This window comes from Myotis daubentonii, chromosome 9 (genome assembly GCF_963259705.1).
Source record: "Myotis daubentonii chromosome 9, mMyoDau2.1, whole genome shotgun sequence".
NCBI lineage: Eukaryota > Metazoa > Chordata > Mammalia > Chiroptera > Vespertilionidae > Myotis > Myotis daubentonii.
This window is the reverse complement of record NC_081848.1, coordinates 61,498,598-61,642,776: the sequence shown is the minus strand read 5'-3', so window position 1 is coordinate 61,642,776 and position 144,179 is coordinate 61,498,598. Positions and strand designations below refer to the sequence as shown.

Genomic DNA, 144,179 nt, shown 5'->3' with positions numbered 1-144,179 from the left:
TCTCATATTCCCAGTATAATCTCTACTTGACCATAGTGTATAATTGTTTTTACATATTAAAAGATTCAACTCAATATTTTATTGAGTATTATTGAATTTATGGTCATGAAACATATTTGGCTATCATGTTTTTTGTTTGTTTTGTTTTCTTTTCTAGTGTTTTTGTCTAGGTTTGGTATCTTGGTAATGCTGGCCTCACAAATTAAGTTTAGAGTGTTCTTTGCTCTTCTAATTTCTGGAAGAGATTGTGTAGAGTTGGTGTTTATTCTTCTTTAAATATTTGGCAGAATTTGCCAGTGCTTTTTTGAAATTTTCAACTGCAAATTCAATTTCTTTAGTTTTTATAGAATTTTTTTAGTTATCTATTACATCTTGAGTGAGTTTTGATACTGTGTTGTTTTCAAGGAATTGTTCTATTTCATCTAAGTTTTAAAACTTAGGTTAATAGAGTTGTTCTTAGTATTCCCTTAATATCATTTTAAAGTATCTGGGATCTGTAGTGATATCCGCTCCTTCATTTCTGGTATTGATAATTTATTATTTATTTCTTTCTTTTTTTGTCCATCTTGCTAAAGGCTGATCAATTTTATTAATCTCAAAGAATCACATTTTGTTTTTATTTATTTTCTCTATTGTTTTCTGTTTTCAATTTCTATGATCTTTGCTCTTACCTACATTATTGCCTTTTTTATGCTTGCTTTGGGTTTATTTTACTCTTACTTGTATAATAGTTGTGTGTTGTTTTTTTTAATGGAAACTTATGTTATTGACTTGAGACTTTTCTTAGACAAGCATTTAATGTGATTGATTTTTTAAATTTTTGCAAAAAAATTCTGTGTGGCAGAACAATATCCAGAACTGGAGTTAGGGCGCATCGGATTTCATTTGAATGCAAGACAAGATATATTTGAATTAATGAACCCATCACATCATTTGAGAGAGGGGAACAAAGTGATTCCAAATGTGAAAGCTTTAGATGGTGCAACACAAAATTAATCACAGAGTTATAACAGGCAAGAGTTGTCAGGGAGCAAAGAACAAAGCATTCTCTGCAGCAGGGTGGGAGGCTCTTCTGCAAGGGTCTTTCCTACTAAAAGGCACTCGGGTAGCCCCGTGTGTTATCTTCAGTCACATATGCTCCTCCTTTATGTCTCTTCTTCTAGGAAGTACCAATACTGTGGGAGGGTACATGGTATGTTGTTTATAATATACTCAATTGCACCCTATGGGATTCATTCAATAAATATTAATAAATATTTCCAGTGTGTTTAAGACTACAAAGAATTATTTTGTGCCCCATATTTTAATGAATTCACAGTTCCTTTACAGGAAACACCATACACACAAATGAGACCAATATCAATGAGTAATAGTGATCGTTTATTTAAAACATACTATTTGCCAGACAGTGTATGTGCTGATACTTTACATACATTTAATCTTTATCACCAACCAGGAAGCTACAGAGAATAGGGAGGATAGTTTCATAGAAAGAATATAGGTTTGGGAGTGAGACTCCAAGTTTGAATATCTGCTCTGTCATTTAAGATGACTTAAGCCAGTCATTTAAACACTCAGAACTTGAGGGGTTTTTTTAAAAATTGAAAAATTGGGTAAAGTTGTTGTGAGGGTTAAAAGTGATTAATATATTAAAAGAGCCTAATTGTAGGGAAAAGTAGGGGGTTCAAAGTCTAAAATACTTCACTTCAAACTCAAAGCCACCACTTATAGCTATAAACCTTTAACAAGTTATTTAGTCTGAGTTTTGATATTACGTATATTAAATAGGGGCAGATAAATAGATAGGTGGGCAGATAGATGATAGATAGATAGATAGATGAGACAGAGGCAGACATATAGACAGATCACCTCCTCCTTCATCACAAAACTTCTCTTTTAGGTGTTTCCTTCTCAATTACTGGCAACTCCATCCATCCTCTTAGTTGTTCAGATCAAACAACTTGACTCTCCCCATAAGTCACAATCTCTGAGAGCAAATCTCATTAGTTCTACCTTCAAAGTCTATTCAGACTTTTTTCACCCTTCCTATCTCCTCCTCCATCATCATGATCTGAGCCATCTGTCCTATTAACTTCCTAACTGGTTTTCTCACTTCTACCCTTACCCTCCCACCCACTGATCTCATTGTGGCAGGCAGAATGAGCCCTTTAAACATCAGTCAGATCAAATTCTCCAATGGCTTCACAATTCAGTCAGAGTAAAAGTCCGTCTTTACAATGGCTTACAAGTTGCCTCCCAAGTCGGCCCTCCCCAACCACTAACTCAGGTGCCCCTGTGATCTCTCCGGTGCTTTCACCAACACCAGCTCCACTCCAGGCTTCCATGCCGTTCTGGGAACATTCCTCATTCTTTCCCTCCTCAGGGAACTTACACATACTATTTCTTCCACCTGGAATGTTCTTCTTCCAAATAGCCTCAATTTAAAATTCCAACAACCTTAAAATAAATAAATAAATAAATAAATAAATAAATAAATAAATAAATAAATTCCAATAACCTACTCTCCTCCCAGTATTCTCTATTCCCTTACCCTACCTATTTTTCTATAACATTTTTCACCATCTAACAGCATTATATTGTACTATTTACCTTTTTGTTACTGTTGCCTGGTCCCCCAACACACACACACACACACACACACACACACACACACAAATGCGAACTCTACAAGAGCTGAGATTATTGGTTGTTTTGTTCATTGCTGTATCGCCAAACATAGAACATTATCTAGCACATATTATCACCCTCTCTCTTGATTGCCCCTTTCCCTCCCTCTTTTCTCTCTCCCTCTCTCTGAAATATATATGTATATGTATCATAGCAACTTTTCTGTGTTCATGGAATCCTAGAAAAAGCAGTATACAGAGTAAATCTTGGTTTTCTCTTCATTGGGAAAAGATGTAGAATTAATCATATATTTAACATGTGTATGCTAGTACCTACTATGTGTCAGGTACTATTTTATTTACAGTAAATAGGAAATTATCTGTGTCCTGAACTCACTGTCTAGTTTGAGAAAGAAATGATTAACTATATAAGAAATAAGAGAAAGGTACTCACACAAAAAATGTTTTACTTAGTGAAGAGGGAGTTGTGAGAGGTTTAAAAATAGATCTGATGTGGTCAGGACCAAGCTGGCAATAACAATCAATTAGAGAGACGACTGATGGCACAGTGTGAGTTTGGTGCAGAAGTTTCCCCATTTGGTCAACCCCGGGGGCTGATGAAGATGATTCAAGTGTTCCTTTGACAGTGAGTCATCCATAATTTCATGATTGCTTTTGCTTGTGTTTGCAGTAATAAACTGATCCTCACGCTATAATTCCTAATACTAGAAGATTCCATTCTAACCAGTACAAATTGTTAGGCCAGGAAGTGGGTGTTTATAATATGGGTTTTCTGGTTCTCCAGTGGGCCTGGGTTACAGTGAACTCAGCATTTACTGAATAAGAAACACATCCTAGAACCTTTCCTAATTTGCTGTATGGGGCTAAACAAGAGGTGCTTGGGGGCACATTCAGGAGAACTCAAAGCACTAGATGGAGAAGTGGGGAAGGTGAACAGTAATAGCTAAAGTGTTCCTGTATTACAAGAATGAAATTGCCCTTCTGAGTAAACATTTAGCAAACTGGCAGATTCATAACTCCAGAGTGCAAAGGACTGAATATGCCAATAGCAACAGCAAAAAGAAGCTTTGAGGACATACCTCAAATTTCCAAACCTTATTTCATTAGTGGAAACTTTTGGAGTGCTGCTTCAGACCCTAGAATTTTAACTCTATATAAGATGGAGTGTGGAAACTATGGACACAGGAGAAACATCTAGAGGAGAGAAAAATGCACCTTCTTATAAGGGAGCTCTTTGGGAAATGGTAGAAATAACAGCTCCTTAGGAACTTGCTGATAACTGTATGGTCCTTGGTGATTTCACATACATTGTCTCATCTGATCCTCACAGTATTCCCTGAGGGGTAAGTACTATTATTTTCCTCATTTAATAAAATAGAAAACAGACACTCAATGAAGTGACTTTTCTAAGAGACATAAATAAGATCGAATTCTGGTCTTAACACCCCCAATCCTACACCTGTCTTTCCCTACTGGCTATGATGAAACTCAGGTGGATAAAGAGTTTGAAAAATCCTGGTCTAGAGTAATCTTTTCTGGCCTTGATGGCACATGGAAATCACCTGGAGGTATTTACAAACACTAATGTGTTGATGCCAACACTAGAGATTTTGATGCAATTGCTCTGGATTACAATCTGGACTGGAAGATGTTTTAAGCCCCCCCCCCAAGTGATAATAATCAGAATTGAAAATAACTATTGGAAAATAATTTTAAATTACAGTTTCCCTGAATTCCAATGTAGGCCTATTGAGTTAAAGCCCCACAGGTGAGTTGGAGTAATTGTGATATTTTATAATCTTCCCAGGCTGTTCTAGTAAGTACCCAGATCTGGGGACCACTGGTCTACCATGTGACCTTTAGAGCTGCTCAAGGTGAGTAATACCTTGAATACCCAGGCACTAGTCCCACCTCTGTCCTTGCCTGCATTTTCATAGGGAACTGACTTATCTTTACAGCATCTATGTTTCTTGTTCTAAAGGAGCCTATTGATATTTGTTCCATCAATCTCTTTGGAATGTTCAAAAGAAAGTGATGAATACCAAGTGTTTTAAAAGTTATAATTCATTCTACACTTGTAAGGTATTATCATTATTGCACCCCACTGGCGTTCCTGGTTTTTATCTCTAAAATTGACTGCCTTCTGAACAGGCCACCTCTATAAGAGAATCCTACCCTTTTTCCCAGCTCTTCATAATTCACAAGGAGACAGCCTATGGCTCAGAAGAAGGGTTACTGAAGATTCTCTTTCCCATTAGAGGAAATAATACATAGAGGAAGCTTGCTCCAGTGAGGGGAAATGGAACGAGATGAGAATTGTATAGCCCCAATCACAGGCATTTGTTGGCAAATATACAACTTCAACCAAAGGACTGAAACATTAGACAATATGCTTTCCCAGCACTCAAATTCAATTCAGAAATAAGACTGCCCATTACCAATAACATCCCATTCCATTGGGAGCATGCAGCTTCTTCATCCCAGCTATGTCAGGGCTTTCTGTGTCTAACTCTGTAATGGGAATGTTAGGCGTGACATGGGGGTTAAGAAGAGATACATAAAGTAACAGAACACATTATACAGATTCTTACTTAGTTCAGATCCAACTCCTAGCTTCCAAGAGGTCACCACTCTTCAGATTTTCAGGGGAATGGCATAGGGGATTAACAGCATTGTGAGAGGTTTTGACCCTTTCAACCCTAGGGAAGACTTTGTGAATCACTAATGACTGGAGTCCCCTCCCAGAGATTCTGACTTGTTTTCAGATGGCATCATGCAGTTTTAAAGCCTCCGGGGAGATTGCAATGTGTAGTCAGTGCTCAGCTTCTGAGAGGGTTGACAGAATAAGAGGGGCCAAGTCTGTATCCCCAGTCCTTTACTTTCCCCTGGGGGCTCTTCTGTGGTCTTACTGCCAACCCCACTGTCATTCCAACCTCAAGGAAGTGTCCATTCTCACTTAATACTTTGGGCGGTGTGTCTCAAAGGATGGGAGTAATTCAGTCATGACTTTTAAAAAAGCTTGACTAAATTTTGAGGGAGAACCAAAGTAAAGTGACAAAGAAGTCAATAGGGTTATAACTACAAATTTTTTACTATAGTCCCAATCACCTGTAGCACTTGCCAGCAGCCTATCCCACCAAAAATCCTGATGGCAACTGCTGCCCACTAGTCTACTGTTGCCAAAAGAGTGTTTTCAAGATCATAAATTGGTATTTCCGCATGCACATGGATAGACAAATATATGTGTGAGTCAATCATTTTCCAAGTTACTCCTTAGAAAATAAAGAATTGTTGTATATTCCAGCTCTCACATAGTCTTTCATATTACTCGACTCTTTTGTAATGGTTTTATTTTAAACAGCACCATACTATTTAGGATAGAGACATTAACTGAAACAATGCCAGTTGGAGTGTCTAATTTGTAGAGGTTACCTGACAAAAATCATTGAAGTCATAGAAGGCAAGGAAATTGAAGAGAAATTAGTAGTTATTCCTGGAATTACAACCTCTTGATTTTAATTGTCTTAAGAAAACATCTGTTAGAGATAATTTAATATAGTATAACAATCACAAATATATACCTGCAGTTATACCTTATGTTATACAAATGGATACTTGAAACTGGGGATAAAAATCACTGCGGTAGATCATGCACATTCAAAAAGCTCTGTGCCTCGCAAAAGTGAGAAGATAACTGCTCTAGAGAACTGAGAACTGTCAGATGGCTCAAAAGGCCATCTTCATACTGAGAAAAGTGTGAGTGAGGGGAACAACTTGTGAAATTGGAGCTGATTTCTAAATACATAGTTTCTATGCCATTATGAATACCTATGTTCGTCTAAATTCATAAATTGAATATTAAAAGTAGACATGTTACTATTCACTCATCTCCAACGTTTACTTACATATACTCCCCAAAATCTTCTTTATTGAGTTTTCATGGGGAAATGAGGGGATCACTTAGGATCTAGCATACATAGAAGGGTTGATTCTCTCAGCATTTTTCAAAGCCTTAAAGGTACTCATAGACATTGTTACGCCCTATAGTGGGAAAAGAATATAACGTGGCATATTTCCTATGCTTTTTTTATTCAATTTATTGGGGTGACTTTGGTTAATAAAATCATGTATGTTCCAAGTGTACAGTTCTATCCCCATTCTTATTTGACCATAGAAAGTTAATCCACAGGAAACAAGAATCCCAGAGAACGCATGTTGAAAAACACTGCTGTTGCCCCAGAAAACCCAGACAACCTCAGAAACACCTCGAGCAGCTTCCTTTCCTTTGACCTCCATTCAGAATGACCCCACATTTGGGTGCTATCTTACCACCTATCACATTGAAGCTATCTCCTGGTGAGCTAGGACATCTCACTCAAGAGAAATTTTGTTTTTCTCTGGATCTTGCCACGTACTGGGGTTGTAGCCTTATTGAGTAATAATTGACATAACAAATGTGCTCACTGTTAAGGTGTGATCCTAATCTCTAAAACAGAGAATGCTCTGGTCATTTTCAAGCTCAGCAGAAGGATTCTAGTCTTCACGTCCTACTCTCTCTTTTTCGCCTCTTCATAACAGTATAATAATCCCTTAACTATACAACATCCAGACCATCCACCCCCAAATCATACACTGAGTCATGGGGAGTCAAGTAGCATTTTCTATATGCATGATGATGTGTGACTATACTGAGATGGGTAATAATATGAATTGCAACTACAATGAGTTGAGCATCATTGGGCTGTGATACTGATGATAAAATTAATAATAATAACTACCAGGGATATTAATAACCACATATGGAATATATGCTATGTGGTGGACTCTGAACTAAGCTCTTAGCATAATCCTCACTGCAATGATCCCAGAAGATTGGTGCTACTATCTCTAGTCCCCAAGAATCACAGAGCTAGAAAGTGGCCAAGTCCAATTGCTTAGCTCTCTATGACACTGCATTTCTCAATCTTTAAGTCTCCAGAGTTTATCCCAAGCTGTTTGAGGACTAAGGCAGTCTAGCTTTATATTCCAGAATTACACCTTGAACTAAGTGACTGGCTTTTATACAGTAGCTCCAGCTTGTGGCCGAGAGAAGGAAATAAAATAAATTAGTAAAAGGCCAATCTGATATTAATCGAGAACATCAAAAAATCCAATAATTGACTAGAAATGTTTTTGTGAACAATTTTAATTTTCATATTATTTTTAAAGGTATTTATTCCATGGTTTTCAATAACTTTTTTATAAAGAAGGTCCTAGGAATTGTTCCCCCAAGGAGCCACTATTAATATAGTGGGGAAAACTGCCTGACCTGGGCTTGGATCTGGGCCTCCACATGACTTTGGGAATGAAATATCATTTGCAAAGCCAGGCACATAATATCTGTCCAGCAAATGGCAATTCCCCAATCCACCATGAAAAACAATTAAAAAAGAGCCCTTCTGCCCAGCTGCTTTGTTGATGTTGATATCATTTGCAAGTTTCCACTGGGGGTGATCACTCTGTGCTCAAAGTCGTGTTTTATTTTCAAGTGGCTCAGACTTGGCAGAAAAAAGATAACACTAGCTGTAAGAAGGCTGTAAATTCTGGCTGGAGCTTACCTTGGGCAAAGGTGTTACATTTCTTACCTGTGAAGAGATTCATATGTCACAGAACTAGTAAGTGTGCATGCTGTGTGCACATATGTCAGTGTGCATGCTGGTGGTTCCCCTGCCACCAGGAAATCTTTGTCCACTCAGAATCCTTTTCAAAGAACACTGTTGGTACTATTTGTATACATACTCCATTAAAACCATATAATACCATGGGAGGTATTTGATGTAGGACATAATTAAAACTCAAATCTTCCTAAAATTATGAATGCAGGCATACTAAAGATGTTATTTTATCTTTATATTTGATTTAAAGTATTAATAAATTATTATTTGTTTATTAGAATTTTTGCAGATTTATATTTATCATTTAAATTATAGCTAAATCTTACCATGGCTAGTGTGGTTCAGTTGCTTGGGCATCGTCCCATGCACCAAAAGTTTGCTTGTTCAATTCCTGGTCAGGGCACATGCCTGGGTTGCAGGCTCAATCCCCTGTAAGGGGTGTGCAGGAGGCAGCTGATCAATGTGTCACTCTCATATCAATGTTTCTCTCTCTCTCTTCCTCTCCCTTCCTCTCTCTCTAAAAATCAAATATATATATATATATAATGTTGCCTGTTATTTCACAGCACTGGCAGACAAACTCAATTTATAACCCAAGGAAAAGAATATAAAGAAGATACATAATCACTGAATGAACTATCAATAAGATTTTTCTTGCATGGATTCATTGCCAGTCATTATCTTGATTTTTTTGAAATGGTCCTCAACTTACCAGGACCAACAAGACTCCCGCATCTGAAACACAAGGTAGCTAGACCAGGTAGCTAGCTAACGAAAACAGTAGCAAGCAAATGATGATAGTAACCTCTATTTGTAGAAATAAATCCCTTTCTAGCTGCCACTATCTCCTCTTATTAACTCTGTGGCCTGTGACAAGGCGGGTATGTCTTATGATCCCCATTTCACTTGTGAGGAAACTGGGGCTCAGCAAGATAATACAGCAGCTTGTAAGACCAGAAAGTGTGCATGGTGTGGGGTGGGAGAAGGGAAACGTTGACTTCCCTCTCAAAAGGGGAGAGATGATGGGCAAAAATGATATTAGAATGGCATCAGTTCTCTATGGGGATGGGCAGTAGGTAGGAATACAAGTTTTTAGTAGAATAGGGACTTACTAATATATGGCGGCAGTGCTGCTGCCTGTGTAATTTCTTCCAGGGGTTCCTGGGATGTTTTGCAGTTACTTAAAAGAATGCAAGTGCCTGGACGGTGTGGCTTAGTGGTTGAGCATCAACCTATGAACCAGGAGGTCACGGTTTGATTCCTGGTCAGGGCACATGCCTGGGTTGTGGGCTAGATCCCCAGTGGGGGGTGTGCAGGAGGCAGCTGATCAATGATTCTCTTTTACCATTGATGTTTCTATCTTTCTATCTCCCTTCCTCTCCAAAATCAATAAAAATATTTTTTTAAACATGTAAGCAATGTGATTCATTCGGGCAACATATAATTTTTTTTTCTTTTTAATTAAATTTATTGGGAGTGACATTGGTTAATAAAATTATATAGGTTTCAAATATACAAGTCTATGATACCTCATCTGTATATTGCATTGTATGCCCACCATCCAAAGTCAACTCATCTTTGGTCACCATATATTTGAACCTCTTAACCTTTTGCTACCCCTCTACCCCCTTCCCTCTAGTAACCACAATACTGTTGTCTATGTCTATGAGTTTGTGTATCTTGTTTGTTCATTTGTTGCTTTCAGTTTTATATCCCACATATGAATGAAATCATATGGTTCTTGACTTTTTCTGTTTGCTCTGTTTCTGTAGTGTAGTGGTTATCTCGTTCACCTCATACTATATAAATTTTAAGTTCATCTGGGTCATAAAGACAAAGGAGAATATGCCATCCACCTGGCTTATTTGGGTGAATATAAAGACAGATTACCCAAAGCTTAAGAAAAAATAAACTTAAATGGGCTCTTTCTTACCTCACCTTTAACAATTGTTGGCTAGAAGGACTTACCAATTGTGTCAGGTAACAGGAGAGAAGGGATAAAAAAAAAAACTAAAAAAAAAAAAAACAGAGCTAGACCACCAACTTACACCATACACAAAAATAAACTCAAAATGGATAAAGGACTTAAATATAAGATGGGAAACCATAAAAATACTAGAGGAATCCAAAGGCAACAAAATCTCAGATATATGCCAAAGCAATTTCTTCACTGATACAGCTCCTAGGGCATTGGAAACTAAAGAGAAAAAAACAAATGGGACTACATCAAAATAAAAAGCTTTTGTACAGCAAAGGAAACCATCAACAAAACAACAAGAAAACCCACTGCATGGGAGAACATATTTGCCAATGTTATCACCGATAAGGGTTTAATCTCCAACATTTACAGGGAACTCATACAACTTAACAAAAGTAAGATAAACAATCCAATAAAAAAATGGGCAAAGAACCTAAATAGACACTTTTCAAGAGGACATTCAGAAAGCCACGAGACCTATGAAAACATGCTCAAAGTCACTAATCATCTCTAAGAGATGCAAATCAAAACAACACTGAGGTACCATCTAACACCTGTCAGAATAGCTATCATCAACAAACGACAAGTGCTGAATAGGATGCAGAGAAAAAGGAACCCTCGTGCCCTGTTGTTGGGAATGCAGACTGGGTTGTGGGCTAGATCCCAGCCACTATGGAAGACAGTATGGAGTTTCCTCAAAAAGTTAAAAATGGAACTCCTATTTGACCCAGTGATCCCACTTCTAGGAATATATCCCAAGAAAACAGAAACACCAATCAGAAAGGATATATGCACCCCTATGTTCATAGCAGCACAATTTACCATAGCTAAGATGTGGAAACAGCCTAAGCACCCATCAACAGATGAATGGATTAGAAAACTGTGGTACATCTACACAATGGAATACTATGCTGCTGTAAAAAGAAAGGAATTCTTACCATTTGCAGCAGCATGGATGGAACTGGAGAGCATTATGCTAAGTGAAAATTAAAGAAAAAGACCACATGATCTCACTCATTTATGGATAATTAAGACCATTATAAACTGATGAACAAAAATAGATACAGAGACAGAGCAACATGGAACAAACTGTCAAACTACAGTGGGAAGGCCGGGGAGTGTTGAGGGGCGGGATAAGAGATCAACCAAAGGACTTGTATGCATGCATATAAGCATAACCAATGGACACAAGACACTGAGGGGTAGGGGAGGCCAGGGGAAGGTCAAGGGGAGAAAAAAAAAGCAGATATATGTAATACTCTTTGTAATACTTTAAGCAATAAAACAAAATTTAAAAAAAAAACACAGAGCTAAGGCAACCCAAAGTCAAAATCAACTCCCTTGTGAATCTGAGCCATAGACTCTTTGCCTAAAGGGGATGAGGAACCAAGTTTCCACCCCCTTATGCAGAAATAAAAGAAATTGTTGATAGAAAAAGGAAAATATTGTCCTCTTCTCCCGTCCCCAGAAAAAGCATGATTAAATAACAATGGTGCCACTCCAAACTCCCATATCCTAATTAGAAAGCAAAAATGACATGCTTATAAAAATGTATATGCATTTCATTCCAAAACAGCAACAAAGAAGGGTGTCTCCAACCTTGGGTCTAATGTGATTACACATGGCAATTAACAACAACTTTGTACCCAGCCCTGTTGGCGCTGGTTAGATGCCAAGGATGGGAGTTCAATGGATCATCAGTGATGGGTGTAGATCCCTAATCTAAAGGCACTGAAACTTCTGGGCAATGAATGATGGATTTCACATGGTTGCAGAGACTTGAAGTAAAAAAAAAACACCAAGGTTTTTGACACTGATTTTAGCCAGACACATAGGTTGCTTTCTTGGTGTCAAATGTCATCTCTTTGGTCCCCAGACCTCTTTAGGACAGGATCAAACTCAAGCCCAGCATGTGCAGCAAAGCACAGACCCAGCCTAGCACTCAGCACTCTGCTAATCTGACATGAGGCCTAAGGACATTTGTCCCCGCCAGAAAAGGAGGAGTGCCAGAAAGCTTGAATGCAGGCTGCCATCCTGCGTTTGCTGGGACTTGCAACATCAGAATCAGCAGAGAGAATGTTGATGCTGGATGGCAAATTCCTGTAGGCTTGGCTTTGTACAAGGCCCAAGAGAAAGACCTCCTTAATGAAGGATTTGGATGATGGATTATGGTCCCGTGGTGATCAAACCATTTCAGTCATTCCCACACAGAGGGATCACCTCACCATCAATAGAAACAGGCCAGCCCCAGGCTAAATTAAAAAGTAGGCCAAATCTGTCCTTGGCATGCACAAAGCTGGGTGTCTCTCTACCCGCCTCCCCTCTTTCAACATGATCCACCTTCCCTGCCTTCACCTTACTTTCCACCCAGCAAGGCTCAAAGCCTCCTGGCTGCCCCTGGCTATCCCAGATGCTCTCAGTAAACCGGTTATCATTACTGAGGCCTTGCCCTGCCCCAACAAACACTTACTGAGCCTTAATTATGGGACAGACAAAATGTCACATGGGAGAAAGACAAATATAGGAAAAACGTGCTTCTGAACCTTGATGAGAAGATCCTGATAATTCACTCAACAACATGTCCTGCATCTTCTACTGTGGGCAAGACAGAGAGCTGGGCACCTGGAGGAGATAAATATTAGGAATATGTATCTTCTACCTCCAGAAACCCCTTGAAATTAAGAAGAGATTTAAGAGGTAAGAGAGTTAGAGTTTTGTAATATAAAAGCTTCAAACTGCACTCTCTGCTTCTGCTTCTGTCACCTGTAATAGTTATTATTATTATTGATATGATATATGATATATAGTGTGATGTGATGTGATGTGATGATATGATATAATTCCATTCACCACTCAGAAGCCAGAGTTTTCTTTGTAGAACACACATCAGATCATGCCACTTCTAGCTTAAAACCTCCGTAAGGCTTCCCATTGCACATAAAGTAGAAGCCAAAGGTTTTTGCCAAGACTGACAAGACACTATGATACGGCTTCCCCCTGCCTATCTTTCCATCTTACTTCAGACATGTTGGCTGTTTTTCTCTTCTTCAGATATGCTTGCCTCAGAGCTTTTATCTTTATAGTACCCTCTCACTGAAATGCTTTTCTTCCAGATTTCTGCCTGGCTGGCCTCATCTCATCCTTCAGGACTCAGTTCAAATGTCCCCTCTGAGATACTTTCACTGTCAAGCTTATTTAAGGAGTGCCTCCCCGGTCATTTCATAGCGATTTTCTTTCCTTTGTAACACACATCATTATCTGAAATGATCTTCATTTTTCTCGTTTGTCTAATAGAAGACTCACCCTTAATGAATCCAAAATTGAGATACTGATCTGCCTTCCCCAAACCCACTTCATCATCGTTTTCCCCATCCACTTAAAGACAGCTCCATTCTCCCATTTCTTCCAGTGGCTCAGATTGAAGACCCTGGAGTCATCCTGGATGCGTTTCTGTCTGTACATCCTATTGGACATCTGGACATCCTATTCATTCTCCCTTGAAAATATAAGCACTTATTGTATTTCTGATAATAAAACGCCCCCACTATCTGCCTATTTTCACCCGCATTAGCCTTCTACCGGGTCTCTCTGCTAACTCCTTGCTTCCACGTCATCTATTTTCAACACAGCAGCCATATGACCTTTTAAAAGAAAGTTATTTCCTTCCCTCAAACTTTCCAGTGATTCCTCATCTCACTCAGTAAAAGCCAATGTCTAGAACTGTCTTGTCCAATATGATAGCCGCTAACCACACATGGCTACTGAGCACTTACAATGTGGCCAGTCCAGATTGAGATGTGCTCTAAGTGTAAAGTGCACACTGGATTTCAAAGAGTTTTGCCAAAGAAGGACAAGAAGTGAAAGAGATCCCAGGGAGTTAAGGATGTGTGAAGTGGGTGATTATTAGGATAGACTATACAACCTAAGATAGATAAGGAGGTAAGTAAAGACCTGTGGGGTATGAGGGATGGTGAAAAGATGGTAGGACAAATGCATTGTCAAGCCAAAGAACTTTTAAGTCAGAGTGCTAGGGACAGTGAAGTGGAAAGATGAGGTGATGGTCCCATAGTGGAATGCTTAAGATTCAGATTATGGGGGGTGGGATTAGCATTTACTAATAAGGACCAGGTTTAAGGTAGGGAATCAGTGGCCCATTCTGTGGGGATGAGTTGCTGAGGAAAAGAGGTCTAGGGAGTCAGAAGCCAGAGTATTGAAATAATCACCTACATGATAATTAAAATCCTAAAATTTGGAACAGGCACATTGTTGGAATGAGTGAGGATGAACAGGGAGCTTAAATCTTCAAGAAATGTGGGGAAGTGACCCAAAGTCAGCAGGTAACTACAATAATGAGGGGTAGCTGGTAATGATGTCATAAACTTCACACCAAAGTTCTTTAAGGGAGAGGAGAACTTGGTCTGTTAAGAGCAATGAAAACCAAAGAGACATAATCCCTTCACCTCTAGGTCTAGAATTTTATTCCAAATTCACATGCCAAATATAAGTTACTGATCGCACAAGAGTCATACTCTATCCCCCCAAAAAAGCTAGAATGACTATAGGCTTCCACACCCAAAGGAGCATGGTACAGAAAACAAGCACCACATCACCAGGCTATAAAAAAGCAGGACTTCAGGAGGTCCGGTTAGAATAATAATGTGTAAAAGGACCACTCCAAGCAGACATTGAGGGCACAAGGGCTTTTTCTGATGATGTATCACAGAGCACAGAAGAGGGGGGAAAGTGGGAAATGGGGAATGGGGTCAGTATAGGGAACGTACAGATAGGATGTAGGTCAAGATTATCAGGAATGACCTGGTAGTTTGGAATAAGGGAGATGGTGGGATGATTCTTGATGGTCTCATAAGTAGATTGTAAGTGTTGAGGGAAGAGGGAAGGTGAGGATCATGCCAGAATCCTACCAGGGCTCTGGGGCTCCTTTGAAACTTTGGTGCCATTGCCACTATTTCCTAAGATCTAAGACGGGTGCGCCCCCGACCCCCACCCCATTAAATCTCGCTCCAGCAGAATTGAAAACCCCTTAACTACACCAGTTTGGACCTTCATAAAAAGGTTTACTAAATCCTACAGGAGAATGTACGATAAAGTAACAAACAGAAAGGACAAAATATCCATTTTTCAAATATAAGCTTTTGATGCCAAAAGAGTCCTACCCTACCCCAAAATAAACTAGTATGACTAGAGACTTCATGCTTTAACTCAAAGAAAACACTTATTAATTGCTGAAACGAGAGGCATTGCATGCAGTCAGGGTGGGAAATATGTTTTTTTGGAAGGGTATTTAAACCATGCCTGGACATTGTCCCATGTGTGCAGCTGTTATTATTATACTAGAGGCCCAATGCGTTTGTGCAAGAATAGGCCTTCGCAGCCTGAGCCGCCCTCGCAGCCCCTGCTCCATCCAGAAGGTCGTCCGGAAGGTCATTCCTCTGTTCGGCTGTTTGGTCAATTTGCATATTATGCTTTTATTTTTATAGATAGCCCTCTCTTCACATCATCATTAACAACTATAAAAACACAAAAACATCAGCCCAAAATAAAGATTTGTGAATAATTAGACATACAAAATTTTACCTGATACTCTGAATGAGGGATTTTCAGGTCAAGCTAATTGAGCAAGATGAGTCAGTGGCTAAGATCTGTAGAAATGCTCTTAGTGATTTTTACAATAGTTTCCTTAATAATGGAATCTTAACAAGCAGGTCGATGTTAAATTGATAACATGGAAGCATTTTAAAAAGCGTACTGAAACATGATTTTAGCCCATTCACTCAAGGCTTAAAGCCATACTCCAGTTTTTTTTCTTCCTGATAAAATTTCATCTAGTGTAAGGAAATATTCAAGGGAGGAGATGAAGTCTAAAACATAAAATTAATAAGAAGGAAAATTCTAACAATAGCCATGTCTTGGCTATGCAGACACAGAACTCACACTCTCTCTATGCAAAGAATCGTCACTGAGTATAGGAAATATGTCAGGTACTTTGCTGCCTACTGGAGAGTCAGAGAAGAATAAAATGCCATCATGGCCCCCAGAATGAACCTTTATCACTATCTGACTGGAGAAAAGAAACACTTTAGTAAACACAACACAAAATTCTAATTTGTTAAAGCAGAGCACAGAGAATGGACATTTGAAGCGGGCTTAAAGGGTGAATCTCAAGCACTCCACTATTTGACCACCACCTCATCTTTCCACTTCACTGTCCCAAGCACTCTGACTTAAAAGTTATTTTGCCTGACAATGCATTTGCCCTACTGTCTTTTCACCATCCCTTATACCCCACATGTCTTTACTTACCCCCTTATCTATCTTAGATTGTATAGTCTTATCCTAATAATCACCCACTTCACATATCCTTAACTCCCTGGGACCTCTCTCATTTCTTGTCCTTTTTTGGCAAAACTCTTTGAAATCCAGTGTGCACTTTACACTTAGAGCACATCTCAACCTGGACTAGCCACATTTTTCCTGATCAGTCTAGCTAAAGGTTTGTCAGTTTTGCTGATCTTTTCAAGGAACCACATTTTGGTTTCATTGATTTTTCTCACTTGATATTTATATGATATATTTTTCTATTATATATTTAGTCTCTGTAATATTTTTATTCTATTTCTGCTCTAGTTTCCCCCCTTCCTTCTACTTACTTTAAGTTTAGTTTGTTCTGTTTTTAGTGTCTTCAGATAAAAGGTTATTGTTTTTCAGGTCTTTCTTCTTTTTTAATATAGGCATTTATAGCTATGAGTTTCCCCCTAAGCACTGTTTTAACTGCATTATGCATGTACTTTTAAAGTGTATGCATGAGAATTCTGATGAGCACACTTGGTGAAAACATGCTGTACTTCTTTGCTATTGTAAGATTTTTGTTGTGTTTTTCCCATTTCCCAAGATGGGTGCTGGCCTTTTGAGTAGACAAAGCTTTTCTTATAAAGCAAAATGCCTTGGTTTGGGTTTGGTTGGGTTTGCAGAAAGACTTGTTTGCAACATATATATATATATATATATATATATATATATATATATATATATGTATATATATATATATATATATATATATAATTAGAGGCCTGTTCCACAAAGAGATTTGTGCAATAGGCCTTCCTTCCCCTGGCTGCCTGCACCAGTTTTCCTCCGGCACCCGAGACCCAGGCCTTCGCTCCGGCTGCAGTGGAGAAGCCAAGCCTCTTCAGTCTTTAGTCGCCTTCAGTCGTCTTCAGTCTTTGCTCCACGCCTGCATATGCAAATTAACCGCCATCTTTGTTGGGTTAATTTGCATAGTCATCCTGATTGGCTGGTGGGCATAGCGGAGTGACACCAATTTGCATATTTCTTTTTTGTTAGTATACACACACACACACACACACACACACATATATATATATATATATATATATATATATATATATATTTTTTTTTTTTTTTTTTTTTTTTTTACACAGCCTAATCTAAAAAGCATGGACACATTTGTTTTACTTGGTACTCTCTGTGAAGTGAAGATTCCAAGGTTACATGGCCCTTCCTAAAGGGCCCTCTCAGTTAGAAGTTTCCTTTTCTATATTTCTAGTAAGCATATTTTTGGCTGCCCTGACACAATGTTTATGTCCTTTAAGAAGAGGTCAGCTAACAATGAAATCTTTCTGTGCTATCATAAGCCCTTTCCATTGGTTTGTGTACTTTGTTATTTGCCTTGCTTTGTCCATGATTTTGCAGCATTACCACCCACTCCACGTGATAAGTGACATCATCGCTATAATGAGAATTCCAAGCAGAACCACTGGATCAAAGCCCATCTGTGTGCCTGCTCCCACACTTGACAAAACAAATTCCAAATTCATTCAGCATGCCGGTGCCATTTAGTCACTGTGACATATTCCAAATTTTGGACTCTGCGCAAAAACCAATCTGTGCCCACAAAATTAATCATGGAACACATTTTATGACGTTTGACAACAACTTAAAAGGTTCTCATCTCTGGCAGGTGGCTCTGCCAATCTGCAAGTATATGCATGACAAATTCTGAACAATATATTGTGTGGCTGAAAAATGTATGGTGTAGAATGCATACCCTGGAGAAAACCAGAGTGAGTCCAAACAATTCTCAAGTCTGTCTCAGGGACACAGAAGCCAGAATGCTCCCTTGTGAAGAAAGGATGATGGCCCCAGGTACACATAGGAAGCCAAAGAAAAGGCAACAGCTCGTGTGCCAGTAGATGCTGAGAACATTGGCACAGTTGCCTGTGTTGGCAGGACCAAGAGTTTGAGATGGCTAATTTAAGCGACAAGATCCTGGCAAACAGATTTATTTAGGGCAAGGGTGCGTCAGGGAGATGCCAGAAAAATACATCAATCTGTGCCTTTACATGTACTCAGAATGATGATGAAACAACTGACATTAAGAAAGTAAACCTTACACTTTAATAGAATCTGCAACTTATCCTAACCCAAAGTAAGGGGGCAGGGTTACTTTAGATATCTGCTACTCGGAGATGGGACTTGTGTTCTGCTCTGAGATCTGTGATTAAAAAAACCTCCCAACAAAAGATGTTTTTGAAGAGATTTTCCCCGTATTGTTGTGTTTAATTGATTAGACCAAGTGTTTTTATATATGTTTAGTTTATTTTTAAATCAGGCTAACTCACATTTGACAATATCATTTATGGCAAATAAAGGAAGCCATTCATCTAAAGTTTTACTTTCCTGAGAAGTAGCTTATAGATAGAAACTCTGTTGGGGGGAAAAAAGAAGCCTGCGACTTTAATTATACTGATAGAAGCCTGAATATATCCCTTTGTTAAGAGTAATTTTTTACTCTGCAAAAAGACATAACTGTTTTAAATGTCAATTCTATATTGTAGTGCATATTTGTGTATGGTTTGACAGGCAGAAAAATAGTAAAACATTTCACTGGGAGTGTCTTGCTTCCTCGTATTATTTTCCATTTCCCTAGCTTCTCTAGAGAGCCTCTTACCCCCAATTTACCACACACACTTTCTTTTACTCTTAATTGGTGCCTCACTCCATTGTCCTTGCAATGGATTAAGAACACTTGCATACTTAGCCTACTGAGGAATTTAATATTTTTATTTTTTCCTGTATTGGTTTTTAGAGAGAGAGAAAGGGAGAAGATTAGAGAAATAGAAACATTGATAAGAGAGGAACATCATTGATCAGCTACCTCCTGTAAACCCACTACTGGGGATCGAGCCCGAAACCCAGGCATGTGCCCTGACTGGGAATCCAACTGGTGAACTTTTGGTTCTAGGTCTGCACTCAACCAATGAACAACACTGGCCGGGCTTTGATTTTTTTATACAAAGACTAAACTTGCATAACTTAGCATCACTGGGGTTTGTCAAGACTCAGTCTTCCTATTCTAATTTGATTGTTTCTCTTCTTCTCTGAAACAGGAAGTAATATAAGGAAGCAACAAGTGAAGAGGAGTTCTTCCACAGGAAGAACAATTCTTGATTAGAAAGCCTGGTGATCCAATAACCTGACAGGCATAAAAGCTAAAGCAGCTCTGCCTCATTTATACTCACAATGCCCTCTTTTGAGAAATGAGCCAGCAATCAGTCTTTTCTATAAAGTGAAGGAATTGCACTCTCTAGTTCTCTCCAACACTAATGCTTGAGCACTTGTGAATTAGGGAGGGACATTTATTTTTTTTAAATATGTTTTTATTGATTTTTAGATAGAGAGGAAGGGAGAGGAATAGATAGAAACATCCATGAGAGAGGAATTGATTGGCTGCCTCCTGCACGCCCCCTATTGGGAATAGAAAACACAACCTGGGATGTGCCCTGATCAGGAATCCAACCAGTGACCTCTTGGTTCCTAGGTCGATGCTCAACCACTGAGCCACACCATCCAGGCTAGGGAGGGACATTTTAGGGGATCTCTCCTTACACAATAGTTGGTTCTTTCATTTGTTTTTTGCATGAAACATAAATGGGATGTTAGTTAATTGAATCATATTTTTATCAAAAACTCCTAAAACAGTTTTTCTTCCTTACCAATGCTACAAATAAGCAATGATACATAGCTGTTATGATTCCCAGTCCTTGGAATGTGGCTTTTTTTTTTATTATCTCCGAAAACTTTTAGGACCTTTTATTTATCCTCGGAATTCTGAAATTTCATCATGAGTATGTATGTTAAGAAAATTTCAAGGACACAGAAAGAATCATTTAAAAGGACAAAGTAAATAATCCAAAACCCCAGTTCATGAGAATAGTGCCTGTTTTTGACAGGAAGAGAAGAGCCACATAACTCAGGGGGCCCTGGGTTGTGGGACACAATTAGCCTTACACAAAATGCTGAACTGGCTCCACCTTCCAAAGCTTATAATCAAGCCTCAAAAGCACAAAACTGTTTTCCTATCTGCATTTCAAAACAAATCTCAGAAATACTTATAGGACTACAAAAATATGCAGCACCCCCCAAAAAAGTAATTTCACAAGGTCTGGCCATATATACACCAGTCATGCAAGAAGGAGGAAATTATGAGCCATAATGAAGAGAAAAATCAATCAACATATTTGATTTAGCACTGTTGTGCCCAAAATAGCACAGATGGTAGAATTAGTAGACAAGAACATTAAATGTGTCATTATAATTGTATTCTATATGTTCAAGAAGCTGCAGGAAAGATAGAGCATGTTAAGTAAGGATATAAAAATGTGGAATCACACACACCCTTAAAATTACTAGAGATAAAAAAAACACAACATCTGAGATAAAATATGAACTAAATGGGTTTAAGAGAATATTGTATATGAAAATAGGAAATAGAGAAAAGCTTGAAAAATCAAAGTGAACAGAACAGAGCATCAGTGAACTGTAAGACAATGTCAGGCAGAGGATTATGCATGTAAGTGGAGTCATCACAAGAGTGGAGGTGCAGGATGGGGAAGAGCATTTATTTGAAGAAATAAGGGGAGACCAGCCAGCATGGCTCAGTGGTTGAGTGTTGACCTATGTACCAAGAGTGCATGGTTCGATTCCCAGTCAGGGGACATGCCCAGGTTGTGGGCTTGATCCCCAGTGGCAGTGTGCAGGAGGCAGCCAATCAATGTTTCTCTCTCATTATTGATGTTTCTATCTCTCTCTCTCTCCCTCTCCTTTCCTCTCTAAAATAAATTTTAAAATATATTTTTTTAAAAAAAAGAAATAAAGGCACTGTCTGCATTTGTCTATCTAGCTCTACATGCTCTACATAGTATTCTCGGTGCCTAGCAAGGCACCTGGTAGACATCAGGCATTTGATAAACATTTCTTGAATACACTTGTGGCAGAACAATGAATAAGAGGAAAGCACATGAGTGCAGGGTATACAGAAGGGAAACAGTGTGGAGAAAAGGAAGCTTAATAGAAGTGTTATGTCTTCAGTAGGGACCTGAAGGATGAACTCAGTTTGAAGATGTGTACAGTGTAGAGATTTGGAGGAGATGAAGAAGGGCATTCCACATAAGAACAATATAAATGAAGACTTGAAAGCAACAATAAATATGGTTTTTGAATAATAGTCTCCTTTTATCCATGAGGGAAACATTCCAAGACTCCGAGTGGGTGCCTGAGACTCCATATAGTACCGAGCTTTAAATATACTATATTTTTTTCATTACATACATACCTATGATGAAGTATAATTTTAACTTAGGCATAGTGAGAAATTAATTACTAATAATAAAATAGAACAGTTATAATACACTGTAATACAACTTATGTGAAAGTGGCTTCTGCCTCTCTCTCTCTCTCTCAAAATCTTATTTTACTGTACTCACCCTTTTCTTCTCATGATGATATGAGATGATAAAATGTCAAACCTATTTCTGAATCCATGGAACCATTCCTTACCTGCTGTAAATGGCTTGGTGTCACTCATTTCAGGAGATCCCTTGCTGAAATCTTCATATAGGCTCAAAGTTTCTAGTACAACATGCTGCTGTCAATCAGACAAGTATTTTGTTTATGTCTTCTACCTAGGAACATATCAGCTCTCTGGCCATAACTTTTCCAGGCTGAAGTGTGACAGCAAAACCAGCACACATTCCTTTTTCCTTCTGCACAATTTTACAAATAGAAGATTTTTTCTTAGCAACCTCAGAATACGATTTTCTTTCCATAGCAAATCAAGAACTTTCACCATTTCACTTACAGAAAGCACTTTATGGCTTTCTTTGGCATATCCGAATTACTAGCATCCTTATTCTTGTGCTTTGGGCTATTATTAAGTAAACCAAGGGTGCTTTGAACACAAACACTGTAACACCGGACAATGGATCTGATAACAAAGAAGGCTACAACGTGACTAAGGGGCGGGAGCACATACAGCATGGATATGCTGGACAAATGGATGATTCACTGCCCGAGTGGGATGGAGCAGGACGACTTGAAATTTCATGATGCTCCTCAGAATAGCACACAATTTAAAACTTATGAATTATTTATTTCTGGAATTTTCCATTTAATATTTTTGGGCTGCGGTTGAATGCAAATAACTGAACCCATGGAAAGTGAGACTGCAGATAAGGCAGGACTCTTGTACCGCCTCCACTGGAGTGGCGTAGCACTTGGGGGATACTAGAAATGAGTGTAGATGGATGTGTTAGGGTCAGACTATGAAGTCTTTAGAAATAGAAAATGTAGAAACCCATCGAAAGTTCCTGAACAGAAATCTTTGATGATGAAATCAGAATCCAAGGAGGGGACAGGAGTATAATGGTGACAGTCATGGTGGATTGGGAGAGAATACCACCACTGAATGGAACCAGTAGGCCAGGAGTTTGTTAAAAAATAATCCACAAACTTGTATGTGAGGGCACCTAACATATCAGCACAGACTAGGGCTTAATAAATGTTCGTGGCATTTAAATACTGGGCAAATTAATATTTCATTTAAATTCAGGACCAAACATTTTCTTGGTTCATGACATTTTCAAAAGTGGCCCTAAAAATCTGTACTGCATTAAAAATAATATTTACTTCACAGCATTTCATTTACATAAGATTCTAGATCAACTTTTTAAAAAGCATTCTTATTGACTTTTAGAGACAGAGAGAGGAAAGGAAGAGAGAGAAATGGGTGTGAGAGCGAAACATCGGATACCTCCTGCACACGCCCTGCTGGGGATCAGGCGTGTGCCCTGACCCTGGATCCAACCGCAACCTTTCGATCAGGATGACGACCAACCAACAGCCACACCAGCCAGGGCTAGACCAACTATTTAGAATTCCTTGGTGGTGTCCCCACGGGTCTTCTTCTCTTCGTCATCAGGTGTGTTTCATGGTTTTTGTCCTCTTCATCCCTACTCTCAAATAGATTCATAGTGAAGATTCCAGCCTTGGATTTTTTAAAAAATGTATTTTTATTGATTTCAGAGAGGGAGAGAGAGAAACATCAATGACGAGAATCATTGATCGGCTGCCTCCTGCATGCCCCCTACTGGGGATCGAGCGCTGCAACCCAGGGACGTGCCCTGGACCTGAATGGAACCCGGGACCCTGCAGTCCCACGCTCTATCCACTGAGCAAACCGGCCAGGGCTCGAGCCTTGGATTTTTAAAATTAAAGCAGTGCTTAACGTATCCTATTTACACCTCAGTGTCACGGTATCGCAGAGTCCCGTCAGGGACAGGACTTTGGGGACAGGGGTCTGTCGCACAGAGGGGGACCCTGGGGCTGGACGTGGACACGGACAGGCGGGAACAAGGCTTGCATCGGAGGCGGGAGCACGAGCCTGGAAAAGGGCTCTTTTCCACCTGACGAGGCTGGAACTCGGGAACCTTTGAACCGCTCAAGGTGCGGCAGGAGACCGACCTCCAGCACCCGCGCTCAGGTGCCTCCACCCAGGGGCCCCGCCTCTCGCGATACTGGCCGGCCTTCGCCCTCCCGGCTCCGCTAGGCCCCGCCCCTCCCGCAGCCCCTGTGTCGTCATTTCCGGTGGGTCTGCGGGCAGAGGGAGAAGATGGCGGCGCTGGGGGAGCCTGTACGGCTGGAAAGGGGTGAGTGCGGCGGCGGCCCGGCCCCGGGCGGGCGGAGGGGGTGGAGGACTGCCGTGTCACCACAGGGGAGGAGGAGAGGCCCCGGCTCCAGCCCCGGAGCCGGCTGCCCCTCCCGCCGGCGCCCGGCCCCAGGGCAGGCGCCCGCGGTCTCCTGACTGGTACCCAGACCCTCGTCGGTCCACATAGACTGCACAGTTGGGCACCACCTGTCCGCCTCGCAGACACACGCTGCTCTCGCGCTCCCCGGCTGGGCCCAGCGGGCACCGCGTTCAGAGACGTGTTCGCCCGAGAACCGTCCGCCGCCCGGTGGGGACGGGCTGCACTCACAGCCCCAGTGATGGGTGCCCACGCCCGGGGTGCCCGCCTCAGCCCCGGGTCGCAGCCCTCCCCGCGCGCGGGACCCTCCTCCTCCTCCGGTTCGCGCGCAAGAACCCCATCATGACTTTGACCGCAGCTCCACTTGCATTTGTTCAGTATCGGAGTCTTTCCTGGCTTCGGTGCCCCACCCAGGCACAGAGAAGGTGCTTTAAAAACAATGCTGCTGGTTTACTTGGTCTCGGGAAGGTCACGGAACTAGGAGGAGGAGTGGCAGATTGTAAAAATATGAACTAGGAGGAATAGTGGCAGATTGTAAAATGAAAGTTCAATCTTATTCCTTCTATACAAATTCTACAAATGCAACTTGTGGCTGGTTCCTTGCTGTTTAGAGAAGACTGAGGAGTTAGAGCCCAAATGCCAGTGAGAATACAGGATTCTGTCCCTCTCGGGGCCCTGTTAACAGATTTTCAACATCCCACTCGGTCCTCCCCAAATCCTCTATTTCAGTCCATTTCAAGCATGCTTTTGGCAGACCCGTAGTGGAAGTCATTGGTTACGAGTCAAGACGTACAAACGAAACCGTTTGAATACTAGTAAGTAGTAAAGAGAGTTTAGGAAGAAGATGAAGCATATCTTGCAGATATTAGCATTTGCAGTGACAGCCTGAATATTGAGTACCTTCTGCTCTAAGAAAGGAATAGGTTTTGTGGAATTACTGTACTTAGAGAAACCTCTTCCCCGGTGTATTCACACCAACGGATGTGCACTTAGCATTGTGTACTCCTCATGGTGTTCACGTTTGTAAGCCTCTCTGTAAATGACATCGTTCCCCTCAGCCCACCAGGCGGTTAATGAATGCATCATTTGTGAGGGAGTGGCCGCTCTGGGGAGACGGACTGGGTTAGGCCTGAGACTGTGACATCTTCCTCCAGCACAGTGGCTCTGTGCTCTGTACTGGGAACAAGTCTGTTTGGTGTTACCAGAAGTAGGTGTTTCTCTTTGAAAGCCAGTTGGTTGTAGGCTGCTAACATGTTGGAAGTCTTTTCCCCCTTCCCCTCCAATATATTTGTATTGATTTCAGAGAGGAGGGGAGAGAAAAACATCAGTGATGAGAGAGAATCATTGATCGGCTGCCTCCTGTACAACTCCCACCGGGGATCCAGCCCCCAGCCCAGGCATGTGCCCTTGACCGGAATCCAACCCGGGACCCTTCAGTCCGCAGGCTGACGCTCTATCCACGCAGCCAAACCAGCCAGGGCTCTTTTGCATTTTTATGCAGCACAAAATGTGAAACTTAACCTCTGGCATTCCCTTTTGATAGTCATGGCTTTGTGTTTTGCTCTTTCAGAGTTCTTTTCAGTTCCACGGTAGAATGCTCAGCACCTTAGTTGGATGAGTTGCTCATGGTTGCCATTTAGCCAGATAAGAAAGTCAGTACTGCATCACCTCTGATTCTTACTTAGAATTCTGTTTAACAGACTATTATAAACATTCCATACAGTCCTACAGTATAAAATCGGTACATATCATCAGGATCCCTGGATGTCTTCTAAATCATCAAAACATGAGTCAGTAGAACAGATTTAAACATATGTTAGGTACAGAGTAAGTTCAGGAAAGAGTATTTTACTTTTTCAAATTTTTAATTGCATATTGTAACTGTAAATTAAAATAATTGATACACTAACAGTCCCCATTCACCAACTGTTCAAGTAATGGGATATCAGAATGAGGAAAATCTATTTCCATTGGATTTGATCAACATTAGTTTAAGCTGAAATTGGAAAATTTACTTTTTTCTCCATTACATTCATTCCCATTTTTCCAGTTGCAAACACAAAGAAGGCCATAGTAATTCTACAAAGAAAAAGTTCTAGTCCGTCCACTTAAAAGGGAGCAAGGAATAGTAGAATAATAGGTACTCTAGCCCCGTGGGGTTACAAAAACAGTTAAGAGGAAGAAAATCAAAGATAATCATTAACAGTGTTGTAAACATAACTCTGAATTTCATAAAATTTCTTAATTCATAGAACACTTATCCTCACACTTCCCACTGAGAACTAACATGCTTAATATATTTGTATAAAGGTGTACCATCCCTTAATATTTCTTATGATTAATTGGTGCCAAACGTAGCATGATATTTCTGCTTGCTATATGCCAGACCCTTTTTTTTTATGAATTTCTTGCTTTATTTATCAAGAAACTTTTATAAGGAAGGTACTCTTGTTTCTGTTTTTCAGTAGGAAAATGAGACACAGGGAAGTTACGTAACTTGCCCAAGATCACCCAGCTAGTATTGAAACCAGATTGACAGAACTAATTGTTTTTATTTTGCTATTTTGTAAACATATATTTGATTATCTTAATTAAAACACTGTTTTGATTCTAAGTTGAAAACAGGCCATTTGTACCATTGTTATACATATCTCTGCCACTAACTGCATCTGTAATGGAATAGTCCATAACTACATATATATTGTGTTTTCCTTAGGGAAATTAACAGTGATTTTACTGGCACAAAAGTGTGTTGTTCTGTTCAGTGCTTTGATTATTAATACTAATGATAAGTAAATTTTTATTGACTATATAGCTACTGATTTACTGTTAGCTTTTCTGAATCATAGACAGTGTTTGTCTATCATGTTTTTTAGTCTCAGTTCTTTCTTGTGACATCTAGTATTTTACATTCAGTCTTTCTGTCACTCAAAAATGCTTTTTCCCAGATTTTGTACATGTGCAACAGTAGTATTTCTTCCTAATATACTGTAATATTCAGCATTATTCTCAGATTTTACATTCCTATCCTCAGGTATACTAGTATACATATCCGCCCAACCCCCCTCCCCCCCCCCCCTCACACACACAAGTTCACCCTCTTCACACTTTTTTAAAATGTTTTTCCTATTCTTGTTCGTCCTTGAGGAATGAATCCTAACTGCTACTCAGTTACATAGGTATTTAGAGAATCTTCAGAGAAAACTATGAGTGTGCATTTGTTTAACTCCAGATATCTGTAGAGCAATTGAATTGTTGGAAAAACTACAAAGGAGTGGGGAGGTACCACCACAGAAACTTCAGGCTTTACAAAGAGTCCTGCAAAGTGAATTCTGCAATGCTGTAAGAGAGGTGAGTACATGGGATTAAAATTTACTAAAAACTTAAGTTACTTAGATAGGATAATACTCTGAAATTTTAGTTCAGAATTTCTTAAGAAAACAAACTTTAGAAAAACATTAGAACCTGTTTCTCATTTTAGCAATTTTTATTAGACAAACATTTCACAAAGATGCATAATTTTGCCTAAAATTTTAACACATTCATTAACTTCGTAGAACTCAAGCATGGTGTTTTCTGAGATTTAAAATCACGAACTTTGGGTTTTATAGGTATATGAACATGTCTATGAGACTGTGGACATCAGCAGCAGTCCTGAAGTGAGAGCTAATGCTACTGCAAAGGTAAAGTTTTTCATTTGCCAAAAGTGAGAGAATTCTTTTAAAATTCGAGGTTTTAATATGCAATTGTTAGATTCATAATAGGTTGAAATTTTGAAAACTGTCTTTCAATCTATACTGAACCATCTCAAATACTAAGAAATAGGATCTTTTTTTATTGTCTTTACAAAAGATAATCTATCATGCAGATTAGATAATACATTTAAAATGCAGTTGCACACAAATAATAATACACATCCTATATAATAAAAGCCTAGGTGGCGTCACTTGCAATGTCATCACAAGATGGCCACCACAAGATGGCTGGCAGGGGAGGGCAGTTGGGTAAGACCAGGCCGGCAGGGGAGGGTAGTTGGGGGCAAGATCAGGCTGGCAGGGGAGGGCAGTTGGGGGCGATCAGGCCGGCAGGGGAGCAGTTAGGGGGCGATCAGGCTGGCAGGCAGGCAGGCAGGCAGGCGAGCGGTTAGGAGCCAGCAGTCCTGGATTGTGAGAGGAATGGCCGACTGCCGGTTTAGGCCTGATCCCACAGGCAGTCGGACATCCCCCGGGGGTCCCAGATTGGAGAGGGTGCAGGCCGGCCTGAGGGACAACTCCCCCTCTTCCTGCCCCCCCCCCACGAATTTTATGCATCAGGCCTCTAGTATCATATAATACATAATAATATACAGTATACATATTTAATTGCATCGATTGTGTATATTTTCATCAAAGGTCTGATGTATGAATTATCCTCATTTTATTGGTGAGGAATCATCAGATTGTTACCTGCCTCAGAACACACAAATAGTAAATGGTAGAATTGGGTGGGGTGCTCCCCAGGTTTCTCTTTGCTTTCTTTACCTTAACTCTGCAAAGATGTGGTAATGTCAGTAGTAAGTACTCTCTTCAGAGCTCAGGTGCCAGGCTTCCTGTGCTTTCTCTGTGGGGCTTTCCTCAGTAATTCCCACATGATCTCAATATCCATGTGTAGTTAGAATAAGTTAATGTCAGCAGAAAGTGATTTATATTCGAATTAGTTATTAGCAGGTAATTTTTCATTGATAGTTACTGGTTCACAAAAGGAAATACTGGATTCTCTGTTGAATACAAACACTTAAACATGTGGGTGTAGTTTGACAGAGTAGAGAAAAACATAGAAACTTGGCTTTTATTCCTGAGTTATGTGACTTTCATAACTTACTGAATATCTGAGCTTTAAATCTAGTAGTAACTGTAGATAGTTAACTAAAGCAACAAGAAAGTTCATGTTTATATGTACTTTTTCTCGATATTGAGTTATTTCTTGATGAGTTAGTTAGTGTAAAGAACAAATGGTACAGCAGCCAGGTGACTGCATGTAGGAACACCCACCCACTTCCTTACAGGTTATGTAGATGTGTTGCGTCCTGTACAAAGGCCTTTGAAGGAGCTGAGCTCTCCAGCCCCAAAGCTAAGCCTGCTGGGACCTGGGGGAGAGGCTCTCCTCTTTAGTGGCAGCATTCATTTGCTGAGCAAGCCTGCCTGCCAAGTGCTGCACAGCAGTTCTGGGAACTGGATGGCCTGACCTGAACACTCCTACATAGTCCCAGAGTATGCTTTCCAGCCGCCTCCTCTAGAACACCATTCTCCTAGCTCACCTGCTCAGAACTGCCAATGCATTTTGTGGGTATTCAAACATCAAATGTATGCACCTCAGAAATAGGTAAAAGGAGATGATTGAGCTGAAGCAAACAAAGGTGATACATTTAAACATGTAAAATTTTCTTTCAGGCTACTGTTGCTGCATTTGCTGCCAGCGAAGGACATTCTCATCCTCGAGTTGTTGAGCTTCCAAAAACAGAAGAGGGCCTTGGGTTCAATATCATGGGAGGCAAAGAACAGAACTCTCCAATCTATATATCTCGAATAATTCCAGGAGGAATTGCTGATAGACATGGGGGCCTCAAGCGAGGAGATCAACTTCTCTCTGTTAATGGAGTGGTAAGGATGTTTTATTTCTATTTGTAGTTATGTGTTGTGACCACTTGGGGGAGTATATGAGTTATAGAAACAGAAGCTATAGGGGGGCAAAGCTTTGTAGTTTAAAAATCCTTAGAGCCATGGTCAGCAAACCTCTGCTCTCAAGCCACATGCGGCTCTGTGGCCCCTTGAGTGTGGCTCTTCCACAAAATACCGACTTCTGCGCATGGGCCACGAAGTTTCATTCGCACTGTACGTGCGCACCCGCACGTGGTATTTTGGGGAAGAACCACACTCAAGGGGCCAAAGAGCCGCATCTGGCTCTCGAGCCGCGGTTTGCCAAGCCACAGTTTGCCAACCACTGCCTTAGAGGAATCCAAGGCAGTACTATTTAGTACAGTGATACAGTTTAAAGCACTTTCTGTGTGTTTAGCTTTTTCCAATGAAAACTAGCAAAACTTAGTGTGATTTTTATGAAGTGATTAAGCTGTTTAGTAGTTAAGGCAGTACGTTAAATTAGAAGTCTACCCCTCATTTTAGTCATATAGAATGGTGGAATAATAGGGCATGTAGACTGATGTGCTAATTATTTGGATCTTTGAAACCAGTTCTTGGACTACAAACAGTATTATTCAGCCGAGGATTTCACACTGATTAACATGGTAAAGCTAGGTTATTTCATAAGTTTGTAGTGTTGAAATGATAAAACATTAAAACTTTTTTACTTACATGTATTTTTAAGCATTTTTGCCTTTTGAATGAATTGCAAAACCTATATATTAATTGTGTGTGTGTGTGTGTGTGTTTTTTTCTAGAGTGTGGAAGGAGAACATCATGAAAAAGCCGTAGAACTGCTAAAAGCAGCTCAAGGAAAGGTTAAATTAGTAGTGCGATATACACCTAAGGTCTTAGAAGAAATGGAGTCACGTTTTGAAAAAATGAGATCAGCCAAACGCAGGCAGCAGACCTAATGCAGTTCAGAACTTTATATTCCATTTTGCTTTTAGCTAGAGAAGTTTTACTGGTGACCTACTGATGGCCGCAATGCCAACAATTATAAGGAAAAACAAACTTCCCGTGAAATGCTCCTTGCCATTTTATAAAATGCCTATTTTAAAATCATGTGTGGTTCCAGAGATGCATACACTTTTTTCTGACAAGAAAAAGTAAAAGGTGATGAGGGCAATTTTGTCCTGCTCTTTTTACAGGCCTTTTTCAAATGAAGATTTTGTCATAAAGTTGTTATAGATTTTTAATAATGCTTTTTAAATATTAAGATGTACTTTTACATTCTTAAATCTTTTTTTAGGAAAAAAATGTTCTTCGTTTGATGCTTATTTAAAAATAATAGTTCTCAAATTCTTTATTTGCTTTTTTTTAACCTGTAAAATTTCTTTATAGTTTTCCAAAAAAAATTAAACATGACAGTTTCAGCTACAGCAGTTCATTACATTGTCAGTGTTAACATCATTGCTGCATTTTTGTACTTTGAACACACATAATATATATAATCATAGGTAAGTCATAACTCAGCACAGTGGAAGTTTTTTACTTTTATTTAAACATAATGTATAGTGAATACTCATTTGTACTGATTTATAAAAGTAAGTTTTTAAACACTGAAACAATCATTGGTAAATATGTATTCTTTCATAGTGTTTGAGCAGCAAAGCAAGAGGATGTAATTTGTGTGTTAGCATTACTGATTAGATCTATTTATATTCAACAGTATGTCAAATTACAAATGCTAAAACAGGTTCAGGTTTCATCTTTCGCAATTTTTTTTTAATGCTATTCATTTCTATTTAAATATATTTTTTATATTTTAGTCCTTCCATTCCTAGAGATGAGCCATTTCGTTTGTGGTGGGAAATAGCAGAAGCAAAGAAGAAAAAGTAATACTTTAACCTCATTAGTCTCACACTTTTACCAGCTCAGTTTAAAGCATTGATTTTAAATAGGTTGATTATAGGAGGATATATGTAATAAGATGTATAGAAATTATGAGGTAATGTGTTCATAAGAATCTGCAGACTGTCGAGATGAGTACAAACTTAATCATATTAAAATGGTTTGATTTAGAGATGGGATCTTTGTTTATGATTCAATATGATGGGAATTGTGAGAGATACTTTCAGTTGTCCACTGGATGTCACTGTTTTACTGAAAGGCAGCTATTTGTGAAGGACTGTGACTGAACTCTTTAAAGGCTGGAATTAAAGAATTGAGGGTCATTTTCAGTCAATAACTTAGGAACATTTTTAAGTGAGAGATGCTAAAAGGAAGGTAGTGGTTTGAAATATATAAGGAACTTAGACCCTGTATAAGAAGTGGGCATTTTAAAACATTCCTTCAAGAAGACTATAGATGTATACTTTTTCCTGCATGTTTGTGAGCATTGTGAGTCTTAAAAGATTATTCCAGTTTTCAGTGTTTTTTTCAGAATAAAAGTCAGTTGGCATTGTTATTTATCATTTAGGTATTGAACACTGGATTGCATGGTTGGATGTGTCTTTAGTCCACTACAAAATGTGCTTGTTATTAATAGGAATGTTGTTAAATTGTATATTTTCAAAATTAATAATGTTTTTAAAATGTTGAGACCAAAGTAGTGTAGAAGAATTATGGACTTAATTTAATTGTAAAATTATTAGAGGTATTTGTTGTAGAGCTTTATATATTAAAGAGAGATATTGGTGCATATAAAACAGTAATGTTGTTATGCTCGTATTCTTGCATTACAAAGTAAACCCTAAAGAAACCTTATTTTAGTATAGCTACAGCTGCAGTAGCTTTTAAGGGCGTGTCAACATTTCATTATAAATTATAGCTTCCTGGTTCAGTATCTCAGCTGTTTCAGAACTTGCAGCCAAGTTAAATCTTTTTTGGTGTTGAAACTTAATAAGTTAAGTAAGCTATTTTTTTTTCTTCTACAGTAATCCACAATCTGTTCTTTGTGTGGGTTGGCACTTATTTATAATTCTTAAAATAAAGATAGCTTAAAAGAGCCAAATACAGTAGTTTTGCTTGCTACTGTTGAGCATGAATAGCAGTAGTTTGTTTTTGTTAAAAGTTTTCATAGTGTATCCCAGAATTTTAAATTCTGACCATAGAAAAATTCAATTATTCAGTGGCAAAGATGTACAGTAAATAGTAGTTTGCTATCGTGAGGAAATGAAGGAATTTTTCATTTTATAAATAAATGTATGATTCATGAACATAACCAAGCACGTAGTAAGTATATAATAGGTGTTTGATTTGTAAAATATAATTATCCCCTCCCCAGTTTCCTTTTTTTTTTTTTTTTTTTTTTGTATTTCAAAATGGGTTGATTCTGAACCTTAGCCCCATATTAGAACATCCTGCAGACCTTTAAAAAAGATTCATACCTGAGTCCCATCCCACACCAACTAAATCAGAATTTCTGGGGCTGGGGCCAGATTCTTGGTTTTTTAAAGCTTTTCCTGTGGTTCTGAGTGACACATACGGTTGAGAATCATTAATTTCCCCTTTATAAAATGCTCTAAATACACTGGACTGTGTTTGGAAGTACCAGAATAGAACAATTTACAGCTACTATTAAGTAGCAAATATAATGATTGGTTATATTTCTTTAGGAATAAAAGGTACTTGGCATTCTTTATTTGGGAAATAATTATAGCCTTTTTTAAAAAATAGTAATAAAATCTGAAAATAATTTAAACATAAACTTTTAACGTCTGCCATCTTTTTGCTCTCTTTGCCTTTTTAAAATTTACAATGATAAATGTTTATCATTTTGGAAAGCATGTTTAAAAATTGCAGATGAGAAATAAAGTCATTGATAATTATGTGTTGTCTTAACATGGACACTTTATCTGTTAGCAATATACTAGATTATAGTGGCCTAGTTCTTTGGGGTTTGATAATTCAAATGTGTGTTTTTTTAAATTGTCTTCTAAATTTTTGGAAATTATTTTGTTAAGTACTTAACGTAGTTTGGCTCAAGTACTTTGTTTACAATTTAAATGGATATTATAGCATTTAATGGAAGAAATGGTTATGGTTTATTTGAGAAGAATGTCAGCATGACTTGGTGTAGACTTAAAAGAATACATGTGAATATTTTATAATGTGGAATGGTCATTGAAATATCAAGGACTTGAGTAATTGTATTTCCTGAATAAATGTATGTTTATGAATTTTCTAACTTATATTTTGTTGTCTCCTCTGGTAACAACATTTCCAAACTTTCACTAATAGTGTTTTTTCAAAGGTCATTGTATTTCTGTGATAGTTAAATAGAGAAAAACACAAAACAAATGCTTGCTCATTAATTTTCAAGAACTTCCAAAATGATTTGTATCTGGACATAGTTTTAAAAATACTAGCAAGCAGCCTAGTGGGCAGGGCTCAGCACTTGAACTTCAAGCCAGGAACCAAAAGGTCACCGGTTCGATTCCAGGTCAGGGCACATGCCCAGGTTGTGGGCTCAGTCCCCAAAAGGGGACGTGCAGGAGGCAGCCGATCTATAATATTCCCCTCTCATTGATGTCTCTATCCCTTTCCCTTCCTCTCTCTTTAAAATCCATAAAAACATACTAAAAAATATTAGCAAGCAGTATTCTTTGACTTTATAGTTTGAGGTAAATAGAATATTCAAAATGGATTTAAGACTTTCAATACATGACTTCATTTACCAATTCTGATTCTAAGGCTTATTTAAAATTTGTATTATGTTCTTTGAATTAAAAAAATTGATATAACTGTACAGTAGATATGTTTCTGAAAGCTATGTATAAAATAAATGAGGTAAAAGTAAAATCTAGGTGGGTTACTGGAATGAAACTTCAAATTCTTATATTTTCCTTGGTCTTTCATAAAACATTAACTACAGAAAAGTTACCTTGTGTTAAGAGAGGCGGAATGGCAGGTGACTGAGAACACAGAATCTGGAACCTGACTGCCCTGGTTTAAATCCCAGGTTCACTGTTACTGTTACTGCACAAGTTACTTAACTTCGGAGCCTTAGTTCCCTCGCTGTCCTGTAATAAAAATGCCTGTAAGTGTCATTACCTGTAAAGCTCTTAAAAAGGTGCCTGGCATAGGATATATTTGTGTTTGCTATTATTTTCATGTAAAGTAGCATCAGGATCTTAACTAAAGGAAGACATTGTGGCCAGTAATTAAAATTAGCAAGTTGTTATTTTTGATGCCAAGAAAAAGAAAAAAAAGATACCCTTAAAAACTTTAAAAGGAGAAAGATTCATAAGGAATTTTAAGATTATTGTCCACTCTGAACAAACTCCTAGAATTCTAAAATTATTGAGGTTCCGGGGTGGGTGGGGGGAGTTGAAATCATATGTAGAATGAAAAATAAGAATGTCTCATTAAGGAACCTGAATCAGAAAAGCAATTGGTAGGGGGGCTGTGACCCAGTTCTAGAGACAATGGGTTGTTGGAATGGTTGTTGGAATCACAATACAAGGTGTGATTCACCATCATGAATTTTTAAAAGGCATGAAATGTACCAAGCAAGGAGGGGTACAACAAAAAGCATTTATTAGCCCCCAGTTTCTTCAAAATTTCGGTAAACCAGAATACCTGTTCTCTATCTTCCAGTTCTGGTTTTGTTGTATTCACTATCAGTGATTATTCTGGTTTTAATATAGTGAAGTGACCAACGTTTTTGTACATTTATTTCTGTGGTGGCAGAAAATCTCCGCCTGATGAAATCTTTAAGACTATATAAACCACAAAAGGGAATTCATACAGAGGCTGTTTTTCATTTTTATTTCTTTGATTTTAAACTTTTAAGAAAAGAACCAGTGCATCATGGCAAGTGTGTAAGAGCTCTTTCTCTCATTCTCATCACCTACGGAAGTATCTTTTGGACACAGTGATGACTTGGTCCTTTTTATAAAGTTTTCTGTAGCAGAGGGAGTGTGGGAGATTCTAATGTGTTACAATCTCCAGAATTGTTTTGATGGGGTGAAAAGAAAATGTCGCCATTGGCTGCAGGTAAGTTCCCTTTAAATGGCAGTATTATTAAAAGTAATTCATCCGCTAGTAACAAAAACCAAACCTTTAAGTCTGTCCTTGTTTTTATTTGGGAAGGAAATATAATCTGAAAGCATGAAATAGCCAAGGAAAATTTTTATGTCTGGTACCTAATATACTTTGAACCCATAGTTTAAATACTAATTTTTTGACTTTTGTGTTTTAAGCTCTTATGGGTTGAATTGAGTCCATCGGTCCCTCCCCACTCCAAAAAAGAAAAGAAAAAAAGGTATTTTGGAGTCCTAACCCCTCAGAATGCCTTCACAGAGATAAACATTAGGGTGGGCTAATGGTATCCTTATTAAAAGAAATTCAGACACAGACACACCCAAGGAGAAGACTATGGGAAGATGCAGGCAGAGATTAGGGTGATGCTTCTACAAGGAAGAAATGCCAAAGATGGCTAGCATACTACCAAGTATGGAGAGGCATGAACAGATTTTCCCTCAGTCCTCAAAAGGAACCAACCCTCCAAACACCTTGATCTTGAACCTACAGCCTCTAGAACTGAAATTTCTCATTATTTCAGCCACCGAGATTGTGGTACTTTGTTATGGCAGGCCTAGAAAACTAGTTCATAGGAAATTCTATGGTTTGATAAATGGCATTAGCAAAAATGATATGGCCTCTCCCTTGTGCACATATTCCAGTAGAGGTGGTTTGGGTTAAGAAAGGATGGAGATTCCTGCCTTGGGATAAAGGAATGCTGGGTTCTTTGTTTCCTGTGGTTGAACTGCCTCTTTGGACACCTGTACAACCCTGTGATTGAGCTCCTGCCTCCACGTGGCCACCTTGGCTCAATAGCCCCTAAGAACTGAATGTCCTCGTGTTAGGCTGCCAGTTAAAAATACAAATAATTTTGTGAGCAGAATGTCTAACAAAATCAAAATAAATTTTTAAACGACCATTTAAACCATTTTTTTAAATTTGCAAATATTGCCCTGGCTGAGTAGCTCAGTTACAGCATCTGATACACCAAGGTTTATCCCTTGTCAGGGCACATACAAGAATCAACCAATGAATGTATAAGTAAAACAAATCTCTCTCTCTCAAAAAAAATCTGCAAATGTTGGCAGAATTGAATTAAAAAACAGTTGGTTTATACTACGAATATTTTTGCTTTAAAGCTGATTGAGGAGTTCTGTAAATAAATAGAACCTTACAAATTCAGTACATCCTGTATAATTACCTTTTTATATTTTACCACAAGGTGGCACTAAAGTGCTATTGTTTCTGTTTTAGAATGTTCCAGCAGTTTCTGCCAATTAAAAACCAGGCTTACCCTTTAAAAAGTACCCATCTTTTCTTTTAAACTCAAAAGAAATAGAGAGAGATATACTGGAAATTATTTTTGGCTTTACATCTCTTAGATACCTTCATCCATGCTCAAATAGGTGTTTGATCAAGAAAAAAGTCATTTAAGAGGAGATAAGGCCAATTCCTTTAACTAAACCAAAGACAATCTGAGGTATTGCAATTAACTTGTTTTGTCTGACACTAACATTGTGAGTTTTTATCTTTTCCATAACAATTAAAGATACAAATTAAACCAAGTATAGAACAGAAAGAGCAATTGGCCTAGATTCAGTGCTTCTCAACCTTCCTAATGTCGCGACCCTTTAATACAGTTCCTCATGTTGTGGTGACCCCCAACCATAAAATTATTTTCGTTGCTACTTCATAACTAATTTTGCTACTGTTATGAATCGTAATGTAAATATCTGATATGCAGGATGTATTTTCATTGTTTGCGACCCACAGGTTGAGAACCGCTGGCATAGATATGAGCTCCAGTTCTGCCAATAACTAGGTGTATTGCCTTGGGTTATTTAGTTATCCTCTTCGGGTCTGGTTTCTCACTAGTAAATGAGATTTAACACATGATATCCAAAATTCCTCCTATTTCTGAGGATTTAAAAACTATTGTAGAGAAAGAGTTTGGCACAACGTAAGGCAGAATTTTCTTTCAGCCAGAGCTGCCCCTAGAATAGATGGACTCTGCTACCCGTGGCCCTGTGAGTACAGTCACCCTGAATGGATCTGAGAGCAACAGGGATACTGTTGAGCATTCTTAAGTCCTAGGTAGATGATGGAACTAGTCTTAAGGTCCTTTCTCACCCTGTTTCTAAATTCCATCAGTTTAATTGAACTGTGAGCTGCTTGAAGGGAGGGACTCTGTATCATACCATATATCCTGAGGTGCCATGAATAGTGCCTCTCAAATTTCTGAATGTAGGGAGACTAATTGATTAACAGTCCTGCTGGAAAGTTCTTCACCACATGTCATGTCTCAGGCTGAGCACAATAGAGGAACTAAGGCAGGCCTGCCCAGGGACCCAGGGGACTCCTCTCCTGGCCGACTTCATCTCACCGAACTCTGACAGAATTGCTCTGCAGTCTACACTCACCCAATCTTTTTTCTTCTCTCCTTGACGTGGAGTCAAAACTGCATCTTGGTCTCATGGCTCTAGAAGTCTCCCTCGCTCTCTCTCCGTTTTTCCTTACAAACATTTCCCCTAAGAAATCTCTTGCATGAGCAATCCCATATTGGTGTCTGCTTCTTGAAGGACCCAAATTTGCACCATCTTCTAGCAGGGTTGCTATATCAGAATGAGGATATTTAGAATGCAGGGCCTCATCCAAAATCTAATTCAGAATCAATGGAAATAAGATGTCTGTTTTTAAAATCTTCCCCAGGGGATTTACGTGTAGACTGGCCTGAATTACTCTACTCTTCAGTCGCTAGTAAGAGTAGGTTCTGAGTGAATACTTTGACAAATTCTCAGCATGACTAGGTGGCCATCTTCCCAGTTTTCTATGGTGATTTTTCCACCTTCACTTTCCTATGAACAACTCAAGTCGTTGTTCCCTTGAGTCTCATTCTCCTCTTGGGTTAGATTTGAAAGGGCAAGATCAGGAAAAGAAAATCAGATTTAGAAAGAATTGGGCACCCATAGGAGCGTATTTCTGATATTTATCCTAATGTCTTAAAATTTTAAGTCAATATGGGCCTTTAGAAGTAATGAAAAGGGTATCACGGCAGGTCAGGAGACTAAGAAACTTTTCGGTGGTGCTGTTTTAAAAAGGTCCATCTTCAAGAATGGCCTTTTGCCAGTCACATTGGAAGCCTCACTGCCAGTCCTCGTATCCCAGAGATCCATCTGTTCTGCACAGGTGGCATTTTCAGCAGCCAACCATCCTCATCCCATGCCCAAGTGCCAGGCGGAGTGGAGCAGAGAGGACCCAGCAGCTCAAATTCAGCCACTGGTTTGGCTTCAAAGAATGTTTTTGTTATATATATATAGCTTCAAAATGATCATTGCTATTTTTAATTATCCTTGAAAAAAAAAAAAAGGTGTTCTTACCTGTGCACAATAGGACCACTAGGGACATTGAGACTCAGAAGAAAAATACAAGTGAGGACTAGCACCTATGTAAGACTGCAAGCCTCTGTGGCCAAATGTGAAAGCTCCCAAAGCCCCAAATGCAAATGTGGAGACACCAGAGCATAGAAATGATAGCATTTCTCTTGAGGGCTCAATTGTTACAGTACATGCATATGAGATGTCTGATTAGACCTGATATTCTTTATTTCCTAAATCTACATTTTTTAAATGTTTACATATGTGTATGTGCATGTAGATACCCATATGTGTGTGTGTGTGTGTGTGTGTGTGTGTGTGCTTACATATATTTAATATGCATATTCAGCTTCTAACTTCAGGCGGTAGGTTTGGCAACTATGCTTTTGTAAAGGGAATAGCCGTTTTTCACAGGTCATGTGATTGCATCAGGTCAAATATTTGGAGTGCCTTTTGGATGAAATGATAAACCCTAAGTGACCAGGACAATTTCTGGGCCATTGGGCATTTTAAAGCTTGTAATAAGCTCTTTTGGGCCCATTCTGCAATATAATTTTCAGCATGAGCTCACCATGGAGACCAGAAGTTTGAAAGACTACACAATCTCAGCTTACAGAAAAAGGAGGTCACCTTTGAGGTACATTCCTCTGATTTTACATAATCCTGAAGATGGTTTTAAAAACAATCAGATTTCAATAAAGGATCAGCACCTACACAACACGGTTGGGAAACTATGGTCCACAGGCCAGAACTAGTGCAACATTCATTTTCCTCAATAAAGTTTTATTGGAACATAGCCACATCTATTTGTGTTGTTTTTTTTATCCTTTATTTCTCAATAGGAAATAAATAGGCAATGCAAAACAGAGTACACCGAATATCCAATAAATACATGAGAAGATGCAGTTGTAATCAGGAAAATTAAAATTTATACTGATTTCATTTCGTATGTATCAGATTTGCAAATATTTAAGTCTTACAGTATTGTGTTGGTAGGATGTAGAGCAGCGGTTTTCAAGTTGTGGGTCGCGACCCCTTTGGGGGTCAAACGACCCTTTCATGGGGGTTGCTTAAGACCATCAGAAAACATATATATAATTACATATTGTTTTTGTGATTAATCACTATGCTTTAATTATGTTCAATTTGTAACAATGAAATTGGGCGTCACCACAACATGAGGAACTGTATTAAAGAGTCGTGCATTAGGAAGGTTGAGAACCACTGATGTAGAGTAATGGGTAATGGGGTTTCTTATTCTCTGCTGAAGGAAGCACAAATAAGTACCATCACTTTTGAGAGCAATTGGACAATAACCCATAATGGTGAATGCACATAATTTATGACCCAACAATTCAACTCTTACACACACACACACACACACACACACACACGGGGTTGGGGGAGAAAGAGAATACATTTTACAGAAATTCTTGAATGAATGAGGAAAGTTGTACAAGAATATTCATGGTAGCATTGTTACGAAAAAATAATATTTTAATGAGAAATGGATAAATAAATACTGGGTATATTTTTTAAATGGAATACAATATGATAATGAAAATGAATTAACAGGAGCCACATATTTCATGAACATGAATAAGGCTCACAGGTTGAGTGAAAAAAGCAATTTGCAGAAGAGTACGGGATGATATTCTCTATATGCGAAACAATACTATGCATTGTTTAGGGATACACACATATGAAAAGCATAAACATATGGATAGGAATTAATCATCAAGTGTAGGAAAAGGCTTACTTCCCCAGGAGAGGAAGAAGAAAAGGAATATGATTGGGGAGGGGTCCAAAGGGAGCTTCAATTACATTTGTAACATTTTGTTTCTTAAGCTGGTTGCTGTAAACTCAGACTTTTGTACTTTTTGTAAATTAGAAATATTTCATAAAAAGTAAAATTCTGTATATTTGAAGACTTTTAATCCTGTCGTTCATTATCGCACTGCCAGAGAGCCCCTCACGCACCCCCTTACCCCTAATCTCCCAAGTTTTTGTTTCCTTAATGAAGCACCTTGGGCCCATTCACCCAGCAGGTAGGGCCTCTGCATAAGGTACGCTTATGCAGGCCCTATATTTACAAGAGTGCTTGGGTGAGGTGGTGAGTGGGACCAAAGTCCAGCTTGTCCTCTAGACAACAGCCTTGTGCCCTTTGCACAAAAGCCCCAAGGTAAGCATCATTCGAAGTGGGTACCTTCTTTGTTGCCCCAAAGCAGCCTGCGGTATATGCAAAAACACAGCAGCCAGGCTCCACCTCCTGTGTTCTAGCAAGTGGATGCTACAGGTTTACTCATCCAGAGTCATGAAAAACTAGAAAGAGGAACCAGGCTGGAGGCAGAGTCTCTATTAAGTTTATTTTTTACTTGCTATCAGATGTTGGTTCATCCTGATATCTTTCTAGGTTCTTATGGTTTATGTAAGAGCGATTTTTTTTCTAGTTATTTGGGAGTATATCTTAAAAATTACCTTCTTTTGCTCTCTTAGGACATCTTACCTAAAAGGTGAAGACGAATTTCCAATTTATCTTTAATGCAAAGCATGTGCAATGTATCAACTATAAGAAATACTAACACTCTGACAGAAATTATCTCTTTTCTAAGTCCTTTGTTCCTACTATCTTGTCTCGCCAAGTTGCAAATTTGAATCCTCCTTTCTTACCTGCACCTGATGGACTATAGCAATTTATTCTTCAATACAATCTACATGTCTCCTTTCTCCAAGATCTAATGCTCTCCTTTTACCTAAGTTGCCAGCCCTAAGATTTTATTCCATGGAAGCAAAGAATAAAGTTCCCAAGTGTGGTTCATGAACCATCTGAATCACTTTCACATGATGTGCATCAAAATGCTGATGCTATGCCCCAGCCCTATTAAATCACCTTGCATTTCTCATCCAGCTTTGTAGGCGATTCTTATGCTTACTAAAGTTTGAAAACCATACTTTAAAAGAAAGGAAATGAGTTAATTAGCAAAATAAAATCAAGTGGTTTAGTCTAAAATTGTTATTTAAAAACAATAGAAAAAAGTGATGTCTTGACAAGAGAAATGCTGTCATCTTTCAATGTTGTTGTAAAGGAGAGGTCTGAATGGAATAATTAAGGAACCTTGATTTACAATTTTTCCTCAATTCACCTGCTTATGAGAGTTGCTAGAAAATAATGAAAATGATTTAGACAATGGAAGCCAGAAGCCTGGGAGTTTTCCTGTGATGATCTCTGGCTGAGCACAATATCTGAGAGCTTCAGATTTATTATCTGTAAAACCAGATGGTTGTCCTTCTATCTTTAAGTTCTCTTTCACACCTACAATTATAGGAAATGTGTAATCCCTAAAACCTAAAGTCAGAGCATAGCGTTATATATTGATTCTCTAGCATATAAATAAATGTATTGTATGTTAGCCATATGCCCAACCAGGCATTATTTTTAAAGATAAACACCTGAATGCAAAGATGAAAATGTTTCAGTTTAGGTCTGCGTTGAGTTGTTTTTATTTTCTTTACTTACGTGCCATGAATAGTCAACTTTATGACAGTGACATTTTTTAACCTTATCTGCCTTAAAGTATTCATGAGAAATGTCTCTAATATAGAGTAAAACAACCCAAAGGCATAGTAAAAAGCAAGAAAAGAGGTGCCCATAAGTAGTATTTGGTACAAATAATGATTCCATGGGGGTCTATTAAGCCACAAAAGTCCAGAAGGGGAAGGAATGCTGATAATTACCTAACATCAAAGTTGCTGCTGGCTTCTCAATGGTAGTCACTTAGCACTCAACCTTTTTGTGGTCTGGAGAAATTGTCCAGTATTCAGAAACAACACTTCCTTTGACCCTTACAAAATACTCGTGTTTTAGGATTTTAAAGTATGTGAGAAAGCAGTCTAAATTTGGGTCACCAAAATTCTGTATCGTCCATGGCTAATTGCTAAGATTTAGCTACCAAGTACATATCAAGATAGGTATATAAAGATCTCAGTGAAAGGAGAGGTTTGTGGGATATACTGTTTTAATTTGGTATATAGCTAAAACCCAAATATTTTTGTCGGATTAAGGGAGACTTTTTCTCTCCTCTTCAAAATCTTTTTTCCATTTGCATAGCTCCCAAAGTCCGCTCCCGTTGAACAGTGGAGAGTCATTTGAAACTTAACTGAAGGTTGCAGGCAAGTTCTATTTTTTTAGGTCATCCAGTTTAGGGGATCCAATTTCTGCAGGAGGAAAAAGATGGGTGGGGGAGGGAAAAACCCGACTCGACGTCTTTATATTCTTCTACCTTCAATCCACAACCTGCCACACAAATAGAGCCAAGTCAGGGATTTCGCCTTGAACCACCACCACCGCAACCTTGTCACTCACGCCCGATACACACGCCCCTCTGGCCCCGCTCTTGACCAATGGCGGCTACCCTTCTTGCATAGTAATGAGCCCGAGACCTCCCCGGGCCAATGGCGCTCCGGGAGAAGGGTTAGTTTTGCATGTACCTAAGTGATTTGCATAACCCGGCGGCTGGGGGCTTGGGAACCCGAGCGTGCAACCCTAGAAGGGAAAAGGACGGGAGGCGATCGAGCCGCGGCGAAGGGAGAGCGAGCAAGCGCCCGGGTGTTGGTGCGAGAGCCGGGCGGGGGCTGGGGCGAGGGGCCGGCATGGCTGGAGGCTGCGCTCCGCAACCTTGAAGAGCGGTGGCCGCGGGAGGCCGGGGACGCGAGGCGGGTGCGATGGCAGAGCGCGGTCTCCGCGGCGGCGCCCGGCCGGGCCGGCTGGCCTGAGCCGCCGCGGGAGCAGGGCTGCCTCTGCGCTTCCATGGAGCAGCGGGAAGGGCGAAACTCCGGAGCGCCGCGTCCCTGCGCTGCTGCCCCGGACTGTTGAAGGCGCCGAGCCCGCGCCACCGCTGAGACCGGAGAGCCGCGGCTCCCACCCGCAGGCCGGCCGCCCGGGGGCGGCGGGGGCGTCGGAGGGCAGCGGAGGCGCGCCGAGCGAGGGCGCCGCGGGAGAGGCCGGCGCGGAGGCGATCGCAGCAATGCCAGGCCCGCTCGGGCTGCTGTGCTTCCTCGCCCTGGGGCTGCGCGGCTCCACCGAGCCCAGCGGCGCGGCGCCGTCCCTGTGCGCGGCGCCCTGCAGCTGCGACGGCGACCGTCGGGTGGACTGCTCCGGGAAGGGGCTGACGGCCGTCCCCGAGGGGCTCAGTGCCTTCACCCTAGCGCTGTGAGTGCGGGGAAAGGGGATGGGGGGGGGGGTGGTGGTGGTGGGAGGCGGGGCGAGTGGTCAACCCCAGCCCACCCCCAGGTCCGAGGAGGGGGGCGCCAGTCACCTGTGTGTGGGGGTGCTTGGCACCCACTCCGGCGCCGCGGGCTTTCCAAACTTGGCCAGCCTGTGTGCGAGCCGTGAGTAGCTCATTTTCTAGACTCTTCGGGACACAATCACCCCTCCCCCCAATTCCCAAGTGCATCTGGGTGGGGATCTGGGGCCAAGGAGGAGGGAGGAATCTGGAAACACTTGCCCCTGGCAGCCTTTTCAATTGACCTTCCCTTTTCACACCGTCCCCCTCCATCTCTCTCCCCCCCCCCCCCCCCCCGCCCCAGCTCAGCAGGCTAGAGGTTTGCAGTCGGCGGGGGTGAGGGCGCCTAGAACTCTAGAACTTGGCCGGAGTCTGCAGACCCAGGCACGTTTCTTGGGGAAGCACCTGGAGCCTCCTGGTTCCAGCATGTGGGAAGAAGAAACACCTGCACCGCAGGGCGAGCCTCCTCCCCATGTGGCCCTCTCCGGGGAGAGCGACCTGGCACCTCCGGCCAGTTCCACTCCCGCCTCCCCAGCAGACGCCAGGGACCTGGAGCAGGCAGGCGAGCGAGGCCAAAACAAGGGAGGAGGAGGGGGAAATTGCAGGTTTCTCTTGGTGAAAATACTCTTCTTACCCAACAAGGCCTTTTAAAGAAGGAATTGTAACCTGAAGGACAGGATTTTGGAAGAAAAAGTTCCCGAACATATGCTCTGCCCCATTGGAAAGGTCGGCAGGCAGCAGTTTTCTGCTATCTTGTAAGCAGCAGTTTTCCTTTCCAGCTGCCAGCGGTTGGGAAAACACTCAAATGGTTCCGACTTAAAAATCTCCCTCCTCAAACAGGGACCAGAGAGCTTTAGACATGCCCTTCAGCAAGGAAGAGGTATCTGAAATCTGCCTTGGGGGTGGCATTGGGAAATGCCACCAGGAGAGGCAGAATAAGGTAACTGAGTGCAGGGCTAGGTGTATGCTCTCGCTCCTGGGCTGCGGGGCCAGTGGGGTGATTAAATCTAGGGCTGTAAAAACTGCTGGAGAGAGAAAGGGACGGAGAGGCTCTTGGGTGAAGGGAATTTCCTTTTACCTTATGGCTCCTGCAAGGGACCTCTTAGAAATAGACAGTTTTAAAGGAATGACAGGCCCGGTGAAGAAATCCTTTCTCTGCCAGCCAAAGGCATTGCTGTGTTTCCAGGGTGTGTGTGTGTGTGTGTATGTGTGTGTGTGTGTGTGTCTGTGTCTGCTTGCCCTCTGGAAATGGGGTTGTCTTGATAGGCTTGCTGCCTTGGAAGCTGGCTCATTCAGGGACACCCCCCCCCCCTTCTTTCTCAGTTCTTCCCCAGTCTCAGGTGTTGGTTACATCTTTGAAACTATTTTCCTTCAGGATGGTGAAGTTCAACTTTTCAATGCAAAAAGTTAACTTGGCAATGAAGTCTAGTTTGCCCACAAGGGTACATTAAGTGGGAAAGTGGGAGTGAAGAGAAATAAGGGCAAGACCTGGGTAGAGAGGATGGGGCTGTTTTTCTCCCAGGTCGTCTTGAAACTTTCAGGTACCTCACCACGGGAGAGCTGTCTTTACCCGAAACCTCTGCCAAGCCTCTCTATAGCAGAAAAGCATAATTTTACTGTTTTGACCATTGTAAAGACCTTATTTAGCAGATTCCTCGAGTTTTAATGAGTAGGCTTGCCCTATAAGGAAAAGGGCTGTTTTACATTAGTACCTAAAACCACAAAGAAATAGCACATTTTTATGAGAGCACACTCCTCTCTGTGGAGCACCAGGCGTCTTCCTTTAGAGCTGCGTGAAATGCTATCTTCTCAACCTTGAGCGTTACAAAATATATTGCTCATGGCTTGGGAAAGAAGAATAATTGGCACCAGTCCAGATTAGATTGTCTGAACTAGCATCAGCATAGCCCTTTCTGAGCTGCAGTGGTGAGCAAGTGTGTTTGATTTTCTTCTTCCTTCTGAACCTATGGAGTGATCGTATACCCTGATCACTCCTTATGTCACCGTAATGCTCTTCATTTCACTCTCAAAAGTATGTAGTATATGCACACCCCATCGAAAGGGCAGTCAGTGTGTTTGCATTTGGGGGAAACCAGATGATTCTCAAAAGTCACGTTGAGCTCTAGCCGGTTTGGCTCCGTGGATAGAGCGTCGGCCTGTGGACTGAAGGGTCCCAGGTTCGATTCCGGTCAAGGGCATGTACCTTGGTTGTGGGCACATCCCTAGTAGGAGGTGTGCAGGAGGCAGCTAATTGATGTTTCTAACTTTCTATCCCTCTTTCTTCCTCTCTGTAAAAAAATAAATAAAATATATATTTAAAAAAAAAAAAAGCCACGTTGAGAAGGGGCAGGTGCTGTGGTTCTGCACACTGCAGTGGATCTTTTTTTTTTTTTTTTTTTAAGTAAGTTTTTACTGATTTCAGAGAACAAGGGACAGGGAAATAGAAACACCAGTGATGAGAGAGAATCATTGATCAGCTGTGTCTGGCATGCCACCTACAGGGGATTGAGCTGGCAACCCAGGCATGTGCCCTGACTGGGAATCGAACCCTGACCTCCTGGTTCATAGATCCATGCTCAACCACTGACCCACACCGGCCCTGCTTCCAGGACGCCTTGGATTCATTTGAGGTCTCTTTCCAAATCTGCTCTCCCATCACCGCCTAAGTGGGCTGCAGTTACACACCAAGGGACCAGATCCGTGGTTCCCAACGTTTAGTTCACAGCTTCCGAATTTCTGGAGCATGTTCATCAAGGCCAATTTCATTTACACATGAAATTACAAACGCAAAAATGGAAGTTCAAAAGATGAGACTGGTGATTATTCATCAAAGTTCTTTTACTTTCTCCTCATTCCTCAATGGTGGTGTACTTTCACCTCCCCCAGGGGTGTGTGATCCCACACTGGAGGCCCCAGGACTGACTGAGAGCAGGGGTCCAATCCCCCCACCTCCCTTGGTATCCACAGAGCCTGGTACACGGTAGGCACTTAGAAAGGTTGCAGTGGGTCAATAAAGACTCAAGGCCACACCGAGGGGCAGAATTGGGAAATGCAGCTCAGATGCCATCCCACATGCGATTGCCCAAGTCAGCATTCTCACCATGGAGTCCTCTGTCCAGATCTGAGAAGGCCCCGGAGAGAGGATACCTGCTGCTTCTCCTTTAGGCCCGTTGGGACTTGTTCAGTCTAACAGTGTCTGTTTCCTGCTGAAAGCTACCTTATCTGAGGCTGGGGGCAGAGTCTGTGGTAATCCTCAGTATTGTTGGTGGGATTCCCGTGTTCCCATCACTTGCCGCACCTGCAGTGATTATTTATATTTTGCAACAGCAGTTCTCAGCCCTGTGTCACAATGCACTGGCTTGTCACACTTGACCCTAAGGTGTTTTAAAGGAAGTACTCTGACTAGCATTAACATTTCAAAGTTTATTGGATCAGAAGGATTGACAGTTATTCCTGTATTATGGCAATAAAGTCACTCTTAATCACCTACCTGCCAAGATCCTTGATCCGGGGAGAAAGAGATGAAGTCACGAGGGCGGTAGGGAGGGGATTGCGCACGATTTTCCTCTGGTATGTGTGTGATTGCCACAAACCTGAAGAAATGTAGACCCGGAGCACAGATTTCCACATCCTAGATTATGTCTGGCGCACAGTCTTAAGATTACAAAGGTTGTTTCTCTGGCTTCATGGAGACAGTGGTAGGTCTGAGCCCTTGATCGTTGTCTGGACCAAGCCACCGAGTGATTGTCTGGCCTTTGGGCAAGTCCTTCTACTTTTTCGGCTGATGACAATTTCCTCATCTGAAAAACGAAGTAATTGGATTTACTAGATTCTGTCTAAGGCTGCTTGTAGCTTCCAGAAGTTCTACGATTTTACAATTCTTACACAAGTTTAGGGTGGCAAGGTGAGGATAATGGTCTGATCCTCTCATGAAAAGATCCCAGGAGTAGCAGAATATCGTTGTAGGTGAAGTTGCACAAGCCCATTTATTAGCGCTTACTTGGAGGAGGAGTTCTTTGTGTTTAGAAGTGTGTGTTAGGAAGTTTGCCATGGAGACTTGTTGCAGAATGCATGCCTAGCTAAGGCGCTTTAATAGGGTAGAATAGCCCTGCTTGTTTCCTGTGGGTATGGCTTAACACTTGGAAAATAAAATCACCCAGTTTCAGTAATTTGGGTACTGTACAAAAAGTTACTCAATGTCCTCACTTCCATATAATTAGTCATAATCTCTTTAATCATCACAGTGTGCGTATCCTCTGCATAGGCAGGTTATTGAGCTTTCTGTGTAAAATTAATGTGACTTTGAAACATTTTTAAAAATAATCTCTTGCTTTTTCTTCTCCTTTTGCAAGCATCGTCTCAGACTCTTCTCTGGGGTGTATTTTCACTACTCCAAACCACCTCTCTTCTTTTCATGGTATCATTTCAAGTCTTTTCTTATGTTTCCTCCAATGTCTGCTGTATTCCTGGCAGGTCAATAATTAGTGACAAAATGTTTATACCTTTTTTGATGGTAGAGTTTTGATATTTCTTGAGTTCTGAATTCCCACCTGTGAAGTCAGTGTTAACTTAGTTTGTGTGGTGTGTCTTTCCAGAGATGTATTTAGTATTATATACAAGTGAATTTGGTTCTGAACAAGGTCAGTATATGAAGGTCTTGTAGATCCTTTATTTTACAAACGGGGACCTGGTTCTTTTTAACTACAAGAGGGGGAAACAGCATCCTGCTGGGAATATGGAGAGCTAGTTTCCAGGTCTCTCAATAAATCACACGCGTGACCGGGAGAGTGCCATATACCCAACCCTTCAGGATCTTGGTTTCTTCACTTTAAAACAAGAAGTTAACAGCTGTTATTGCCAAGAGTTTTATTTCTATTTAATTTGATTTTTGTTTATTTTTTATACATTTCTAGGGTCCTCTCTGTTGTGTCAGTGAAGTCTAGGTGCCTAAATCTTGGACTCTCACCCACCAAGGAAACCTCCAATTGGTCAGTTCTACTGGAGGGATATTTCCACTGAATGGGGAACTCACTTCCTCACAAGGCAGCAATGTACTGGGTGTGGTCTGAGCAATTCCTAGGATTTGAACCAGTAATTCCCTCATTCTGTGTTCCGTAAGGCTTGTGGTAACCACTAATATTTCATGATTTCCAGTTGAACTAAATGCTCATGGCAGTCATGGTATCACAAGCACTTATTGCCCAGGCAGTTGGCTCTTCGCATTAGAGTTGTAAGGTAACATTGACAACTTAATCTCTTAGGGGAGATCAAAGTTCTGTACCGGTAGGTGGATCCAGGCAAGTTTAGGCATTTTCTTGGCCTCTGTCAGCCTATCTCTCAAATTCTTATTTTAATCATCTTTATAATAGTGGGATGTTCTGACAGCCTACAAGTTTGGATTTTGGTTTCTGGTCTCCTTGGTGGTGCCTATCCTTACATTTTCATTATCTTATCAATAAAAAATGGATATTGGAATAGATGATGGCTAATGTCTACCACTGCTTTTGAATTTCTCTGAATCTTGTGTAGAATATTAAGCAAAGTAAAGTTTTAAGAACCCTTTGTTATTGAAATTCTCACTTTTCCTGTATAAAAATACATAAATTTACATAAAGCACAATGTTTGTTGGAATACCTCAATTAAAAGTTAAGCCCTGTCAAGTGTGCCCTTCACTCTGAAAAATAACTAATATAACTTAGTGTGTTCTTGGTAAGACAGCTTAGCTGTTTTAATATTTTAAGCTAGATCTCAAGGTTTTGGCTCTAGAAATACGTTCTACAGCTCGCTCTTTAACTTCCTCCCTCAGCCTTCATGTTTTTGGCAATTTTAAAAGCTTGTTTTCCTATGTGTACAAGAACATGGATAACTTTTTTTCTTTTTCCCCCAACTGTTTAGTGAATTGCAGTTTTTTTTTAAGCTTCATTGAGGATAATAAAATGCTCTATTTTTAAATTCTGCCAATGAAGAAGAAAAATCTAGGGCATTTAGCAAATCAGTACTCTTACACAATGGATAATTTGTCTGCCTTTCTTTGCTTTTTTTGTGTCTATGTTTTTAAGTGCTTGGTGTTCAGACTGTAGGCGAGGTATCAGCTCTATTGTCTGAAATTGGGTGGGTTCAAAATCGAGTTTAGAAACCAGTCTTAGCAGGAGACAGATCATGATTTTATAGCTCCTAGTACTCAGATACCCCCTTTAAATGGCAAGATGGAATTATGGAAGTATATATCCTCATTCACCACCCTTAGACAAATATTTATTATTCAACTATGTATATGGCTGGAACTATTTTTAGCAAGATTCATAAAGCATTCTGAAGTATTCTGTGTCGTGTGCCAGCAATTAGAACGATGTTTGGGATGGTTGTTTTTAGTCTCTAAAGCATGTTTTGATGCCACTACATATTTTAATTGCAAAAAAAGCACATAGCAAAATTTGGCATTATGCATTTCTTATTTTAGATGCAAGTGATTGAAGTTCAGAAATGCCCTTCTAATAGTCCAGGAAATGAACATTTAAAAATTACATATATTTTTGTAGTTCTAGCTTTTCTGTGCTAAAAGGTCTTAAGGGGAAAGCATTGGACACCCCTCCACCCCCAATTGGCAACATGTTGGTCCATTGGAATATGAGACTATCCTTGTAAGGAAATGTAAACCATAGATATTTTGGGAGGCAGCTGGGCCAAGAATGGGTATATGTTTCGATCCCAGGCTGGTCTGTTGTCTGTGCTAGAGACATGTGTGGAGGAAGCAAATCTAATATATTACAATATATTTACTGACCCTTTATTCTTCATATTTAATTTCTACTTAAGTATTCTGAGTCAGTATAAGTAAAAGTTATATAATCCCCTTTAGCCAGTATTTTTCCCCTTTATTTTTTACACTAGAAGGATGTAACTTTTTTTTTTAAACGGAGTTTTAAATATAAAGGTGACCATTGAAAGAATGAAATCTCAATGCACTCTGACAACAAAATATATTTAAAAAAAAACATTTTTATTGATTTCAAAGAGGGAGAGGAAGAGAGAGATAGAAACATCAATGATGAGAGAGAATCATCAGCTGCCTCCTGCATGCCCCCCACTGGGGGGTCGAGCCCGCAACCCCTGCAACCCAGGCATGTGCCCTGGTTCCTGGGTCGGTGCTCAACCGCTGAGCCACACCCAGCTGGGCACAACAAAATATTTTTGATATTCAAATCAGATTTTAGAACCCACTATCCAGAAAAATCCTGTTAGATTCTCCCCATTCCAGTATATTTAAAAAGTTTTATTTGGGAACATGTTTCCTCCTAAGAAGAGTGACATGCATTTGGCAGGGAGACGGCGCCTTTACCTGGGAGCTGTGCTGGGCATGGCTGAGGGACTGCCTGGAATTGCTTCCATTGCCCTCAGGCTGTGAGGTCCTCATTGTAGCTCTCAGGGTGGACCACAGAGTATCATAGTACAAGTGGTGACATCAGAACTCCCTGAAGTGCTTGATTAGAGCTGTTGTCCTAGGATGATAGATGGATGTTATTGAATTCTCACTCTCTTCACATTTCTTGTTTTGAAGGTGCAGGACAGGTGGTGTGCTTCCAAGTCAGCAGACTTTTCTCAAACTCACTGGGCTGGGATGTTGATTAACTTCCTGGTTTTTCCCATTTTCCTAAGGGGTAAGAAGGTTCATGCTTAGAGACCCTCGGAAAACTTCTATGAATAATGTGTGAAGGGCTTGGTGGGCTAGATTTCCCCAGCAGAGGAAGACCCGTGGTTGCTGTTCTGTGGTAGACTGTCACCCTTCCCGTGTGAGCATCTCAGAGGCCTTCTTTCTTGGAAAAGAATTCTCCAGAGAAGGGAGCACACTGTTTTGACTTACACCTTAGGAACCCAGTATTCTAAAGTCCATCAACTCTTTTCTGTAGTGGTGGGAGAAGAAACAAAGAGTGTGGACTCACCTTTACGGCTCTTAGTGTTTTTGGAGACTCTTCACGCGCACTTCTGTTTTAGGCACTAAATGAATCTGGTCTTTGCATTTCTGAATGTGATAATTGCCTGTTGGGTCCTCTTCAAGCTCTCCATATCTCACATCAATTGAAGCATATACAGAATTCTCATAAATTTGATCAGAGTTAGGAAGGGAATATTACCCCCAGCTGGTTTGGCTCAGTGGATAGAGCGTTGGCCTGTGGACTGGAGAGTCATGGGTTCGATTCCAGTCAAGGGCACGTACCTTGGTTGCAGGCTCAATCCTCGGCCTTGGTCAGGGCACGTGTGGGAGGCAACCAATCAATAATGTTTCTCTCACGTGGATGTCTCTCCCTTTCTCTCCCCCTCCCTTCCACTCTCTCTCTAAAGAAGAAAAAGGGGGGATATTAAATACATTTATACATCTTAAATATTTCAGTATCCTGTTTTAAAGAGTATACCTGATGGGTTTACTAACTGATATTTGGTAATTTTTCTTACTTACTACCAGTTTTCATCCTTGCTGAGCTTCTTCTACTAGTTCTTCTCATTTGATTAGGTTTTTAGAAAATAATCTTAATATTTTCCTGTCTTTGTAATGAAGAATAATTTTCTTGTTGGCCTTCTGTTCTCTCCAAGGTCATTTTGAGTCCATGGTCATGTAATCCAGCTATTTATGTCATTGCCTACTGTCCAGGCTTCTTTTTATAGGCATATTTTTATGGTTAGGCCTTCAAACATGGTTTTGTTTTTGGAAGTGTGACAGAGTCAAGACCCCTGAATTCCTAAATGTGTGAGCTTGGACATTTTACTTAACCACTTAGGACAGTGGCTTTCCCATCTGCAAAAAAGATAGCTTGCTTTATCTTCAAGGGTCATATGTAGGAACCTTTAAAGCAAGATCTCTTTGAGTGATGGTGAGCACCCATGTTTTTTGTCATTTCCTTTGGGAGTGACCAGGAAGTTGTATACTGGTATATGTGTTATCATCTTGTGATTTAAAATCCTAAACCCCCATTTCTCTGTTTTGTTTGTGTGTGTGTGTGTGTGTGTGTGTGTGTGTGTGTTTTAATGTATATCAGGTTTAAATCCTGTTGTAAACAGCACAGGTGAGCCACTGTGTTCATGAAAAAGAGGCTACTCATCCAGCAGAATTTTTTAAAAAATATATTCTTATTGATTTCAGAGAGGAAGGCAAAGGGAGAGATAGAAATGTCACTGATGAGAGAGAATCATTGATCGGCTGCCTCCTGCACACCCCACTCTGGGATCGAACCTGCAACATGGGCATGTGCTCTGACTGGGAGTCAAACCCTGACCTTTTGATTCATAGTTTGATGCTCAACCACTGAGCAACACCGGCTGGGCTCTGTCAGATTTTTTTATTTAGAAAACCATAAAGATCCTGGGGCAGAAAGAGTAGGGTATATGTTTTTGTCAAGATACTTTCTTATAGGTGGTGTGATTCCCATAACAAGAAAGCCTGATGGTGGGGAGGTAAGGGTCTCTGGAGAAACCATAAGAGCTGAAGGGAACTCATTTTCTCGCCTGGGTCTCTCTGACTTGGCACTGCTTTTCTGAGATGGCTGGTCGGGTAGCAAGGTGCTGTCCTAACGGAAGCAGTACTTCTTCTCACATCAAAGGGTCAAAGGACCTGAGACTGTGTTGGTGTGGTCTTTAGAGACTCCTTTCCTGCTTCCAGACTTAGGAACACTGAGGATTGTCCTCGTGCCCAGGAGAGCTCCCTGTGGGTCCTCGGGCCACTTCCCATGTTGGGGATGCCTAAGATCTACTCAGGACCCACAGTCTAGCTGTGTTCTTGTTTCTTCCCATCGCTTGTTTCTAGGAATATATAGCTTAGAGAGACCTTTTCTTCTAAGTACTTTGAAAATGATATTTTATTGGATGCCTGTGTATTCTTTTTTTATATATTTGAAACTAACGCTTGTGCTTTGTGGATAAAGAAGAAAAGCTTATTATTGTAAAAGTAATTTTAGAATGAAAATGTTTTCCTTAAAATCTTTCATATTGTGAAAAAGTTATATGGCATTTATGTTAAGCGCAGTTAAAACTTTCTTGGAAACTGGGAAAATCCTTCCGGGTTTTGATTCGGATCTGCTTGGAAAATGAATTTAAATTCGGAGCAGCAGCTAATGTATGGAGCAGTGCTCACAACCTGTTTAGATTGGCCAAGTGTTTGGAATACAGTTGTGCATTTTTTGACCCTGGCTCCCTTTCTTTAAAAAAAAAAATTTGAATGTTTTTCCCATTACCATCTTGACATCTGCCTGGTTACACATGAATAGCTTGACCCAGTCCCTCAGCAGGGAGACTACCATGGCCTTGCTTTCAATAGCCATGTCACCGACAAAGAAAACATATGGACTATTTCATTCCTGGCTTTTGCAAACAGTCTGAGGCTGGGAGGGCAGGGAGCAGGAGGCTTCCTACTTTACGGTAGGTTGGCAAGTTTGTGCGCTAACCACAGGCCCTGCTGTTAGCAATCAGACTGTGTTTTCCACAGCCCCGTTATGTTCTGTGGAGAGGGCGTCTCGTGTTCTGGATAAATACGTTTCTAATACCAGATTGAATTAAGTTTGTGCGACCCGCTTCTATGGTGGTGTTTACTATTTAATTATATATTTCACCAAAGGGAGTGTGGGTGTGCGTGTGCATGAGTGTGTGTGTGTGTGTGTGTGTGTGACATTTGGATACTATTCTCCCAGGTTGGATATGTGGTGTGTGTTTGGTGGATCCACAAGTTGGGAATGAAGAACATAGAACCTTCCTTGAGGACTATTTGCCTTTATGTGTATTCTTGTCAGTTACAGAGAGAGAGAGCAATTGATCCCTCCCATGCTAGCTGGGCACTACTGCACTGACCTGCCAAGGTTTTTGCTGCCTGGAACCAGCTTTCCACTTGGGGCTTGGGGACTTGATTTCAGTTCAGCGAGCATTAATGCTCACTTGGCTTTGTGGCATCGGTGTCCCCAGTGTGGAGGCTTGTGAGCAGGTGTGCCCGAGAGAGGACTAAGAATGTGGAAGAGAGGGGTCCATCAATTGCTGTCATTTTCAGGTCTTCTTCTGGGTGAAAAGAATTTGCCCCTGGCACTGCCCTGGCTGAGGTGGTGTTTCAGAAGGAGAAGAAAACTAAACAAAACTCTATGACATCCATCCAAAGCTGAGAAGATTCATGACTTCGGCAGAAGAGGGAATGACATACATGTCAGCAGGGTCCTTTCCAACCTTCCAGTTACCCCAGCCTGAATTTCAAGTTTCATTGTCTCTTTGTCATGCTGGCTGGCCTGACAGGTGTTAATGATTTATCTAGAAGGAAGTCAACTCCTGTTTTATACCAGATATAGCCAGCTATTTAAATGTATAGATGCATCTCATCGAGAAAGTATTTTTGATGGTTCTTGGTATTGATACTGCACATTAGCTGTATACCAATGTGCCAAAAATTCCTGCCTTTCACATTTTCTCATAAGAGTAATTCCTTTTGCAGTTCTTGATTATAATAGATTTCCTTCAAATGTGTTGGCTCTTGGAGGATTACATTTTTAAAAGTTTAGGTTTTATAGTTCTTCCCAAAGGAGTCTATTTGAGGTTCTCCCCTTTCTTTTTGTGCTCTCCTACTTTTATTCTAAATTAACTAGTTTAATCTTAGATGTTCCATCTTTTTTTTTAAATGTGTTTTATTGATTTTTTACAGAGAGGAAGGGAGAGGGATAGAGAGCTAGAAACATTGATGAGAGAGAAACATTGATCAGCTGCCTCCTGCACACTCCCCACTGGGCATGTGCCCACAACCAAGGCACATGCCCTTGACCGGAATCGAACCTGGGACCCTTGAGTCCTCAGGCCAACGCTCTATCCACTGAGCTAAACCGGTTAGGGCCCATCTTAGTTTTTTTAACTGACTACTTAACTGACCTTCATAACTATGTCTGTCTGTACTTTTAAAAGAGTAGAATTCTTAGCCCCCTTTTTGCTACCTGACAGTTACTCTTTGATCCCAATGTGTGGAGCGTTTTGCTTGCAATGAAAAAAATTTGAGTTATTAGTGTAATCATGTTTGGAAAATCTGATTCAAAAAAATGGGAATTTGGCCCTGGCTGGGTAGCTCAGCTAGTTAGAGCATCATCCAGATATGCCAAGGTTGCAGGTACCATTCCTGGTCGGGGCACATACAAGAATTAACCAAAGAATCCATGCATAAGTGGCACAACAAATTGATGTTTCTCTATCTCTGTCTCAAATCAATCAATAAAACAAAACAAAGAAGGAAATTTGATGAGGAATTGCTAGGCCTACTTGTTTATTGGGCATGTTACATGTTTTAACACTAATTTCCACCAGGAACCATTCTAGGTCTCTGGCATGGTTCTCATTTCACAGCTGAGCAAACAGCTTGCTCAGTGGGCCCACAGTTAGTGGGTGGTAGTTGGTCTGTGAAATTTATGAGTTCAGTTTGTTTGTAGTTTGCTTGGGTAGTTGACAGAGACTATCAGAAGAGGAAAAGGTACAATGAGAAGGGAAATGGCGAGAAGCTACAGGTTATTATGGGGTGGGGAGGGACAGAACTGAAAAGAAAACATCCTGAAGAAGCTAACACACGTGTATACAGTGGGAGACTGACTTGACTGGGGAGCAACCTATATGCAAAAATCCAGTCACTGTGTAGAATTGTCTTTTATTCATAGCAGAATTTTGATGTACCTCTCCTAGACTCTTGGCTTTATGTACCTCTTTGTAAAAGCTTTCATATAATTTTCTATGTTAATAGTGTTCTTCCTGTGTCAGGAAAATATCAGTCATGCATTTTGGCTGGCCATTTCTTTGGTGGAATTCACATAGGTAGTATGTGAGGATCAGATCTGTTCGCGTGCTCACTTTTCTGTTTCTTAAGTAGCAGATTTCTGAATGTGCTTCTTTAAAGCAAAACCCTGAAGTCAATTAAAAAGCAGAGTGTGCAGTATGATGGTTTCCATATAGCTTGCTCCCTTCCACTCACTGGAATTTCCTGCCTCTCCTGTTGAAGATGTTTTTATAGGGAAGTCAGCATAAAAGTGAATCACCCATGAGCCTCCCTCCCCCCCACCCCCCAGGCATTTCATTTGGTCAACTTGGTATTAATTTAGTTGGTACTCTTTAGTTGACTTGAACACTGTGTTGATTGTGTGAGCTGATGTTTATTAAACTGTTAATATTTTACAGACTAGATGGGTTCCTGTTTGGATCTATGTGTTCCTTCCTTTAGCAGCAGGGCTGTTCATGGTTGAATCTGTGGCCACAGTTTTTATTTTTAATGTCCTGGTGACAGCTAGCCCCATCCTGGACAGTCATGTACTTGGTGACCTAAAGGTTGTCTTCTCCTGGAAGCATTTTGCCTCTTCCTTTTGCTTATTCTTTGTCACTAAGAGCTTCTTCTTGGTCTGTTCTACCATTCAGATAAACCGTGACCATCATTGTGCTATTAGTTTAGATGCTGATAATAAACAAGTTGTTGAGTATCAGGCATTATGTGAAGTGCTATACATGCATTATCTCTCTTTTTTTTAAGTATATTTTTATTGATTTCAGAGAGAGGAAAGGAGAGGGAGAGAGAGATGGAAACATCAATGATGAAAGAGAATCATTGATTGGCTGCCTCCTGCACTCCCCCTTCTGGGAATCGAGCCCACAATTCGGGCATGTGCCCTTGACCGGAATCCAACCCAGGACCCTTCAGTCTGCAGGCCAGTGCTCTATCCACTGAGCCACACTGGCTAGGGCGCGTTATCTCTTTAATACTCCCAATAGCCCTCTAAAGCACATGCTGATACTTTCTCCATTTTAGAGATGGAGAAGCCATGTGTGGTGAGGGCACACAGGTGATAACTGAGGTGTACTTGGGGTGTTGGATCTTGGTTTTTCAGACCAGGGTTATTTGGCTGAGTGGGATATATGACCGTGTCCTTTAGAGCTCCTTTTAGATGTATGCTCATCTGTCTTGCACGCCAATGATATCTTGAACTGCTCATTTTATAGATGAGGAATTAGTTCTGGAGGGTTTACACCTGTTTTGGCTTTTGCTTGAAGTGTTCTCAGCTCCTTAGAATGTATATTTGGACTCTTGTAAATCTTAAAGTTCACCTGGTGCTGTGGTCTTAAGGCTCTTGTGTGTGTTATGGACCACTCATCAGAAAGGCTAGGTCTTTCCATGGGGGAAACAAAAAGTCCATTTTCCCAAAGGACATATATTTACATGTATGTGTTTATAGACTGATATCTGTTTATTATTTGCTGAACCTTTCAATTATATAAATCATAACACCCCATTCTTGCTAATATCTTCCAGACCTTCCCTTCCTTCTGAGTCTACTTCTTTTAAGAACTGGTAGAAAACAGTTCATCTGATGAAATTTTCCATTTATCAGGGAATGAAACCAGTTACATGTAGTTGAATGACTTGCCCAGAACCATTGGTGGCCCTCCAGAGTAGGTTAAAAACAAAACAAAGTAGAAAGAAGCTCATTATCTGAATAGATGGTCTTTTCTTTGACTATGTAAACCCTTGAATATTTAATAAGATTTTTTTAAAAAAATATATTTTATTGATTTTTTTACAGAGAGGAAGGGAGAGGGACAGAGAGTTAGAAACATCAATGAGAGAGAAACATCGATCAGCTGCCTCCTGCATGAGGCAGCCCCCCACTGGGGACGGGCCCACAACCAAGGCACATGCCCCTGACCGGAATCAAACCGGGGACCTTTGAGTCCGCAGGCCGACGCTCTATCTACTGAGCCAAACCAGTCAGGGCGAATATTTAATAAGATTTTTGACTTGTGTTGCTTGTCAGATGGTAATATTTCTGGTGCTTCTTCTTTGTCTTTTGTTCAGTCTTTCATGGGCCTAGTACTTTATTAAAATTGTAGGAAGTGGTTAATTTGTGGAGGTGAATAAACAGTTTCATGCAAATAATTTGATTAGTTCAAACTATTTTTTAAGAGCTACTAATGTTTGTATAATGGTTCATGGAATCAATAATCTTTCAACTGGAAAGTAATAATTACTTATTAAGATAATGTCAGTACTCAACTAATTTGTTCAACATATATTCATTAAGTGCTTTATGTGTTAGGAATTGTTTTCAGTGTTGGGGACACAGATATCTAATGATGTCTGCCAGTGTCCCTGCCCTAATATAGGTTACCTGGCATGGAGTGGTGTAGGTGTGCTGGCAGACAATTTAAAAAAATAAACACAATACATTTACAAGGTCAGGTGATATTAAGTACTATCAAGAAAAATGAAACAGGATGATGGGGGCTCACTATTTAAGTAGGGTAGTCAGGGAAGGCTTGAATGAAATGATTAAGATAATTACTGGTTAAGGTTATCAGTCAATATCTGTTGGAATATGAATTCAGCTTAAGCAATGGCAAAACAAGATTTAAAACGTTTCTCCCCACCTCATAATGATAACTTAGTTAAAACATAAAAGTAATAAAATCAATACAACATAATAAACTGGGACATCAGTACACGGGAATCGTATACAGCAATAAAAGAACAAAGTATTGATACAGGCAACAACATGGGTCGGTCACAGGGCTATTATGCTGAGTGAAAAAGACAACCTCTTCTAGCAGTTTGATGCCATTTAAAGTACTGGAGAAATGACAGCATTATAGTGATAGAGAACAGGTCAGTGGTTGCTAGGGTTAGAGATGGGAGGGCAGGTGACTGGAAAGGGGTGGTAAGCAGAATAAAGGATGTTGGTTTGGTTTATACTATTGGTGTAGTTGGCATCTAGAGCCCCTAAAACAAGGAATGGAGATGAGAGCAACATTTTCTTTGAGAGCATATTTTTACTTCATAGCAACAACATTATGGGGAGTTCTGTTTCATTTTCTATAGGGATGTTTATAGAATTGAAAGTGCCTGTTTTCTTCAAGGAATTGAAAGTCTTCTCCCAGGAGGAGTTGAAAGTGTTCATTCTACCCAGGGCTTTGTTTCAAGTGGAGTAATATGCCCGTGTTTTTGTTTTTTTTGTGTGGTGATGGAGCAGTGTGTTTCTTATCATGATTTTAGTGGTGGCTGCATGAATCCATACATGTTATTTAAAAAAATGAGTGCATATAGTAGTGGGATAAGAGTAGGATATGTAGTTTAGTTAATACATAAATTTTCTGGTTTAGCTAATCTATATTAATAAAGGGGTAATATGCTAATTAGACTGGGTCGATTGGACATCTTCCAGTTATCCTGCCTTCCTTCCGGACAAAACCACGGTGTCAGGCCAGCAGGGGCGGGGGTTAAGGGCAATCAGGCTGACAGGGGAGGGAAGTTAGGGGCGATCAGGCTGGCAGGCAGAGGCAGTTAGGGGTGATCAGGCAGGCAGGCAGGCAGAGTGGTTAGGGGCGATCAGGCAGGCAAGCAGGTGAGCGGTTAGGAGCCAGCAGTCCTGGATTGAGAGAGGGATGTCCGACTGCCAATTTAGGCCCGATCCTGCAGGGGGGATCCCAGATTGGAGAGGGTGCAGGCTGGGCTGAGGGATTTCCCCCACACACCCCCAATCCCCCATGCAAGATTTTCATGCACCGGGCCTCTAGTGTATTATGGTTATGTACAATGTTGCCATAAGGAAAAGCTGGATGATGGTTAAAAAAGCTCTCTATACTATTTATTCTTGCAACTTCTGATGAGTCTTAAATTATTTCAACAACAACAGATATACCAGATCAGTTTATAGTCTTGAGAAATCTTAGTCCTGGTCTCTCTCCTTAAGTAAAGTGAGGAAACAGTCTCTGAGGTGAGATGATAACTTGAGGTCACAGAGCCCAAGTCTGACTCTCTAGACCTTTTAACTCTTGGGTCAACATTATTTTGCTCCCTTAGAGCCGTGGTCGGCAAACTGCAAATTGCGAAGCACATGCGGCTCTTTGGCCCCTTGAGTGTGGCTCTTCCACAAAATACTGACTTCTGCGCATGGGCCACGAAGTTTCAATCACACTGTACATGCACGCCTGCATGTGGTGTTTTGTGGAAGAGCCACACTCAGGGGACCAAAGAGCCGCATGTGGCTCGCGAGCCGCAGTTTGCCAACCACTGCCTTAGAGAATAACCAGTTTTAGTTGCTACTGAGCAATTGTTGGGAGATTACATGGGTGCCCTCCATATTTCTCCCCATTTACCTCCCCAAGTCCCCTGCAGCTGAGAGAGAGAGAGTTCTATTCTATGTCCTACAACATAGAAAGTGCCATATATAAAGTATGCATTCCATTTATCATTTATATGGTTTCAGCTATATATTTGACTAAAACCCGTATGCATCTCCTTTTATGGAGGTACTTCCTTGGTGAGTGCTTGGTACTGTCTGAGTAGTATGGGGAATGGTGTTGGATCTCTGCCTGTGAATTAGTAGCTGAGTGGTGTTTTACTTCTGATGATTCAGTATATTTGCTTTAATTGCTGGATTAACCAATTTCTTGCCTCCCACAAAGAGCACACACATTTGTATAAAGAGGGGATAAATGAATGAAGTTTTAGGGACTAATTTTTGTGGTACTTAAGCAACAATAGTCTAGATTACCCACAACCTTAATTTCCTTTCACGAGTCCTATAGATGGGCTTTGTCACCATTTACACTTGATTACTTCATTGTTAACCCAGTGCTGTGATTTAGCATGCAAAGACTTAATTATTCCTTTCTGGCCTAGTGAGAAATTTCCTTCCAATAATTGCCTCCACTGCCCTTTAGCCTGTTAAGCATTTAGTTTGTTTGGAACAACATGGTTGCTCAGTAAGCAAATCCAAGCGCAGCAGTGCCTGGAGCTGTCCTTGGACCATAATTTATACCTCTGACTAGTGACGCAGGCCTCAGTGCGAGAGTGTTGTGACCAGTGGATGTTCTGCATTAGGGCAGAGGTGTGATGCATTTGTCTGAAGTTGGGGGAAGAAAAAGTTCAGGACTTAACGGTCCTAAATAGTTCTCCTCTGGTCTCTTTCAATTTAACATTTCCTTATTGAAAGTGAAAAGTCATGCCGACTTCTGAAATAAGATTAGACTCTTAAACTTTCGTATTTTTAGGGAGTGGTGGTTGTTGTTTTAAGGCCAGCCACATGTAGTCTTAGCTGTAGAATAGATCCTTACGTAACATGTCACTGTCAACATTGAGGATTAGGCTTGCTGGGGGAAATGGAGAGGTTTATGCAGTGATGGCAAAGGGATGTCTTTGTTTCATTTTGTTTGGTTTTTGCTGTAGGTGTACTTGCATCTAGAGCCCTGAAGCAAGGAATGGAGATGAGAGCAAAAGTTTCCATGTGAGCCCTGGCTGGATGGCTTAATTGGTTGGAGCATCAGCCCATACACCAAAAAATAAATGTGGGTTTGACTCCTGGTCAGGGCACATACCTAGGTTGAGGCTTTGATCCCTGGTTGGGGTGCCTATTGGAGGCAACCTATCGATGCTTCTCTTTCACTTTGATGTTCCTCTCTTTCTCCCTTCCTCACTTGCTAAAATCAATGAGCATCTCCTCAGGTGAGAATAAAAAAATTGTTTTTCCAAGTGGGTATCTTTTTTTTAAATTTCACAGCAACATTATAGGGAGTTCTTCCATTTTCAGTGTGGAAGTTTGTGGAATTAAAATGTCTGTTTTTCTCCTAGGAGGGACTGAAAGTACTAATTCTACCTAGGGTTTTGTTTCAAGTAGAACAATATGCCCATGTCTCTCTAGACAATTTACAAGGCTTGTTTAACATCACTTTTTTGGCAACAGTTTTGGAGCTTTACTCCTAACACCTCCTTCATTCACCCCACTTCAAAATTCTCCCTCTTCCTGTTTCCTGAAACAATATTAACTGCCCCATTTCTCTCAGAGAAGGACTAGAATAACAATGGCATCATAGGGTAACTGGATATTCTACAATAAAAATACATGCATGCCAATCTGTTGTTGGGGGTGCAGCTGCACTGTTAGAAAGCAGAGTATCATATGCATCATACTAATTTAAACACGTTTTTAAGTGTGTTGCTCTATATAGCCAGTTTCCACCTTTCAATTTCTGTGCTTCCAAGACATTTGTGCAGTAGATTATTAGTTTTTTAGGGGAACCAACTCATTTTACTAACATAAACATAAAAGGAAAAGACGTATACTGAAGAGATGTATGTATTAAAGCAGTTCAGTTGTTACAGGATTGGTTGGGACGCATAGCAGAAGACGGAAGCCATCCTATATTATATTTCCTGAAGTATTCTTAGAGTTTAAAATGCTCAGTGTAGTACAGACATTTACCATTGAGTTTCTGTAAGTAGCATCTCAAGCAACAGAATTTTGCCCATAAATGATATTTTCAAAATTTCACATGATTGAAATGGATTTGTTATTTAATTATACTGATAATATAGCAATTTTTCAACCTTTATCATCTCATGGCATACATAAACTAATTACTAAGATTTTGCGGCACATTAAAATATATATATTTTTTGCAAAAAAAAAAATAGGTATAATTTTAATTCATTCACACTGGCTATTTTGTTGGCTGTAGTCATTTTTTAATTTGACAATCTAAGGGGAAAGAGATCAGTGTCCCTGACTAAATAGTCAGGCATTGCATGTTTTAAAAATTCTTGCAGCACAATGGTTGAAAATCACTGCTATAATAAATTCAACATTTTTAAACTCTCAGGGATGCTTTAAGGATTTGTTATATTTAAGTAGGCATTGATTATTTTATAGCCAGCCAATAAACATCTGGACTCTTTTAGGAGGATGGACACCCCTTTGTCTTGGATGAAAACTCTTGACAAAGTTTGATTTATTATTACAGCTCAGTTAGCATGATATATATCAGTGATGGCGAACCTATGACACGCGCGTCAGGTGACACGCGAACTCATTTTTTTGGTTGATTTTTCTTTGTTAAATGGCATTTAAATATATAAAATAAATATCAAAAATATAAGTCTTTGTTTTACTATGGTTGCAAATATCAAAAAATTTCTGTATTTGTCACGGCACCAGAGTTAAGTTAGGGTTTTTCAAAATGCTGACACGCCGAGCTCAAAAGGTTCGCCATCACTGATATATATTGTCAAATAGGTAAGGTTGCCTCCTCCATTTGCATGCTTCTATGGGAGAATAAGAAAAACAACCCAAATTTATCATGGTATGTATTTTTTTTGCTGTATTATTTGAATTTGAAATACCCATGAATGAGTGAGGAAAGACCTTTGTTGGTAGTCTCCCCTGGTAAGAGGCAGTACCCCTGCCTGCCCTGGGGGAGGGCTTGCTCAGTGGTCGGTTTACTGGTAAGCAGCTCATTTCTATTAGTCTCTTATTACTTTCTTAAGAGCGGTGATGCAGGACATCTGCCTGAAGTTGTCTAATGGAACTATATATTTGTAGGTTTAATGAATTATTCAGATTCTCATCAAATTACTGTTTTATGATAAAAGAATTTGGGTCAAGAATAAATGTGTAGCAATATCACCAAGAACAAATGTGTAGCAATATCACGTTGTTTCCAGACTATTCTTTTCAACTGAAGAACAACTAAAACTCTGGGTGATTTATTCTAATGTAATAATGGTTTTAAATTAGTGATGATTTCATGAAAGTAGGTCTCACCAGAATTGCTCCATTTAAACAAGTGATCCTATCTATGATGCTACAGTTTTTGAAAAGAGAATAATGGAAATAAAATGATTTTGCTACAATTTTTCCCCCCATGATCCACATTCTTTTTTAAAAATATATTTTATTGATTTTTTACAGAGAGGAAGGGAGAGAGACAGAGAGTCAGAAACATCGATGAGAGAGAAACACCGATCCGCTGCCTCCTGCTCAACCTCCCACTGGGGATGTGCCCGCAACCCAGGTACATGCCCTTGACCGGAATCGAACCTGGGACCTTTCAGTCCGCAGGCCGACGCTCTATCCACTGAGCCAAACCGGTTTCGGCCATGATCCACATTCTTTAACTTCATGCGTAAGTAGTTCTGACCCTTACAATGCTCCAGAGAGCAAGACTGGTGTCACGGGACTGCAGGGTATGGACCTGGATCCAATGCCCGTGCCCTGTTGGCATGGAGCATTAGTAAGAATTACAGGGTGTATTGAAGTAAATGAAATACAACATCCGGAAACTTGCTCTTTCTCCCCTAGCAAAATGAGACAAATTGCTTGTACCTAAATCTTTTAACTATTTGACGATTTACCACATTATGGAGAATTTGCACCTTGGTCAAATATATTGTGAAAGGATAACATCAGCCATGGATACAATAGATTTCCAGATGCTCAGAATTGCCTGTCAGCTCTCTGGGAGCAGGAATCCCGTCTCACTCAGCATCTTCTTAGCTCTTTCCTTGCCTGTCTCTGGGCCTTGCACATAACATACTTTTAACTGTTGGGTACATTGAAGGACAAGGAAAGGTTGCTTTTGGAAATTGTATTTTAACTGATGACGTTTTATGAACAGATTAACTTGCTCAGCCAAACTGTAGACCATGGACATCAAGGGTGTGCCTCTTCATCTTCCAGTTGCGCTGCTGTATTCCCTGGGGGAGGTGGGGAGATAGGGACTGTGCTTCCTGTTTTAATATTGATCAGGCTCTCGGTGGTTTGCCAAGCACTGTGGGAGGAGCTTTTTACATTTGTTAGTTTACTCGGTCCTCACAACAACTACAGGAGAAAGGTATTCTTTCTCTGCAGTTTAAGCTGATAACACGGAGGCACAAAACGTTCAAGTAACATGTCCAAGGTCATGTTAGAATCTCTCACCAAGATTTGAACGCCAGTGTTAACTCCAGAGCCTGTCCCCTCCTCCACGCTATCCTGCTGGCCCACAAGTGCCCATGGGCGCTCCAGTTTGGTGGAGAAGACAGACCTAAACACATGAAATCCAGCGTGGGAGTGCCATGAGGAGACAGGAACAAAGGGCTGTGGGAGCCGACAGGAAAGGAACTTGGCCTGCCTTGGGGAGCTGTAAGGCTTCGCAGCAGAGGTGACATTTGAGCTAGGTCATTTAGTCTTCTGGGGGCAGCTGCCCCAGCGCTTGGCCGGTTTGAAATAAGCACATTTACAAGAGAATAGTGGAGCACATTCCACTTGATGGATTGGATTGGCAGTTTGGAAGTAACGCCCCAGAATGATGGCTTTGTTAGGTATTTGTTCTCCTAGCAGCCTACCTGCCACTCCCCTTTGGTGAATTGTGGCAAGAAAGCTGTCACATTAAGCTGTCACTCAGGAGATTTGCGAGAGGGGGAGGGAAGAACAAATTAGGGCAGAGCTAGGTATTTTCAGAACAGTCTACAACCCGGGAAGATTATATTTCAGAGCGTTTAAAAATGAACACAACAGCCTTTCTTAACTTGTGCAAACAGAAAATCGAATAATGAAAAGTGAATGAGGCTCCGGGTATTTTTAAAGCAAGACATTCTGATTCTTATCCACTATAATTATATGAAGCTTTGTTTAGGCCCAGATAGAAAAAAAAAATGTGGAGGCAGAAATCAATGGTAGAGCTGCACAAAGTTCTTACACAGACTGTTGAATTGTAAAACCATTTTATCTTTTTCTATGCCATTTTTAAAAGAAGGTTGTAAGAAGCAGATTCGATTTCAACTTTAACGCTTTGTCTCCGTTGTCTTGTTGTTTGCTTTAAGAATATCTCTTGAGCTTTGCTGTCCTTCCCTTCCCCCCTCCTCACCCCCCCCAGCCCCAGGAGTATATATTAAGCTATTGAAAGGTTCAGGAGACCAATCTAGATCTTTCCAAATTATGTCTGACCAGTTTTATTTGTGAAGAAGTGTTTTTACGACACTTCTTCATTTAGGGACTCACCTTTCCTACCAGGCTCCAGCTTCCCCCACCTCCCTTCTAAACACCCCCTCATCCCCCCCACCCGCCAAGCCTGGAATGGAAAGAACTTGCTTTGTTACTGACGATAATATTTAAGCTCTGAAATTTTAACAGTATTTCAGTTGCAAATAAATGGAAATTGTGTATTCTGTTTAATGTGTTTCAGAAAATCCCTGCTATTTTTTTTTCTTTAAATACAAGAAAACAGGCGTGTAATGCCTCATTGAAAAAAGCCTGTAGGGGTGCTTTGTGCAGGTCTTAATTAAGGGCTTTGAAAGACCAAACAAAAGGAAAAAGGAAAATGCTGCAGGGTTATTGTTATTCCACCCCATTGGCTCAGGGAGCTGACCATCCATTGGAGCATTTTGTCCATTTTGGGACTGAATGACACTTTTGTCTGTGATTAACAGAGGTGAAAGAAGCCAATTATTGGGCCGTCTTTTTCCATAGAGCAGCTGCTGTTGGGTTTAACTGCAGGCAAATATGGCCTTTTACTACCACAAGGATGTTGTGATGACAGTTTATTTTTATAGCACTATGTGGTAGAAAACAAAATCTGTCTGACTCCTGTTATGAATATGCCTTGGAATTTATGAAAGGATGATTTTAATGTTCTAGCTGTCCCACAGTTCCCTTTTTAAAATAACATTTGTGTGTTTGTGTGTGTGTGTGTGCACGTAATACAAACATGTACAGTTTTTTTAAAACAGCCTTTTATGTTTGCGATTCCAACATTAACGGTATATAATTGTTAATGTGTACATTTGTAACCTGCTTCAGCTTCCCTACTTTAATTGTAACACACACACACACACACACACCGCGCGCGCGCGCGCGCGCGCGTTACTTGTTGAAATTGCAGAGTAATTAGTGGCAGGCGGAGTGGAATTGCTTGAGTCTCAAGCTGTTTTGATATATAGACTAGTCAGATGGGACCAATGAGTCTCAGAGACCACCTAGCCATCAGTTCAGACTTTCGGCCTCTCGTGGTAGGATTGTAACTTGGGAGGACTCTCCCATCGTGCCTTGATATGAAATGAATGTGTAATAGTGGGATATAGTTCTGGGAGGGACACGGGTCAGCTCTCAGCATCTACCCTACTCTGATATGCAGGAGAGATGGGCCTTGGGAGAAGAGGGTCAACCATGATTTCCTCCAGGAACACTCTAGGTCTTCCTTTTATTTTATTTCTCTTTTGAGGTGCCTGGTGTAGTGGACAAAACACACTGTCCAGTCTCCTTGGGCAAGTTTCTTACCTTTTCTGAACCTCAGTGTCTTCCCTTAGTTGGAATTAACAATACCTGCCTTTCACAGCAGTGATTCTGAGAATTAAATGAATTATGCGTGTTCTGTGTCCAGCACAGTGCCTGGCATGCTACAAGCCTTTGAACTGTGCTAGTTCCCTTTCTCTTGCTGGATGGCTCCTCATACCCAAATCTGCAGTCAGGGAGCAAGAGTCCAGTACCTTGGCTTCTTACCCAATTGGTTGTTTTCTTACCAGATTTTCAGGTAGTAGAGGGTTGAGTTTCCAGGGATAATTCAGTGATAAAAAATGCCTTCCCTTGGCCGCTCTTCCTTCTTCATTGTCCTGGGACAGAACCATCATGACCCTTCCCTCCATGCATTGTAGACCATCTGTGCTTGGAGTTTGAGAACCATTGTCATACTTCGTTTAAGAGTCTTCTCAGGCCTGGCTCTCTTGCTCTGTAACCCTGGTCCGTGTGCCTTTGTTGGCAACATAGGGAGTGATAACAACACAAGGTATGTTTCCAAGATGATGACACCATAGGTGGTTTTAAAGAACTCTGTAGAAACCACTACATTAAAATGTAAGGGTGAAAAAAAGGGAAAGGGTGAGGTTCCAGAAATTGTAAATTATCACAATCTAAAATTTTGTGGCAAGGCAAGCTAGGGAACCTCGTTGTGTAGCTGCCTGGGATTAAGTTTCGTTTGAACAAGTGTTCAATTTGTTAGCAACTGAGGTCTTTTGATAGCGTGTTTGCTTCCGTGGGAAAGTGAGTCACTCTTCTGTGATTGTAGGCTTCCCAGAGGAGGTGCTGTTGGAGCTGGGGTTTGTGTCTCTTCTCCCCTGATTGGATTTCCTGCTGCTCTTCTCCAGCCCAAACCTTTGCCCCACGTTCTTTGAAACTCTCCTTAGGTTGGTATACTTCCCCACATCCTCAGCCACTTGACTGGGTCTTCCCTGAGCTGCGGACACTGCTTCCCTGCAGCCTTTTGGTTGCTAAGTACCTCTGGAGACATCCTGTTGTTGTTCTTGTTATTATGATGGTGATGAGGAGCTCAGGTTCTCTATGACTGTCACTACACACGTTTTCAACCCCCATAAGTCCTCGAGTCCCTCGATCCTTTCAAGTTCCCACTATCACTTATTCTTTGTATTTTCTGGTCCACTGTCCATTCCTTCAATCTCTCTCACCAGTGTCCTTACCCTACTTACCCTGTTGTCTAATCAAAGGTGACTTGTTTAATGATAAAAGTAGTCTAATCTAGTCAACTTTGCTGCTTGTGTGTGTGTGTGTGTGTGTGTGTGTGTGTGTGTGTGTGTGTAAAATGCATAGCAGGTCCCAAACTAAGTACTTATCACATGAGCCTTAGGGGAAAAAAGCAACTCATCATTTTAGGGGGTAGATAGTATCAGAGGCTCACTGCTCAGATGGAATGTTTTGATAGAGAATCTTTCCATGAAGATGTTGTGTGGTCTTCAGATTGTGAAACCTGGGTTCTAATTGGCTAAGGCTGCCTGGCTATGTGAGCCCCAATTTTTTTCCTAACCCTTCACATTACATGACACTAAAACTAATTGATTCTAACGCTCAATTTCCTTAGCTCTGCCACTTTAGAAAAGTCAGCTGACTGCTCTGGGCCTCAGTTTCCCCTTTTGTACAAAGGGACACAGCCCCACCCCTGCCTGCCTTGCAAGATTGTGAAGTCCAGCTAATATCAGGGGTGTAACTGCTTTGTAAGGTCTAGGCTCTGCCTCTCAATGGTGCCATTTTAACATGTATTCACATCACCAGGAGGGCTAAGTAAAACTCCCATAGCTGGGCTCTACCTCAGTGTCTCACTCAGTAGATATTCTTTCAAGACTTGCATTTGGCCCTAGCCGGTTTGGCTCAGTGGATAGAGCGTCGGCCTGCAGACTGAAGAGTCCCAGGCTCGATTCCGGTCAGGGGCAGGTACCTTGGTTGGGGGTGTGCAGGAGGCAGCTGATCGATGTTTCCCTCTCATTGATGTTTCTGACTCTGTCCCACTCCCTTCCTCTCTGTAAAAAATCAATAAAATATATTAAAAAAAGACTCGCATTTGTTTTCTTCTCTCCTCCTGTGTTTTTTAAATGTTGATGTTTTTGTGTAATACTCATTAATTACCACTTTGAATTGGGAGGAACGCAGGAAATGCAGAGACCTAGATTCTGGTTTTATTTCTGGTTGTATAGCTTGGAGAAACGAAATTGTCCCATGTGGGGCCTTAGATTAAGGTACAAGTTCTGGGGTGGGGGAATGGTGGTGGATGAACTAGCTCATCTCTGTGGTTTCTTTTAGCACAAACACATACACAACGACTAGTTCTTTAGATGAGAGTCAGGTAAAATCCATCAGACTGCAGAAGTAAAACCATCTTCGAGCATGACACGGGTTTGAAGGACAGATCTAGTCCCTGCTCTTGCAGGAAATACCTGATCAGGTGGCATTCAGTAAAAATAGCCACTTTCCCAATTTTAAGTCACTGTTTACTTTTAAAGCACTTTGTGAAAAGTGCACTTTATGGAGATGCATTGGTTTTAATGAAACTTTTCTCAACAGTAGGAAATAGCATATTATTGGTATATCTAGCACACATGGATAATTATTTCTTTTCAAAATAACAATTTATTTTTTTAAAAAATGGCCAAAACAGTAGGGTTCCTTGGCTATTTTTAAGGAAGAAATTGCTAAGATGCACAATAAAGTTTTAAAATAAAAACGATTATGCGTATATTTGGACCAGCTGACATGTTTACACTGGTTGTCCTGGCTCAGCCACATAAGTGGCAGTTTGCACTCTGGGCCAAGCATTTAGCCTTGCCATCCCCCAAATTTTAGACCTATCCCAACTTTTGTGGTTCATGTTGCTGTCTAAATATTGGGTGGAAACAGAGAAGAACCAAAATAAAATGGGGGTGAGGGGGTGGGAGGGAGGCGGGGATTATTTGAATTTAAAACTAGTTAGTAACCAAAATAATGGCAGATGGGTGCCAGGTTTTTAGTGTCGCACCCGGTCACTCTCTCAACTCCTTTCAACACAAAGTCTGGTTATGGTGCAGCCAAGTGAGGGGCCCATAGTACAGATACAGGATTTGCAAACACATGATATTTAGGCCTAGACTTACTTGCTAGCGTGTGATAGTTGCATGTGCACATTATGAACAAATATTATTTTAAGTTCACACCTGTGACAATGGCAAGCGGTCCAGTAACAATTTTTTACTACCACGTTGTAAACTGTAATTACCAAAATTGTAGGGCTCTTAGAAGATGGCTATCATGATTTATTTTCCTGAGATTTTTTTTTTTTTTTCCCCTGCTGCTTCTCCACATACAGGATGAAAAACTGTGGTGGAAAAGCTATGCGTATATGTCTTAGTTATAGAAGTGGCTTTACTTCCCAGCAAACCAAAGGACATTCCCATTCATATAGGCTAAATTTCCTTGATAAGTGGATGGTCTTAGAGCATTTCTTAAAATAATTGGTAAATGCCTGACTTTTAAAAAAAAGTATAATGGTGTTGTGATCATGGAGACAGGCTGCTTGGGTGTCGGAACCCTGGCTGGATGCCCCTGCCAGGCAGTTTTGGGCATTTCCATTCCCAGGTCTGTGAGATGGGAATCGCAGTGGCGTCAGCCTCTTAGGGTTGTTGTGAGGATAAGGTATGAGAAGTGTTTGCCACAGGGCCTGGCGCTAAATACTGGCTCTTTTTTATTATTGAAAGTAGTGTTGATTCATGAATGTACAACTTGGTCAAATCAATATTATCTGGAAAGGATAATGCCATTATTGCACTTTGATTCTTTAGGAAAAACTGGAAGAGTCTGTGTCCAGTTTTGCTTCCTAATCTCTGAGTTTGGAAATTATAAGTAGTCAGAAAGGCTTCATGATGTGGTGGGCTGATTCCCACCTGCCTGTGTGAGGAGTTGCATGGTGAAATAGGAAAACTAGATGTAATGTCAGCATTTTGAAATCAGTGTCCTTTTATTCATCCTGAAGGGCCATCTTTTATTCAAAGATTATGCCCTTTTGGCTCCTTTTGGTATTAAACCATCCGCTCCCTTTTAAAATGGGTTGACGAATGTATTGTGCATGTTCTCACATGTCAAACAGTTGCTCTCTCCAGTTGTGTGGGATTTGGGGGTTGGTTGCTCTATTGATTTAAGGTACCAGAATTCAGGAAGTCGCATCCGTGGTAGGAATCCTGTCTCGTGTCCTTGACATCTGGTCTTCCAGCCACTGCCTCAGCATCTCTAGCGGCTTCTCTTACTGAACAGCTCTAAGGCACAAGCAGTGTTCTCATCTGTTGTATTTTGAGATAGATTCTGCCTCCCGGCTCAGTATAGTGGAAACACCATAGGCTTCTACTCCAAATATTATTTTACTTTGGGTACGTAAGGCTAGAGTTATAAATAGTAAAAGGGGACACAGATGTCAACATTAAGTATATACGGGACGCTTGGGAATTGTTAGTTCTTTTTCTTCTTCCTTTCCCATCGGTGGCATCTGTCCATTGCACCTCATTCTCTCATCCACAGCAACAGACATGCGTCCTCTCTAATCCACACGAGAGCTCTGTGGGCCTCTCTCAAACTCATCTGCTGCAGCCCAGGCCTCCTGGGTCTTCCATGGCTCCCCTAGTCAGGGTTTCGAGGCCCTTCACCATCCCCACCTTCAGTTTTGGAGGCAGAGTTAAGTGTCTGTATTCGGTTCATGCATTCTGCATGGGCACCTCATATATGCAGAGTAGTAATGATATTACATCAAATTTATAAAGGTTTCTACAGTTTTAAAAATGCTTTCCGCTGAAACCGGTTTGGCTCAGTGGATAGAGCGTCGGCCTGTGGACTGAAAGGTCCTAGGTTCGATTCCGGTCAGGGGCATGTACCTGGGTTGCGGGCACATCCCCAGTAGGAGATGTGCAGGAGGCGGCTGATCGATGTTTCTCTCTCATTGATGTTTCTAACTCTCTATCCCTCTCTCTTCCTCTCTGTAAAAAATCAATAAAAAATATATATATATATATATATATATATATATATATATATATATAAATGCTTTCCTCTCTCCAGCCACGTGGAAAGGCAGATGTTTTGCCATTGGCCCAGGAGGAGCCTGAGAACCTTTCTGAGAACATACAGGCATCATTTAATTTGGGGGATGGGAAGGCTTTGCATACAATGCTAGTTTCACATCCCAGAAGAGAAACTGGAGCTCTGAAGAGTTAAGGGACTGGTTGGTCTCAGGTCACATGGCCCATTTGGCTATGGCCCCAGGGGGCGTGGACTCCATTTGGAAGTCTGGTTTTAGTCCAGAAGTGGAAGCACCTCCCTGCGCTGCCTCTGTGTTGTGCAGCGGGTGAAGCGATGCGGAAAGCAAAGAAAACAGTGCTCCTTAGCGCAAGCAATTCGCATGGGAATAATGCAGTTATCTTCCAGAAAATGTACAATTTCTTAAACAAATACTTATGTTTCTGAGTATTCTGAAGGCAAGGTCAAGATGGGGGTTGGACAGAGAAGTGTAGGTGGAGGAGGCTGCTGGAATACCGTGGGAGTCCGTGGGAAGAGGTAGTTAGGGAACTGTAAAGGCAAGTAGGATCGGTGCTCCTTATACTCCGTGCCTATGCAAGAAGGGCTGTGTTCTGCTGTGTAGGACCAGTATTTTGGTCCCGCACTACCATGGCCAAGAATTTGCCAGAGATCTAGAGCTAATAACCAGCAGGAGGTGACGTGGGACAGCCAACGCATATGGAGTGCTTTCCGTGTGTATGGGGGCATGATCAAATCACTCTACACACCTTACCTGGTTTTATCCTCACAGCAGCCTTGTGAGGTAGGTGCCGTTGTTAATTATTTTTAGGTGAGGACGCTAAAGCAGAGAGGTTGATCAGTTTGTTGAAAAGTGGTGGAGCTTGGATGTGAACCTAGGCAGCCTTGCTGCAAAGCCAGCTTTTACCCCTTATGCTCTAGGGCAGTGGTCGGCAAACTCAGTAGTCAACAGAGCCAAATATCAACAGTACAACGATTGAAATTTCTTTTGAGAGCCAAATTTTTTTTAAACTTAAACTATATAGGTAGGTACATTGTTATTAACTTAATTAGGGTACTCCTAAGCTGGCCTTTGCTAAAAACGTCCTTAATCTGAGGGGTCGACCTCAGCGAATGTACCCCCACTTCTTCTAACGCCACTTCTTCAAAATAGACTCGCCCAGGCCGAAAACCGACTTCTGCGGGCAGGCCACAAAGTTTCAATCGCACTGTACATGCGCTCCCGCACGTGGTGTTTTGTGAAAGAGCCACACTCAAGGGGCCAAAGAGCCGCATGTGACTCGTGAGCCGCAGTTTGCTGACCACTGCTCTAGGGAGACTGATAGGCTCTTACAGTGTGGATGGAGTGCTCTGAGGATTGGCCACCGCTATGAAGGGCGAGCCCTTTTATCCTGAGAAATAGGGGGAGGGGAAGTGACCCAAGGGTCAAGGAGGAAGAGAAGCAGAAGGAAGAGCATCCCCAAGCCCAGCCGTTCTTTGGGGGATGACGAATAAAAACAGGCTATTGAAACAGTCATGAAGTTTGTGTAGTTTTGGTTGAGTCGCCTGGATCCTGGTAATGGCATGGGATGCCTCTTCCTCCAAGATACCTACCATGTGCTAGGCCCTGGACCAGGAGTTAGAAAATTGGTTGTCAATATGACAGACTGGATCTTTGTAAATGTTCTTTTCTAGTGGGAAGACCATTGAGAAATACACAGGGAGGCAGCATAATACGCTGCAGTGGCTCTCGCGTTAGCGCATGCTTCAGAATCACCCAGAGAGCACCTTAACACCTCTAGAGTCTGGAGTAGGGCCCAAGAATGGGCATTTCTCTCTAGTTCCCAGGTGTTGGGTGCTGGCATATATACAATAAGTGCAACAGGAGAGTTTTAAATGTAAATGCAAAAGTAACAAATAAGATACTTCACAGGTAAAAGCTAAGAAGAGGAAATAAACTGGATGGTAAGAGAGGGTTAACTGGGAGCTACTGTGAGGGGGGCTAAGGAAAGACTCTCTGAACCAGGTGACATTAGACATGAACCCAGAAGGTGAGAATGAGCCTGCTGTGCACAGAGCTGGGGGAGAGTAATGTAGGCAGAGAGAACAGAGGGAGCAAAGGCCTAGAGAAGGAAAGGCTCAGCATGTTGAGCAGAAAGGAAGCGTGGGTGAGCTGCGGCCTGGGGAATGGTTGGTTTGGGCTGAGGTTGGGGAGGAGCACAGGCGCAAGGCAGGTAGGGCCTTGGTGGGGAGCAAGTGGTTGTAAGGCGAGGAGTGGCCTGGCCTGTGTCTTATTTTAAAAAGATTTCCTTGGCTGCTCGGTGCAGGTTGAATTGGAGCGGGACCAGCATGGGGCAGGGAGGGCAGATTGAGGCCCCGTAGTGGTCCAGGCAGAGCCGGTGATGGCCTGGATCAGGGTGGGGGAGAAACAGGATGCTGGTGAGCTGGACGAATGCTCTGCTTTTGTGTCTGGTGGTTTATCACAGCCCAGGATGCTCATGGTGGAGGCTAAATTATATTTTATATGTGCTGTTTTAGAAAGAGCATTTTAGAAAAGTAGTTGTTATCAAGAGTTATTTGAATGCCTGAACCTCGTTCCCCTGAGTGCAAACCTTTAGCTATCTGGGAAACTTGGCCATCCAGGCTAACTTGCTCTCTGTGATTTCTGGTTCAGCTGTATTACTGTGGAGTATAATCGTGTGTGTGTGTGTGTGTGTGTGTGTGTGTGTGTGTGTGTGTGTATGTGTGAGATTGCTTAATTGTTGGCATGTAGTGACTCAGCTGGCAATTTAAATTAATAGACTGTGCATATAAGCACACTATTGTTCTTCTTAGATCTCGATGGAGCTCTGATTGGCACTTAAGTGATGGTGTGTTTGAATTAATTACTGTAGCTGAGAAAGAGCTGGGAAAATACGTGAAGGAAAAAAATAGAGAGTTGCGATGTGATGTGGGAGTGAGAGGAATACATTCAGGGTGAGAGTGAGCCTAGCCTAAATGCCCCTGGACTCCGAGAAGACGGAAATAGATGCCAAGAGCTCACAGACATGTGGGGCCCGGTCTACTCAGCACCCTTAGGATTGTGGCCCGCTCCTAGCCCACCTGCTCACTGACGCAAGAACCCACCTTCCTGTCCTGTTCTGCCCCCTCCCGCCTCCTGCCCTTTCTGTTCCCTGCAGGAGGGATAGTCACCTTGTAGGTCCCCTCTTCCTGTCTCAGGATCCCAGCCCAGTCAGTTCCACCTCGGGCGGTCTCTTTCTCACATGTTTACACACATCCTCTTTAAACCTTGTGTTTCTTTTCCTTTCCCCTTTTAAATCTTGCCCAGTTACCTCAGGACATTTTCTCCCTCTCTTTGTTCTATTCCTGGAGCCAAAATAAGAAGAAGAAGAAGAAAAGATTCTATTCCTGGTTAATATTTATGAGATCCATGCTGTGATAAACCTATTGACAAATGATCTAATCACCTTTAAATCCCATGGCAAACGCATAGTTACTGCTGCCTTGGCAGCATCTGACTGCACCTGATCTCCTGGAAGCTTTTCCTTTGCATTCTTCCCTCCCCTTCCTACTCATTCCCTTCCTCTTGTCTGTTCCGAAGATTGGGTGATTTCTAACGTGGTTTTCTCAGCCATTTCCCTATCTCTCTGCACGTCCTCTCTGGGGGATGCCATCTTGTTCCACAGCTTTAATTCTCCGTGTGCCCACGCCCACACTCTTACCCCTTCCCTGACATGTCCCCTTGGTTCTGGGCTTGAATTGACAGCCACCTACAGCATAAGTAACACCACCTGATCTAAACACACATTTCCCTCCTGTGATGGCCACACTGAAGGTGGCATCCGTCTCCCAGCTCCACAGATGAAAAACCGTAGTGTCACCTTCAAGAGCCACCTCTCCTTTCCCCCAGCCTCGAATCACTGAGTTCTGCTCGTCCTGACTCCCAGAGGCCTCTTCTCTCTCTTCCCCTCTCAGTCCCTGTTGCCGCTGCTTTACTTCCCCATCTCGTTACCCTTCATAGCTAATGTCTCCACCTCAACCTTCTTGCCTCGACAATCGCCCTTTTATTTTATTTTATTTATTATTAAATATATCTTTATTGATTTCAGAGAGGAAGGGAGAGGGAGAGAGAGAAACATCAATGATGAGAGAGAATCATTGATCAGCTGCCTCCTGCACGTCCCCTAATGGGGATCGAGCCCCCAACCTGGGCATGTGCCCTTGACTGGAATCAAACCTGGGACCCTTCAGTCGCTGGCTGACACTCCATCCACTGAGCCAAACCAGCTAGAGGTACAATCGCCCGTTTATGCTGCCACCCAAATGTGTTTGTGTTTTTGTTGGCTTAAACTCCTAACATAATCCACCTTATTAAAAAAAATTATGATAGCTTACAAAAAATGCCTAGGATAAAATGCCAATAAGTGGATGAAACGTTGGGGACTGTCCTCCCCCCACCCCCCAAATCAGGACAAGAAAAGATCAGCTGAAGACAGGAATGGCTGAAGCCACCCACCTAATGTATTCAATGGGAAAGCGAGTTGGTGGTTTTGGCTCAGGGACTCAGCCGATGGGAGTCGAGGGAAAGAATCGTCGCTGTGATTCCACATTGTCCATAAAACAAAAAGGACACGTTGTGCAGGAGAAGCACAGCTGCTGTTGGTATTGAGGTCAGACAGAACTTTTCCCAAGGGCTCTGATAAAGGGAAGACTGTGTAGCTGCATGAATCATAGCCTCATCTCATTCTTACGATATTCATAGCAGTCAGTTTCACGGGGCCCTCTGCTGCTCACATCACTCAGGGAGGCCGGCCGCAGACACCGATGTCCCATCTCGATAGCCGGTAGCGGCTGTTGTGAAGGTGTAGAGAATGCACGCATTGTGCCCACCCACCAGCATTTCTCCGTAAAGCGGCTTCTGTATGTCCCTTAAAAAAATCTTTCATAGCTCCTTGTTCCTGCCCTCACACTCTATTGTAGGACATTCAATATTCTCTGTAATCGGAGCCTGTGTTATCTTCCTAGGTTTGTCCCTGACCCCTGAACTCCACTCCTTCCCAGGCCAGCTTGCTTGCTGTCCCCTCAATGGTTCTATCCTCTGGAATCCACCTTCCTGCAGGCTGTTCCTTTGGCTTCAAGGGCTCTTCTCTCTCTCTCCCTTTTTACCTGGCTTGCATGCAGGTGCTTTTTTCTTTTCTTTTTTTTAAAAAGATCCATGGCAATATTTACTCGTCATGCTGCTAAAGATTTGTGGAACCATAACAAAAGCTGTGAGTTCTGTAAGCAAAAGAGAACCTATTATCACCAATACACCTCAACACCTTTCAAAGGTGCCCAGAATTCCTTAGCAATTTTGCCTCATTTTAAATTTATTATTTCTTCAGATTTATTATTTCTTCAAGGATCGGTATTCTTTATAAAGAAGAAGAAGAGACCTTTCATGCACTTTCTTGCTCAAGGACAGGTGGTATTGTTTCCATGATTTGTTTGTAATACTTGTTTATCAGTAGAGCTACGGTGAGGGGCTCAGCCCACTCTTACCCATTAACCTCAGAGTCTAAGCCCCATTTAACACATGGCTTCTGGGCATGGTGTCTTCCCAAGTTCCAAAGCATATTGCTAAAACGTTACTGCCACACACTCCAGTTAAAGGCAGTAGAAAAGAATGCTGGAGTGGTAGTTAGTTACCTTTTTGATGCTGATCTTGGTTCTTTGATTTAATTAATTACCTAAGCCCTCTGGGCCTCAGTTGCCTCATTATTAAAGTAAGATGGTTAGAGTAGATGGTGATCGGGTGGTGATGATAGTAACAATAATAATAGGTGATTTGGATTTAGTGTATGCTATGGGCTAATACTGTGCTGGGCTCTGGCTGGAGGCCACATCATCTAATCCTCACAGTGATATTCTGAAGTCAGAAGAGTTACACCGAAGAAACTGAGGCACAGAGAGATGGAGGGACTTGCTTAGGGTTATGCAGCTGGTGAGTGAACAAAGCTGTATTTGAGCTCAGGGCTCTTGGCCTGGCTTCTGGGAGGAACTTTTAACCACTATGCTTTCTAGTGCAGTGGTTTTGTGAGATGCTATTTATAGGACAAAGCCTATATTTTGAAATTTTGAGGAAGAAAAATTAGTTTTACTGAAATTCATTTTTACATCATTCCTCCCAAGCTATTTTTAAATCCAGAAACTTGTATTTAAATGAAAGCTTTGCTCTCTTTCTTGCTTTTCCCCAAATGTGTGTATATGTAAGGTCATTTTTTTGTTATAGCAGTAGACTGGGAGGAAAGCTGTTTTTAATGCTCTTCACTGTCCATAAGAAATGTTGTGTTCTTGATGGTCCCAAGAAGCAGCTCAGGTGTCACCTGTGAAGATTGGGGGTATTTTACTAGGCGTTTAAAAAGATAGTTGGAAAAGTAAGCCTTTTTTTCATTTATTTTTTGGAAAAGCTAAGTAAGTACTTGTTACTATGACTGTTAAATCATTTAACACAGTGTCTGGTATGTCATTCATTCAACTGTGGCCACACATTTGGGACACAGTAGTGAGCAAAACACAGACCCTGCCCTAATGGAGTTTAGGGTCCAGGCGGAGGAGCAGGAAATTAGCTGTCTATTCAAGCCCTGCCCAAGGAGATCCAAACCAAGATTTCTACTTCATCCCATCATAGCTCATCCAGTGTGATTCAGTCATACCTGCTGCTACCAGTGGGCTGATCATTTATTATCCAAATGTCCATCCTTCTGAGAGTGAAGAAGAGCACTATTAATCATTATACTGAGACAATAGATGTAAACTGGGATTGTCCCAGGCAGACTGGAGTGTGCTGTCATCCTCCGTATTAGTATCTGAATTGCTTCTAATCTTACATTCTTTAACTATGGGGAGGGAAGGAAGGTGGGAGGGAGAAAAAAGAGAGAGAATGGGGATGAATCAGAAGTGTACATCTGATGTCTCATTGGGTATTGGGAGATTAAATATTCTCTTCCTCTTCCTAATAGTAATTTCTTTTCTAAGACACTTTTTCTCTGCTTACCAATTTAGTGACAAAACAGCTTCAGAAAAGCATTAAGTCAACTGCAGAACTGAGAGATTTTCGTAGCGGAACATCCTAAAGCACTGCTCAGAATATGTTTCGAGTTCCTAGTATGTGTGTGTCTTTTACTTTTTAATAAACAATATCTGGGTAGCCCATTGTTTTCTGTCCAATACTGTGCTGGGCATTGGCTGGAGAAACAAAGGCCCATATGACCCATATTGATTACAAAATTGAAAGGAGTTGAAGTTCTTTAGGGACTTTTTAGAACTCAGAGCCTTGTCACACATGGAGCTGTTCAGGAGTGTCACACACCCAGCTTTGAGAATCTTTGCTCCCAAAGGTCCAGAGTTATCTCAGATGTGATTGCATAGCTTCCTCTATGTAGAATAAATCATTAGTGACTTTACTGAGTTGTAAGTCATTTCCAAGAGAATATGTTCAATGACTTTTTATAAGCCATCCTTATCGATGTCTGTTGTCTTATAGTCAGATATGATTGTGTCATCCCCGTTACAATTTTGAGTCATTTCTTTACAGATAGAATACATTTTACAAGCCTTTTTAAAAATGGCCATCAGAAGGGAAAGGTGGGGGGGGGGGGAATTTTGCTGTGTGTGTTTGGGAGGAGTATTGGCCCGAAGGCAGGTGATTGCTCCACCAAGCCTGCGCTACAGGATGGTGAAATCCCAGAGCGCCTGCCTCTGGTGCAGGCCTTGACCTTTGGCAGCTGGCCTCAGGGTATAGACGGCTCATCATTTAGAGTTTTCCTCTTGCCTCACATAATCATATCAGCGCCTCAGTGGCTTGGAGATTGAAGCTCCTCTTGCTTGAGATGATGATTAGATGTACAGTCAATGCTTTTTGGAAGGACCCTTTTGGATTTAGGGGCATTAGAAGGGATTTACTGGAGTGTGATGGGGTTCCTTATTCTTTTTATGGTGGGGGCTTTGGTCTTTTTCTAAATTATTACATTAAGGAAGGTTTCATCGGGTTATTTATAAGCATTTTATACACAATAAGTGAAAAATGTCAATATATTATCATATACGTCTAAGGATCCCAATAGAGGCCAGGGTAGCCAAGTAGAAATTTTGCTAACTCAGCTTATTTATTGCCAATTCTGGTGCAACAGTTGAAAATAGTAGTGTAATGAAGTCTTTTAAATGCGTGTCTATGTGTCGCTCTTTTTTATTTTTAAAAAAGAAAATTCAGGGGAGCCCTTTCTGAGATTTTCCCATGCAGTTCCTGGCAGTGTTAGAGAGCCAATGTCACTAAAACATGGAAGTAGCAGGGTGTGGCCTGATGTGAAGGAAGACTTTTACTAAATCCATTGGGCCACCCTTGCGGTGCTAGGAAAGCAGCTGTAGTTTTAACTCTCATTTGAATGAAGGGATAAGAACTATTTGGCTCCAATAGCCAATTCCTTGAACACATGGTTCTGACTATATTTCACAGACAAAACCTATGTGAACTTGAGACCAAGGGATAGAGTATGCGAACTTGAGACCTTGCAGTTGGGAAGACAGAAACACACCCGTGCAGAAATAAAATTTCCTAAAACAAATTTACCTTTTTACCACATGGGTGCATTCTGACATGTGTTTGTTTTATTCTAGTCTTTCTGATTTTAAATTTTTTAAAGAAGCTGGCTATGACCCATGAAAACAATTTCACAAACCATTAATTAGTTGTGAGCTGTAGTTTAAAAAGTAACTGTCGGAGCAGAAGTTGTGGGAATGCTTGTCTGAAGGCCGGGCTATGATGAAGTAATGTTTTCCTATCAGTGGTGTTAATAAGTGTCGCCATAGTAAGACCTAAACCGTTTAGTTAATTAGAATATTTACCATAATAAATGCTGTTGGATTGATTCCTTGATGAATAGTGCATTTTGTCTGCTCGGATGAAGTAATTGAGTGTTTCTAATCTGCCCAGACAACAATCCTTACAATACTTCTTGTTGATGTTAAATGGACTATTGAAATAGCATTTTGTCTGTGTGTCTTGGCTGGTAATAAGCACTGTTTTTGTCATCGTTAGGGTTACCAGAACAGCTGTTGACGCCCAAAGAATGTCTGAGAACACCCGTTAAGTAGCAAAGAATATTATAGTTTAACCCTTAACTGTTCCATGTGATTCCAAGCCATAGAAAGGACAGCAACGTTCTTTTTGTCTTTGGTATTCATTTTTCTTTGCCATTTAGTAAACATGGCTCAAGATTTAGAATATTTTCTACTGTTCTCTTTAGAACACATCCCACACTTAAAAACGGGGCCCTGCTTAAAAAGACAAAAACAAATAAGCCCCCCAAACAAGTGGAACTTGTTTCAATGGTCGAAAAATATTGACATGAGCCTAACTAGTTTTATTTTTTAAAGTTATGCTTTAAGGATGTGTAATTGAAGCCCTACACGCCTTTCACTTGCGGTATGATATTTACACCCCGGTGTTTTGTTCTCTCTCATTTCTAACTTGTCGGGTTAGCATCTCCTTGGGGAACACACCCTTAAATGTCTCCTAGGCTATATTGCTTCACCAAGAGCACAAACAATTACAGCATAAAATATTACCTTTGGAGATGATGTCATGCGTCTTTCTTAATTGCCAAACCCTTGTAATTCTGAAGGGGGTATGTTTAAGTCTGTACTCATTCACACACTTGCTAACACCAGCAAATGTGCCTACACAGATAGGAAAAACATGAATCTAAGGGTTTCTTATTTTCTACTAATTATGCATGGAATGCGCGGGAGCAGTGATGCCAAAGTAGGAGTCATAATGATAGATTGGGAAAGGACCTTGGAAGTTACTGAGCACAAAATATGTTACAGTAGAGGAGGCTGAGTTCCAGAGGAGCTGGGTTTCTTCTCTTTGCGTCCCATTGTATTCCATGGCTGCCAGAGTGAGCCTTCTCCAACAGACTTGACCTTGTTGTAGGATTGGACTTCCCCTGGCAGCTTTCCATGCTGTTAGAGTGAAGGTCTGATTTCTAGAAGCCAGTGCAAGGCCTTTGGGATGCAGTTTCTGCTCGTCTTCATAGCTTCTCTGGCCACTGGTAGCCATACTGCTTGTAAATGTCAAATTCTGGGATAGTTTTATCTCGTTGACCATTCTGGTTTTATCTCATTTGGCCATGCTTTCATGTATGATATTCCCTGTGCCTGGAAGGCACCCTCTACCCAAACAAGTTATCTAGTTCAGAGGCTTTCAACATTTTTTCCCTATGAACCCAGTGAGAGGACTACATTTTCTCTCTCTCTCTCTCTCTCTCTCTCTCTCTCTCTCTCTCTCTCCCTCTCCCTCTCTCTCTCTCTCTCTCTCTCTCTCTCTCTCACACACACACACACACACACACACACAAACATGAAATCTACATAATTATCATAAAACAATACTTACTCTTTTTATTTCTCTTTTTAAAAATGCCATTTGCCACCTACCAAATAGATTTCATATCCTTATCTGTACTAGCGACTTCCTAAGGAAAGGTTGGAAGTGTTTGGGGAATATTTTGGTTGCACTACTTAGTGCACCAGGGAAACAGGGATGCCAAGCACCCTGCAGTGAGCAAGATGTTGCATATCCTGCTCAATGTGCCAGTTGCATCTCTTCAGAGAAACAGTGCCAACCTCGGGAGTGAGACCACAGCAGCTCCCTGTAATCGGTGTCCTTGACACTGCAGCACAGGGAAGATGTGGTTGAGCCTCTTCCCCTGCTGTGCTGCAGTCCTTTTGTTGTTGTTCTAGTTTTGCCTCCTTCACAGCCTCAGGACGCTCTTGAGGGTAGATACTATGTCCTACTTGTCTTTTATTTTATTTTTTTTAAATATATTTTATTGATTTTTTACAGAGAGGAAAGGAGAGAGATAGTTAGAAACATTGATCAGCTGCCTCCTGCACACCCCCCACTGGGGATGTGCCCGCAACCAAGGTACATGCCCTTGACCAGAATCGAACCTGGGACCTTTCAGTCCGCAGACCGACGCTCCATCCACTGAGCCAAACCGGTCCCGGCCTACTTGTCTTTTACATCCAAGGCCTTGAACCCTGGCACAAACCTAATAGGTGCTCAATAGAGAGAAGGGGAAGAGGCTTGATCCAGTGTCCTGCTGCAAGTGTACAGGAGAGTTTGGAAAAACCAAACCAAACCAAAACCTAAAAAAAAGAAAGAAAAAAAGCACTGCAGTTTTCCTGACTCAAGCCAGCCCTGCCTCAAATTATTTGGTTTTGGATAGAGCTGGGAAAGAGGACCTCTAGCCAAAGACAAATTATTTTTTCCTGTGGGAGAAATCCGAGGAGGTGATATCATATGCTTTTATTTCTAAAAGGCTAACATAGGTATTGAGGTTTGATTTACATATAGCACAATTTGCGCTAATTATAGTTCTAAGAGTTTTGATAAAGGTATGCAATCATGTTACCACCATCATCAAAATCAAGATGTGGAACAATGCTATCACCCCAGAAAGGTCTCTCATGCCCCTTTGTAGTCAACCTTTCTCCCAGCCCATCCTCCCAGCTGTTGGCCACCACTGATCTGTTTTCTGTCTCTAAAAGTTTGCCTTTTCCTGGCCCGGCCAGCATGGCTCAGTGGTTGAGTGTTGACCTATGAACCAGGAGGTCACGGTTTGATTCCCTGTCAGGCCATATGCCTGGGTTGCGGGCTCTATCCCCAGTGTGGGGCGTGCAGGAGGCAGCGGATCAGTGATTCTCTCTCATCATTGATGTTTCTATCTCTCCCTCTTCCTTCCTCTCTGAAATCAATAAAAATATATTACAAGTTTGCCTTTTCCAGAATGCCATGTAAATGGCATTACACAGTAGATAGCCTTTTGGGTCTGGCCTCCTTGATTTAGCCCAGGGTATCTGAGATTCATCCTCGCTGCTCTTTGTATCAATAGTCTGCTCCTTGTTATTATTTCATTTATAGATACACCCACATTTCTTTATCCATCCACCGGTGAAAGTAGCATTGCTGGGTCAAATGGTCATCAACCTGTTTACTTTTATTAGAAACTGCCAAACGGTTTTCCAAAGTGGTTGTACCATTTTGCCCTTCCACCAGCAGTAGGAGCGTTCTGATTGTTCCATGCCCTCGCCAGCACTTGGCATTGTCAGCTAGTATTATTTTACATTTTAGCCATTCTCATAGTGGTGTGGTAACTCACTGTGATTGAATTTCCACTTCCCTAATGACTAACGTTGAACATATTTCTGTGTGCTTTTTGTCATTTGTGTAATCTTCTTCGGTGCAAGGTATGTTCAAAAACTTTTACCCATTTTAAAACTAGGTTTATTTATTTTTACTGCGTTTTGAGAGCTATTTCTATGTTACAGATAAAATCCTTTATCTGATAGATGTTTTGCAAATATTTTCACCAAGTCTATTTCATGTCTCTTCATTTTCTTAACAAAGGGAATACAGCTTTGAATGCAAAAATTCTGAAAGGCCTTAAAATACAAGCTTTGATCCATGAAAGTAGAGAAATAGATTAAACATTCTTTTCTATGTCTCCTATAGCAGAAAGTTTTAATTTTTATTATTTTTTAAGATTTAACACTGGCATTTTCTCTAGCCTTTCTGTGTTGTTAGGAAGATTATATACTAGGATGTTCAAGGACGTTAACGGGATGATGACTTTGCAAGGTGGTAACTTTGCTCTGTAGTAATTAACATTTATTTTAAAGTGTTGCTATGGTGATTGTAGCAGCTACCCTCTTAAGGATTGCAAGGCTGCAGAGAAGCAAGTTTTGGGTTCTTTCTGCTGGGAAGCACTGAGTCTTTTTTCTTGAAACACCAGAGAACATGCCAGATAGCATGGAGCCGGTGTATCCTGCTGCCTACAACTAATAGAAATGTTGCTTGCAGCCTTAGAAGGGTATCAACTGTGACATCGAGTTGGATTCTAGCAGTGCCCAAACATGTAAGGTCAGAAAAATATCTCTGGAGCAAAATCTGACTAAAATAGCATACATACTGTTTTGGCCCTATTTCTGCAGTGTTAAAGAACAGATTCTTCACGTATATGTAGTAGTTCCTATTGCTTTCGGAATGCAAGAATGCATTTTAAAAGGTTAAATTTAATGGAACATTGCAACAGTGTCTTAATAACAAGAATAGAGTGGACGGATGGATTTTAATAAAAAATTTTTAAGGACTGTGAATTTACGTTTTGATGTAAAAGCCTCCCCATCCCAGCACAGTCTATGCCTTGTACCTAAATGAATAATCAATACTTCGTAAATGTTTGTTAAGTGGGTGACAGTATATCTCTTTTTCTCCTGTAAAGGAAAATCCTTAATTGACCTCTTTTCCTTTGGACATGGTGGCTTCCTGTAGCAAAGACATATGGCCTGCCAAAAAGAGCATTGAGATATACACTGAGTGGCCAGATTATTATGACCACCTGAAGTTTGTAGGCAAATTAGCTATAATTTCGCACTGAAGTTGCTAGAGGGCCAGACCATTATAAATGTCTGAATAGCACAACATACCTAAGTATCGTTGCTGATCAAGTTCATCCTATCATGTTGATGGCGTATCCCAATGGAGATGGCTTCTTCCAACAAGACAATGCGCCATGCCACAGTGCTCATATTGTGCAGGAGTGGTTTCAAGAACATGAGGGAGACTTTACCTTGCTTAGGTGGCCCCCACAATCACCAGATCTCAATCCAATTGAGCATTTGTGGGACGAAGTTAAAAGAGCCATCAGGCAACTGGTTCCACAACCATCAAATCTCACAGAACTGGACAGTGCTATTCATCAGGCATGGTGTCAGATTCCTCGCATCACCTTTCAACATCAAGTGGGGTCAGTGACAAGAAGAATCGCCACAGTTTTGAAGGCAAAAGGTGGCCCAACGAAGTGCTGATGCGGTGGTCATAATAATCTGGCCACTCAGTGTATTAGACTTTAATATTTACACTTTTGTTAAAAGATAAAAGATGATTTTTTATTCTGCAGATGAAGAATTAGAAACGTGTTCAGGACTGTGGGGTTTCATATTTGTAAAAAGAATGCATCACACATAGAAAAAGAATCTGTAATGACACCCATGAACTATGACAGTGGTTGTTTCTGGGTATTGATATTTTGGATGGTTTTCTGTGTGTGTGTGTGTGTGTGTGTGTGTGTGTGTGTGTGTGTGTGTGTGTGTTTAAAGAACAATTAACATAGGTTACTTTTGTTACTATAAAAAGGTGGGGAGAAAAAGAGATTACTTGCCCAAAGATATGGATTAATGTCAGAAAAGAAATTAAACTCTTCATAAACTTGGACTAGAATTCTGAAGGTATATGTGTGGCTATTACTTATGGACAAGAGAGACCTTCCCTTCAGATTTGTTCCACCAGAGGCATTTCCAAATTTTTTGTTTTTGTTCACACTGTAGAAATCTGTTAACTAGAGATTGGCCTGAACTTTTGGGGTTGATGACAAAAGACCCTTGAAAAGTCATTGGAATAGCAGTAGTTCTTAGTCATTATCAGCTTGTGTGTGGTGAGTTTAAAGACATCACCAGCCTTTTCCAGAGAACATACATACTAGAGAACCCTGTGTTCTCAAATATATGTAATTAAATGACTTTTAAAACTGCTGAGTGACATTTGAGATATAAGCAGCGATGTGGCAGCAGCAGTATAATTTTATCTAATGCCAATAGGAGGGCTTGTTCAAATTTAGAATCATTGGGTCAGTTACAGCATATTTAAGACGAAATAATTCTGTGGCAAAAGGCCCAGAGCTGGCAAGTACGCAGTGGCGGAGCCCACAGTGATACGCACTTGGCCACCAGCAAACAGGTTAGGCTCGCTTAGGGAGCCCTTTATAGGGATTTTAAAAGGTGCCTTGTTGAAACATGATGTTCCTCTTTACTCTCTAGATACTTTAACATTAGTAAATTTTATGAGGGAAAAAAGATGAGAGTTTAACCACTGGGGAGATTTAGCAGTTTCAATTAGACAATTGCACCCTTTAAATTTTAAATTTGAAACCAGTGACTACTGGTGTTTGAATGTTCAGCTTTATTTTTCTAGTGGAGGTGACGTGTTTTTGTATTTCTGATCTCTGGTAAAACTGCGGGAGTCTTGCATTATGTGGGTATAACATACAGATGTATGCTCTGTTCCAGGTAGTGTACCCTTGAGAGGCCTAACTATAATGAAACCTATTACAAAACAAATAAATATGTATAGGAAAGATCAATCAAGCAATTATTTATAGAAAAGATGCATTCAAGCAACTATGTATAGAAAAGATACATTGGAGAATTTTCCTGCCCACTAAGTAAAAGTTCTAGGTTCTAACCTCTCTTTATCACTAACCTGCCTGAGGTCATCCTGATAGTTTTTAAATGGCTATTGTGTTATCTTGTCCTTCCAAAATCTCCTATAAGAATGTAATTCTTCCTTCCTTCCTTCCTTCCTTCCTTCCTTCCTTCCTTCCTTCCTTCCTTCCTTCCTTCCTTCCTTCCTTTCTTTCTTTCTTTCTTTCTTTTTTGTTTGATTTTTAAGAGTGCTTGACTCTGTCAACTACTGAACCTTAATTTTTTTCTTAAATTTTTTAAAACATGAAGTATTTGATCTTGAAGGGCCCTTCCAGCTTAAAATCTTCGGCATTTGGTGATGTGGAGTTTAGAGTATAGTTTTGTAGGTAGGAACAACTCCAGGTTCTAGGTCTTCTGCACCAATTAGTGTGTGTCTTTAAACGGTTTCTTTTGGGAAGGAAGGCCACCGAAGGCTTGGCCTGCTCATAGTCCACTGGACTCAAAAACATGGACATCGATAAAATAAAACCTACATATCTATGCCTTAGCTTCTTATGGGTGACTTGCCATTTTCTGATCTTCACAGCAACCTACAAGGTTTAGTTATTATTGCTTCTGTTTTTCCAAATAAAGAAGCTGGGGCTCGGAAAAGATGAGCAGCTTGCCCAAGGTTGTGAATCCGCATGCAGGTAAACCTTGCCTGTCTGGTTCCCAGGCCTATACACTTCCAACTTCCCCAGCTGCCTACCTTCAAGCAAGGCCAACAGTTCTCTTGAAATTACCCTTCAAAGGTGTTTAGGAGTTGGTAGTGCTCTGGCCTTGTGTGACATTTGTGTGTGTGTGTTTTTTTATGTTATATTTATTTTCTTTGTGGAACCGGGATGGGAAATCACCGGTTTAATTTTAGATGTTGACATTCAGACTATTGCTTATATGAATGAATGTCAGGGCACTGAGCTGGAGGTGCATTTTCTAGTTGAAAATTTTCTATACATCTTTTATTTATGTATTTTCATAATTTCTCGGGCTTCTGAGCCTACTATACGTCTCATTAGGGGCACAGGGCTTCCATTTGTAAATTGTTGCAGTTACCTCATTTCCGCCAGCATTCTTTCCAGCCTGGAGCTCGCTCCCTGCTGTGGGTGATGTCAGGTCTGGGATCCATTCTGCAGGCTGTCTGTAGGTTGTTTATCACCATTAGCCCTCATTATTTTAAATGAGTACCCACCCACCTTATACTCTGTAACCACATGTTTCCAGAGCTTCTCTGGAGATAACATCTTGTAGCTCGTCCCCACCCCACTCTCTAACCTTACCCATAAAATGTTTTATAACCGAAGCCCGAAAAATATGAGAGAAAATACCTATAAAGAGAGAAGCTCTCAGGGTGTGTGCAACTCAGGACAATTTGAAAAGAAGTGTTGCTCCTCAATCTGCAGCTTTGAAACAAAACTTCACGTCCTGTTTAAACCATGTTAGTTTGTAAATACGGAGCCCCACTAATTGCCTTTATAGCTCACAGCAAAACGACCTGTTTTGTCTTGTTACGCTGAGGGTGGGAAAAAAAGAGAGAGAATTACATAGGTGTATGTGTTCTAAAAAATTGGAATGCGGAGAATAGTGTGGTGTCCAATTATGTGTCTTTTTCTGGTGAGGCAATTAATCAGTTTTTCTGTTACTGTGATACGCACCTGAACTCAGGTGTGCCAACCCGAGAGGCAACTGCACGGAGGGCCTCCCTTTGCACAGTAATAAATTATGGTTATCCTTCTTTCTCCTTTTATTGGAATGACTCAAGAGCGCCGAAATTGTGTGATATTTTATAGAACCACTGCTCACTCAGCTTATTAGTTCACCTTTCCATATGCTTAAAAGTTCTGTTGTATTCTTAAGAATGATTTCAGTGGTGAAGGCCAAATGTGTTTACAAGTGGGAGTGACTCCCTTTTATAATGGCGAAGTTAATAGTCTTTCAATTTTGTATGATGGCACATTTTTTCAGAAACATGCCCTTTCCATAAAATGAAGCGTGTGTATTTTCATCAGGAAGGGTGTGCCCCTCCATGAAAACTACAGAAAAAGGTGAATCATGGGAGGAATATATGTCAGGCTTGGAAGCCACCCAACCAATCAGTCAAGCCACCCAACCAATCGTCAAGCACTTTTAATCGTTGTAGAGATAAGCAAACTGAGGCCTCGTATGACGGGCAGCTGTGTGACCAGGCCGGGAGTTGGGAGCAGCCATGTGGCGAGGTCGGGAGTTGGGCCTGCTTGTCCTGACCCCTATTTTGGTGCCTTTGCTCCAGTATCCTTGCTTGAGTGTCTATGGAAAAACAAGTGTTTCTCCTTCCCTTCTGCAGGCATAATGATAGCTGACTAAAGTAGTGCCGAAGCCTGGGTTCAAAAAGAATGTATATAAATAATTAACATTTATTAATTTGTGAATATGGAGAATTGTTTCTGGAGAAGTATATTAATTTCTTTTTCTTATAAGTTACCTTTAATAGAATGTGAGTCGTTCTCAGTGATAGAAAATTTTGGAATGCATTTGAACCTCTATGGTCATAAGATTCATCTCAGAGGAGTTTCATGTTCTAGGAAATGTATATGATGGTTTCTGAATTGCTAAAGCTATTTATAGTCCTCATTTTTTTTGTGTGTTTTAATATATTTTTATTGATTTCAGAGAGGAAGGGGGAGGGAGGTAGAGATAGAAACATCAATGATTAGCTGCCTCCTGCACGCCCCCTACTGAGGATCGAGTCCGAAACCCAGGCATATGTCCTTGATCAGAATCGAACCTGGGACCCTTCAGTCCACAGGCCACCGCTCTATCCACTGAGCCAAACCAGCGAGGGCATATAGTCCTCGTTTTAATCGTCAAGCAAAAGTGCTCTTCCTGAGATTCACTGATGATTGTGCCAAGGTCTTGGGGGCAGTAACCCTCCTTTTTAAAAATCTTACCAGGACAGAGGGTTTGCTTTATATTTTGACTATCACTGAGGGATTCAAATGATACTTAGGAGACTCAGAGTTTCCAGTTAAGATCATGGACTGAGGTTCACCTCTCCTATTGTTACACCACTTGCCCAGTGGCGGTCAGGAGATGATTTAGTTCAGTAAGCCCCAGCTTCCCCTTTTGAAAAGTGAGATTTTATGTGCAGTCTGATGTTACCTGTTACTGTGGTTGCTGTTTTTGGTGCTACATTTACTGCTGTTCCCAAAGTTTTCCAAACCTGCCTTAGGAAGGGCTAGTAACTAGAAGGGATGCAATTCCTTTTCTAAATTCCAGTGAGAAGGAAGATGATGGAAGGCACTCTCCTACCTTGGCACTGAAGTTGTCACTTCCTTCAAAAGAAAATTTTATCTGTCTGAAGTGTTATTGTGATCTGATTTTCGTGTGCTTGATTTCTCTTACACTTTTCTTTTTTATTTACTTTTTAAATGTATATGTTTTTATTTCAGAGAGGAAGAGAGAGGGAGAGAGTGATAGAAACACTGATGAGAGAGAAACATCAATCAGCTGCCTCCTGCATGCCCCTCACTGGGGATCAAGCCCAAAACCTAGGCATGTGCCCTGACTGGGAATCAAACCATGACCTTTTGGTTTATAGATCAATACTCAACCTCTGAGGCACACCAGCCAGGCTCTCTTACACTCTGTTATACCAACATGTCTACTCTGATAAAGGGAAGGTCACATATGTGAATTTTCATGGTGAATTGCAGACAGGAGAGACCTGAGGGGTCAGCCATAGACTTTAACATGAGACCAGAGGCAGAAGAACCTGCGTGAGGCAACTTAGCCATTGCGTACTGGGACTGTCCCTCATGAGGCTGCCTCGACCTGTCTTTCATGGTGTCGATGTTGAGTGGAGTATGGAAGGGGAAAGCCAATCCAACAGGCAGTTGCCAGGGAAGAAGGAAATGGTTAATAAAGTAGTTTTAAGCTGTTGGAACTAGTTAATAGTTGCGTTACATCGTCAAGTGAGTTCTCTCCTTTCTGCTGCCTCTCTAAGGAAGAACTGGGAATGGACTGCATACCTGTCATGTAGGCACTTGTCTCTAGCCCGCATCTGTTCATAGGCTAAAAATGAAATCCACTCACAGCTATTACCTGGAGGACTTTTATAGGTTTTGTAGAAATATGACGAGGGTACAGCTAGGACCTGTTTTATTGTTCTTGACAATGGCTTAAGAAGCCATCCTTGCCAGCAAAATTATTTTTATATCAAGTCCTCGGGTACTTATTTGCTTACTTATTACTTTTTAAATCAGAGACAGCACATTTAATACCACTGGGAAGCCACACTGGCCCACTCATTGTATGTAGTTTGAGACATTTTCCCCAAGAATCCTTAAAGGGGGACCATCAAGGATTTGGGTATGTTTCTAAATGAGAAGATTTAATTTCTCTGTTTTCTGCATCCTCAAGCCAATTTATGACTATTCCTTGTCTGTCTTTATGCCCATTTTTCTTGTTTCTTTACAAACACTCCACCCCTAACTGTTTTTCTGTTAAATTAAATGCCTCAAGTCTAATGTCACTGAGTTAACAAACTTCTTAATTTTGTTTTCCAGGGATATCAGTATGAACAACATTACTCAGTTACCAGAAGATGCTTTTAAGAACTTCCCTTTTCTGGAGGAGCTGTAAGTATCACAGGGAGAATTGTTGTTTGATTGTGTTTTTTCTCTTCTCTTTGGAAGCTTACAACAGGGATAGTCTAATGTGTCCTGTTAGGGGACATACAGATAGCTTCAGTGGGCTCTGTGCAGAGGAAATCATGCTTTTTTGGGGAAAACTAACTTGATTTTTTAAGTAGTGTAATTGCTGACGTTATTTTTTTGGTGGTGGTGGTGGGGAATTCTTACCCTTTGAGACAGCATGGAGGGACCTGGACAGTATTATGCTAAGCGAAATAAGCCAGTCACAGAAAGACAAGTATCACATGATCTCACTCAGATGTGGACTCTAATGAGCAAAATAAGCTGAAGTCATTTTCGAAAGCCAGAACTAAAACTGCTACTTCCATAGACATATTTTTTTTTTTGCTGCAATTATTATAACCACGAATGCTGTTGCAGTGACACAAGTTAATGACAGTGCTATTTGGAGATAACAAGGCTGCTGTGTAATTACCATTGTTGCCAAAGGAGTTGCTGTATGGGTAACACAACCATAAAGACTAATACAAGGCATCTCAGGGTCCTGGTGCCGCCAGCAATATTGACGTGAGACAGCAGAAAACGGAGTGTGGGTCCCTTTGGGCTTTTGCAGGCAACCTCTGCGGGTGGGATGGAGGCACGGAACACCTTCCGGGACTGCTAGAGCACCTTTGACTTTAAGAGTGTCTCCGAACTCGGCAGTTGCACCTCACGTTGCCAGCCTAACAGTGTACATTGTGGACAGTTTCTTTCCACATGTTTTAACCTCCATTTTGTTTTGGTCTCCCCGCTTTTTTTGCAGTTCCTCGTTAAAACTGGCACGTTTAGGTTTTAAAGGAATTGGGAACTACATAGTGTTATATTTTAAGGAGCCAGGTGGAAAAAAGTAAAAGCAGACTTGAATCAAGTTAAATATAGGCTTTTCAGGACCAAGCTAATTGATTATGTAGTATGTGGAGGTAAGAAGATTACAGTTTGATATGACGCACATCAAAGAGATACAGCCCTGAAGGAATCTACATTCTTGTTACAGATTTGAGTCCTGCAGCCCAGCTGTTGAGTATTAGGTGCAAGTCAGTGAATGTCTCCTATCTTAGCTCGGCCCCTCCCCCAGCCGGGGCACAGGAATCAAATATAACACAGGCAGGGTGGGCTCCCTGCTTCCGACGGAGTATTGAAATCGCAGTTAAGGATTTAATAAAGTTAAGGAGAAAGTTTTCTTCCCACACTACTTAGTTGAACATAATGTTCCCAGAGCCAAAACTGAACGGGGATTATTTTCACTTCCAAGCTTGTGAACTGGGTCAAGTTTCTTAACTTCCCTCTGCTCAGTTTCTTTGTCTCTGAGGTACAGATATCAACAGTCCCTACATTGTAATATTGTGGTGAAGACAGAATGAGTTAATAGATGTTAAATGCTTAGGACGGTCCATGAAACAGAGGTTATATAAATGCTAGCTACTATTTATTTTACTATTTTAAAACTACAGTAAAAAAAAAAAAAGCAGTGGCATATATTCCAAATATTATCTTTGGGTAAAAGGATTAAATGTATGTTTTATTTTGGCCTATTTTTCTTTAGTGAACATTCATTCTCTTGTAATAAACACTTATTTTTAATTAAAATTTGTAACTGAATTTAAAAGGAGTGAACTATGTATTTGAGGGCCCACTCCTTATTTCTCCTAATCAAGCTTTAAGATACTTTACCTATTCCTTTTTTTAAAAAATCCTCACCCAAAAGATGTTTTCATTGATTTTAGAGAGAAAGGTGGGGAGAGAGAGAGAGAGAGAGAGAGAGAGAGAGAGAGAGAGAGAGAGAGAAACATCAATGTGAGAGAGAAATGTTTATTCATTGCCTTCTGCATGTGCCCCAACCAGAGATTGAACCTGCAACCTAGGTATGTGTCCTGACCAGGAATCAAACCTATATCTTTTGGAGTACAAGATGCTCCAACTAACTGAGCCACCTGGCGAGGGTCTATTCCTTTTTATTTCATGTATAGTTTCAGACTTAGGGTTAGTCTCCCTTTATAGAAGTAATGATGCAATGAAAGGACATTAACAAGCGGGTGTCCAGCCAGCTGATGCCCCTGTGGGATGTGTGACGCCCAGGTGGGGCCTGGAGAAGCTCTCCTTCCTTTGGGTGGGCGGTTGTGTGCAGACGCTCTTTACTGAGGCCTTTGACTGCCAGCTCCACTCTGAGAGGTTCGTAGTGAGGACGTGGATGTGGAGTCAAACCTGCTCAAGCTCAGCTTTGTGACGTTCACATCTTAGATTTCTTAAAATCTCAAATGACCAAGCCTAGGTCAAGCTCATGCGTGCTGTCAATGGAGACTTTCAATTGGAACCAAATTGAATGTGCCCGCTTGTTCTTTGGAGCGAGGTCATGTTCTCTCCATATTCTGCTATTGCAGTGAGGAGAGCTCATCAAATCAAGCCAGGACACTTTCTCCAAATATTGTACAGGATTTCAAAAACACATTCAGCCTGGCCAGTGTTGCTCAGTGGTTGAGCATCAACCTATGAACCAGAACATCACAGTTCAATTCCCAGTCAGGACACATGCCCAGGTTGCATGCTCAATCCCAGTGTCGGACTTGGAGGAGGCAACCAATCAATAATTCTTTCTCATCATTGATGTTTCTATCTCTCTCTCCCTCTCCCTTCCTCTCAAAATCAATAAAAATATATTTAAACACACACACACACACACACACAAACACATATTCAGTTAGGGCAGCTGGTGGTTAATTTCAAAGAAGAGGTCAGAGTAGTCTTTTATACTCTAGGAATACTTTAGACATTCAAGGGGATTTTTCTCCCCATGTTAATATAAGCATGGTAAAAAAAACACACACCCATGTATTTTCTTTATAAAACATTGTAGTTTGATTTTGACATTCCAAAATGATGCTGCCGTGGCTATTGTAATATTTCATAAGCAGCGGACCATTAATCAAGAAGTCATCTGGAAGTCATTTAAGCGTCACTGCGAAGCTGAAGTCCCTGTAGAGAAATGAATGCTTCACGGAGGGTGGGTTTTTTCCATGATACTTAATGAGGTGTGCTTTACAAGATGTGATCAGTTTGGCCAAATTTTATGATAACCCAGAATGCTTTGAATATTGGGTGGAATCCGTTCCCAACTACATATGAGACGTGTTTATAGATATTTACATATTCACTTAGTCTTTCAACAAGCACTGAATCGTGCCATTTGCCAGACCCCGTGGTGGTGCCAGGGACACCGAGACAAGTCAGTGTGGTCTTTGGAGTTGACAGTCTACATAGACCTGTGCCATCCAACAGCACCACCACGAGCCACAGGTGGCTATTTAAGTTTAGATTTAAAATAATTAAAATTAAATAAAATTGAACATTTATCTCCTGAATCGAACGAGCCATTTTTTCCAATGGCTAGTGGCTGTGTATTGGACAATATAGATAGAGAACATCTCCAATATTGCAGAAAGTTCAACTGGCCAATAATGGTTTAGAGCAGCTACGTTCAGCCTTTTTCATCTCATGGTACACTGAAACATAGGTTATATTTTTTGCCAATCTGAAAAAAAATAGGCATACTTTTGATTCATTCACACCAGACAGCCATTGTTGTGTTGGCTGTTGTCATTTTTTTATTTGACCATCTAAGGGGAAAGAGGCCAGTGCCCTTGACTGAATGGTCAGGTGTGGCATGTTTTAAAGATGCTTGTAGCTCCCGGGTTGGAAATGGCTGGTCCAGAGGAGGAGATGGAGTGGACACTTGGTGCGGAGTCTGTGAAGACTTCACAGACGTGTGTGCAGGGTCAGGGGAAGCCTAAAGCAGCAGGCTTACTTGGGACTGTAGGACTTAAGAAAGGCTTCCCAGAATAGCTTCTGCTGAGTCTTGAAGAACACGTGGGAATTAGCCGGATGAGGTTGGCCAGCAAGGGTGCTCCAGAAGGAAACTGATGGCATGTGCAAAACACAGAGGTAGACATTTCAGACGCATTAAAACACATGCAATGACTAGGGATGCCTATTGGAGAACAGGGAAGTTTAAAATATTAAAAGACAGGAAAATGTTAGGAGATGAGGCCAGATCATGAGGGACTTGTTAAGCTAAGGAGTGTAGACTTTTATCCTGAAGGAGAGGTGAATTGCATAGGAGAGTGAGTAATGGGGATGAGGCTACACTTTTTGCTCTGAATGACTGGATGCCATTCACTGAGACTGGGAACCCCGAGAGCCAATCAGTTTGGGTCATGAAGAATTCAGTTTTATAAAGATAATGATGCTAAATAGCATGCATATTGAGTTTTACAATGTATAAAAGTTCATTCTCATTACAGTGCAGAGAAGCGGTTTTATAAAAGCAGAAATGGTGCTGACGAGGTCAAGTGCCTCATTCAAGTTCACGGGTCTGGTTTGTAGTTTTGCTGGGACTTGAAATCAGATCCCCAGAGCCCTGTGATTTCTGAACACTGTGGGTGACATGCATGTTTTCGCAGGGAAATATTTCACCCAATTTTTAAGTGAAATGTACTTTAAATACTAATGGTGCCAGTTTTATTTTCACATTTAACCTACTTTTGAAAGTTTTATAGTTTATAAACATCATAACCCAGTGATGACACCCTGCTCTCCCCAGAGGATACAAAAACAGGTCTGGCTCTAACTTCTACATACAAAGTGCAAAATCTTGGGACAGTCTTGAGGTTTGCACCTCAGATTTGTACCATGTAAAATGGGACTCCTTATCGTAGAATTGTGAAGGGAAGATGGGGTAATTTTTGTCAGCATGCTTTGTGACCATAAAATGCTATGTCCACTATTCCTCTTAAACATTATAGTCTTTCTTTCTCTTAAAGTATTTGGGGGAGAGATTGTTTTGTTTGGGATGGGTGTTGGAGAGGGCCAATATCGGTTTGTGTTAAGGATGTGAAAGGAAAGTCAGAATTCTTGGAAAACGTTTGTTTAGCATCGACAGGTTTTGTTGTCTGCTGTGACGCTGCCACAACTATTTGTGGCTCTCCTTGAGACCTGTCGGGGCATTGGTAGACATTTGGGGAATGGCTGAAATGTGGAGTTGTGAAATTGATTTAATTAGAAACAGTAGAAGGCATATCCAACTGCTTTCCCATAGTCAACCACTGAAAAATCTGTGGATGTTACTTTGAGCTGAGATGTTGCAACAGTAATAGAAACCATTGCCAACTTTGGCACTTGCACAGTTGTTGTTTAACATGTACTATAAGACTAGGATAATTTCATTTGTCTGAAAATGTACTTTGACTTTGGAACTCTTCACAATGCTAAAGTGAAACTTGAATCTCTGAATACTGATCTCTGAATATTAAGATCTCTCACCCTAGCCAGTTTGGCTCAGTGGGTACAGTGTCGGCCTGCGGGCTGAAGGGTCCCAGGTTCGATTCCGGCCAAGGGCATATACCCGAGTTGTGGGCTTGATCCCCAATGTGGGGCGTGCAGGAGTCAGCCAATCAATGATTCTCTCTCATCATTGATGTTTCTATCTCTCTCTCCCTCTCCCTTCCTCTCTGAAATCAATAAAAATAAAAATAAGATCTCTCAGGTTTTTGTTTTTTGTTTTTTCTTCCATTTGTAGGACAATTAATTCTAAATGGAGGCTTTACTTTACAAAAGAGGACTAGCAAATAATTTGAAAGGGAGATTTTCAAATCAAATATAAACAGTGGGTTAAAACTAAATAGTTTAGTGATATGTAAGTATTGACTGACACATACATATACAGAATATATATGTGCACACATATATAAAAATGCACTTACAAAATGTTACAAGCATAAGGAATTTTTGCACATACCATTTACTCAGATTACCCAAATGTTAACTCTCTCTACACACACACACACACACACACACACACACACACACCATAACATGTAAAATATATGTACATTTTTCAGAACCATTTGAGAGTAAGTTGCAGTCATCATGCCCTTTTACCTCTAAATATTTTATTGTTTATTCCAAAAATACAAGGATTTTTGCTTAAATAACTGCAGTATAGTTGTCAAATTCAGGAACCTAGCACTGATATATATTTTAGTCTGATCTGTAATAATTATTCAAATTTAACAACTGTTTCACTTATGTTTTTTATAGCAAAAGAAACAAATTTCTGGTTCAAGATACAATCGACACCAAGTTGCCTCTGGTTATTGTCTTGAAAATTTCTAAAACTATTTTTTGTGGTCTCTGAGTTAATGCATATAATTAAAATTGGTCAAGTTGGGCAAAGGGAAATTATTTTAGGCTGCAAGAGAAATAATAAATGGCAGTTAATATTTATTGAGAGTTTATTATGTGCTAAAAACGTAATACATGCTACCTGATTTAATGCTCACAAGGCCTCTATCCCCCTGTGAGGTAGATATAATTTATTATTATCCCAATTTACAGATGAGAACATGGAGGCTTTAGAGGTAAAAAACTCACTGTGGTCGTATAGGAAATAGCAGAGCCAGGATTTGAATATATATTGATGTGATTCAAGTCTTCCTAATTTCTAAGCCATAATGTTGCCTCAAGAGGCACAGGATTGAAAGGGAACTTAAGAGACCAGCCACTCACTATTATTTACTACTCTAAGTATGTCCACAGCTAACCATCAAAGATGGTTTGGCTGCCCAACATTTCCCTTAGTCAGTTCATTGAACACAAAATTCATTAACAAAGAGTTCTTCCTACAATGAAGTTTTCTTGTCTAGCCATACCATTTTCGGATGAAAATATCAAGGCCCAGTAGTAGACGAGTCGCTTGCCCAAAGTACCACAGTGAGTATGTAACTGAGCCGGAATTAGACCTATGTAAGCTCAATGTCATTCCCATTATATTCCATCAGCTTTAATGTCTCTGAAATGTTTAAGTAGTCTTAGATAGTCTGATTGGCTTGTTTAGAGCTGTAGAAAGTAGCTGATTATTGTTCTCTTCTAATGCAAGGTATTTCTTTTGCCTCTAAACTAAAGTTGGACTCACTTAACACTTCCTTGATGAAGGCTTGTCAGATAAGCTCTATCAACAGCAGTAATTTCCCAGTAAAAGCAAAAGAGTTCCTCAGTTGCTCTGATGATATATGACAGTTAAAAGTATTATATTCTTGGGAGCATTCTCTTATTCCACTTTATAGTGCTTTGGTAGGGTGACTTAATAGCCCTTACTGTTGGGAAGTACATGGTGAGCTCACAGAGCAGTATAACTCGTCTGATTCATCCCATTTTCTTGTGTCATTTGGGGACTGCTCATATTAGGGAGTTAAGGGTGAAAATAGAGAAATAGAAATAAACCTTATAGTAACTGGACGTACTATGTACTGGATAGGACTCCCTAGAACAAACATTGTTTGTATTGTTTTAACTCATAAACTCAGAGAGCTATATTTGTTCCAAATTTGCTGATGGGGGGGCTGAGTTTTTCCTCAGAGTGGTTAATTAAATAACTTTCCCAAGGTCACATAGGTTGTTAGTAATGGACTTGGTTTCAGTTCTAGCTCTGACTGTAGGTGTGGAGAGTGTGGGGAAAGACTTATTAGACATTTCATGAATTCAACAGACTTTGGTTAGATAAAACACTGTGTTCGGTGTTGAATTTAATGGGATTCTTGCCTTTAAGAGAGATGAACAGTGTACTTGAGTCATGGGAGTTCAAAGGAGAAGGGAAGGAACTTCTATCAAGGAAGATTAAGGAAGACCTCATCAAAGAGTTGTCATTTCTGGAGAGCCTTGAGGGATGGTGGGAGTGCTTCATGAGGAGATAAGGAAAAAGGAGCATGAGCAAGGATATGGAGGTGACTGGGATAGGTAATAGGAATGCTGTGGTGCTTGGTTTGGTTGTCGTGCTCAATTCCTGAAAGGAAGTTATGGGAAAGATACTAGGAAGGAATTTGGGGCCAGATTGAGGGCCTTTCTTGGCAGATGAATGAGGAGTTTCAACATTTGAGTGGCTGTTGGAAGTTTTTGAGCTAGGAAATGACTTGATCACCTATGACCTTCAATCAGTGTCATCTCATAGCAGAAAGTAGGATGGCTGGAATGGAGAGAGTATAGGGAGACAGGGAAGGTACTCATGGCAGTGGTGCAGGTAGGAATGATGAGAATCTGAACTAGGGCGGATGAGAGGCATTAAGAGGGAAGTTGTGGAAGTTGCATCAAAAGACGTCTCAGCTGGGATGACGGGTGTCATCAATAACACTTAATTTTAAGACGGTAATTTTGAGGAGTCATTTGATGCTTTGACAAAAAGACAATACAGAAAGAGAAATTGCTTCAGAAGAGATGATACTGCATGCACTTTTGAATATACATGTTGACTTTAGGTATGATATGTATGGTAGGGGCATCTGGAAATATAGGTATGAAGTTGAGACTAGAGATTCATGGATGTCAGCTACTGAATAGAGTATCATGGGTATAGATTGTGGAGTCTTTTATTTTGAGGTGATTACTGGAAACATTAGATTATAAGAGCTTGCCAAGGGAGAGAGGGTAGATGAAAAGGGAAGGAGGCCAAAGACAACTCCTTGGGAAACACTTGACTCAGGGTGTGGGAAGAAGACCAAGTGCCAGAGAAGTGGGAGAATTAGGGCAGAACTGTGCCCCAGGAGCTGTGGGAGGGAATGCTTTTCACAAGACACGAAGAATCAGCTTTGACATGCTGGAGAAAGGGGCCCATGGCCAGAAATTGAGAAAAAGCCTGGAATTTAAGTTTTTTAAGAATCATTTCAGTAGGGTCGTGAGAAGTTCATCAAGAAGAGGGCATGTGGGGACAGCTAGTAGGTGATTTCTGGTTTTTTGAGAGAAGATAGAGCTTGGAATATGGACTGTATTTGACAGGAGTCCATAGGGATTTTAAGAGACAGAAACCCAACTGCGGCCTAATAGAGGATTTATTGTTTCATGTAGAACTAGAAAGCCCAGAGGTGGGGCTGGCTTCAGAGGGTACTGAATCTCAGGGTTAAAGGTTATACGTTTTCTCATGCTCCCCATTTCTTAGGTTCGCTTGTCTCTACTTTTGTATTTTGGCTTCATTCTTTCCTGTTGCAAATAGCCTGTCTCCCTATAGTGGGAAACACAACCTTTGGTAACCCCAAGCACATACTAGCATCTTGAAATCTGAAATGAATACCTATTTGTCTTCCTCCCTACTTTCAGCAGAAAACTCCTAGGAGGACTCTGGTTGGCCAGACCTGCCTCATGTGCCTGCCCTTGAACCAGTCTCTCTACTGTGTTCAGGATGGTATGGCCCAGCCTTGGTCATGGCCTCATCCCCACTAGGATTACCTGGATGGAGAAGTTCCCCCCAAAGAAAGCAGAAAGGGGAAAGAAGACATGCCTGGGAGAAATAAATCATTGTTATGGCATCCCACTAGAATCTAGTGACTGGACACACTGTGGGGAATATCTGGGTCGATCTAAAATGAACAAAGGATGGCCGAAGAATAGAAAGGTCCCAGTAAAAGCTTAGGTAATTTAAATTTATAGTAGAACCAGTGGGCTCTGTAACTTTGTCCTATAGTGATTAGCAGCCTACATGCAAAGGTGGTGAAAGATTTGATGTACTCAGAATTTGGGTTGGAAAAGTAATGGAATTCATAGGAGACTAGAAGAAATCAAGCAGGAGAATCAAGCAATTCGTTGTTAAAGTGTTTGACACAGGATTCAGAAAGTGTGTAGAGAGGCAAATGAAGTTTGTTGGCTTGTTTATTAATTGATTTTAATCAAAGCTGATGATTTGTTCTTTGACTAAAAATAGTAGTGACTACAAGTAAATGAAAACAGATTTGATTTTCTGCTAGCATGTTTGAACTTTCCAGCAAGGAAATAGACTAAGTTATTTCTTTCATGTATCATTCACTCTAAGCCAGGCCATGCTTATTTAACACTGTATTATGTGCTTTAATAGAACCTTTAACTCAGAATTTGTTCATTAGTTCCCCTATTCACCACTTATTAGTCATATATAATATATATATATATATATATATATATATATAGCATAATATTCTTTGATATGATATATTATTCTTAAATATTATATTGGGTCTATCAAAGAATATTATGTTGGAAATGCTAGAAATATTTGTATCACAGACATACTTGGTTTATTAATAAAATGATCATAAAATTAATGAATATTCAGTTTTAAAAATCCAGACTCAGATAAGAAGAAGAGAGGAAAAAGAACCACCCATTATCTCACCACTGAGGGATATCCATGGTCCATCCCTAAACAAGTCACGGGGATGGAACCAGCATGATTGGCTAAGACCAGTCATAGTTTAATCATGAAGCTGAGTCTTGTAACAGAGGAGATATTTGAACAAATCTAGGCTCTATCAGGAAGTCGTGAATGGCTATTTGGTAGGCAACCAACAGTGCCTGCCACGGTTCCTCTCTGTTCTCCTCACCCATTCTATACAATTCATCTGCTCCCTTTCTGCTACAGGAAGCCTTCCCTGGTTTTTCTTTCCCAGATCCATCTTACGCTTTCTCTGCTCCTCACCCCTTAGTACTGGATGAAGAGCCTTGTGATTTTGTGCTCTAGGTGTGTCAGGATGTACTTGTTTTTCCAACTCCACTGACTTTTTTCTAAGGCCAGAGCCTGTTGTCTCACTTTCCTGTACGACCTTTGGTGATAGTAACCACATATTTGTACTTGAAATTGAGGGAAGGGTTAAGACAAAAGGATTTCTTTTTCTTTTTTTTTAATATCTTTTTATTGATTCAGAGAGGAAGGGAGAGGGAGAGAGAGGTAGAAACATCAACGATGAAAGAGAATCATTGATCAGCTGCACGCCCCACACTGGGGATCGAGCCCACAACTGGGGTATGTGCCTTGACCAGGAATTGAACTGTGACCTGGTTTATAGGTCGATGCTCAATCATTGAGCCACACCGGCCAGGCGAGACAAAGGATTTCTTATTTTGCATTTATTGATGTGAGAAACCTTATCAGACTATGTAAAAACTAACTTCCATTGATGTTTTATGTTTAATGAATCATCCTCATTTATAAGAAATGAAATGAGAAACGTCTTAGGAAAACGCAGTACCTTCTTTGCCATACCTGTGGTGCTTGGCCTGTAGTAAAAGGTCAAATTTGTTGGTTGATGTTGGTTGTAAAAATTTTTTAAAGCTGTAAAAAATATTTTTAAAGCTGTATTTCCTCATATGTGTGGATAGTGCATGTGTTCATTGCAAGAGGATAAATGACTAGGTTGTCAGGATAACTTTGCTCAGGAAATATAACTATTAACCAAGGTTTTTATTGATTTACCCATAAAATACGTCTTCTGTGGGTTACTATAAGAGGAACTGGAAGATACAAAGGCCAATTGGTGCAGGTGGAACATAAGTTTCTTTGAATTAAATAAGCTCTTTTAGTATGTACACAAGTACTAGATGGCCTACACACTGTTAGCAGGAACAAGCTTACTTTTTATTTTTTAAAATTTTTAAAATTAATTTCAGAGAGGAAGGGAGAAGGAGAGAGAGAGAGAAACATCAATGATGAGAGAGAATCTCAATAGCTGCCTCCTGCACACCTCCTACTGGGGAACGAGCCTGCAACCCAGGCATGTTCCCTTGACTGAGTTCATGGGTTGATGCTCAACCACTGAGCCACAGTGGCCAGGCCAGACTTATTTTTTGATAAGCATTACTGCTTTAGTTTTGTGTATTTAAACAGAAATATGTAATATTACATATGTGTGGGGAGTGTATGAAATAATTGTCCTCTTTTCTATGAATGAAGACTACTTTTAAAAACTTGAGAATCTCCATAATAGGGGTTCTTAATACATGCATGCTCATAACACATATTCAGTTTTCACATATACTTACATAAAAAAAAAGTTCTATGAAGATGTAAAACTCTTCCTGGTATGTGAAGAAGTAGGGTAAGTAAAACATGTTGGCTGACTGAGAACTCTCTGATATACTGTACCAGATGAGGTTTATGTAATGCTGATAGGAAGAATGTCCAAGGGGAATATAAAGGACACTGTTTGATTGTTAGCCCTCTAGATTCACTATGAAAAGAACCACATCCTTTGGTTCTCTTAAAGTCATTTATAGAAAATAACATAAGACAACATTGTTCTGTTTTTAGAACTTATATTATTTTGTTTTGTTTACTGTGTTTTATTTTGAGGCCTTATGTTTTTTAGCCATGGAGTAAGGCCTTGGGCAAGGGATGGAGAAAACAGGGGCTCACTTTTTTTCATCTGTTTAAAAACAAAACAAAACAGAGAGAAGGTGGGGATACTAAGCCTGCCTGACCCACTGTCCAGGGCCAGTATAGTGGGATTATGAAAATAATAAGTGGTACATAAATGTTAGTTTTTGTTAATATGTGCTGTACCAAATATCCCTAAATGGGAATCAGCTACACCTCTTGAGGTCTTTATTTTTCACAGGAGGCAACAGAGTTCTGAGCACATAGTAGGGCCTTACCATGTAAATAAACCTATGATCAAGAATTTAAATTAGAGGAATGTATTATAATGCTTTTTGTTTTTACTTTAAAAGGTTGTCCAAATTTTACATCCTGTTGATTTCAAATGATCTGTACTAATAAAAGGGTAATATGCTAATTAGACCGGATAGACTGGACGTCTTCCAGACAAAGCCATGGTGGCGGGGGCCGAGTAAGAGGCGGTTAGGGGTGATCAGGCTGGCAGGGGTGCAGTTAGGGGCATAAGGCAGGCAGGCAGAGGCAGTTAGGGGCAATCAGACAGACAGGCAGAGGGGTTAGGGGCGATCAGGAAGGCAGGCAAGTGAGTGGTTAGGAGCCAGTGGTCCTGGATTGTGAGAGGGTTTCTGACTGTCACAGGGATTGGGCCTAAACGGGCAGTTGGACATCCCCCGAGGGGTCCCAGATTGTCAGAGAGTGCAGGCTCAGTTGAGGGACCCTGCCTCCCCCATGCACAAATTTTGTGTACCGGGCCTCTAGTATTTAATAAGAGAATGTCACTCACACTTTCCTGCAGCAATATTTGCCCCATTCAGTGTTGACCTGGAAATGCCTTCTCTGAGGGCAGTGCTATTGGCTGGTGTTTATGTCTATTGTATTTTGCACATGGCATGACTTGATACTGATTCACCTACTTGAGAAAATTGAATGGCATTGCAGGAGAAGCAGCTCAGACATGTTTAGGTACAATCTGTGATAGTTCGTATGTGTGGCTTCAAATTAAGATCTGGGGAAACAGAGGTGTAGAAAGAAATGGTGAGGGAGGAGCATTGCTGAGAGTGAGATAAATGTGGCTTGGTAGGGAGGGGTGGTGCTCAAGATACTCTGCTGTCAGTACTTGATAATAGCACAATGCCGGGCCATCTGGTAAACCACTTCTTCAAAACGAAGGTGGTCACATGAATTGAGGGGAGGCCACTCTTTTCTGGTTTGGTCGCCTGACCCCCAACTTCTCCATAATGTGATAGAGAAAGCACCATGAATAAAGCTCTCTATGGCTTGTATGCAAAGCGTGCTTGAGCCTCACTGCTACAGTTGCCTAGCCTCCCTCCGCCTGCTCCACCCCAGGCTCCTCACAACAGCTGCTGGGAGCTACTGAACCCTAATCTGCCCTTCCCCCAGCTCCGTCCATATGTCTAGTCAGTGTATATTGTAGTCCTTACTCTACTGTGCTCGACTAGAATTTCAGCCAAATGGCTACAATGACATTTCTATAGCAGACTAGAAGAAACCTAAATCCAGACATTTCTCAGAGAAATAGACACCAATTGGCTTACTCTCTATTTCACACTTGCCTCTCTCGTTTCTTTAAATGAAGAAATCCCAGCCTAATTCAGCACACAGATTACCTTCTGCCCGTGGCCTGCTCGTTCATGCACATCACTGACCAGTGCCTCTTTAACCCACTGTTACTGTTCCCCCCTCTGGGAGGGGGGCCAGATGGAAAATATCGCGTAGCATATGCATTTAGGATAGAGGGTATAATTGAAAACTCTAGCTCCCCCTGAGAGGAGCCCCTAATGTGAATCCACGGACCTTATGAATAATAAATACACACAAAACTGATTCATAAAGGCATTGCACACTGAGCCACTTGTATCCTGTTTCCTGGAAGGGCTCCAAGTCCAATGGGAGGGCGGAAGTCTTGTGGCTCGCTCCACCCTCTTTCGGTCTCTCCCCTCTCTGTCTTTGCTCTCTCTGCTTCTGGGACTGTTGCAATAAGCAGAATAAACAGGAGTTGCCTTGAGGTAGCCTGAGCTCCCATTTGAAGTCCTGCTAGACCCGTGTTAAATCTGTGTGATCATGTGCATGACCCAGAGTATGTTGAGATAATACTGTTGACCAATGGATTGGTGTTCCCAAGTTTAAAGTTCACCTCCCCCACCACTCTCCTTAAGAAAATATCCTTCCAGAATATGTTAAGAAAGAAAATTGTTGCCAGAGCACTTTAAAATCTAGCCAGATAGTTCTTTCCTGTTAGGAGAGCAAAGGAGAGTTGAAGTGAAACAAGAGGAGAAAGCATGCAGGAACGTGAAGCTAATCAGGAAGCTCTCCCGCTCTTTACGTAGCAGGTTTGCCGTTTTGAATCCCGAGTCTGATAGGGACCTACTTGAAGCATCACAGCAAATACCAAGGACCTACTACATGTCAGGTTCCATGTGAGAGGGTGCAAAATGAATATAAACTAGTCTCTGCTCCTATGGGACATGTAATACAATTGAAGGAGATAGGACAAGCTCATGGTAACTAGAGACAGGATGCATCCAGTGAGAGAGCTTTGACTATACAGATACCTGTGGAATCAAAGGAAGGTGAAAGCATACCAGTGTCACATTGTTGGTAGTATTATCCAACTTGGACAGGGATGATGAATAAGGTTTCAATGGGCAGAGGCCAGAGTGGGGGTATTTCAAGTGAAGGGAATGTCATGAGGGAAGAGTCAGAGGTGGAAAAGCATAGAGTGCTAAATTGTAGATACAAGGAACACTGGGGAAAGAAGATCATGCTGAAGGTCTGGCTAATTCAGCACAGAAAATGCTCAGAGTTGTGTGTGTTTTTTAAGATTTAGATCTTATGGTATTATAATTAAGCGGTTTGAGGCAGGAGTCTTGTGGAAGTAAATGGCAATAATACTGGAGGAGAAAAAATGATGGCCTAGATCAGTGATGGCAAACCTATGACACGCGTGTCAGAGGTGACACACGAACTCATTTTTTTTTGGTTGATTTTTCTTTGTTAAATGGCATTTAAATATATAAAATAAATATCAAAAATATAAGTCTTTGTTTTACTGTGGTTGCAAATATCAAAAAATTTCTATATGTGACACGGCACCAGAGTTAAGTTAGGGTTTTTCAAAATGCTGACACGCCGAGCTCAAAAGGTTCGCCATCACCGGCCTAGATTTAGGTGACAGCAGGAAGAGTAATGAGTGGATAGATGGACACTATGGAGCCAGGCTCCATATGGTCTATGTTCAGGGCTCCAAGTCCAATGGGAGGGTAGCAGAGGGGAAAGAAGGGATGCTTGGGACCATCTACCCTTAGCACAGAGAGAAGCATACCACCTGCAACCTTCTGTTCTCACCCTAATGATGTTTTTTTAAGGGCTTCATAGCCATCGGAAGAAGAAGTACAAAATTAGAAATATTATAATTTACCAAATTAATAACGTTTTGTGGAGCCAGCCAGTAGGTCCTCATGCAGAGAGAAGTTGGGAACACTGTTGGGTGTAGCAGAGACATTCGGGGCACAGAATGGGAAGTAGCTGGCCTTGGCTAGGAGAGGGCCGCTGGTGACAAATTCTTCCTCAGGATCCACCACCTGTTTTTCCTTGGTAGCTGCTGAAAAAGCACAACAGAGAATGTTCTGTATCCCAATAGAGTCCCAGTGAGTGTAGGGCATGCCCTGCACCTTGGGCACCTAGGGGCCCCATCCCCCACCCCCATCCCTACGCCCCTTCCCACGGATCATCTTTGGCTCTGGGAAGAGTAGTACTGTTAGTCTGTTGGAAACTCCTCTATAAAATTGCAGTTCTGACCTCCAAATGCCATAGTCCCTACGTGTGAGCTCTGGTTTGCTGGGTGAGACCTGTTGCCACTCAAACAAGGCTATTGCCCAAGTCCATTGTGTTATCTGGGAATTGTTTCCCGGTCTCTTGGTGACCCACCAGAGGCATCACAGAGGTGCAGGGAAAGTAGATAAGAATGGGAGCCAGCCAGGAATGCTGGCTCCTCCACTTACCAGCCCTGTGACTTATGCCAAGTCCACTAGCCTCTTAGGGACTCAGAGAAGCGTGGCTATTGTCATGCGATGATTCAAATGAAAAGGAATGTCTGTAAGCCACTATCACAGTGCCTGTAACTACTGTGGGCTCCTTACCCAGTAGGTGTTTCCTTCCAGCGATTTGGGGGACTTTGTCCCCAGTCCTATTATTTACTCACTTCGCTCTTTCTGGATCTGAGATGTTGAACAAGAAGCATCCCGAGGGTCTGCTCTAAGAGTTACTGGCCCATAAAAGAAGCAAAGAGGCTTTGGAGGGTGCCGCTGCTGAAGCTGCAGAGCCCTCACACCAGGCTGCTGTGTTTATCATTCATTAACAGCCCTCGCTCGGTAAAATGTGGGTAGAGGCATTCCAGAAGAAAGGAGTAATCAGAGGGAGTGTGAGGTGGTGTGCCCCCATCTCAGCATTAGCATGGTCCACCACATCCGGGTAGTGTTGATTTCTCCAGATACTGGGCTTGCATTTCCATTGACAATAAATAGTGGAGAAAGAGAGGGTGCTTTTTGAAGTTAGCTTACTTTAGTTTTCCCATGGCTCATAAAGGGGCAGAGATTTGGGGAAAGGAGGCAAATGTTTTGGCTCATGCGCTTCAACACTCTCTTCTGTTGACAAGTAGAGGGAATCAGGTTCTCTGCATTTTGCCACTTCCTCTGTTAAATTATAAAATGCTCTTTTCCATGAGCTCCAGTCCAGTAGACTGAAGTCCTCAAGGAAAGTCCATAGATATGGGGACATTGAAAGCTATTATCAGAGACAAAAAGATAAGACTCTTGTATCAGCCTCAGTCTGTTTATAGTGTTTGCTTTTTGGCAGACTTGACAGTGAAGGCTGGTCTTGCAAAGAACTTGGAGGAGCCCTCATAGACACAGGACTTGCATTGCTTCGGGGGGAGAAGGCTACTGCCCCTTATTGTCCAATTTGATCTTTTAAACACTGCATTATCAACTGAACTTAATTAGTGAGCCTGGAAGAGGGGGGAGAAAGCCCCTTGAGAGGGCGTGCATCAAGCCTGCAGCAGGTGTAGACTGTGGGATGCTATGGCATTGGAATGGCAAGCATTTTCGAGGAAGAAATTCTGAGAAAGCAGTTTTTGAATATTGACTTGGCATTTTCCCGTGCCTGTTCTTGGAAGTGTTTGTATTTGGCCTACAAGCTTACTGTGCAAGGAATAACCATAGAAGGTAGCCTGTGACCAGGTTCAGTAAGAATTCATGCATCAGGCATGGTCATTAGAACAGAAGTTTTCATGGGAAGTAACACTGAAGTTGGCTTTTTAGGGGGTGAAGATGAGGTTGAGAGGTGAAGCATTTAAAGATGGAGTGGTGAAAATAGCTAGTCTAGAGTCAAGAGGATTTGCTGAGGAGAAACATTTTAAAATGGAAGCACTGAAGAGGTCACCATCTGCAGTCTCTCATTTTACACAGGGTGACCTCTAAGAGGTAAAAGGTCATGAGCCCAGGTTGTGGGAGCCTCAAAAGGCAGGCAGTATAGAGCTTAGGTGCTGGGGTGCCTTGTATAAAACCAGGGAAATAGTGAGAGAGCTATTTAATTTAGGGACATGTGTTCAAACTGTGTTAATCCTGTCTTTTTAAAAATTAAATTTATTGGAGTGACATTGGTTAACAAGATTATGTACCATTTCTATGATACATGATCTGTATATTGAATTGTGTCCACCACCCAAAGTCCAATCATCTTCCATCACCATATATTTGGCCCTCTTTACCCTTTATTTCCCACACCTTCTGGTAACCACCATACTATTGTTTGTGTCTACGAGTTTCAGTGTTATATCCTACATATGAGTGAAATCATATGGTTCTTAGCTTTCTCTGACTGACTTATTTCTCTTCGTATGATATTCTCAAGATCCATCCATGTTGTCACAAATGGGATTACTTCATCTTTCCTTATGGCTGAGTAGTATTCCGTTGTACACATGTACCACATCTTCTTTATCCAGTCCTCTATGGAAGGACACTTGGGTTGTTTCCATGTCTTGGCCGCCGTGTGTGAAATCCTGTCATATAGTTGTGACCAGCATTGTTATCCTGGCTGTTGAATAAAGGACATTGTTGTCCTGTGATTGTTTTACCTTTCACTCCTCCACCCACATTCCCTCCCAACTCACACACATCTTCAGTACATGTTTCTATGTTAACACCAGGTAAAGATCAAGCCTTTCCAAGACTGTTTGCATTTTAACTGGGACAAAAGTAAATGCATCAAGAAAAAATAAATGCATCTAAAACATAGAGTTTTCAGGTCTCAGTGACTTCAAATGTATGAGCCTTCCTGAAATCAAGGTGTTTGAGAGGAACAGATTGGAAGCAGGGGACACAGCTGATGTCTAAGAAGAGGGTGTTGTATGCCAGGCACTTAGTAAGCACTTCAATTTGTTAATGAGTGAAACTTTTTAGTGAATCGATGCATAAGGCTTAGGGGTGCAGGGAAAGAGAAAAGAGAAAGAACGATGGAAAGAGAACCTTTAAAGAAGGAATTGATATGACTTGGTGATTATGTGATCCTAAGGAGGAAAGAGCTTTTTTTTTTTTTTTTTTTTAAATTATAGACACAACATCTCATGGCCTGGGAGAATGCCTCTGACGGAACCAGGAAACTGGGAGAGTGCTGTGTTTAATCCTAAGGGCATGCAACTAGCATTTAAGCCAAAACTTGGAACGCTCCTTCAAGCTCACCTGTTCATAAGTTACTTATATGAGTTGCGGTCCCATTTCCTGCTTCTTCTCCTTAAAGTCCTCTCTTCAACTTTCCCTCCCATTTCTGTGTGCCTGGGTAAATGGGAATGCAGAGCTCGTTATGAATGGTGTCCTGAGATTTTTTTTTTACAAAATGACCCGTTTTGTAAATTCTTTTTTATTCCACGCTTACTCCCACTTAAATTCTTTAGAACAATGCTTTAAAAAAAAAATCAGCCTTTTTATGGAAAGTTATGCTTATGGTGAATTTTACTGTTTGCCTCTCTTTTGCATGGAATATGCTGCCCTGGGTTATGGAGATAACAGACCGATTTGCTTCCTGAAGGCATTCCTCCTTGACAGACTGGTTTGCTCAGATTCGAATAAACACTCCTGCCTACGGGCCAGTAGTCTGCATTTACCAGGCTCTTGGAAAACACCGCAAGCTGCTGAGAGTGACCATGAATAGCAAACTTAATTTGGTTTAATGTGTTTTGGCTTGCTTGACCTCACCAGAATAAAAATGTGCCTGCTTAAATTATTGTATTGAGAGTTAAAAAAAAATAAAATAAAACCCAGAGACATTTATCTCATTGGAAGAATCTTGGGATCGCTTTAGCAAAGGTTTAAGTCCATGTTTAATGTCAGATAGGCTTGAGAAATGGTTAACATAGAGCTTTAATCACAGATGAGGTTATTGTGAGTTCTGAATTTTAAGAGACTGAATTACAATTTTTCCCCCCTCTTGCTACTTTTCTTTTTCTAGACGATTGGCTGGCAACGACCTTTCTTTTATCCACCCAAAGGCCTTGTCTGGGTTGAAAGAGCTCAAAGTTCTGTAAGTAATGCAGTTTTAGAGTTTCACAGCTGGCTGTGTATTTTCTTTCTGCATAGTCAACATGCTTGGAGCGAGGTTAAGCACAGTTTCTTTTAGCTCAGGATTAAAAGGTTTAAGGAGTGGCCAGTGGGTTGGTGTGGGAGGCAAGAGGTTGATTTAGGCAAACGCAGGTCTAGATAACAAAAGTTAGAATCTGAATAAGAGGTCTTCTGACCTCTAGTGCATTAGAGTTGAATATTAGACTTTTTATGTGGCTAATGCACTGAATCAAAATCACATTTAAGCTTCACTATTTAGGTTTTGTTTCCACATATTTTACAGCTATAAGAACGTTGAATTAGCTGACCCTCGTGGGAAAAGGACTTACAAGAGTTCCAAATATTACAGTCATTTCAGAGCTAAAGGGAACCGAGGTGCTTGTGACTTCTGTAGCCTGTGAGGGTTCAGGACATCAATTCCCAGCAAAGGTCAGGAGTTTGGAGTGTGGCAGGTTGAGGAACAGGGGGACAGACTGCCAGCCCACTCACTCCTACCACTACTTGCTGGGTGACCGTGGGGAAGTCACCAGACCTCTCTGGTCCGGTGAGCTAGAGGGGCCCTTTACCATCCCATTCTGTGGTTATGACTCACATCAGGCAGTGATTTGATTAATGTGACTAGGAATGGCTTTAGGCACAAACTAGAAGGACTTCATTTTGGGTTCTGATCTTTGCCTTCAAGCTCCAGGCCCTCGCCCTCAGATGATTAAAGCTCAGGTTCTGCCCTGGCCTGCATTCACTGAGCACACGGCTGCTGCCCCCTAAGACTCAGGGTCTCCTATTCTCTTGGCACAAGTGGCTTTACCTCATGTCCGCGATTCTGGGCTCTGCTTTATTCCAACTTGAAAAGGCATAGGGATTCCAGTGGGTGCTGCTATTCCTCCCAGTTAGCCTGTTATACCTCCCAGTGAACCTCAGCTGGGGTGATGAAGGTTAATGAGGTGCCTTCATTTCTGAGAGGGAAGCAGCCCCTGGAAATGTAGATTACCAGGCACATGCATGTCAGAGGATGACTTGGGTTTCATTTCTGGCTTTAGAACCAATGTTTCTTGCCTTTTTTTTTTTTTTTTTTTTTCAATTCTCTTGTCTTGGGTGCTTTCCACCTTGATCTCTTCACTTTCCTGCCATTGGCAATAAAATTTTTCTTTTGAAAGAGATGACTCTGAATTCTTCTAAGAAAAAATGGTCACAGTTGCTTATTTACTAACCAAAAATTTTCTTCCAGAACCCTCCAAAACAATCAGTTGAAAACAGTGCCCAGTGAAGCCATTCGAGGACTGAGTGCTTTGCAGTCTTTGTAAGTACCTTTTTGGTTTTCTGCATTTTTGAATCATACCATCATCTGGCTGCAACATGTGTAAAGACCCGGAATTCCAAGGAGAGAGGGAGATTTCTCTACTCCTCTGGGAGAAAAATGGGGGTGGCCAGTTGCCATTATGGAAATGCCCTTTGGCGAGTGAGCAGGAGGTGGCCCAGTCTGCCTCCTCTCTTTTCTCAGGGGTGGGAGGAAGCTCCAGGTGGGCACTGCTGGGTGTTATTCCACGAGCTGGTCTGTGGCAGGTGGGCATCACCCTTATGGAACCAAACTCATGTGTGTACAGCAGTTGCAGTGTCTTGGGCCATGAAGGTCAAGGAACAGCCACAAAGAGGTCTCAGCTTCAGGTGGTGATGACAGTCAGGACAAACTGATTCGAGTTCCTTATCTGTGGACATTGAACACACACTGGGAGTGGCAACTTAATGGCCTGTGCTGCCTTCTTCCCAAGGTTCTTTGTCTTTTTGAGAAAAGGTTGGTTTTATGTGGAGTGTTCAAGATTTCAACTTTTGGTTTCTACCGTGCTCAGCTACTAATTTCCAAAGCTTTTTCATATAGCACGTCCCTCTGTTCTTTTTTTTTTTTTTTTTTGCATCCTTTCTCATGTATATGCATGTGCATATGTACATGAACCTGGAGAATGGGGATCATTGCTGCCGTGGTTTGGGTATGCAGACTCCCATTCTGCCTCTAGTGGGTGGATCAGGTGAGAAGCTTGGTATCACAGGGACCCTGCAAATCCACAGAAGGGTTTGAAGAAACAACTGTTTTTATATTGAATAACCAGGTATTTGTTAATGACTAGACTGCCTGCTGTGGAGTAGTGCCAAGGCTACACCATAGGGTAGAAAACCAAGTTCCTGTCTCTGGGGCACTTTAAAGGAAAGAGGTGAGAAGCACTCAACTGAAGCATGTGTTTATCGTAACGTGACGCTTGCCAAGATTAAGAAAAGCCCTTTGCATATTTATGTCAGAATGTTTGCATCACTTTCGAAAAGAAATCCAGGCAAGTTTGGATTTATGAGAACTCTGGTTTTGAATCCCCACTCTGATAGTTACTGGCTGTGTGATGTTGGCCAGGTTATTTAAAATTCTCCATACAGTAGTTTGGTCATTACTTACTGTGTACTTGAATGCATGAAAAGGACTTAGGACAATATCTGGCAGGTAATAAGTGCTCAATAAACACTGTGGAATCTCTTAATTTAAACATTGATGGTATATTTTATTAGTTTTTTTTCCTTTCATTACTAGTTTACCCAATTTGCATAACTAGGTGAAGGGAACATCTTTGAAAGTAATGAAAAAGTAGTCTTCAAAACAAGGAACTTAGTTTGTTATTCTACTAGGATCACGAATACAAAGTTACAGTTTTAGTTCACGTCCAAATAAATACAATGGGACTAAGGCATAGTTTCTAAAAGTCTGGCTCTTTGACCATCTGTAACAGGATCGCTAGGGGGAAATGTCCCTAAAATACAGATCTCTAGGCCATATCCAAGAAGTAATGATATTTTCTCTTTTAAGGGTCCAGGAAGCTATATTTCAAAAAATTTTCCCAGGTAATCTCATGTACATGGAGGTTTTGAGATTTACTCCGAATAAAAAATTGTAATAGTTATCACATTTATGTGTTATGAGTTATAAAATTAGGTTTTAATCACACCACCCATATATATACTAATCTGTTCCTTAATGGTTTTTTTAATTGATTGCCCTTTAAAATAACTATAAATGGAAGCTTTTGTAGGAAATGCATGTGAATTATAGGAGATTTAGATGAAAGTAATCCAGCTGCTTATCCCATCCACTTACTAATATAAAACCATTTAACTGCACCCAAAACACTTCCCTGGAAATTGTAAATTAACTTTTGATTTTAGATTATCCTAGTAGTTAATGGAAAGTGAAAATAAAAATATGCACTAATAAAGCATATCTTATGCTGTAACAGTTAAACTTTACAATGCATCTAGTATCATAGATAAAGAAAAGAGTATCTAATGTCATAAAAAAGGAGTATATGGGGTATCAACCACTTAATGTTCAAAATTGGGGTGAAGGGTGGGAGTGAGGAGAGGAGTCCAAACAAAAATTTTTTTTAAAAGGCATCAGAATGCTTTTACATGTATCAGAAACACACGGAGCTATGGGTCAGGCCTCTTTTATTTGAGAAGGAAACGTTCTTGGGTTTGTTAGCATAATGGGTGTAGTGGTCAAGTCAGCTACAATTGAAATTCTGGTGTAAAACAGTCTTATCAGCACTTGAGTCAGTTTGAAAATCTGATCTTCAGACCAGAATTACACGAAGGCTTTCCTTGTGGTTTTGAAGTAGTGCTTTACCAGGAGCAAAGTTCATTAGGGGTGGAAATTGAACAGAAGTGGTTACTAAACAGGGAGCATGAACAGCCTTCCACAAAGCCCTGAGCGTTGCCTGAGCAGATTAAGAAGACATCTCAGAATTTGTCCCACTAGATTTTTTTCTTAATGTTAGAACACACTTAACATTGGATATGAAAGGATTTCAAGGGCTATGTTTTCTAAGTTTTCCACAATAGCAGAATTTCTGAACTATTTTGAACTAGAGCCTGGTAACAAACTATATAGAGAGTGTTTACTGACATCGCAGACATTCATCCCATACAGAATTATTTGGTATCGTAATTTCATTTAAGGCAACATAAAAACAGTATGTGAGCCTCGGTAAGATGTAAAAAAAGTTGTTGCGAATAGAGAATAGACACATATTTTAAAGATGAATAGGAAGGGAATTCAGTGAACACATTGTTAGCCTTTTAACAACTGAAGGACACTTAAATACAATAATCATTGTATGGAGTTTAAATGGTAGAATACCTTAGCCAATCCACATCCTCTCCCACTCTGGGGGATATCTGAGGCCATTTATTGCCTCTCCTGAATGGATCAATTATAGCATTTTCTCTGTCCATTAATAGGGATAAATATTAATAATGTAGGTCATTGGTACAAAGCCACAGCTCTTAAGATGAATTATCTGTGAAACATTAATCTCAGTGTAAGTCCAGTTCATTGTCTTTATGGGTGTGCCTCCCACACCCGCTTGTGAATTGAGGTATAAGGATTAACCATTTGTGTCACCACAAATCCTTTTTCTCACTTAACTTCTGGATTTCATTTTCCAGAGTTCTTCCCTCTGCTCTCAATGTATGTGTGACTTTTACAATTTTGGGAAATTCTTAGCACAGAGGAAATTGTGTCTGCGTATTTAATGTTGTATTATTATTTTGCCTAGAATATAGTAATTAAACTTTTAGCTCAAAATTCACCTGGTTATCTTGCTTTCAGTAAAGGCTATCCCATTTTTTTGGTGATATATGGCACAGAATTCTGCAGAAGCATGTATGGTGTACATAATACTGGGCTGAGGTTAAAAAAGTACTGACAACATTCCTTATTACAGTGTGTACCGCATCTCAACAGAACATTTAAATGACAATCTCTCTGTGTATGTAGGGGAAACATTTTGTTGAATATGAATGCATGTTATCAATATGATAATATAAGCAATTTTAGCTTTTAAACTGCTCTATCATTGAGAAACTAGGGAGGAACTTCAATCTCTACTTAAAATACAATCCAAACCCCTTACCTGGCCCACATGGGTCCACATAATCTGGTCCCACCCCGTCTGTGTCTCTGTGGCCCCTCACTCCCTTCCTCTCACGTGCTTATCACTCTGACCTGGAAGATGCTGGGACCACACCCAACTCCTTTCTGCTACTGAGTCTGCCCTTCATGTTTCCTTTGCCTCTAACAACTGCACCCTCTTGCTCTTTCTCTGAACCCTTCCTTCTGAACCTCTGTTAACCTTTATCTCAGTGTCCTGTTTATTTACTTCACAGCACTTCTTAGGCGCTCCGTGATCATCTCTTAAATTTATCACACTGTGCATCACCCCCACCTGAATGCCTAACAAGATGCTCCATTGAAATGTGTTGAATGGATTGCAGACAGTTAAATTAGCTACAAGTAGAATTTAATTGCACTGTTTAGTTACATTACATGGTTAACTGTATGATTGTATGTTCAGTATCTCTCTCTCCCCAGGTGGAAGTTCCTTAAGGTTGTGAAGTGTGTGTGTGTGTGTGTGTGTGTGTGTGTGTGTGAGAGAGAGAGAGAGAGAGAGAGACATTGAGAGAGAGATTGAAATTGAACACACTCCTGTATCATGAAAGCAAATCTCCGAAGCAGCTCCTTAGCCAGGACTGTGCCAGTCTGTTACATGAAAGGATGCCTGTCTCTTCTCAGGAGTAGGTTCTTGAAAGCCAAGGAATGAACAAGCCTAAGTATGAGTCCAAGTGGATTCTTAAGGCAGCTGCTCAGTTTCCCGAGCTCTCCCATTGCCAGTGTCCCTTCTGTTATCTTGCCTTATCAAAAAGAAAGCTTCCATCTGATCCTCACCAGGACCAGGGGTCTTTAACCCCGGCTAATCCGGCGGCCCCTGGCCTGGGGGTTAGTTGGGAGCAGCCCTCAGTCCTCGCCTGGAGGGGAAGGGGACAGTTACTGCAGGACCTGAAGCTGGAGCAGCATAGGAAATAAGGAGGCACAAAAGCCACTCTCAAAGTCAGTTTCCCAAACTAGAGAGCTGTCACACTCGATTTCTTTTAAAATTTGCTGTCATTTTGACTTTTCATCAGTTTTGTTGTTGTAGTTGTTCCCTAATTTTCACCAGGAGGTCCATGCCTGTCAGGTATGACTTTAAGTAGTGGCGATACATCAACAAGGGATTCGTGAAGAAAGTTGTGATTTGCTGGGCACATACGATACTGTCCCTTATCATATTAATAGCAGGTTGTCGTTGTGTTGAAAAGCTATTATTCCAACAATTATACCTGGTTGTGCCCACCGTAGCACTTGGGACTTAGTTTCCCAGATTTTCAGATGGGGACTTAATTTTAAGTATAATCCTATTAGTAAGGTGTCCTTAATTTTTAAAAGGAAAAATTAAAGAAGCTTTAAAGCCACAGTAACATTGATCAGAGTAGCTGTTTAACTTTTTCTATGAACAGTTGGCCCTTTTCTTTGTAACTTTATTTTGACAAACTAACTTTTTAAAAAGTACTTAGTGCTAAGAGAAGAGGACAAGGTGGCTTTGCTAGTACATGACACCCATATTTTTAAGTTGGCCAGTGGTAATAAGGATTAAGAATCTATTGAACTGGCTTGCTGCTGTAAAAATTTTGTTTTGAAATATTTGCTTATTTTTCCCCCTTTGGTACCAAGTCAGAATAACAATTAAATTTAATATCAAATACTAGTTATGTTGTAAAATTGTAAGTAAAACAGCTTTATTTGCTCAGCTTAATTTCCTGTTTTGTTTTGTTTTTTCTGTATTTTTTATATAGTTTGAAACATAATATTCCAATTTAAACCTTGTGAGGGTTTTTTTAAAAAATCTTTCTGGTCTTTTAGCCTTAAAGGATTCACATTTAAATTCATTTCTTTGTTATGAAGGAAGGGAGAGAACTGACTTCCATACACCGATCATGGAAAAGTTGTGAGACTTTATGAGGACTTCTAGTGGAATGAAATAAATCAGATATCACAGCCCAGTCATTTTATAACTCCTTTCTGTTTGAAAACAGAGCTGCGTGGCTTGGATTGCCTCATTCTAGTAGGACTCCTTACTGAACGTGGTTGTTTATTTCTGCCAGGCGTCTGGATGCCAACCACATCACCTCAGTCCCCGAGGACAGCTTCGAGGGGCTCCCTCAGCTCCGACACCTGTGGCTGGATGACAATAGTCTGACAGAGGTGCCCATCCACCCCCTCAGCAATCTGCCCACCCTGCAGGCACTCACCTTGGCTCTCAACAAAATCTCCAGCATCCCCGATTTTGCATTTACCAACCTGTCGAGCCTGGTGGTTCTGTAAGTATCCACCCTATTTAATATCATATAGTTATGTTAATTTGGGAGCACAAAGCAGGTTTCTTAGTCTGAAAGTATCTTACTGATTATGCTCCTGAAGAGCGAGGGTTTGGGGGAGCTGCCTTTCATACAAAACTAGAGGCCCGGTGCACGAGATTTGTGCACTCGGAGGTGCTGGGGTCCCTCAGCCTTGCCTTCACCCTCTTGCAGTCCGGGAGCCCTTGGGGGATGTCTGACTGACGGCTTAGGCCCGCTCCCCGTGGACCACTACGCCAAACCGACTAGGCACTATTTTATGTTTTTGCCGACTTCTCTGTTCAAACAGTGTATGATGTTTTGTGTTTCTAATCTTTGAAAACTTGGATATAATAAAATGGCATTTCCTATAAAACCTGGTACCGATTCTTGATGTAAGCTCACTTGCTCCCTTCCACATCATTTCCCCCACTTCCCCGAAGGAGAGCTCATCCAAGTTTCACTTCATATAATTAAAAGCTCCTCAAAACGTTTGTTTTGATAGGGTGCATATGAAGGGATCTTTAATGTGTGCACCCTTTTCCCACTAGAGATATCTTCCTTGTCACTGGTATTCTGTCCAGTGAATCTCAGTCTGGGGTACATATCGAGATAACTACCCAGTGCTGCTTGTTTTCCATTGGTCAAGTGTTGACATGTTTAGCTCTGCCATTTGTTTTATTTTTTTTATTTTATTTTATTTTTAAATATATTTTTTATTGATTTTTTACAGAGAGGAAGGGAGAGAGATAGAAAGTCAGAAACATCGATGAGAGAGAAACATTGATCAGCCGCCTCCTGCACATTTCCCACTGGGGATGTGCCCGCAACCCAGGTACATGCCCTTGACCGGAATTGAACCCAGGACCTTTCAGTCCGCAGGCCGACGCTCTATCCACTGAGCCAAACCGGTTTCGGCTTGTTTTCTTTTTTTATTAGTAACTAGAGGTCCTTTGCCCTTGACAGGAGTTGAACCCACGACCTTTCAGCCCTTGGGCTCCATCCACCAATCCAAACCACTAGGGCCATTTATTTTAAGCTATACAAATTTAGACATATAAATCACTGTAATAGTTGCTATTGGGCGATGTTAAAGTCATTTTGATGCTTTTTTCCATAGGCACCTTCATAACAATAAAATTAAAAGCCTGGGCCGACACTGTTTTGATGGACTAGATAACCTGGAAACCTTGTAAGTTTATTCATATTTTGGATGATCATATTATGATGTCAAGGGTGCAATTTTGCATTTCATTGCAAAAAAGAAAAAATTAAAGGTCTTACGTTCACTCATAATTAGGTTAATAGTTGGCTAAATTTTTGCCATCAAATAACAAAGTTATGAATTCTAATCTAAGTTTATGGTTAAAAATGGCACAAAAATTTGAACTTAATATTTCTTGCAAAAGTACATGTTAAAAGCAGCTCAGTCTGTCAAACTGTATTACCTTTCCTACACTATGGTTTTGTTAAAATTTATGGTAGATTAATTATGGAATTTTGAGCCTTATCAAATTAATTCTGGGAGTTTTTTGTTTGTTTGTTTTTTCCTTGAACACAGTTGCCTGGCTGGTTAATGGTTAACACTGGGATTGAATATTATCTCGAATTTCATATGCTAAGTGTGACAAAGTTTTCCAGTTTGCTTAGGGTACATTTGTTGTTGTTTCTGCTAGTTAAAGTTTTGGGGAGTTCTGGCAGTTTCAAATGTATATTGCAACACTGAGCAAAAGACATTGTGCAGCTGTGTGTAATCGAGAGTAGGATCTTAATTTTTGTTATTTTACTTTATATTAGTTGCTTTATTTAGAGAGTGATAATATTTGCCATTGTGGTGCACTAAATGATTCAGAGAACGGCCCAATTAGATGGGTCAGTAACATCTGATGGGAATGCTTATGGTTTTGTAATATTTTGTTTCACTGAGGTCTCTTGTTAACTCTCAGTTAATGAGAAGACCGTTAGGACTCGGTTAACCCACTTTTCTGTCTGAACAACTAAAGCAGCGGTTCTCAACCTGTGGGTCGCGACCCCTTTGGCGGTCGAATGACCCTTTCACAGGGGTCACCTAAGACCATCCTGCATATCAGATATTTACATTACGATTCATAACAGTAGCAACATTACAGTTATGAAGTAGCAACGAAAATAATTTTATGTTTGGGTCACAACATGAGGAACTGTATTTAAAGGGCCAGAAGGTTGAGAACCACTGAAGTAAAGGCTGGTGAGCGTCAATGGCTATTTGAAAGTTGAAGTACTTGAAGAAGATAGTTCCAAACTCAGTTCTCCTTTTTTCTGTAAATACCAGTGTAACAGGAGACTGAATGTACACTGCGCCATGCATACGATTCCAGTTATGTTAAAATTGAATCTCTTCTTCCCAGTTAAATTTTTATTTGCTACTTTTCTTTCTATGTAGAAAAGGAAAATGAAATAGGTCTCTAAGAAGCTGGGCATTTGATTTTGTTTTACTCTCATTCTGAAATTTATATGCCAATCATATGCTACGATGCTCTTAGGTGAAAAGAATTGAGATGCAAACATACTCAGAATGAACACTTTCTTAGTACAGATCCCTGTGACATTTCTTTCTCCCAATGAATGTGACATTTTCAACAATTTGTAACCTACTAGAGGGCAATAGTTATGTGAACTAATCCTGGTTCTTCTCCTTCTTCCTATTTATTGTGGGCCATCTTGCTGATGTTAGGGCTGAGGTCGGCTGCCTCAGGCCAGAATTTCTGGCAGCCACTCTAACTCCCAGATGGAAAGCTTCGTTGCAGACTATTGTTGCTTAGAAATGGATAATTTAATAAATTCTCTTTTATGGTGACTTTCCTGAGAAATGACATTCAGATGATTTGTTTGTTGAATGTACCAGTAATGTGTGAGTCTGAGAATTCTTTGAATTTTTTAGATTGACTTAAAAACGTCCCAGAAGAATTATGATTCTTGTTTTTATTCAGTATTCTAAGAAAAGGTGTAAATTTAATTAAACTCCTACCGGGTGTTGAATGGCAATATGGTTGGTAAAGAAAGATTATGATCTAGAGGAAGTGATATTTTTAAGAAATACATTTGTACCAAAATGCCTTTTAAATTATGACCACTCTTCAATATTCTTACATATTTTCCCCATTTTCCCCCCCTAGGGACTTGAATTATAATAACTTGGGAGAATTTCCCCAGGCTATTAAAGCCCTTCCTAGCCTAAAAGAACTGTGAGTATTTCTTTGCTGTTTTTATGCCTTAATATCCTCAGAACTTACCATGTAATGTTCCAACAGTGAGACTTTTAGGGCACATTTGCTCCATTACCTACACCGTAAAACACATACACACAAACATGCATGATCATACAGGCTGGAATATGTCAGCTGGCATGGACAGTTCTGAATATAGATTACCCGACAGAGCTAGATTCTGGGGAAAGAAAAGCTGTAATGTAGGGTCTCTGCCTTGTAGGAGCTTGTTGTATTAGTGTCATTGGGAGGCTACCACACAAGACAGACAGACAGCAATTTCTAGCTAGAAATAAGTGCTGTGTAGATCAGATAAAGAAATCATTCCAGAAAAAAGACTTCATTGAGATGAGGTCATTGGAAAAGGCATCACTACAGAGTAGAAATTGGACTGGGCTCAAAAGAATGGAAATCTCTATATATAAAAGACTAAGTGTCCATCCGTCCGACCGGTAGCTATGATGTGCACTGACCACCAAGGGGCAGATGCTCAACACAGGAGCTGCCATGACATCCACTGGCCATTTAAAAATAAACAGCACCACGGACCTGGCGCTGACAAACCAACACTCGGCTTCCCTCAAGTGGGACACAGGCCCTGCCACCACCCCAGAGCGATGCCCCACCAAATTGCAGCCAATGCTGCCAAGACCCCACATCGCAAAATGCTGCCCAGAGCCAGCCCAGCCCATAAATGGTCGCTGTGGGCGCTGGGTAATGACATCACGTAGCAACGCCTGGCTTCCTCTCCCTAGCGACTAGCCTCCTTGCAGTTTCTTCAGCCCAGGAACACGGCTTGCTTTATAGCCAGGTGCAAACATTTTACACTTTAACCAAATGTCTGTGAAGCATCTTCCCGTGCCTCATCTCATTTGATCCTCACAGAAGTCCTGGAGTAGGTAGATAGGAGACTCAGTGGAATCCTATTTTCTTTTCATTAGCCAGAAAATGGAGATTTAGAAAGCTTAGAAACTTGACCCGACTGAAAAGAAGTAAGAAATGGTGGAACTTGAAAATGACTTCAGGTTTTCTCACTGAGAAGAATATAGTCAAACACTGCTGCAGTTAAATATTTGCTTTGTTCTCCCTGCGTGATCTACGATAATAATCTGCTTCGTGTTGATATTTACTGCTTATTGCTGACAATTTCGTGAAAGACAAGTTGGGGTGCTTCACTGGGCTGGAAAAAGTTTAGCTAAATCAGAAAGTGGGTCTAATTAAGCAAGTTTATTCTCTATATATAAAAGGCTAAGTTGACTCGCGCATGCACGATACATAAAAAGCTCTCGCTGGCACCAATCTCACAGGTGTGTTTTGATCTGTCATTGTCGATCGTGAATTTGCTTAACATTTCTATTATAGAGAAAGGGCGAATATCGATATTAAAATACTTCTTCTAATTTCCTTTCAATGTGCACAAATCCATGCACCAGGACACTAGTATTTAAATAAATGAAAGGGACAGGGGAGCATTTTAGAAGTTGAATTTGTCAAGGGCAGTGGTAGGAATGTATATGGCATAACAGGGACTGTACGTTATGAGCCAATAGCTAAAGCTGTACGATGAATTGCTTAAAGACTAAATGCAGGCTATAGTGAGAGATTTGGGGGGCAGACATGTTATGATTCCTGTGGTCTAAAGTTCTTTGATGATGAAGGTACAGCTAAGTGTAGATGAGGTTTCTGATTGATAGTAGGCTAAGCAGGGATTTAAGAAGAACTATTGGGAAAAATATGAGATAGACTTAAAAATTCAGTTTTCCCACAGTTCTGAAGTTTTCATGTAGTTCTTATCAGTTATATGCTATATAATACAGGAGTAGATACTTGGGTTTTAACTTTATTTCACAAGGGCATATGCATTTCAAAATATTTTCTCCTATCTTTTTAGGTTATTTCATAGTAATTCTATTTCTGTTATCCCTGATGGAGCATTTGATGGTAATCCACTGTTAAGAACTATGTAAGTAGTTTTGAAAGTTTCTTCTAATGTATAATCATGTACAGCTATCTCTATATGATGACAAAAACCATCTGACTTAAGAATGAAAAGTCAGTGGCTATCATCAACAAATCAACAAACGACAAGTGCTGGAGAGGATGTGGAGAAAAAGGAACACTTGTGCACTGCTGGTGGGAATGCAGACTGGTGCAGCCACTATGGAAGACAGTATGGAGTTTCCTTAAAAAACTGAAAATGGAACTCCCATTTGACCCTGTGATCCCACTTCTAGGAATATATCCCAAGAAACCAGAAACACCAATCAGAAAGGATATATGCACCCCTATGTTCATAGCAGCACAATTCACCATAGCTAAGATCTGGAAACAGCCTAAGTGCCCATCAGTAGATGAATGGATTAGAAAACTGTGGTACATCTACACGATGGAATACTATGCTGCTGTAAAAAGGAAGGAACTCTTACCATTTGCAACGTCATGGATGGAACTGGAGAGCATTATGCTAAGTGAAATAAGCCAGTCAATAAAGGAAAAATACCACATGATCTCACTCATTCGTGGACAATAGAGACCATTATAAACTTTTGAACAATAATAGATACAGAGGCAGAGCTGCCTCAAACAGATTGTCAAACTGCAGCGGGAAGGCCGGGGAGGGTTGGGGGGCAGGAGGTAGGGGGGTAAGAGATCAACTAAAGGACTTGTATGCATGCATATAAGCATAACCAATGGACATAAGACACTGGGTGATAGGGGAGGCTAGGGGACTGTCTAGGGCGGGGGGATAAAATGGATACATATGTAATACCCTTTGTAATACCTTAAGCAATAAAAAAAAAAAAAGAAAAAAAAAAGAAAAAAAAAGAAAAATACCATAAACTGGGTGACTTAAAAAAAAAAAAAAAAGAATGAAAAGTCAGGCTTTGAGATATATGAACTTTATGAACATAGATTTAGTTTGCGAGTTCTTGTGAACATATGAAAACTTTGATTTTTTTTTTCTGCTGTTTTTACAGACATTTGTATGATAATCCTCTATCTTTCGTGGGGAACTCAGCATTTCACAATTTATCTGATCTGCATTCCTTGTAAGTATTTACATAAATTCTAAAACACACCTGAATGCTTATACAGTTGCCTTAATGGAAAACTAGACATTATTACCGTAGCTCCAGAAAAGAAACTCTTCTAGTGTCTTTTCCTTGGCCAGAAGTCCAAAGGATAATTCTGAAAATTTATGATAGTTTTAATTTATGTGAACATTTGGCCAAATTTTCACACTTTCAGGTGCATCCAAGAGATGAAAGCAATTTTATTTTTTAGGTCTTGTAGTGCTATCTTAAACTGCTTAAAAAAGAAAATGCAAATGTTGTCTATGTGAATTTTTTATTTAAAACTATTTTTTCTCTCCTGATTTCTTAAAGAGTCATTCGTGGTGCCAGCATGGTGCAGCAGTTCCCCAATCTGACCGGGACTGTCCACCTGGAGAGTCTGTAAGTGTGGCCCTTGGCAGACCAGTTGCATAGAGAGAGCACGCTGGCCTGCTAGCTGTGAGCCAGTGCTTTTTGGTGATGATGAAGACTTTGTTGATTCCTACAATCTCCCTTTGTGAATAGCATGGAAATGGATATTGGGTTTGGGCTCACTCGACCCAGGTAGAGTATTGCCTGGTGTGTGGAGATACAATATGCAAAGGGCATTGGAAATATAAGGGAGTAAGCAAGTGCCAGATCAGAAGCAGTGCTTCAGGGATTCACAAATGGAGCAATTAATGCAGGCTATCAGAGAAGGCTTCCTGGAGGAGGTGAAATGTTTCAAAATGAAATACTGGCAGGTTTCCCAGAGTGGGGTTTTTATTTAGAAAGGCAAGTTTAGTTAAAGAATGGGGTACAGAAGATCACTTAAGTTAGAATTGAATGGGGCATGGTACAGAGAAATTTAGAAAATTGTTTCGGTCACAAATTTGAAATGGCAAGCCTTGAACACTGAACGTTTGGTTCTGGCAAAGCTTCCCAATGGACGGTCTGTCAATGGGTTACACATGCAGCCAAGGTCTTGATGACTTCGGCCCTCGAGGCAGCCAGGTGGGGCCTGAGGTGGCCAGGATCTCCAGCCACATGGAGCCTTACCACATTATGCCACACAAATCTTTGATTTTCATGTGTGCCAAGATGTAAGAAAAAGAAGTTGAGAAGCTCTGAGCTAAGCAATTTAAACTTGACTCTTAAGATCATTGGAAGTGTTGAGGATAATGGAGCAGGTCGTGTGAGGAGGAGAAGAAAGATTAGAGATAGGAAGAGTAGTGAGGAGGCCATGAGAATGATCCACTTGGCTAAGTGAACACATTGAACCATTGCAGTTCTTCCCTGTGGCCTGAGATGCTCCCACCCCTTTCTGCACCATCCCATCTTCTATCTGTATTGTAGCAGTAAAAATGGAGACAGAACGTCAGATGCTGGAGACACTATAGAGGAAAAAAGAACAGGAATTGGTGGTTGACTGAAAATGGGAACAGAAAGGGAGGGGAGTAAGAGAAAAATGTGAGACTGTTGAGTCAGATTGACTGAAAGAAAAGACAGGAATAATGTTTGGGGGCAGGATGCCCCCAATGTTTTGAGTATGAGTGGCAGATGCTGGGGAGGGGGGTGACAGAACTTGCAGGTGGTCATGGTCAGGCTATGACTGTGCATTGCTGTTTTTCTGTTGGTCAATGTGAGAAATCAAGCTTGTTGTTTAGATAATATTACCTCTAGTGTCATGAGCTTCTCTGATTTTATTATGGACAATGATACTAGCGTGGAGGGTTAATTTGTCTTCCCCTCGTGCCTAACTTTAGGGAGAATCAGGTTGTGGGATACATAGACTCTAGTCCATTTGCAAATAAGTGAGCATTTATTTTTCTACATGAGAATAGTATTTTTACCATCTCAACTTGAATAATTTCTTAGATGAGCCATGTTTTTCCACAGGACCTTGACAGGTACAAAGATAAGCAGTATATCCAGTAATCTGTGCCAAGAACAAAAGATGCTTAGGACTTTGTAAGTTGGATTCTTCTTCCCTTCTCACACCTTTCTTTTATGTGCTTCACACATGTTGAGTTTTCTTTTTAATGAACTATTTTCGTTAGGTGATTTTTTTTTAAAATATATTTTATTGATTTTTTACAGAGAGGAAGGGAGAGAGATAGAGAGTTAGAAACATCGATGAGAGAGAAACATCGATCAGCTGCCTCCTGCACATCTCCTACTGGGGATGTGCCCGCAACCCAGGTACATGCCCTTGACCGGAATCGAACCTGGGACCTTTCAGTCCGCAGGCCAACGCTCTATCCACTGAGCCAAACCGGTTTCGGCAGGTGATTTTAAATTATAATTATTTCTTATTTCCTTCATGGAAATGAGCGATCATTTTAATAGCCCAGAGTAGGTAATGCGCATTTGAATTTAGTTTTAGGGTTATATATATCATTCATCTTCTGACTTTACTTTAAACAAACTAAAACCAAGCTAGGTCCTTCCTTGATTTTTTTTCTTGTCCTGACTCCTTGTTTTTATTCGTTTCCCCAGAAGGGTCAGCTCTCCGATTCCTGCTCTGTCATCCGTAGCCTAAGCACAGCCCAAATCTGTCTTAGATCAGGAACCAACTGAGCATGGAGCTTTCCAAAAACTTTAAACTGTCCTAGGAATTAAAAGTAAATAAAAGATGTGAAAAGAACGAATAATTAAGTTACTAAGTTATTAATAAGTATTCAGTGGGGAGAGATAGTAACAAAATAAGTGACTGATTGATTAAGCAGGTAATTAAATGGTGTCATGGAGTATCAAGCCTGACAATTACCACTAAGAAAAAATTTCAGTGGGATTAACTGAGAGTTAAGTAGTCCCAATACTTGATTTAATATGTTTTTAAAAATATGACTACCACTCCTCTTATAGCTTTTTAATGAAATAACATAGAAATTATTTAGGGTATAAACAATATTGTAAAATAGAATTAAAAAAACCCATAACTCTAGGACTTAAACATAATTTTATATATTCCATATTATATTTTTATATTTAATTTTGTTCATTTTACATAACATTTAAAAATATATTTTATATTGTCTGTATTCAACATTATGTACTTGAAGTTTGCAAATCTTAAGCCTGTTGTATCACTAGGTGCTCTAGATGCTTACAAGTCTTAGAAAAAAATATAGCTGCTTTTCTTGTTATCTCTTTATTAGAGATAATTAGCATTGCTTTCAGTGCTTTTGAGTATAGCTTTTTAAATACAGTTTTCTGATAACATTAATTTTTCATTTCCATTGTTTTAAGGGACTTGTCCTACAACAATATAAAAGACCTCCCAAGCTTTAATGGTTGCCATGCTCTGGAAGAAATGTAAGTTGTTCTTTGACTTACTCTTCTTGCTGTGTGGTATATTGTTAATTCATTGAGCATTTCCCATTTTAAATAAATGGCTTTAATATTAAGAAATTAGATATTCATATAATCAGGTGTTCTTATGAATAAATGTCCCATTATACCAGGTATGTTCATGCAACCAGTAGTTTTTAGACACCTATGTATTAGGAATTCTATGAGACACTATGGGGAGAGAGTGGTGTATACAAAAACACAAAAACTTGTCCTAGCTGGTGAGGGAAACCAGACCTGGGTATCTACTGTGTACCTATATAGGACCTCTCTGATAGAAGTTAATGGGGAGGTGAGGAGAGGAGGGCATTAATTTTCCCATTTTTGATCCCCTCCTTCCTCTATGGTACTCGGTGTGGTTGTGTTGTCTTGGATCCTTTCTCACTGTGTTGTCTTCCTTTTCCACTCCTGAGCAGGGTTGATGAGGAATTTAGATAATTATATATACCCCCCATATAATTTGGGGGTGAAATACCAATTAGTCTAACCATTTCAAGTTATAGATAAGTTTCCTTGACTTTCAACAAGATCAATCAGTTACTTATGAATGAGTATTTAAAGTTAGAAAAAGTTTAAGAAATATTATTTTTCAAATAGAAAATCATTTTTTTCTATTTTTTTCTTCCCCCTCCTCTTCTTTTTCTACCCCCTTTCCTCCCTTTTCCCCTTCATTCTTCCCCCCTTTTCTTCTCTCCTTCCCCTACTCTTTCTTCCCCCCCCCCTTCTTTCCTTCCTTCTTCTTCTAGTTCTTTGCAACGTAATCAGATCCGCCAAATCAGAGAAGGCACTTTTCAAGGCCTCATATCCCTAAGGATACTGTAAGTTTCTCTATGATTATTAGAGATGAGTAAATTTCCTGTCAAGCTATAAATTAAATATATCAGCACAGTCCCCATTTTGATAGATATACTTAAAGATCTGATTTATTATGTGTAAATACTGTTCTTTGAACTTTACTGCATGGTACTTTACTATAAATAATGTATTTTCAGCATTTTTTACCTTAGCTCATCTCTGATATTGTACATTGATTTAAAAAGAAGAATGTGTACAACCTGAGAGATGCACTTTGTTTTCAAGTCATAATAATGAGTTTATCCATTCATTAGGCCAGAGTTGGCAAACTGTAATTGTGGGCCAGATCCAGCCTGCCTCCGTTGTTTGTAAATTAGGTTTTGTTGGCACACAGCCTGGCCCCTTTTGTTTTAAGTATTGTCTGAAGCTCATTTCACCATCCTGTGGCAGAGTTCAATACTTGCAGGACAGACCATAGGACCCCCAGAGGTGAAAAATATTTGGTTTCTGGCCTGCCCCTGAAAAAGTTTGTTGACCCCTGCACTGGTGTATCTATCATGACAAAGGTGGCTAACATGCAGCAGAAGCACACATTTGTAAAATTGATGTGTACTTGAGCGTATATGTGTGCCAACGACTCTATGAAGTACTTGGTAATAGAGAGGTGACTGAGACAATCCTGGCCATTGCCTTCCTGGAGCTGCAGTGCAGGACACACACATCACTGAATTAGTGAACATTTGTTAAAGTGCAGAATGCATTAAAAAAATTGACAGTGAAGTGAACTTACGTATATCGCGTCCTGCTTTTCAGCAGCCCCCCACTTAGAAATGAGAAATGCATTCTAGTAGAAAACATTGTATCGGTGGTGGGTCGCCGGACCTGTCCTTGTCGCTGGCAGGCTTGTGGGTCAGGGCCCCAGGAGGAAGGGGACTGGCTCCTCGCTGCCATCACTTCTGGAGCCCTGATAAGCGACAACAATGAAAAGCTGGCCTTTTTATGATTTGAAACCCAGTTTGTTGAGTTTTCCTGTTATCTAAGAGACGTGTCATGGAATGCATTTATCCAATCTCTGAATTTCCAATCAGGCTCAGTTCAAGTGTGGTTGGAGATTATCTCTCTGTTTTATTATTTCTGTAATAGCAGAATTCCTCAGGGTGTGTTCCTCACTCTGTATGGTTCTGCTGTTGATAAGATGTTTGTTTCCTGCCGGGGGGCGGGGGGGATATCTGAAGCCCTTCTGGAATGCTCTTGTTTGCATATTGATTATTCGTCTTCTCTCTGGAGCCTTATCACTAACCTTTGGGAAGGCAAATAATATGAGACCTACTTTTATTTTCAGCTTTGTCAGGAGCTGAGCTTTTTCTCACCTAGTTAATGGTACCAAAGGTTATATCATTATCATTTATATTTTTGAACTGGCACCAGAATGATAAGGGGGAGAAAATTCACAACTGTTTTGAAACAGATGCCAAGTAGAATTACTGCTCCATGGGAACACATTCCAAGACATAGGTTTTTGTGAAGGAGAGGCATTCAGCACCCAAATGAAAATGTTGTTGGATAATATTAAAGGTTTTTGTTATTGGGGATAGTGTGACTACCTCAGATTCTAAAGTGTAGTCAAAGTGACTGCAATTTGAGTTTATTTGAAAATATTAACACATTATTCTTATAATTGCAGAGATCTGAGTAGAAACCTGATCCATGAAATTCATGACAGAGCTTTTGCCAAGCTTGGGTCAATAACTAACCTGTAAGTTGACGACTTTATGCAATAATATCAGGAAAGTCACGAATAGTCTACGGAAACTTGTGTTTGTGCATTGATTTGTCTGAATATTTTTCTGTTCAGTTGTTTCCTTGTAATAAAGGCTAACTGCATGGATATAGTACGAGCTTTTAATATGGCGAGATGCATGCCTAGATTCATCATTTTAACACAGTGGTTGTCAACCTTCTGGCCCTTTAAATATAGTTCCTCATGTTGTGACCCAACCATAAAGTTATTTTCATTGCTACTTCATAACTGTAATGTTGCTACTGTTATGAATCATAATGTAAATATCTGATATGCAGGATGGTCTTAGGCGACCCCTGTGAAAGGGTCATTCGACCGCCAGAGGGGTCGCGACCCACAGGTTGAGAACCGCTGATTAACACAACTCAACCTTCCTACTGGAACTCTAATGTCTATGTTGTTAACACGTACAGATGTTTCTGTGTGATTTGCATCTTGGGCGATTTGCATCTTGGGAGTTAATTTGAAGTCTTGTTCACGTTTTAGAGATGTCAGTTTCAATGAATTAACGTCATTTCCTACGGAAGGCCTGAGTGGGCTGAATCAACTGAAACTTGTGGGCAACTTCCAGCTGAAAGAAGCTTTGGCAGCAAAAGACTTTGTTAATCTCAGGTGTGTTTCTGCTTATTTTTCTTTTTTGTTGATGGTGGGGTAGGCCCCTAAATGATAGAGTGTGCTAGCTTTTTGTTTTTTTAATTTAGTGGGGGTATTTTTGCTGTGGTTCCCAGATTTTCTTGGAGGCTATAATTTAAGAGTATTTTCTACCCCAGTCCTCACAGATTTGGTGTAAAATAGAACTTGAGCATCATTCCATAGTTCTTAAGAATATGAATTGGAGTCCCTGATGCTGTCAAAGAGATAACAGAGCTATTCATCAGAACGGTTTTTTATATAGGGGATTTGACATTAGCAACAAGATGACAGAAACCACATAAGTGGGAGCCTATAGAAAATTGATGCAGTGCTATATAATACTTTATGGAGACACAGTATTAGAATGGGGACTTCACTAGCTATAATAGAGAGAGGGTTTGGGGATATTATTTTGGGAGAGGAGAATAAATATTTTCACTATTACTTATAAACAAAGTAAATTCATTTAATGGTATAAATTCACAGATGACTTGAGACATTAATTTTAAATGAAACTACCAGTTTCATATGATACATTGGGTGTGGTTGATTCATTTATAAAAGTATGTTACTGTAAAATTTTAAACACGGTTTGATTGAAAAGCATATCTTATGTAAATGGAGAAGCTCATGCTGTCACCTGATCCTAGAGCTCTTTTCACAGATGAGGAAACTGAGGCCTGGAAAGGATACTGAGCAGCTTAAAGCAAGTTGACAGCTAGGTCTTTCTGACTCCTGGGCTGGGGCTTTCAGTGACTAAAATACTTTTTACAAAACAAGCATGTCTGTGAAGTTGCTGTTCAATGTAGGTTTTACAATTATTTTCCAGGTCATTATCGGTACCCTATGCTTATCAGTGCTGTGCATTTTGGGGTTGCGACTCTTACACCCATTCAAACACGGAAGATAAGAGCCTCCAAGAACACAGTGTGGCCAAGGATAAAGGCAAGTGCACGTACTTGGTAAACTAGAACACGCTTGATGGCATTGATCAAAGTCTCTGTTATTCTAATCGGTTTGTGAAGGATCGGTAGGAAATCTGAGGAAAATGGCATTTACTGTGTTCCTGGCATCTTTAATATGTTATCAAGCCTCGTAACAAGCTGAACTTACCTCATGTACGAGAGACGGGATCGCAGGAAACTGGTTCTTTTGAATCGCATAAAGCTTGAATTCAACTCAACCGATGTTTTGTCCTCAGGTCCCGCTGATGCCGCAGGGGTCACTAGCAGTGCTGAAAATGAAGAGCACAGTCAGATAATTATCCACTGCACGCCTTCAACAGGTATGCCCGACTGAGTGTGCTGCAGTGTCTTGCTTTAAATGGACATTAGGCAACTGTACCTGAAACTTCTGGGGATAAGTGTGATTTCGGGAATGGGGGAGGGAGTAGATGGCCTCATCCAGCCTGCGACTCGGCGTGGGGTCTGTGCACCAGGAGCTTAGGCAGCTCTTGCAGAACCTCCCGTCCAGACCCACTGAATCTGAATCTGTGTCAACGAGCTCCCGAGATGAGGGTCATGAACATTAAATATTGAGAGGCACTTTTTTTAAAATTTAATTTTTATTTTATTTTACTTTTTTTTCTCAATGCTTAACACTAGAACTAATTCCATAAAGTATTTAACTGATCTGTAAGGATTTTTAGTGTTTTTTTTGTTTGTTTTTTTAAAATACATTTTTATTGATTTCAGAGAGGAAAGGAGCCGGAGGGATAGAAACATCAATGACGAGAGAGAGTATCATTGATCAGCTGCCTCCTGCACGCCCCCTACTGGGGATTGAGCCTGCAACCCGAGCATGTGCCCCTGACCGGAATTGAACCCCAGACCTTCCAATCCACAGTCCAACGCTCTATCCACTGAGCCAAACCAGTTAGGGTTGTTTTTTGTTTGTTTTGTTTTTAATGCAAACTTTCCTTTTAATTGTCTTTTATGTCATTGAACTTAGTAGACTTGGGAAAGTTAGTCAACTGACCATTGTGACTGTGATGTTATATTCTGCCTGTCAGAGTTGGCTAAATTGTATGTTGTGAAGTAGCTCCCTTTCTTAGCATATTGACAACAGGTCAATCTGGACATTAATTTCATGGCTCAGAATCATACAACATGATTCTCTAATTACTGCTGAATTGTGAGTTTCTCGGGGTGCTGCACGTGTCCTTTAACACTTAGCATGGAAAATAAGTATAAATAATAAGAATACTTGTGTAGAGAATAAGCTTCAAGTGGCCAGATGAGTGAATGAGATTGGCAAGAATCATTTATGTTTATGCAATTTGTCTAATTTCTGTATTGTTGGAAGTTAAAGGGTGCAGCTCCCTCACTTGCCCCCCTGGGGTTCTTGTGTTGGAGAATGTACATCAGGAACTGACAACCCAATGAGAAGAGACCAGCTTCATTAAAGGGAGACGAGACCTGATTATGCTGAGGTTCCATTTCCTCCATCCACACTGAATTTAAACATTGGGGTCAACCAGGAGGAGTGAGGTCTGAGCTCACCTCCCCTGGCTGCAGTAGGGATAGATTGCTGGCCGGTCTCCCCGACTCAGTTGTAGTAACAGGGATACCTGTGTGCTCACTCAGAAGCCAACGTAGAGGAGAGCAGGAACCTTCTGTTAGAACCGGAGGAGGCCACGGCTTTCCCGGAACAGAGACTGGGCGGGGTCTGCTTCCCGGGGCTTTTGAGGGAACTGAACTCCACCCACTAGTCAAACACTTCTCCAAGGGAGCCTTTCTCCCAGGTCAGAGCCATTCCTCCCTGAAGAAGGATGGCTTCAGATACACGGATAAAAGGGAAAGCTTCCTGTTAACACCTCCCTGAGGGGGAAACTTTAAAAATTAATTAATTAGAAACAAGTTTTAAACGTTTCTTGTGCTATTTGGAAGTCCGAATTAAATGGTGTAGACCTGGTTGGTTAGGTTTGTGAATATCTTAGTGATTAAAATGCTTTATAGCATGTTTTAAACTTCATGACAGTTCAGGAAGATAAGTCAGAACATGTCTTTTAGGCAATTGCAGTACATCATTTTCTTATGCTTTGTAGACACAACTTTGTTTTTCTTTACTGATTTTTAAATAAAACAGTTGTCATTTGTGGCATAACCAGCATGTCAAAGTCAGTTACTGGAACATACCATTTAGCTACTAAATTAGTTCTTGCAGTCCTACTTTAAGTTACACAGGATTTTATTGGACGTAGCTTTGTATGAATACTTAACACCAGCATTGTTTAGTCCTCCCTGCACTATCTTAACTGAAAAACCTTTGTGCAGGTCAATTGAACACTATGAAATCTCAGTTTCTTTGGATGAAAAATGGGGATAATTACACCCATGTTAATCTACCTCATCAGATTGCCTTTGAAAGCCATAAGAAGTGTATAAAAATATATGTATACATATATGATTATTATTAAGTATACTAGAACTAGGAAGAAAGAAGAAAAGAACCTACTACTGAAGTCGAACTCTATACCAGTAGCCCGTTTAGGTACCTATGTATGTAATACTAAGTTCCACAGCTTTATGAAATGGACATTATTATCCACAAGTGAGAAAATGAAATTTACAGATTTAAGTTGCTTCCTCAAGAAAAAGAGTAGCAAGTTATGGACCCTAAATTCAAACCCTAGTTTATCCAATTCCAAACTCTTATATCAGGTACCTTGTATATGCTAGACACTGTGCTATGCATATTGACTTAAGTGTAAGAAAAAGTACGGTTTTTCTTTTAGATATCACTATATGAATTTAACAAATATTTAATAAAAAGTAGGGTTTTTTTGTTTTGTTTTTGAAAAGCACTGCTTATTAGTGGACTATTATCCCCAGGGCCTTTGCAATCAGTTATTAGTGAGTAAATGAGTTGAATAAATCCTTGGAGGTCAGATCAGGCAAATCTTTTTCCCTGTATCCTAACTTTTCCCCAAATCAGATCTTAAACTAATTTCAGCCTAAATCCTGAAACTGGAGAAAGAAATCACTAATGTATCCCCACCCTTACCCTGTGCTCAGGACCTCAGAAAATAAAGGAGGGAAACTAAGAAAGGAAACTTCCCTTATTTCTCTTTCTGAACCCTCAGTTAGGGACCCTGGAATTGTGCTGACTGTAGCAGCCCATGTCACTGAGAGTGTAGAATAAAAGTAGTTATTTTTAAATAGTCCAGTGCAGTGACTAAAAGAATATCTGAAATAGTGATCTTATCAATTTGGTTCAATTCAGTTTGGTAGCAGATTTAATTATTGTAGAATTAACTATCTTTAGAGTCTTATGCCATATCATATGGAACATGCTGTTCCCTAAATTGTCTTTTTTCCCCCCACCCTCTCTTTGTTTTTCATTTTAGGTGCTTTTAAGCCCTGCGAATATTTACTGGGAAGTTGGATGATCCGTCTTACCGTGTGGTTCATTTTCTTGGTTGCATTGTTTTTCAACCTGCTTGTCATTTTAACAACATTCGCACCCTGTACATCCCTACCCTCCTCCAAATTGTTCATAGGCCTGATTTCTGTGGCCAACCTACTCATGGGAGCCTATACTGGCATCTTAACGTTTCTGGATGCTGTGTCCTGGGGCAGATTCGCCGAATTTGGCATTTGGTGGGAGATCGGCAGTGGCTGCAAGATAGCTGGGTTTCTTGCCGTTTTCGCCTCGGAAAGCGCCATCTTTCTATTAACGTTGGCCGCTGTCGAAAGAAGCCTGTCTGCAAAAGAGATCATGAAAAACGGGAAGAGCAATCACCTCAAGCAGTTCCGCGTGGCTGCCCTGCTCGCTTTCGCGGGGGCCGCCGTGGCAGGCTGCTTCCCCCTCTTCCACGGCGGGGAGTACTCGGCCTCCCCGCTGTGCTTGCCGTTCCCCACGGGAGAGGCGCCCGCGTTAGGCTTTACGGTGACCTTGGTGCTGCTCAACTCCCTGGCGTTCTTGCTGATGGCCGTCATCTACACGAAACTCTACTGCAACTTGGAAAAGGAGGACCTCTCCGAGGGCTCGCAGGCCGGCGCGATCAAGCACGTGGCGTGGCTCATCTTCACCAACTGCATCTTCTTCTGCCCCGTGGCCTTTTTCTCCTTCGCGCCGCTCATCACCGCCGTCTCCGTCAGCCCGGAGATCATGAAGTCGGTCACGCTGATCTTCTTCCCGCTGCCCGCTTGCCTGAACCCGGTCCTGTATGTTTTCTTCAACCCCAGGTTCAAAGAAGACTGGAAGGTGCTGAAGCGACACCTGGCCAAGAAGGGCGGGTCGGTGTCCGTGTCCGTCAGCAGCCAGGCGGGTTGCGTGGAGCAGGATTTCTACTACGACTGCGGCGGGTACTCGCATTTGCAGGGCAACCTGGCCGTGTGCGAGTGCTGCGAGTCCTTCCTCTTGACAAAGCCCGTGTCGTGCAAACACTTGATCAAGTCGCACAGCTGCCCCGCCCTGGCAGTGGGCTCGTGCCCAAGGCCAGACGGCTACTGGTCGGACTGTGGCACGCAGTCGGCCCATTCCGATTACGCGGATGAGGAAGATTCCTTTGTCTCCGACAGCTCTGACCAGGTGCAGGCCTGCGGACGAGCCTGCTTCTATCAGAGTCGAGGATTCCCCTTGGTGCGCTATGCTTACAATCTGCCCAGGGTGAGAGACTGAATCGGGGTGTCTGTGACTGCGTCCCCCATCAGCCACAATCCCAGTGTTCATAGAGTGGACCCTCCTCTGGTCTTTCATCTGGGAAGCACTTCTGTGATCACTGCCTGGTGTCACTTCCAGAAGAAGGAGAAGGTGGCAGACTTTTTCAGAGAACAAGTGCCTGAACAATCCATGGGTGAAAAATCCAGTGTCCGAGCGCGCGGTGTGGTCTATTTGGAACAACTCTGTAACTTGGAAAGGTTTTATGTATATCCTAGCATTCTAACGTTAGGTTTATCTGAAATTTGCATAAGCAGCAAAAAATGTTAACCTGTTTCTGAATGAAGCACAAGATAAAGAACAGCTGTTAATATATTTTAAAGAATATTTTAAAAATGTGGTTTCACACAACTGAAGAAAGTCTTGCTAATTTTACCTAATGTCTGATCATTAATCTCAGGACAACGGACTTCAGGGCCAAAAAGGGGATCGTCTCCCAGGTAGGACTGTGAGAGTGAATGTAGGCCTTAGGTTGTGGCATTTTCTGTTTCCATCTTTGACATAATCATACATTTTCTTGGAGTGATTTGTAAACCTTAAAACCTGAAGATGTTTTCAAAACAATATTAACAACTATTAGATTTTAAAAGAACAGCATGAACATTTGTTTTTAGTCATTTTACATTGCTTTGGCGCGATCAGTCATTTTTTCCCCTGAGTGTTTTGTCATCACACTACTAGGAAAAGTAAAAGGGCTAATTGCTGTGTGGGTTTAGTAGATTTGGCTAAACTACTAACTAACTTCGGAGTTTAATAGTATCTGAGGGATTTGATGGCTCTGTGTAATGTTCCCATTAATGAACACTTCCTAATATCATTGGCTTCACTGATGTTTTCCAGTTTTGTTGGTATGTTACCTACTTATATTTTGAATTATACAGAAAGAAAACTGTGGTAAGTAATTGCATTTAATTGGAAGAAATTGGGAGTAATTATGATACAAAGCACTTACATTTATTTCTTAGCTGGATTCTCCTGAACTTATGCTGTTTCCATACATTTCCCCCTACAGTAATTTACAAAAAGCCTATGAAACAACAGTTCACAGCTTAGATACTGTGTTTTTGTAAAACAGGACACATGTCATTAAAAAAGAAGAAGGGATAAAAATGAATAAAGCTTAGGCCCATGTCTTTAAAAATGAAAAATTTTACTTGATTCTCATCTATAGACTTTTGATATGTCACGATGTGGGGTCATAAAGTTATAAATGTTCAATAAGTTTTTTGAACAATATGCTAAATCAATAGCAAACCCACTGCCATATTAGTTTTACAGGATATACTAAAAACATTAAGCTAGATTGCAGTTTAATAATTAAACTGTATATACTGTGCATATAATGAATTTTTATCTTATGTAAATTATTTTTAGAACACAAGTTGGGAAATGTGGCTTCTGTTCATTTCGTTTAATTAAAGCTACCTCCTAAACTATAGTGGCTGCCAGTAGCAGAATGTTAAATTGTGGTTTATATACTTTTTTGCATTGTAAATAGTCTTGGTTGTACATTGTCCGTGTAATAAAAACAGAATCTTTGTATATCAAAATCATGTAATTTGTGTAAAATGTGGGAGGGATTTATTTACAGTGTGTTGTAATTTTGTAAGGCCAACTATTCACAAGTTTTTAAAATTGCTGTCATGTTTGTATATTTACACATTGATAAATATTAAATCATAACTTGGTAAAAAAAAACCTAGCTAAAAGTTTTTTCCTTCAAAATTCAAGTTACTGAACACTTTTACTGCATTCATTTAAAAATGGAATAGTAGGTAGGTATATAAAATATGTGGTAAATCATGCTATCCATATGGTCATAAATACAATATTATAAGTGGCATTTTTAATTATTGAGTTTCCAGAAAGCAATCTGCTTTCTCTTAATATATAAGTAGGTATAATGAATTTGCTTAGTGTTAAAGTAAGTAAAGTGAAAGAATATTTAAATAATTTAAATAATAAGAAAAATATTTCTTATTAAGAAATACGAGTGCTAGAAGAAATATTAGAGCAGTTTGCTGAAATTTAGAAGATTCTAAGTATGAGCCATACTCATGAAAAACAAATTGAAATTTAAGAGGAATTTAAAAGAAAAGGTGAAATTTAAGAGAATACCATCAATTAGGTCTTTATTTAAAAGCAGATGATTAAAAACATGCATAACACCAGTTGTCCAATTTCTTAGAAATAACTCAGTGTTGACAATCATCAAGCCCTCATGTGACAGATGAGAAAATACAGGGCTTAATGAAATTTAAGTAAATACCTAAGTCACATAGCAAATTAGAACCCAAACCAGCACCCAGTTCCTTTTGAGACATAGGTTTTTGTGTGTATGTGTGTGTTTTTAAACTTGTGTATAGGTTTGGAATTTCCAAAACAAAAAGTAGAATAGTGTAATTATTCTTCCTCCCATTCCCTCATCCCTCCTTATCTCCAGGACCCATCCATCACCCACCCAACTTAGGCAATTATCAACAGCACAAGGTAAATCTTGTTTCATTTTCATCCCATTCACTAACCCTTTCCAATCCCTTTGCCCTTAGATTATTTTGAAGCAAATGTAAGACATACTGTTTCATCTGAAAACATTTTAATATGTCTAGGGATACATTTTTTTTCCAAAGTATTACATTTGTCTCCTTTTCCCCCCCATCGACCCCTCCCCGGCCAATCCCACCCCCCAGGACATGCCCCAACCACCCCAGTGTCCATGTCCATTGGTTATGCTTATATGCATGCATACAAGTCCTTTGATTGATCTCTTACCTCCCCATTCCCCCTCAATCTAGGGATACATTTTTAAAAGTTGCATAGTATATTGCCACAGGGTTAAATGGTAATGACATTTTTATACCAAAGAGAGATTTTTTTTTTAATTATTTTTTAAATTTTTTTTTTAAATATATTTTATTGATTTTTTACAGAGAGGAAGGGAGAGAGATAGAGAGTTAGAAACATCGATGAGAGAGAAACATCGATCAGCTGCCTCCTGCACATCTCCTACTGGAGATATGCCCGCAACCCAGGTACATGCCCTTGACCGGAATCGAACCTGGGACCTTCCAGTCCGCAGGCCGACGCTCTATCCACTGAGCCAAACCAGTTTCGGCCCAAAGAGAGATTTTTAGGAAAAAGTAACTGCACTTATAGGTTACAAAGCCAGCAAAAATAATCTTAACTATACCATGAAAGTGAAAATAAATGATCAGTAAGAAGCGATGACACTAAGTCAATACCGTAAAACATAAGAGAGGCCCTCTTTTGAGCTTATTCATACATTTCTATATAATTCTCCCAAACTTGATTATGGCTTCTGAGTCCCAGTAATGAAAAGGCACTGTAAGAGAGGAGACCACAGGCCTCGATTATGTTCAAGCACCAGCGCCATGCGGCTCTTTGCCTCATAGCTCCAGTGTTGCGACAGCATAATGTCATAGCTGGTCATTATGATGATTCTGAGGCATCAAGAAAAGGGAATAATTCGTTAAGTAAAAACATTTTAGGGAGGCACAGAAGTATATGGCTTTTTACATCACCATACCAAGAGGTTAAAGTGGAAAAACCTTGTAGTTTAAGTGACATAATTTATCATCTACCATGTTTTCTGTCAGGTCCTATGCTAGCTTTGATGATTAATGAGATAATATGACTAGGAGGTGGTTATTTCCCTGTTTTACAGAGGAGGGGACTTGGAAAGGCCAAACAGCTTGTTTAAGGAAACCTGAAATCTAGTAAAAGGAAACCACTGATTCAAACCCAGGTCCCTTTCATACTAAAACATATGTGTGCTTTTTCTTCTTTGCTTCAGTTATGTCAGATTATGGCTTTTGCAAGTAACTTTTCAAATTTACCTCCTTCTGAAGCCTAGGTTGCTCTGGGGCCTTCTGATGCTCTTATTGATTCTAGAGATGTTCTCATAAAAGATTTTAGACAAATATGCTGATATTGACTACTTGGGGTAGAGAATGAAAACTTCATTAACCAAGTGTTATTCCTTGATTAGTTTCATTACTCATTTAAATTGCTATTTTCTTCCACTTATATTGTTTTTACTGAATATTGAGGCAAAATTAGCATTCATTTATACTGTTTTCCATGTCATATTTTTATTAATTATAGCTTCTGCCTCCTGAATTGCCCTTGGTTGCTATTGTTTCCATCCATCATATTTAATTCTCCTTTGTCAAATGTTGCAGATTTAAATTTCATCAAAGATTTTGTACCACTTGTTGGTAACAAATCTTGTGTGCTGTTTTAGCCACTGTCAATTTTCACTTTGTGGTATTTCTAGAGCAATATGCATTATGAGCTGGACAAAAGCCATATTTATTTACAAGTGTTAAGTTTTGTCAGCATGAAAAAAGCATCCAGACTTATTACCACCTCTCCCTTGCTACTGTCATCCCCAATCCCTAAGAGAGTGCTCCTTCCGAGGTCCCACATTTTTCCCTCCCTCATAAAACGCATTCCACAGAAGAGTGGTGTGATTTTTCACAAGAGAATGAGGACCCTGTCCCTGCAGGGTTTTTATTTTACTCATCCAAATATCCAGTGCCTAGCACACTAGAGGGTTCAAAGAGACCCCCCCCCCCCAACACCCCACCCCACCGCATTCACATGGATAGACTGGCAAAGGAGGTGCTAACCAAAAAATTTAAAAAAAAAAGTTTTTTCCTAAAAAGTTATCCTAAATTGACCTCACTTGTACAGTTGGATAAAGGTCGCCTCTGCTCCCCTCATAAAATATGGCCGTGTATTGAAAGAAATCTTGACTGA

General features: G+C 40.7%; 2 protein-coding genes across 4 annotated transcripts; both read left to right on the top strand.

Annotated features, from left to right (window-relative positions):
• Positions 1-24,177: 24,177 nt before the first annotated feature.
• On the top strand, positions 24,178-34,211 carry LIN7C (lin-7 homolog C, crumbs cell polarity complex component). 2 transcript variants are annotated; one of them, XM_059709173.1, is made up of 6 exons: positions 24,255-24,304; positions 24,779-24,814; positions 27,633-27,751; positions 28,012-28,083; positions 29,830-30,039; positions 30,834-34,211. In XM_059709173.1, exons 1-6 carry the CDS (start codon positions 24,268-24,270, stop codon positions 30,987-30,989), a joined length of 630 nt encoding a protein of 209 aa, XP_059565156.1. In that variant the 5' UTR covers positions 24,255-24,267; the 3' UTR covers positions 30,990-34,211. The 2 variants fall into 2 exon arrangements, with proteins under 2 accessions (XP_059565157.1, XP_059565156.1); XM_059709174.1 differs by lacking the exon at positions 24,779-24,814 and having other exon boundaries at positions 24,178-24,304.
• Positions 34,212-43,946: 9,735 nt separating this feature from the next.
• On the top strand, positions 43,947-141,095 carry LGR4 (leucine rich repeat containing G protein-coupled receptor 4). 2 transcript variants are annotated; one of them, XM_059709170.1, is made up of 18 exons: positions 43,947-44,628; positions 93,691-93,762; positions 113,522-113,593; positions 114,857-114,928; positions 120,643-120,858; positions 121,994-122,065; positions 124,029-124,097; positions 126,010-126,081; positions 127,097-127,168; positions 127,505-127,573; positions 129,050-129,121; positions 130,403-130,468; positions 131,251-131,322; positions 132,984-133,055; positions 133,587-133,712; positions 134,563-134,678; positions 134,935-135,018; positions 138,082-141,095. In XM_059709170.1, the coding sequence occupies exons 1-18, from the start codon at positions 44,444-44,446 to the stop codon at positions 139,356-139,358; spliced, it is 2,856 nt and encodes a 951-aa protein (XP_059565153.1). In that variant the 5' UTR covers positions 43,947-44,443; the 3' UTR covers positions 139,359-141,095. The 2 variants fall into 2 exon arrangements, with proteins under 2 accessions (XP_059565153.1, XP_059565154.1); XM_059709171.1 differs by lacking the exon at positions 113,522-113,593.
• Positions 141,096-144,179: the final 3,084 nt, after the last annotated feature.

Coding starts and splice junctions, on each gene's coding strand:
- LGR4 (XM_059709170.1), top strand. CDS start 44,444: ATGCCAGGCCCGCTCGGGCTGCTGTGCTTCCTCGCCCTGGGGCTGCGC. Junction 122,066..124,028: donor CTAGATAACCTGGAAACCTT/GTAAGTTTATTC, acceptor TTCCCCCCCTAG/GGACTTGAATTATAATAACT. Junction 131,323..132,983: donor CTCATATCCCTAAGGATACT/GTAAGTTTCTCT, acceptor TTATAATTGCAG/AGATCTGAGTAGAAACCTGA.
- LIN7C (XM_059709173.1), top strand. CDS start 24,268: ATGGCGGCGCTGGGGGAGCCTGTACGGCTGGAAAGGG. Junction 24,815..27,632: donor GGCTTCGGTGCCCCACCCAG/GCACAGAGAAGG, acceptor GTTTAACTCCAG/ATATCTGTAGAGCAATTGAA. Junction 30,040..30,833: donor TTCTCTCTGTTAATGGAGTG/GTAAGGATGTTT, acceptor GTTTTTTTCTAG/AGTGTGGAAGGAGAACATCA.